General features: G+C 31.5%; 7 protein-coding genes across 11 annotated transcripts; 3 read left to right on the forward strand and 4 right to left on the reverse strand.

Moving 5' to 3' along the window:
* Positions 1-3,359: 3,359 nt before the first annotated feature.
* Positions 3,360-18,221, reverse strand: LOC139514283 (activator of 90 kDa heat shock protein ATPase homolog 1-like). 2 transcript variants are annotated; one of them, XR_011662593.1, is made up of 10 exons: positions 18,008-18,184; positions 11,585-11,664; positions 10,610-10,720; positions 9,933-10,018; positions 7,119-7,239; positions 6,777-6,847; positions 6,089-6,241; positions 5,446-5,547; positions 4,189-5,131; positions 3,360-3,962 (listed from the first exon to the last, which is right to left on the reverse strand). XR_011662593.1 is itself a non-coding variant. In XM_071303299.1 (9 exons), the coding sequence occupies exons 1-9, from the start codon at positions 18,085-18,087 to the stop codon at positions 4,907-4,909; spliced, it is 1,029 nt and encodes a 342-aa protein (XP_071159400.1). In that variant the 5' UTR covers positions 18,088-18,221; the 3' UTR covers positions 3,360-4,906. The 2 variants fall into 2 exon arrangements, 1 of the variants encoding a protein (XP_071159400.1); XM_071303299.1 differs by having other exon boundaries at positions 3,360-5,131; positions 18,008-18,221.
* Positions 18,222-18,254: 33 nt separating this feature from the next.
* On the forward strand, positions 18,255-32,266 carry LOC139514278 (probable ATP-dependent RNA helicase DDX52). Of its 2 annotated transcripts, none has more exons than XM_071303289.1 (16): positions 18,255-18,440; positions 19,571-19,694; positions 20,477-20,667; positions 21,088-21,273; positions 21,843-21,986; positions 22,518-22,620; positions 23,361-23,433; positions 23,826-23,895; positions 24,675-24,808; positions 25,491-25,581; positions 26,280-26,402; positions 27,228-27,378; positions 27,971-28,046; positions 29,693-29,764; positions 30,414-30,506; positions 32,006-32,266. In XM_071303289.1, exons 1-16 carry the CDS (start codon positions 18,354-18,356, stop codon positions 32,256-32,258), a joined length of 1,971 nt encoding a protein of 656 aa, XP_071159390.1. In that variant the 5' UTR covers positions 18,255-18,353; the 3' UTR covers positions 32,259-32,266. The 2 variants fall into 2 exon arrangements, with proteins under 2 accessions (XP_071159390.1, XP_071159391.1); XM_071303290.1 differs by having other exon boundaries at positions 18,299-18,440; positions 20,480-20,667.
* A 2,305-nt stretch (positions 32,267-34,571) lies between these two features.
* On the reverse strand, positions 34,572-47,374 carry LOC139514288 (ATP synthase subunit s, mitochondrial-like). Of its 2 annotated transcripts, none has more exons than XM_071303306.1 (5): positions 47,265-47,374; positions 41,687-41,811; positions 40,979-41,067; positions 38,904-39,066; positions 34,572-35,445 (listed from the first exon to the last, which is right to left on the reverse strand). In XM_071303306.1, exons 1-5 carry the CDS (start codon positions 47,298-47,300, stop codon positions 35,325-35,327), a joined length of 534 nt encoding a protein of 177 aa, XP_071159407.1. In that variant the 5' UTR covers positions 47,301-47,374; the 3' UTR covers positions 34,572-35,324. The 2 variants fall into 2 exon arrangements, with proteins under 2 accessions (XP_071159407.1, XP_071159406.1); XM_071303305.1 differs by having other exon boundaries at positions 40,859-41,067; positions 47,265-47,373.
* A 2,505-nt stretch (positions 47,375-49,879) lies between these two features.
* On the forward strand, positions 49,880-54,493 carry LOC139514285 (distal membrane-arm assembly complex protein 2-like). The gene is made up of 5 exons (XM_071303300.1): positions 49,880-50,004; positions 52,262-52,390; positions 52,930-53,150; positions 53,632-53,794; positions 54,112-54,493. The coding sequence occupies exons 1-5, from the start codon at positions 49,913-49,915 to the stop codon at positions 54,458-54,460; spliced, it is 954 nt and encodes a 317-aa protein (XP_071159401.1). The 5' UTR covers positions 49,880-49,912; the 3' UTR covers positions 54,461-54,493.
* A 3,268-nt stretch (positions 54,494-57,761) lies between these two features.
* On the reverse strand, positions 57,762-101,053 carry LOC139514274 (probable methyltransferase TARBP1). Of its 2 annotated transcripts, none has more exons than XM_071303282.1 (28): positions 100,967-101,053; positions 98,439-99,468; positions 97,586-97,652; positions 96,821-96,969; positions 95,787-95,839; positions 94,982-95,082; positions 94,449-94,560; positions 93,738-93,761; positions 92,733-92,829; positions 91,663-91,867; positions 91,056-91,304; positions 90,204-90,301; positions 89,563-89,712; positions 89,052-89,215; positions 87,733-87,928; positions 87,160-87,342; positions 86,152-86,318; positions 72,029-72,100; positions 71,217-71,451; positions 70,605-70,754; positions 68,503-68,586; positions 67,813-68,000; positions 67,327-67,408; positions 66,188-66,356; positions 65,559-65,756; positions 59,817-59,941; positions 59,147-59,283; positions 57,762-58,134 (listed from the first exon to the last, which is right to left on the reverse strand). In XM_071303282.1, the coding sequence occupies exons 2-28, from the start codon at positions 99,462-99,464 to the stop codon at positions 57,978-57,980; spliced, it is 4,638 nt and encodes a 1,545-aa protein (XP_071159383.1). In that variant the 5' UTR covers positions 99,465-99,468; positions 100,967-101,053; the 3' UTR covers positions 57,762-57,977. The 2 variants fall into 2 exon arrangements, with proteins under 2 accessions (XP_071159383.1, XP_071159384.1); XM_071303283.1 differs by having other exon boundaries at positions 100,955-101,050.
* Positions 101,054-101,262: 209 nt separating this feature from the next.
* LOC139516603 (glia maturation factor gamma-like) lies at positions 101,263-106,601 on the forward strand. The gene is made up of 6 exons (XM_071306799.1): positions 101,263-101,325; positions 102,169-102,265; positions 102,558-102,604; positions 102,739-102,871; positions 103,390-103,463; positions 104,389-106,601. Exons 1-6 carry the CDS (start codon positions 101,323-101,325, stop codon positions 104,455-104,457), a joined length of 423 nt encoding a protein of 140 aa, XP_071162900.1. The 5' UTR covers positions 101,263-101,322; the 3' UTR covers positions 104,458-106,601.
* Positions 106,602-108,964: 2,363 nt separating this feature from the next.
* Positions 108,965-118,897, reverse strand: LOC139516604 (adenylate kinase 7-like). Its single transcript, XM_071306800.1, has 16 exons — positions 118,745-118,897; positions 118,100-118,273; positions 117,615-117,723; positions 116,917-117,011; positions 116,419-116,529; positions 115,773-115,856; positions 114,788-114,873; positions 114,324-114,414; positions 113,721-113,798; positions 113,025-113,174; positions 112,610-112,738; positions 111,763-112,021; positions 110,990-111,334; positions 110,563-110,702; positions 109,878-110,036; positions 108,965-109,323 (listed from the first exon to the last, which is right to left on the reverse strand). The coding sequence occupies exons 1-16, from the start codon at positions 118,832-118,834 to the stop codon at positions 109,285-109,287; spliced, it is 2,139 nt and encodes a 712-aa protein (XP_071162901.1). The 5' UTR covers positions 118,835-118,897; the 3' UTR covers positions 108,965-109,284.
* Between the last annotated feature and the right edge of the window lie 25,282 nt (positions 118,898-144,179).

Consider the following 144,179-nt stretch of genomic DNA (forward strand, 5'->3'; position numbering starts at 1 on the left):
AAGGGTCCAAAATTAAACTTTGTTTGATTTCATCAAAATTGAAAAATTGGGGTTCTTTGATATGCCGAATCTAACTGTCATGACTGTGTATGTAGATTCTTAACTTTTGGTCCCGTTTTCAAATTGGTCTACATTAAGGTCCAAAGGGTCCAAAATTAAACTTAGTTTGATTTTGACAAAAAATGAATCAGTTAGGTTCTTTGATATGCTGAATCTAAAAATGTACTTAGATTCTTGATTATTGGCCCAGTTTTCAAGTTGGTCCAAATCGGGGTCCAAAATTAAACTTTGTTTGATTTCATCAAAAATTGAATAAATGGGGTTCTTTGATATACCAAATCTAACTGTGTATGTAGATTCTTCATTTTTGGTCCTGTTTTCAAATTGGTCTACACTAAAGTCCAAAGGGTCCAAAATTAAACTTAGTCTGATTTTAACAAAAATTGAAATCTTGGGGTTCTTTGATATGCTGAATCCAAAAATGTACTTAGATTTTTTATTATGGGCCCAGTTTTCAAGTTGGTCCAAATCAGGATCTAAAATTATTATATTAAGTATTGTGCAATAGCAAGTCTTTTCAATTGCACAGTATTGCGCAATGGCAAGAAATATCTAATTGCACAATATTGTGAAATAGCAAATTGTTTTTTAATTAGAGTTATCTTTCTTTGTCCAGAATAGTAAGCAAGAAATATCTAATTGCAAAATATTGTGCAATAGCAAGATTTTTTTTTAATTGGAGTTATCTTTCTTTGTCCAGAATCAACTTAAATCTTTGTTATATACAATATACAATGTATATTCACTTTTTACTACCAACTGATAAATTAAAATAATCTTTACCATTCAGTGATAACAAGCAGTTTTTTTACATCTTAATATTTTATGATGTATTTAAATGAGTAGTTATTGTTGCAAACTCCATTAGAAATTTGAATTGAGATCAGTTTTGGAATAAGGGAAAGGGGGATGTGATTAAAAAAATTGGGTTCAATTTTTCTCATTTGAAATTTCATAAATAAAAAAGAAAATTTCTTCAAACATTTTTTTGAGAGGATTAATATTCCACAGCATAGTGAATTGCTCTTAGAGAAAACAAAAATTTTAAGTTCATTAGAACACATTCATTCTGTGTCAGAAACCTATGCTGTGTCAACTATTTAATCACAATCCAAATTTAGAGCTGAATCCAGCTTGAATGTTGTGTCCATACTTGCCCCAACCGTTCAGGGTTCAACCTCTGCGGTCGTATAAAGCTACGCCCTGCGGAGCATCTGGTTTAAATTCTGCCTATATAAGCAGTATAATTATCAAATTATTTTCTACGAAAAACAAACCAAGAAAGCAGACATAATGATTTATAGTTGATGTTTGATTTCTAAGTGATCGTATGTTATATGTATATATTGTATAGTGTTAAATTTGTCTGTTGTTGATCACAATATCTTCTGTTTAAGGAGCAAATCAATTATCTCTGATTTTATATATTTGTGGTAAGGCCTGTTTTTTTTAACATCTTTTTCTTTAGTCGTAAAATGTTCATTGCTTTTACATATTTCAAGAAAATTTACCAACACATGTTTGGTACCTGCTGTTATCTGAAAATTGGAATCTTTTGAACATGGTTACTGCATAGATCAGCTAGATTAGACATTTTGATAAAAGCTATTTAAATTCCCAGAGAAAAATCATTATCCAAACACTTTTTATTTAATACATTTTATTGGTCTTGTTACCGTGGATTCATTATTTTTCGTTGGATTCCATTTTTGTGGATTTCGTTGGTAAAGGAAAACAACGAAATTAAATATCCATGAACATGCAAATTTTCCTTAATCCAGGAAAATTGGTACCCACAAGAATAAATGAATCCACATTAATTATAAATCTCTTTGAGGAGCCATCCTCTTTTGGTAAACTTTTTCACACAGCCCAGTTTATTTGCAATATATATGGGAAAAGCCTTTCATGAGAGACCAACTGTCAGATATTTTAAAAGATAAAAAAAACCCAGAAAATAAGACTTCGTAAGAAAGTTAATGAATGTTAAACAATTCAAGAATCAGATAAAATTAAAAATTTAGGTGAAATAATAATTGCTTTCCTTCCATATGATGTTTGCTTTAATGTAAACATAAATAAACAGAAGTTATTAAATGAAGGAAGTGCTATGTTCTCTTAAAATAAACTGACTCAGAAAAATGTTATATTTTAACTTAATTTATGGATTTGCTGCTTACACAGAAATGATATTTATGTGCTTTTAGTAAATGGCTGAACAAATTTTATTTTAGTCATGTCTTTTTTGCCTCATGTGAATAAGAAAAATCTGTATTTGAACATGAGCAGCATACCATTTAAAAAATAGTGATGTCAACAAGAAGGAAAAAAGGCCCTACTATTTAATTTCGATCGTCTGTGTTTATATGCAATCAGTATAACCAGTAGGCAATGTTGAATGATCTACATGTTTAGATGTCAGTTAACAGCAATGATTGTATACATAGCTTTTTGTAATTTAATGGAAAAGGATGTGGTATGACTGCCAGTGAGACAACTCTCCATCCAAGTCACAATGTGTAAAAAGTAAATATTTATAGGTCAAAGTATGGCATACAACACCAAGCCTTGGCTCAGACCATACAGCAAGCAATAAAGGGCCCCAAACTGACTAGTGTAAAACAATTAAAAAAGGAAAACCAAGGATCTAATCTATGTAAAAAAACAGAAACACTTATGAACCACATCAACAAATGACAACCATTGAACAGATTCCCGACGAAGAACAGGTGCAAACAATGCAGCAGATTTAAAAGTTCTAACAGGTGCCAAGCTTCACCTTAACTTGAAACAGTAGTGTAATTGTTTATTTCATCTTAATTATTTCACTAGAAGGATTATTTGCTTTTCAGTCGGACACTCACACTAGTACTGTATTGTATTTTAACATTTGCCTTTATATAACATCGATTTAATTTTGTAAATTGTGTAAACAAAAAGACATCAAACAGAATCAAGGTTATAGGCTTCCTGTACGCTTCAAAATGGAATAAAAAGTCGCAAAAAGAACATCTTTAGGTGGAAAATGTTACTTTTGCTTTTACTACATATCTATCAATATCAGAATCTTGAATGGCTGCTGCCATTAGTCACATGCAGATTGTTTGAAAATTTGTTGCTGGTTAATGTCCAGTCAAGTTGCATTAGAGTCTATTCTCTGGGGTAACACACTGATAACCTGGAAATCATCAAAAAATACTTTCAGGATCGTGTTTCGGGGATACAAACTTTAATCCTCATATTTATAACACATACACTGGATCGATGCTACAGCTGGTGTACAAAAATGTCAATAAAGGTTCTTGTTTTATTTTTATTTTATAGTAAAAATTCATCTCAATAAGTTAACACAATGTGGTTTTTAACATGTAAGGTACCTGTCCTTGGAATTTAACAAAACACTGAATATTAAATCCTTCTTTATCTTACTATTTGAAACATTTAAATGACAATAATACTTAAACAGAGAATACATCATGTCATATCTTGTTTTACAATGAAATTGATATAAAAATGGAAATGGCTTTAGTGAATATTATCAAGTGACATAATTTATAGTCCTCCATTGAGAGTCATCTTGTAATGTTTTAAATATGAAATTGTTTCTTTTCAGCAGTAAGAAATGGCATTGCAGAAAAAATGAAGGAACAAACATGTCAATCATATACCAACTTATATTCTCTCTTTTTATAAATACATTAAAATTAAAAATAGCACTCGTCATATCAGTCCAAATTATCCCATTTAATGTTTTGCAATGTATGTATAAATAGAATGTAAAAATATTTTTATTTCATAGCTTACATTATACAAGACAAAATATTTAAAATTTTTAACATGCACAGTTCTTTGGTATGGGTTCTACAACATCGCATACGAGTCCCAACCATTTGTATAATAACCTAACATGTATGACTTCTGAAATACAGGCCAGAATGACAGCTTTTGATCCAATTTTTTACTGAGAATCGTCCAATATGACCATTGAGAAACAAGGTTTAGAAGACATCATGTCGTTTCGAGAAAACATGAACCCAAGGTCCATTGCCATTCAATAAAGGCATTGTTTTCTTATCCATAAAATGGATTGGGAAAAAACAAATGGTAACAAAATCAAGGTAAAATAACATATAAGTCATAAAATTTTCAAATCAAAGGGAATTTCAGTAATCATGCATTTTGTCAATCTCCTTACTGGTATCAAAATAGGTAGATAAAGTTTTATTTTCAACTTTCCACCAGCATCTACATGACATGGATGCAAAAAACTATAGGCAATGTAGGGCCTTCAAACATGAGCATTTATTTTGAACAGCAATGAAGAGATCAGCATTAATGACAAAATAATGAGTGCAACTTTGTGATATTTAACAGCAACAGATTATAAAATAAAGGAACAATTCATTATGGCAAACAAGTCTTCATAAATGATTATCTTAAGCATGAATATTATACACAAATTTCTGTTTTGTTAAAATACTTTTTTTTTTTTACAAATTTAAATGATTGGAACAGCAGGTTATTAAACAAGAGACAATAGTAATGGCAACAGTCCTCAAAAATGATTATGATTAACAATATGTAATGAATATGTCAGACTGACAATGATTAAAATATAAAGTTTATCACTATAACCTTGTTATTGGGTAACAGAACAGTATATTTATCAGGTAACAGTACAAAATAGTCTGATCAATGGAGTCAAAATACATTGTATCCTGTTTAAGTACACTGCAGTACTAACACAAGCAGTAGAATTTCTTTTGTTCTCAGTTTCATCCTACTTTTTCATGAGTGAAAGACGTGTAGATTGTTGCCTTGGAGATCGATTTCATTTCTACTGCCGTCAAAATATATTTGCTCCATATCCAAATGTCTGCTTGATTCTGTTCCAGTAATTAATTACCCATCCTTCTTTCGTTCTTTCGAATTCACTATCGGGTACACCTGTTTGAGTTAAGAAGAGTTCTGTTACACCCTCTTTTTCTTCAAAGTCAAAAGTCACTTCTGAATAATGGGCATCTGGCCAAGATTTAACTCGCCATCGCTGAACCATTTTCTTCCCAGGTACCTGATAATAGAAAAGTAAATTGTTGACAAAGAAATTACTCATTTAACATGTGAACTAAATAGTTTCAAAATCAATGGGCTGCCAGGCCAAATAATCCTGATGAAATAAGGTGTGCCAATGTTAATATAATGCAACCAAATATTGATTAACCATTTGTTGATCCTCGTAAACCTACATAAACTTAATCACAAACTTTAACGAGGGTGACGCTGCCAAAACATCATATGTCTAAGTTATACCTCTGAGGATTTGACAAAACTTTCTTTTTATCATTAGTTTTTCCACTTGCTGAATTGATTAAAAGCTTAACTTACCAAGTCAACAAATTCTCCAGTAACATTGCCATGCATTAAGGAGAACCTTCCCCCTTTTTCTACTTCCATTTCAACTGGTCCCCCAGTAAATGCTTGCACCATCTGAAGAAAAAAAATATGTTTAAAAAAAAATCTAAAGTAGCAAATTCATACAAAAGGTAGTGACCATGAAATTCACAAAAATCGGTACCACATGAACTACAATGATTAGATATTGGGATATCACAATGTTGATGAGTGATGAGTCTGAAACTCATCACACAGTAGAGAGGGGTCACTTGGAACTTTAAATGCATCAACAATTTCATACATGGCCATTACGTAAAAGACATCCCAACATCGGTATGGTATACTCCACTCCTTTTGGTCAGGGTATAATATCCAACAGCATATCAGACCTAAACAATCCATGTTACTTGTTTCATTTTTATGTGATGTTTACTGAAGACAACATTTTCTCTTCCTAAATATTAGATGTTTCTCGTTATTGAGGACATAGAAGTGATTTTGATCAAGAACATTTTCATCTTTCACATAAGAAAATACTCTGTAATTTATCTATTTATCTATACAACAACCCATGTCAATAAGCTTAAAGCCAAGAAAAAAATAAAAAAAAATAATTTAATATTCTGTCACTTACTCCAATATCAGTTAAACATCTGTATAAGTCCTGCGCTGAACACATGAATTCATGTTTACCAGTTAATTTCTTTGTATGAATTTTTACTCCAACTTTACTTTCTTTTTTGGGTGATGAAACTACAAGTTTGTTTAATTCTTCTCTGGCTTTATTCTACAAATAAAATTCATAGAAATTAAGAATAAAGTAATCATCTACCTAGATCAAGCATATTATATTTACCCTTTAAATACATGTTTCTGAAGATTTTTTGTACCACTTTAAATTTCAAATATCATGGAAATTCATAACTCTTAAAAATTTATTAATTTCTAGGAATTCTGACATACTCAATTGTAACTGATATTAATTTTACTTATGGTTCAATCTTAAATTAAATACAGCCTAAATAGGATAATGATTCATTTTAGCAGATGCAGTTTACTACCATGGAATTAATGATGAGAAAAGGAATTATTCATAACAATTGAGTGGCTATGATATTTTACAATTCATACTAGGAACTATCCATGCAGAGGAACATGCTGCAATCCCTTCTTTCAGCTATACAGTAAATACAGTAGTTCTTTATCTCACATGGATTTATTAATCTTATTCGATAATCATTAAGAAAATATTTGCACCAATGTACCTGAAAAAAACATTTCTGAATTACATGTATAATTCTATATATATTTCATACACTTACTGTAGAGTTGGTTAACTTTTTAGCATCAGGCTGTCCATTTTTGGTTGGCAAAATAACTCCTTTGCCATATTCTGAAATTATACAATCTCATTAGTCTTTCAACAGACTTGCATACTACTTTAATAGGGACATTATTCTTCAAATTAAAAATAATCAGATATAATCTGTATAAATTTTCTAGAAATTAATGTCAGTGTACTCTACAAGTAAGCATCTTAAAATAGGAATATCTCTGCACTTTAAAAAGTATACATATCACCCGTCATCTAATGAATAGCATATTTTATGTAACTGGTAAAATCTTAAAATCATGTTATCACGGTATGAATCTTAAATACATACCTTGTGTCAAATCAGCAATGTATTTTGCAAGTTTATTTTGAATTTCTTTAGTTCCTTTCTTCCTTAAAAATTCTTTTACTTTATAACTTTCATCAGTCTGTGTGTTGCAGGAAAAATCAACCTAGAAAATATAATTTTGGTAAAACTGTTATCTTCTATATCACTTATATATAATATTCATAATACTGTAAATTCAGAAATTATTGCGAGGTTTTTATTATTGCGAAATGCAACAGAGTTGTAAACGCAATAATTTGAACTTGCATTTTGAAATATTATATATGAATTTAAAAGGGTTTTTCCTCAAAATTGTAAAAATTAAAATCGTATTTAAGTCTAAACTGACAAAATCGCAATAATAAATGCACACAATAATTTCTTTATTTACAGTATGTATTTTTAACTTATATAAACATTGTACTTGTATGCCAACTGAACTGTCAGACTGTGTCTAAATAATGTAAAGTAACATTTTACAAACAACAGCACTTTTACATGCAGGCATGATTAGGAATGGCAAGATTCCCTTTCATTCGAAAAAGAAAATGTCCATAGAAATTGTGAATTCAAATTTTTCAAATTGCCACCCTGAACACCTGATTTAAACATGCTTGAGGCTTAAATTAAAATATTGTTTGTTTGCAGTTTACCGACCGACCCTTGAAAATCCTCCCGACTGTGAAAATTTTATTGCTTTAAATTTGAAGAATTTTTTTTTAATACTTCTATTGACGCGATCCAGAACTTTGGGTCCTTTCTGAAAATGATTTAAAGTCTGGGTCAATTACGCATTTCAAGTTCGGTTTTTCTTAGCTTCCCGTCAAGTGTTCATGTGACCATTTAATGATAAAGCCCATGGAAATTGTTTACAGGTATCCATGAAGTCACGGAGGAGTACTTTACGCTGTCGTCTCGTGTCAATTTTAAGACAAATAACAAACAAAAAAGTTTATTAGTAAACTGTTTATACAGATTCAGGCACATGTAATGATGTGTGATAATATCATTGACGATGATGCAGCGGATATTCATAACTGACACGATAACCATTCTGTCTCAAACAAATCGGGTACAGAATCTGTGGAGCCTGACTTTATGGAACCAATTTCAGTGGTTAAATAATTCGACAGCAGCTTGAAGTATGGCATATTTTCTACAAATCGTTGTGAAGACGACAAAGATGAAACCACTCCTCCGTGACTTAAATCTTCATGGATATCTGTAAACACGCCTGTACAGAGAAATGGGCTCATTTGAAATGTAACTTGTTAATGGATATAGATCATGCCAAATCAATAAGAAGCAACCCTAGCTACACAAAGATGTAGAGAAAATGAATGGTTAGCTTGAAAAATAAATATACTCTCTCTATATTAAATCTATCTTCGATTGCAATGAGTATGCTCCTTTAGGATAAGGGGAGCTGCCCCACTCATTGCAATTATTCTCTTTCCAATTATTCTCTTTCTTACAATATTAAATATACCCAAACTGTGTGGCCTGTGTGAATTCAATTAAAACATGTTCTTAGGAGCTATGCTGCCAATTTTTTTTAAGCATTAAAAACATTGCAGTACAGACCATTTACTTTTAATGGGGTGCTATGGATTTCACCCCAAACTTTAGATTTCTTTGGTTTTCATTAAAGCCTGGCAAAAATATAACCTTATCACATATAATTAAATATTGTTAGAAATATGAAAACAGTCGAATGTCTTAATACTTTTTTTTTTAGTTGCCTTTTTTTCAATTGAGGAAGATTCAATGGTGTTTTTTTTTTTATTAAAAATACACTCTTTAATACATTGTCTTATAAATCTTTAATATCTACATTTTTCTGATGAAAATACTCTACTCATGAAAACATTCTAGTCAAGAAGCATACATGTCTGAATATATTTCTTTAAAACAGTTCTAGTCATAATGCATAGATGCCAACCATTACGATTTTTGCGTAGTTTTTCCGATTTTGCTATAAAAACTACGCTGTTACGGTCAAAGTCGAATAGTTACGGATTACCAATCATTGCCGTTCAATTTTGTAAAACGCGGATTTGTATCATTACTTTTCCGTCCTGGTCCGGTATTTAGAAAACGCCAATGTAATGCTTCCGGTTTCTCGGGAGTTATCAACCTATTGTTGAGTAACTAACTGACTTCCGAAGATGCAAACTTGCATTTTATGAAGGAGCTTTCCCCCTTTCTCTACTTCTCCTTGACAAAACGAAAATGTATGAGTCGAGAACATCTGAACAATTAATGAATGGAATACATACTACAGACAACATGTTAAACGACAAATTTTAGTGCACATCACTTTGCAACCACTCGTCAGTAATTTTTATTGGTAAATGCACGTTTAAAAATGATTACTGAAAACTTTTCAAAAATACGGAAAATTTGATAGTTTGTTACTGATTGTGTCAAAAGGGGGTTGGCATCTATGATAATGACATTCCTTGTTTATAAGTGTTCCAGTATTTAATAATTATACCATATTTTATGTCATAAATTGGATAATGACACTATGTTAAAGTTTCAGTATTGGTTAAAAAGTTTTTTTTATCTGAAAATGCCTGTTCATTTGATGTTGGTTTTCAGCATGTCCAGTGTTTGTTGTTTTAAAATGTTTTTTTTTCTTCACAAGAAACTTGGTTTAGTGTAACTGCTTGTTTAAACTGTATTTTGGCTGATAAAATAAAATATTTTTCCTACCTACCAACCCTTCAGTCTGAAGGTACAGTCGGAAAACTGCAAACAAACATATTTTTAAGGTTGGCCTGAATGTCATTATGAAAGGGTCTAATTACTTACATCAACTTCATCTGCATCATTTTCCTCACTCAAATTTGGAATGTTAAATTTTCCTTTGTGTTTCTTGTCCCCTGATTTCAATTTTCCTACAATGAAAATACATAGATTGAGAAATGCAATATGATAAGATGGGGTTTATATATAATAATTTTGGTTGTTTGTCTCACTAATGTACCTCTCATATCTCTTATTGTTCATATGTCTGATTAATTTTGTAGTGAACTGTTAAATATGCAGTATCCAATACAGCATTTGTGTGAAATAAGCAAAACATTATGCTATAAAAAAAAGTAATAACGAAATAACAATAATTCCTTTTCAAGGAAATATTTTTTTGTTCTTGACATACATAATGTGTATTAAAAGATATTTTTAGAATCATCCAAATGCAGGTGCGGATCCAGGGGAGGTTCTGGGGGTTGGAACCCCTCTTTTTTTTTGGACGATCAATGCATTTGAATGGAGACATGTAGTTGGAACACCCCCTTTTGTCCTGGGTTAGGACCCCACCCCCCTTTTTAAAATGACTGGATCCGCCCCTGAAATGTTAAATAATTTGGTTACAGTGACAAAATTTTGCTCCTACTAGATACATGTATGTAGCCACTTTGTTGTCAGGGACAAAAATTACTTGTAACAAGACAGTTGGTTGGTTGCATATACTAATTAACTCTCACCTGACCATTCTCCTTTGAGAACCCATTCATAAAAGAATATCAATTTAGCTTTTCTATTATTAGCTGTAGCTTCACCATCTATGCTTGTCAATTCTGTTAATTCACCAAAATCTAAAATAATAAAAATTTGGTTAAGAAAAACATACAATTCTATATTTGAAGCAGTTATGCTAATGTGTCCTTCATATGATTTAATGGGCCTCGTAAGATAGTACTTACTACCTGCATTCAAATGAGTATTTACATAATTATATACATTTTATCAAATCATCTTTTCAAATGAACTTTTGAAGAGTTGAAGAAGTTTCCCACTTGTTGTAAAACCATCCATATTCTTTATTTTAGGTTTCTAAAATAATTACAAAAAACACCCATTTTTTCAACATAGTTCTGATTTTATTGGGATCAACAATTTTGCCCTTTAGAGTGTCATCTTCTGAGCGCATAAGGAATAAATACTAAAGTACAAAAAGAAAGCAGGAAGTCACAACACAATACACATTGTTATTGAATGTTCTATACTGTATTGAAAGAGAAACTATGAGGTAAATTGGTTTATTTGAATTCTTATATAATAGAATCACTCACTAAATCTAAGAAATAAATATGAAATTGTGGTCTTTATTTCATTTCCCTACCTCCCATGCACACAATTGGACATTTCTCATGCTACATGTATATTGCATACCCTGTGACATGCATGAACTGCTTTAAATCTTTTAGGTAACGTTATAGACTTTGAAATTACAATTTTTATAATATAGGATTATCTGGATGGGGGTTCATAATTTCTGTCTTCTTTATAATTTCTTGGCCCTTTTTTCTCTCTCAACTTTATATTTTAGCTCCCCATCATTCGCTATTCTTTATCATTTTGACCCTCTACTCTGCATTATTCAATTTGCCCATTATTCTCTTTTCAGAAAATCCCATCAAGACTATCGTATAAAAGATAAGCTATGACTAGTTACATACATTCTTCATCTTCTATCACCATTCCAACAAGTAATTCTTTCAGTTTATCTTTTGACCATCCTGTTGCATTCTTCTCTACCCTAAAATTATATGAATCATACAAACTATAACTACAATTCACACAACACATTTTGAGGAATCAGTATAATTATATAAATAAAACAACAGCCCCCAATAACTAGAGGCTCTCAATAGCTTGAATTGCTTACCTGCATCATCTGTGGTTTTGGAAGTCATGTTAAGTTTAATCATAAATAAATAGTATTAGATACCCTAATTATATATATAATAATAATTGAGGCCAAGTTTGTAGTCTATAGGGAACATGTTATGTGTACTAAGTTTCAAATTGATTGGACTTCTTATTAATTTTTGGAAATAAGTGTGACCTATTCATGTCAACCTGGGTCGCAATTATGAACGTTTTGAAATAGAATTCTGTAGCTCTGTGGTCCCCAAATATTCAACATGGGAAATCAGCTAGCATCGAATATTTCATGGTTGTCTCAGGTTTTTTTTTTATACCGATACATGAGGGTTAAAATGGAGGTACCTTCATGTCGAATAACATTAAAAATTCTTGCCAAATGAATTAAACAGTAATAATAGATGTGCCACCATAAAATGCACACTTTCCTTTGGACAACAGTGATCTGAAAAGATTTGTTCTCTATAAGCCCAGGGCCCCCTAAAAATCCTTTGCTGTTATTTCCATAGGAAACCACAGAGACTTCCTAAAATTATATGGGCAGTGCTCCAGTCATTGGCAGGAACACTACACAGTTTTGTACATACACATGGCAACACGAAACACAATCGAAAATCCATTTTACGATATCTAAACGTTTCAAAACGAAGTGGAAAATAACCTGCCACATGGGGTCTTATGTTTGTCACTCTATGCGGCATTTCTGGTAGAAAAGTGCAATAGACCACTTTTTAGTTCATCCCTCATCGGAAAAAACTTGTCAATTATACCGGCCTTTGTGACATCATTTACCAGATAGAGGGGCTTGCCTGTATCCCTGCACTATAAATGTTCATCAAGTGTCTTAGTGATCGTCATTGTGCAGGATAAACTAGAATTAAGTTTGTTTAGTAGGTACAGTACGCCCAGAGAGTATGTAATCGCGAACTCTAATCACCGATTTCCGAGTGTAGCGGTGTGACACCGCGAATCACGGATTATACTCCCAATTTCCTCCAAAGATTCTCTCCCAACACCGCGTGGCTGTTAATTGGTTTATTGCCCATCGGATGTTCTGAAAATTAATGACGCGTGACAACATCATCGGATTAGCCAGATTTATTACCTTTGTACATTTAATCGATCTTGATTGCACCTGTGTGCTTTAAAATACGTTATTTAAATGTCCTTTCATTGTCAGATAAAAGTGTGACATTTCTATTTAAAATAAGATTATTATTCTTGTATGTATATGCCCATGTCATTGTCATATGACATACAGCGTACAGACGTATAACCAGGTGCTCCGCAGGGCGCAGCTTTATACGACCGCAGAGGTCGAACCCTGAACAGTTGGGGCAAGTATGGACAAAACATTCAAGCGTGATACAGCTCTGAATTTGGATTGTGATCAAATTTTTGACATTACATGGTTTTTTTTTACACAAAACAAATGTCAAGATTTTACAAATCAATTAAAGATTTCTTCTTTAAACTTTTTAAATCTAAAATTAAATAGTTGACACAGCATAGGTTTCTGACACAGAATGAATGTGGTCTAATGAACTTAAAAGTTTTTTTTTGCCTTTGAGCAATTCACTATGCTGTTGAATATTATTCCTCTCAAAAAAATGTTTGAAGAAATTTTCTTTTTATTTATGAAATCTGAAATGAGAAAAATTTAACCCCCCCCCCCCCTTCTTTTTTCACATCCCCGTTTCCCTTTTTCCAAAACTGATATCAATTCAAATTTCGAATGGAGTTTGCAACAATAACTACTCTTTTAAATACATCATAAAATATTAAAATGTAAAATAAAGTGCTTGTTATCACTGAATGGTAAAGATTGGTTGGTAGTAAAAGTGAATATACATTGTTTATTGTATAAAACAATAAAAAAAACTTCATCAGCAACATTTTATATTGGCAAATTTCCAATGAAGTTATTTACATAAAGTTATTGGCAAATAAAAATAGAAAATGACATCATAGTCATGTCTGGCAAATGTCCAACATACATTATCTAAAAACATTTTAGATAAGATAAGGAAAAAAAGCTTCATCAGCAACATTTTATATTGGCAAATTTCCAATGAAGATATTTACATAAAGTTATTGGCAAATAAAAATAGAAAATGACATCATAGTCATGTCTGGCAAATTTCCAACATATATTATCAACTACTATTCTATACAAAGAAAGATAACTCCAATTGAAAATTAATTGCTATTGCACAATATTGTGCAATTAGATATTTCTTGCTATTGTGCAATACTGTGCAATTGAAAATTTCTTGCTATTGCACAATACTTGATATGGAATCCTGATTTGGACCAACTTGAAAACTGGGCCCATAATCAAAAATCAAAGTACATATTTAGATAAAGCATATCAAATAAGCCCAAGAATTTAATTTTTGTTAAAATCAAACTTAGTTTAATTTTGGACCCTTTGAACCTTAATGTAGACCAATTTGAAAACTGGACCAAAAAGTAAGAATCTACATACACAGTTAGATTTGGCATATCAAAGAACCCATTTATTCAATTTTTGATGAAATCAAACAAAGTTTAATTTTGTACCCCCATTTGGACCAATTTGAAAACTAGGCCAATAATTAAAAATCTAAGTACTAGATATATAGATCGATATTGATTGCAGGTACATGTACATTTGTACAAGGATAGATAATATTTATAAAGGTTGATGTTAATAATTTATAGTGGGAGTTTTTTTCTCATTTGCTTTTCCCCGACAAATGAGACTGTAAAAATTGGGGCCCCCTTAGTTGCTTCCCTGGGCAACTGAGGGTTGATGTAACAGGTGATTGTTAATAAAATATGTTTAATATTAAAAAAAAAAACAAAAAAAAAAAACAAAAAAAAAAAATAAAAAAAATCTAAGTACATTTTTAAATTCAGCATATCAAAGAACCCCAAGGATTCAATTTTTGTTAAAATCAAACTAAGTTTAATTTTGGACCCTTTGGACCTTAATGTAGACCAATTTGAAAACGGGACCAAAAATTAAGAATCTACATACATAGTTAGATTCGGCATATCAAAGAACCCCAATTATAATGCTTATTTGGGCCCTTTTTTTGGCCCTTAATTCCTAAACTGTTGGAACCAAAACTCCCAAAATCAATCCCAACCTTCCTTTTGTGGTCATAAACCTTGTGTCAAAATTTCATAGATTTCTATTCACTTAAACTCAAGTTATAGTGCGAAAACCAAGAAAATGCTTATTTGGGCCCTTTTTGGCCCCTAATTCCTAAAATATTGGGACCAAAACTCCCAAAATCAATCCCAACCTTCCTTTTGTGGTCATAAACCTTGTGTTAAAATTTCATTGATTTCTATTCACTTTCACTAAAGTTAGAGTGCGAAAACTAAAAGTATTCGGACGACGACGACGACGTGATAGCAATATACGACCAAAAAATTAAAATTTTTGCGGTCGTATAAAAATACGAATAAAACACTTATTTTGTATTTTCATTATAGTCCGATCAGGTCATAATTTTTGTTTTTTTCAACAAAGACGATTTTACCACAATTAGAACCTTTAATGACCTACTCAGTGAGCAATATTCGGTTCATTAATAGTTCAATATTATAAAATTAATATCAACTGGCTTAAAACAAAATGATGTTTTTACGGTAATTTGTCCAATCTAAATTAAACCCAAGAGTTAATTTATCGAATCAACAAGTGAACTCTGTTACTTTCAATTTATTTTGAAATGTAAAATATTATGTTTCACTACCTCGGTAGAATAAAATTTCCGACTTGAAATATTTGAATTTTAAAAAGAAACTGTAAAGTGACAAATAGTTTTGTATGCAATGTGGCAGCCCTATATTCATAAATACTGAGAAGACACAACACAATAATCACAACCTTATTTAATTATATGGAGAAAAGAAATCCTGTGTTTTTAATCTGTTATTGATCTTTAATTATTTAAAATAAAATTGGATTGGCGCAATCCGTATTTTACTGCTCGTTAAAACTCTTCGGCGAAATATAAAAAGAAGAAGTTCAACAATTTATACAATAGAATATTAAAATGAAATTATATCGTGTTCTACAAGAAAGAAATATGTAAAAAAAAAATTAGATCGGATTTTAACGATCGCCAAATTTTCACAGAGGTCTCTACCAACGCCCATCATGAACATGCATCCTGTTTTCGTATATCATTAATATATAGTGTTGACTATAGACGTATAAATAATGTCCGGTTTTATGTCCTCTGTTGACTGAGAAATGTAAAAATAAAAGGCTGATGTTGGTTTATTCAGAAAAGGAATATAATTTAGAATCCGGTTAATCAATTGTAAAAGGACCTTCTAGAGCCTCAATCTTAACGCACACAAATTTATGTCAATCATTACAAAGCAAGTTTAAACCTTGAATGAATTTTCCCACGGTTATCCAGAAAGGTCACCTGAGTTAACTGTTACATGATACTATTTCCCGCCAAATAAAAATCTCGTGGACAAAATTGATGTCACTATTTTTAGCATTCAATATTGTGAGCGAAGTCAAGTTCAAGTTCAACCACGCACTGTTGATCACTGAGTTGCGTATCGTCTTCCCACGGCAATTTATTGGTTTAGAAATATTTAAAGATTACTGTTCTAAATACAACACAAAAGTTTACATTCATTGTGCGTAAATGAATATTATGCAACGACGAGTTGATGCAGCTATAGAAGTATTCCTGTTGTAGCCGAAATGTATTATTTATCCTAAAGTAAATGCTAACAAATCGTGAAGAGAAAATGCTGTAGACTTATTAAGCATAGCGAATTGTGAATAATATTTTCTTTTTTTCTTGCATATACAAGTTTAAAGACACGTAATTTTCTTTCTTTCTTACATTTTATAACTTCAGCGTTAATTTTCGTCTATTTTCACGAAAGTATGTCTATTTTCGCATATTATATAAATTACCGATAAAAAGAACAAGAGATCATAATCAAGTATAGATTTGTTTCTATAAAACTTTACTGCAATTGAAAGCATTAACAACAATCTTTTGCTTTTTAAAACTTTCATTTTGTAATCGTAAAATGGAAATGGAAACTTATTAGCATAACAGATAGTGAATAATATTTTCTTTTTTACTTGTATAAAAAACTTTGAGACGTGTAATTTTTTTTTAAACTGTTCTTATTTATTCAACGTTAGTCTCCGTTTATTGTTACACAATTATATCTCTTTTAGTAAATTAAATATTTATTTATTGATAAAAAACGGAAGTCAAAATCAAATATAGTTTTTTTTAAACTTGATTTAAATGTACAGTGTAATTGAAAGAATTAACAACAACGTTTTGACTTTTATTTTAATCTTTCATTTGTTTCAAGCAATCAGATATAACCTGATAATCAATAGACAGGAAATACAATTGTTTAATTACATTAGAAATCTCGCATACCTTGACTGTCGAGTGCCGGCATAGATCAGAAGGATTAGGGCAATTAATTACCTGGTGTGACACCGCGTCACTCCAGACTGGGAGAGATGTCGCTAATACAATAAACAAAAGGTAACGGATTTACGCGGAAGTCGGAGGGAATACTCCCAAATTTCTCTGACAATTTAGGGAGTGATGTCGGAGTTTCCTGGTGTCACACCAGCAAAAAACTCGGTGTTTGGAGTTTGGGATGGCTTTCGCGAAAATTGAACTGTACTTAATCACAATTCCCTAATGATAGCTGTGCAGATTGTCAATTATGAGAATTTAATTTGCCGAATAATTTGTGCAATGTAGCTTTAGTTTTTCAACCACTCGCTCAACATTGAAATGGAAGTAACGACGCACATCAACGCACAAATGAGGTTCACTAAAACCAAAGTTTTCGACGGAACTCAAATGCATCGAACTCAAAAGTTGTCCATTGGCGCACATACTTCCCGATCACTGAAGGACAATTAAAAAATGACTGATTTTGCCTAATCATGTTAATAGTTTTACAAAAATAACAGTAACAATGATTAATTTAGAACTCTGACAAATCGGGATAAGGATATTTTAACGAATCTTGGTAAACATTTTAAACAATTTGACAGTGATGGAAAATGATTTGTAGATGCATGACAGTAAAGGGTAATGCCTACTCTGACATATGTAGCTCTTTTTTGTTATTTCGTTTTCAACTCATAAAAGTTTAGTTTCACAAACTAAGATCAATGCCAATGGCCAATGCCTAAACATTCATACCAATGCCAGTTGTTCACATTTGTTCCGTCTGGACGTTCTTCGACTATCCACCGTGGGTCTCCTTCTCCCCATTTAGCCATATTATCAAAATTATGAGTTTAAAGGGAATTTCAAGAAGTTAGGCCTGTGCACGTTATATGATAACTTGTTTCTGGAATAAACAACGGAAGTAGATATAAAGCGCTACGTATGGGGAGAAATTTCGAGAAGAACTGGTTTACGGTCAATGAGATAACATAGCAAAATTTATACTGGTAAATAAATTGAAGGGAGACAATTTTAGGAAAACTAGCCTCTTATACCACAAAATAATTTTTGTTTACTTCCGATTTCTAAAACAGCAAGCATGGAGGGACTGCAGCTGTTCAGAAAGCTTGGAGTTGGTGCTAAATTTGATTTGAAAAGATTTGGAAAGGATGCAGAGAAACTAAAGGCATGTCATATGGACGATTTAAAAAAAAAAACCTTTTACTGTAGTTTTAAACATATATATTTATTGTTAGTGGATTGGAAACAAGTTTTGCAACTTATATTAATCCCTTTCCATGTCTTTGTGTGTGGGAGTGCTGCCTTGTAGCTGCATTAACCTGCTCTTTTTTCGAAATCTACAAGGGTGTCTTTAACGTGCAAGAGATACAGCTCTCTCTTAACACGTGTCAGCCATTTATCGTCCCCTTCCGACAGACAATCATCGTTTCCTCAAGACCATACTTGCAAATGGTGTCAAGGGAGAGCCGAAAATTCAATCCCTGAAACTTTCAACGCAGAAAGGGGAATCGAAACCAGGAACCTTTGTGTTAGTGGTCCGATGCACTAACCACTACACCACGGCTCTCACTAAAAAAAACTTACATCAGATTACTGAAAAGAAACCCTGAATGGCCTGATTCAGTCTACAATTTCTACCATGACTTTGAACAGACTCTGAGCGAACGGACTCAATACTCATTTGAATCAAAAATCAATTCCCATTAATTAATAAAAATTATTTTTTATTTAGAACGGGTTCATGGTCTAGTGATTATGACCAATGGCTTCAGTACTGAAGGTCCCCATGGTTGGATTCTGACTCGGGTGCTAGAAATTTTCAGTACACTTCTCTGAGTTTAAACTAGAATGTGTACTTTAGGGGGCCTCATTTGGTCAAAGTTATCCCCTTCTTTGACCTGGAGATCAATCATCTGATATATCTCCAGTTTTTCTCTTTCAGCCGAGTGACCCAGGAGTTCTTCCAAGTACATAATAGACTTCCTGGTGTCCTAGCACTCAATTTGTGTAAGGATGGGGATTGCCCTGTAAAAAATGTTGTTTATACAGAAGTGATGCATCTCCATTAGTTATGATAAGGAGTGGAGTGTACATGGATTTTAAGTTTACCCTCACAGTGCTGGAGGGGTTAGTGGTGTTTCTTGCAAGAATGTCAATATGCACAATAAGAGTGTATCATGTGCTCTTGCTGCAACTGTTTATTTAAAATGCAGTGATTATTTATCTCTCATTTGTCAGTAGAAGATGTGGTTCAGATTAAAATATGTAACAATATTTCCATTATTCTACTTCCAGATTATTTCTAAGGATTTAAGCTTCCAAAATACAACATTAGAGAATGCAGACAGAAAAAAAACAAATGAGCTGAAAAGGAAAAATGTTCATGAAAATAGTACAGCTCTATTGAAAAAGGTTAAAGGTACATATTAGTTCCATTTATTATATGCATACATTAAAAAAAATCTTAAGATTTAAAACTATTTATGTAAACAATTACGTTTTTATGAATAAAAAAATTCTTGATCCTAAAAAAATATTCTGAGATACATATACATCATTCATCATTCATATACATGTTGAATATATGTACTGCAGAGAGCACAAGTGTCAGTATTAAATAAACTATTATATTATAAAGCATTTGTTTGAATTTGCCTGCTTTTTAAGTCTGTAACCTTGGTGAGAAAGATGTTCATGTTTAAATGTAATATTTTGGCTTTTATATTAAACTACCCCCTTATATAACCTTGACACTGTACAGAAATACAGTCTTATTGGACTATGACAAAAAGGCTAATGTCTAGAGGGGCTAAGAGGTGTTGATTTTCCTGTGTGAAATGTATAAACAAGCAGTCATGTGAAGTGAAATTTTGATTAATAGTTTATATGAGTTCTGCCAGCCTTGGTAACTAGAAGACACATTTATCATACATTAATGCAAAAATTATTATCTTGCTGGTATGAATAAATCCTCATGAACCATTTGTTTAAAATGTATTTAATTTGACTGTCAGTCTACGTGAAAATAATGTTTTATTTTTGAGTTTTCATTTGTCATGCTTGTACAGTAAAGTTTAAAACCAAACCATTCCAAAGTCAGGGATGCATAAATACATAGAAATGTTCTTCATTTGCATCAAAATAGAAATTTAGAATTTACTGTGCTATTGAATTTTCATAATATCTTATATTTATTTACAGTAGATTCTGAATCTGAATCTAATTCTGAATCCGATTCCTCCTCCTCTGAAGATGACAGTACATCAGAGCCAGAGCCTGAAACAGAGCTACAGATACTTGGGACAATCACATCTAAAGGGGCAGAACAAAGAAGGGAGAAGAAAAAGAAAGTCAAAACAAAGGAAAAGTTAGCAGCACTGCATCAAGAGGAGGTAAGCCATACCTGTATTCTCTTATACCTGATATTATTTGTAGAAAAATTATATTTGAATGAAGGAGTAAATTGATCACATTTTAGACAATATAATTCCCATAGATTCCATTTTCAAAGGAACATAGCTTATTGTTTTTCATCTAAAAGGCTTGACTTGTTTAAATAATATTTAGACAGTCCCTGACATCTTCTGTAGATAAAACTGAAAGGAGATAACTGGTTAAGTCTTCAACAAACATTGTCTTGCGTTGCGTAACAGTAGACAATAGAAATTTTAAATTAGCTACAGAATAATAGCCAATCACAGGTCAGCACTATCATGAGAAGCTGAAATTTTAATCTGAACTTTAAACCTTTTCAAATTAGATAACCTTAATTAATATAATACATTGTAGTCTAAAATTGCACTGATTTTCAGGTTAACAGAATACGAAATCAACATAAAATACATATTTATGGAACTGATAAGCCAGAACCATTGAAGAGTTTTGATGATCTTGTAACCAACTACAAAATGTCAGATGTCATCCTGAGAAATATTGCTAAAATAGGGTACACAGAACCTACACCAATACAGAGGCAGACTATACCAGCCATGCTGCATGTAAGCTTACTTATATAATATATATAAACTTGCTGTTCGGTGCACACGAGTCAAGGCTGTTGAATGCCGACCTTTAATGGTTTACTTTTTACAATTCTGATTTGGATGGAGAGATGCCTCATTGGCACTCATACCACATCTTCTTATATAGATATATGAGCAATTAATAGTTTTTCAAAATAATGAATTAAATAGGAAGAATGATACAAGTATGTGTGACAGACATATGTAAAAAAAAATAAAAAAAAATCATTATTTGTGTTGCATCAAAAGTACTGTCATATATGTACATTCAAAAAGAATTATTGTAATTAAATGTTGCCATATTGTAAAGTAGCCTATTTATTTTTTATAACTGTATGTTGACCTGTTGGTTATTTATGTCTTTGGGTTGCTGTAATTCTTGCTGTTAGGTTTTTGTGCATTGATTGGTACTCTTCGAGTTCTAGTTCAGGTTTCAACTCTCCTCCTTCAAATCCATTGTTATTGGACATGACATGGCATAAAATATAAAGATAGCATATGTATTTACAGTAAACGGTTTATACAATTTATTTTTTGCTTTACAGAGAAGAGAGATTATGGCATGTGCTCCGACAGGATCTGGTAAAACGGCAGCATTTATCTTACCAATAATACACCATCTAGGAAAACATAGCAAACATGGGTTCAGAGCTTTAGTGCTTGCACCAACCAGGGAATTAGCCAAACAAGTAAATAGACTCAAATTATTTTAATCATTACTTCTTTATAAGTTTTTGGATGCTAATGCCTTTAAAAATATTTGTTATGTTTTTTTCATTCTGAAGAGTCAAGTTTAGACAAAACCTTTCTTTTTTGTGTTTTGTGGAGCTACAACAGTAGCTAGTAACATTTCAACTTTTATTCCTGAAATTAAACTTTCTTTAAACTCTCGATGAAAGTAATGATCAATATCCTACCTGATGACATCACAAAATTAAAAACAAATTTATTGCAGATCATTAGAAAAGACAGATAAAGTTTGTCAAAAAATCATTAGAGAAACAGATCCCATCCCTGAATTTCATGCAATACAATATTCTCTAATCCTGAAAGTTAAATTCGGAATGTTTGAAGTTTTTAACTGTCTTGAGTGGAGCATTATTGTATCTCACTAATTACAGTCACTGTGAGTGTTTAGATCTATATATATATACACACACAAAGTTATCAGTGGTGTTATATCTGTCATACTAATAATGGTGCATGTTGTTTTTTTACAGATTTACAGAGACTTTCAAATGATATCAGATGGAACTGGTCTAAAGTTACATTATATAGATAAGACTGTCCCAGAAAATGAAGGGAAGTCAGTAAAGAAATTTGGTATGTGACTTTATTGTATTGAATGACTACTGCTCAATTAAAGATTCATATTTTTGTCGAGCTGGTACCATTTTGTTGCTGAAGATGATACACAGGGATCTTTTGTGTTTGGTTTTGTCAACATTCAGGTTTAGTCTGTGGTTTAAGTTTTTTTAAACATCAATACCTTTGTCAACTCTTCATGTTTGAAACTATGAAAAAAGCTTTTGTACGATCAGATGACAGTGCTAACAAGAGTCATAACATCAAATATGAAACAAAATGATTTATCTCCCTTGATCAAACATATCACAAATATTTATTATAGGCTGTTAATAATTAAATCAGATTTAGATTTTTATGCCCCATTTATGGGCATTAGGTTCTCTATCCTGTGCATCCGTCTGTTTGTTCAATTGTCTGTCCATCCATCTGTTCTGCTTCAGGTTAAAGTTTTTCAGTCAAGGTAGTTTTTGATGAAGTTGAAGTCCAATTAACTTAAAACTAAGTACACATGTTCCCTATGATATGATCCTTCTAATTGTAATGCCAAATAAGAAATTTTATCACATTTTCACGGTCCACTGAACATAGAAAATGATAGTGCGGATGGGGCATCTGTGTACTTGGGACACATTCTTGTTTGTTGATAATTTTGTCTTTCTACAGATTGTTAATATATTTCATGTCTTTGGTATATTGTTGACTTTTTCGGGACACAACAATAGTTTTGTTATAAATAGCAAACTTATATTTTGCAGATATTCTTGTGTCAACACCTAACAGACTGATATATCAGTTAAATCAAGATCCACCTCAGATAGATTTACACACGTAAGTATTAAAACAGATTTATTATTTATATTTACAATTGATAGAAAAAACAGAATGCTATGTCATGAAAGCTTTACTCATATATTGTCATGGTAAATATTTATAGATTGTGGTTGGTTATCTCAACGAGATTGATTTTCTCATTGAGCCGTTACGGCTGTGCTGAGAAAGGAAATTATCAGTCAGTAAGGTCAAAGGAAAATTTCGTAAAATAGCGATAATAGTAATTAGCAAGAGAAATTCAACATCATGGACAGAAATGCACATTTAGATATTTTGTTTATGGTACCACAAGTTTTTATAAAAATTTGATATCCAGATACTATAATGATCAGAATAAAAATGTACTAGAAGATTTGATATTAAAATTCTCTTTGTATTTTGTTTGACAGGGTAGAATGGTTGATTGTTGATGAATCTGACAAGCTTTTTGAAGAAGGAAAATCAGGCTTCAGGGATCAGGTAAAGTTTTATTAAGGATGTACTTAGGTGAGGTTTTGGAATTTGTATCAAATGTTCGGACTCCTTGGTGTTTTTCCATACAATACAATGTAAAATATTTTGCCCCATAACACCCATTCATTTTTTCATATAAGACTTAATAGCTCATTTATCAAAATTTTAGAAGATTCTTGATTTTCTTTCTTTTGTTTTGAGACCCAAATAATACCAATGCAATATAAGGTAAAAGCCTGAGTCAGCCTTTTCCTGCCATATTTTAAATCTCAAATATCTCGAAAAGGAGGTCTATGACCTATCATTATTTTTAGCTTATCTTTATCCTTAATTGATGCTCTACCAGCTTATAGTATCAATTTTAATTTCTTAATTTTTACCTAACCTCACCTAAGTACATCCTTAAGTTATTCAGGACGACAAATGAATGAAAGGTACTAGCGAGCAACTTTATCCTTCTATTGAACAAAGGGCAAGATAACAAATATTTTAAAGAATGTATTCAGTAACTTAAAAACTGAACTGTAACAAACCTGTTTAAATATTTTATTCTGACAATAACAATCTGCCTTAGAGGTCTTGACATAAAAAATGAATTTTACGGCAAATGTGACAACAATGCATAAAAGAAGTGAAGTGAAGTTTAAATCAGAGATAATATTCAAATATAATCTACGGTAGTTATCTTGATTGTAATATACTATGACATTTTCATTTCAGCATTTGATTCTTGTTTAAAATTAAAATTAAAAACAACACTATCAAATCAATGATTTTATTTGCAGCTTGCCGTAATTTACAAGGCATGTGATTCTAAGAATGTTAGAAGAGCAATGTTTAGTGCCACTTTTGCTTATGATGTTGAACAATGGTGTAAACTAAATCTAGACAATGTCATCCAGGTGAATGTGGGTGCAAGGTATGTGCTTTATTTTTGAATATGATATGAAAATAAGGAGATGTGGTATGATTGCAAATGAGACACTAACCAACCCCATGCTAAATACTGTAGAAACATTAATTTATGTAGAGCCAAAATTTTGTGGTTTGTCTCTATATAAGATTTCATGGGGATTTGATTTCGTGGTTTCCATAAAATGGAAGTGATATTATATGTAGTTTAAATTTTAATGTTTTTTTTAATTTCATGGATATATTCTTTCCACAGAATAAACGAAATTAAATCCTTCACGAAAATTTCTGCTTTAACACTAATTTTGATGTATAGGATACTGTTTTGCCTTCAACAATGATTAAATCTATACTGTATAGCAAGTCTCAGAATGTGAAAATTTTCAAATAGAAAACTGATGACACAATTGATTTTAAAATAAAAAAAAGGAAAATAAATAAAACAGACAGCAACCAATGACAACAACTAGATTACAGGTTTAATTTAGGACAGGCACATTGAGGGTGTGGTGGGGTTTAAATATGTTTGTAAAAGTACAACCCCTCACCTAACCTGGGACAGTGGTGTAAAGCACACTACTTTTAATGCATTTTAATGCTTCCCTAGAAATACTATTTGATTTTTAAGAAATCATACAGTGGCTGTGTATAATATGATTAATTAAATCTACCAATATATGCTATTTCAGGAATTCAGCAACACAGACAGTAGAACAAGAGTTACAGTTTGTTGGAACTGAATTTGGAAAGCTATTTGCTATCAGGGAAATAATACATAAAGTAAATAATTTGTATGAAAAACATCATTCACATCTTTCTAACACTTTATAGCCAAATTGACTGTAATTTCCGTAAACCTGGACTTTGAGGGAAAAAAATTCATTTGCAGTGGATGAGCAAGTTTTATGAAATCAACTAATGAAATCAAATGAAATCTATCTTATTTGAGGTTCAGCTTAACTGGGATAGTTAATTTTGAAAGTTAATGTTGACAGGAGCACAAAATTTCCAATATTAAATGGGCACTAGCTGTCAACTTTATATTCAAGGATTTGACTCTAATTCTTATGTTTGATTTATAACTGTTTCGTGTGTATTTTAATCTTGACACCATCTAATTAACTATCAAGTTTATTTGCAAGAGAGTGATTCACCATCAATGTTTCTTAGCTTAATTTGACAAAATTGAACCATATTAGCTGCTACAAGAGAACTATTAATTACAATTTCACTTTCATTAATGATTGAACAACAAAAAAAATCATATTTTAGATTTTTTATATATCTCGTAGCTGGTGCCCCTTTAACATCTTATTTCAATAATAAGTTTAATGCTAAGATTAACACAGTTTAGGACATAGTTCACAAAGGAAATACCATTTTTAACTGGTACTCTGCTTTGATTTACATGGTTCTTTTGTATGAAAATAATTATGTCAAGAAGAAAGACTTCATTTTGCTGATATTTTTTATTACAGGGTATACAGCCTCCAGTACTAGTGTTTGTACAGTCTAAAGAAAGAGCTCAGGAATTGTTTAATGAGCTGATATATGACGGTATGAATGTTGATGCTATACATTCAGGCAAAACACAGGCGCAGGTAATCTTTTTTCATCCCTTAGCCATGTTTGCAAAAATTAATCTGGTAAATTTTGTTTTGTATATTATTTTTATAATAAGAATATAGGTTTAGAGAAACTGTTTTCTTGTTTAATTTGTATTATCTTAATTACTTTCACATGCAATGTTCAAATCATCATGTTTTACATGTTGGTTTATAAACAGACAGAGATACTAATAGTTGCTGTTCAGTGATAATTTAAAAGTGTGATGTTTCCATGCAGTTGAAGCATTTTCAGTCATACTGTAAATACTAGCATTCTTTCATTCCACAGTGTGTCTATTCTGACCAAATATTATTTACTAGAGACTATAAATATTGTAAAAAAACATTGTTTATGTTTATGGTAGACTGATAAATTGTTAACATAAATTCATTGGTTAAAATGAGAATAATTTTTAAGGAACCATATTAATTCATCTGTCCTATCCAGCGTTTTTGTTGGGGGATATAAGCACTGAATGTTCTTCTTTCCAATAAAGGAAGCATTCCTTGGATAAAAAGCAGTTTTGTGTCCATTTTCATAAATTATTATGCAAGTATTAGTTATTTAAATACCCCTTAAAATGTCAAGACCCACTTTTTGTACATATCCCTTAAAAAAAAAACACCTCTTCTGAATCTTAGGGCAGCAAGTAATGGATATTTTACACTAGACCTATATTAAAAAATGTAGTGCATTTTGTTGGTGAATATAAAACACTTGGAATTTCCATCCTTCAGATAAAATTCACTGGTGGAATTTAACCACTGTTAAAAAAGTAGACAAGATTCTCAAAAAAACTAATACCTTTATACTTTCAGAGAGATGAAGTGGTCATGAAATTTCGACTTGGTAAAGTGTGGATTTTGATCTGTACAGAACTTATGGGTAGAGGAATAGATTTCAAGGGAGTTAACCTAGTCATTAATTATGATTTCCCAAACAGTGCAATAACCTATATTCATCGGATAGGTCAGTTTAGTTATATATTATTTGTAAAGTAAGTGTGGAATTAAAGGAAAAAATTTGGTCCTTTATAATGTGTTAATGTTTTAAATTGAAAAAGAAAACTGCAGAAGTCATATCAGAATTATGCCTTAGTATACTAGTGCACCACAAAAAGTCAGAATATGTAATTTCACCAGTGATACCTCTGTTGTAAGTTTTAGGTTAACAGGAAGTTGATGCCCAATGAATGTGAAAACACATTGTGTAATCACATGATATAGCATGTGGTTATGAAGCTTGATACCAAATTGCAGGAAGCTCTGATTTGTTATTTTTGAGAAAAAAACCCTTGACTGCATTTTCATACGTGGCCATATTTTGGAGATTTTATATAAGTATTCAGTAAACAAGCCCTTAATAAGCAATAGATGAAAACATTGAAAACAACAATCAACACATTACATATTTTCCAAAAGTGACACATTTTTATTAGATGTATTGTCACAATTAACAAACTGTTGTAATGGTATGAAACATCACATATTTTAAATGTTTAGATAAAATGATTGGATAGATTTATTTTTTTATCAAATAATTTATAACTGTTATTATACAGGTCGGACAGGCAGAGCTGGAAGATCTGGAAAGGCAATCACATTTTTCACAGAAGATGATAAGATAAATTTAAGAAGGTATTGTCTATAAATTCTGTGTTATTTTTCACTTTGAATGTGAATATTCAAGAATTGATTGTCAGAGAGACAACTATTCACAAGAGTCGAAATGACACAGAAATTTTAAAACAACTATATATGGTCCTACAGCCCTCCACAATGAGCAAAGTCAATACTATAGACCACAGTGATTGGGAAGGACGTGCGCCCTGCGCCTATAGCGCATATTGACAATAAATGGCGCATACAGTGACAAATGTAAGCGCCCACGTGGCGCACAATATTTTTCACTTCGTTTCGAAACGTTTATATATCATCAAATGAATTTCCGATCGTGTTCCGTGCGCCATGTGTATGTACACAACTGCGTAATGTTCCTCCAATAATAGGAGCACCTATATATTTTTGGGACGTCTCGGGTGTTTCCCTATGATAATAGAACCATGCGATGTAACATCTCGGGTGTTTTCCTATTGTAATAATAGAACCATGCGGTCTAACTGATAACCCGAAAAACGTAATTAAGCATCATTCATGATATATATTTTTTTGTAAACAACTTTACATTTGTGAAATTTGGCTAGTACAGACGAGATCTAACTCTAATAATAATCTCATGTAGTTTAGCTTGTTATTATTTCGATTAAAGAACCCGAAAGACTTTTTAGGAATATAGTTTTTGTCTCCATAAAAGACGCTTTATTGTCCTTGTCATTTTTTGGTCTTTGGCTCGTTTTGACATTTTGCAAACATGACTTCAGCGATTTGTTGTTTTGTTCTATGAATTAATGGTACTCTATACTGTTATTCTTGTCACCGTGATGACGTTTTAATAATACAAGAAGTGCAGAGGAAATGCCTGAAATGTCCTCTGATACGGAACGTCTGGAATAAGTATGGTATCGACGAAGACCCAAATTTAATGTACAAAAAAAAACCCATGAACATGAACAAGGCAACAGTACCAGTTTAAACATTGTAAATAAAGGTTAACTTAATTACAATGTATTGTTGGGGTTGGAAGAAGTTATTGTATATTCATTGAAATTGAAATTACAAAATCACAGGAACAATATCAATGATTTTATTTAAAATCATAAAGGTAAGTACCAACACCTCTTTGCCAAAATATACTGATACTTTTTTTTTTTTTTTTTACAGAAGTCAATTCAAAGGGCCCACTAATTTGACAACATGGCCCATTATTTTTTAAAATGGCACATTGAATTCATTTTTGAGGGGCCCTGGGCCCATAGTAAAAAAAACCTTCCAGATCACTGAGACCATTCTATTAAAGTCCATGTTGGTCCTACAGCTTCTCATACATTCAAGTATTGCTCTCGAAACTTTGGGTTTACATGTTCCTTATGAAGGTAAATCCAGAAAGGCACTTCAAATGCACAAAATTTCAGAAGTGTTGATTTCATTTTACAGTAAAAATTTGCGTAAGTAAAATATAAGACTCATATTACTGTTCATACTTAATTTCAACATGGAAAAGGTGTTTTAATATTTTGGGAAATAGTTATAAATTCCATTTTAAGCATGCTTGGCTATATCAGCAATCAGTATGTGATGATAGAGCTTGAGGTGAGTTGAGATCAGAAATGAACAAATCTTGCTACAATGATGTTTGAATTGATCATCTTGATTATTTTTTTCAGTATAGCAAATATAATGGTCGAAGCAGGATGTCCAGTTCCACCTTATATGTTACAGATGAAAAAGCCTACAAAGTAAGTAAAGATACATGGATAGACTTGTCTGCCATGGAATACTGGAAAAAAAAATATATGGAAACAGTTTGATGTATTTATTTGACATGTTACGTGCATTAAATGTCACTTGGTTCATTCTGCAATCAAGCTTTTGGACACCAAGCTAAAATACCAAATCAAGGGCTTAATTGCGGTAAGTTCCTTTTGAAAATACTTTTAAATCACCATCTTTATAATGTATGAATGAGACAACTTACAAGGCATTTTCTAATACAATTTATATTTTAAAGGACCATAATAACTTTATCACTCAACGTTAAGTTTTTTATAACTTAATATCAATCTATCAAAAAGTGCAAATGTGAAAATGCATACAAGACAGTTAATCAAATAATTCATCATTTCTAGGGGAATAAATCCCAATATTTTTATCAATCAATACAGGTTTCAAACTCAATCAAGATATCATTGGTTTAAACCTTTCATATAAATTTAATCAAAAGCTTCATAATTTTGACACCTTATCTAGAACTGACTTAAAGAACAATCAGTGAAAATAGAAAACTTTTTATGTCTCCGTCATAAGTGTATGTTTCAAACATTTTATATCCTTTGTACAAACCAAAAAAGACGTAAAGTAAACAATTTGACATTTTATGATTTATAGGAAAAAAAGAAGAAGATTAGCTAAACGAGTACCAGAAAGGGAACATATTTCAACTGCACTGAAAGCAGATTTGGAAAAGGCAAAGAAGAAAAGGTATGCCTCTGTTTATTAAAATGTCTCTTTCTTTAGAGTCTAATGATTAGATATGAAAGTGAAATGATAAATGCCATCAATGTGTTTGTCCACCTTGTATAAATAAACCTGTTACAACATACTTTACATCAATGATTTAACCCTCGTTTACATCTTAAACTTGCTGAGGCATGCTCAAGGATTACTAAAGGCACACAGACAAACATCCATAAATGTGTCTCTCCACCTTGTAAACCTTGTAAATAAACGTTTTAACACTGAGCCATGATTAATCTGTTTTATTACATTGGTTGCTATGCTATGAATTACATTGATTTCCCAGTTAAAACCGATAATTTCACATGTGAAATAAACGTGGTTATTTCACTCTCTGACGTCATACAACAATAGGCGTTGTCAAGATGTTGATAACAGCGGATCATAACAAATTGTGAATGCGTAGAAAAAAGATATAGTTCCTTACATATTTTACATTAATTTCTTTAAAAAAAAGCCATTTGCCAATGTAATAAAAAGAAGAACTAATTAAAGAATTCAAATATCGAAAAATATTCAACTTGTGACCGAACAACACTGATAATTAACTCAAGCTCTACGCGCATTCGTGAATTAATGTGTTGTTTGGTCACACGTTGAATATTTTTCTCTATTTGAATTCTTAGATTAGTTATTCTATAATTCCAGTTAAAAAAAAAAAATACAAAATTTATTGTATATGATGTATTACCTAATTTGATATTTAAAATCTGACCTCAGCAAGGACTTTAAAATTTAATTATTGGACTATCAATGGATAGTTCTGATAATTCATGAGTAATCATGTAAGATTTTTTTTCTCTTACGATTATCAATTAAATTTTTGAGGAACCCTTTTCAAGTGCCTTCTACATTCCTTATTACTACTTCATTTGTTAATCTTTGGATTAAACGGAAGCAAACATGAATAAAGAGACCAATTTACATCAAAAACATACCATGTAATGAAATAGAAATTCATATGTACCAGTATTAAAACAACTTGAACAACAATTTCTGAAGGTTAATAGGACAGCTAACTTGTGGTTATTATTAACTAAGAGGAGTTGTGCAGGCTTGATATTGTAATTGCTACAAATGACAGTTTAGGAAATTATTTTTCTATAATGAAAAGAATATATAAAACAATATATCAGTGTTTCTCTTACTTTTCCTTACAACAAAATGTAGGTAAGATTATTTTTGATTACAACGTAAAGAGCATACCCGTAGCCAGGGGGGTTCGGACAAACTCCCCTTTGAAATCAAATAAGCACTGTTAAAGTCAACGTTTTGTTCAAATTGTGACTGTTAAAGTCGAGTTCATGAGTCCAACGAACCCCCCCTTGGAAATTCCTGGCTTCAGGCCTGAAGAGTTTTGTCCTGGTGAGAGCCTTTTCCATCGTTAAATTTTCATCCATAGAGATCCCTGCATGTTCTTCAGTTCCAATGTTATTTTATGGGGTGATATTGTTTATTTTCAGGGATATCATCCGCAAAGTGAAATTACAGAAGATAGAAGGTTCTACAATTGATAAAAAGAAATTACGAAGACTTAAAGCAAAATCCAAAAATAAGTCAGATGTAGATAATAAAAATCCAACAACTCAAAAGGGGAAAAAGAAAACTCCAAAAGAAGCAGCAGAGATGAAGAGATCAAAACAAAACATTTCACCAAATGAAAAAGTGAAGAAGTTTAAACAAAAAAAGAAAAACAAATTAAAAAATTCTAAATGATCTTGAAATATTTGTTGAATTTTATTTCGACCTTGTTCATTGGGATAGTTAAGTGATATCAGAATGTCATTTACAAATTAAAAGGGCTCCAATCAATATTGCAATATTTCTTCTGAGTAAAACAAATACTTATTTATTTTTTGTTGGTCCTACAAATGGTTCAACCAATTAATTCATAATAATGTACTTTACATTATATTGTTTTCTGCAAGTATGTATATCTTTTGTTTATTCAAATGCCATTTCAGAGTAAACATTAAATCATCTAGGGGCATTAAGTTTTTCTGTCTGCGTTCCGCTTCAGGTTAAAGTTTTTGGTTAAATTTTTGGTCAAGGTAGTTTTTGATGAAGTTGAACCAACTTGAAACTAAGTACATATCTTCCCTTTGGTATGATTTTTCTAATTGTAATGCCCAATTAGAGTTTTGACCAATCCACTAAACTTTAGAAAATGATAGTGCCAGTGGGGCATCTGTTTGCTTTGGAAACATTCTTGTTTAATACAGTCATGGCTAAATAAGGTATTTTTAGTGTTTCGTTGGTATTCTTCTTGTTAATGAATAAAACGATGATGATGGTTGAAGTTAAATGTCCATCAGCAAATGTTGTATGCATATCAAGATGAAAACACGATAATGAAATATATTTGTTTATATAGATTAGACCGTTGGTTTTCCCGTTTGAATGGTTTTACACTAGTAATTTTGGGGCCCTTTATAGCTTGTTGTTCGGTGTGAGCCAAGGCTCCATGTTGAAGGCCGTACTTTAACCTATAATGGTTTACTTTTTAAATTGTTATTTGTATGGAGAGTTGTCTCATTGGCACTCACACCACATCTTCCTATATCTATATATGAACCCTGTTTTGAACAAGACCAACACACTGACCTGGATTTTTATATGCTAGTGGACTACAGTGTAACTTGTGTTATCCGACACACTGGCGGACCAGAAAAAAAATGTTGGATTGAGCAAGGTGTCAGAATACTCAGTTTTTTTCTGCAAGGATAGGCATATTTTGGGACTTTGAAAATGTGTCAGTTAAAGTAGGATGTTGGAATACTCAGGTGTCTGATTAGGCAGGTTACACTGTACGTAACTGACTTAGGAACATTCCAAGGAAAACGATACTCTGCACCTGAGCCTACAAGTCTGCTATAACTCCTGAATTTTTAGCTTATAGGATCAACAGCAAATACCTATTTCAAGTCATTGGTTGGATCTGGTCAAAGAATTGAACTCACAACCCTTTGCAGACTAGGCAAGCAAAAAACCAACTAGGTTGTATAAATTTAAAGAATATGTTAATGAGACATCAAGCCAACAACATAGAATCTAGAGACCGTCATGAGGAATTCAACTCTATTTGTATATATGTTAAGCTCTTGATCACCTTAAGCCCAGAAAAGTATTGAAAATATTCAACTTAAAGACTATTAATATCTGCCAGTGGATAGTTGTCTCATTGGCAATCATACCACATCTTCTTTTTTATATACTTAATTCTCCAAATAAAAAACAACATGAATGAATTAATATGATTGCATGTGAACCTGCAAATATTTCAACACATAATATGACTCTAATCTATTATAGTCTAAACATATTTGTTTATAGTGGATTGGGAAACAAGTTTTGCAACTTATATTAATCCCTTTCCACTTTGCGGGTGCGAGTTGTGCCTTGTATTCTTTTTCGAAATCTACAAGGGTGTCTTTTACGTGCAAGAGATATGGCTCTCTCTTAACATGGGTCAGCCATTTATCATCCCCTTCCGACGGAATATCATCGTTACCTCAAGACCATACTCCAAATGGTGTCAAGGGAGAGCCGAAAATTCATTCCCTGAAATTTTCATCCCGGAACAGGAATCGAACAAAGATACTTTGTGTTTGTAGTTTGATGCACTAACCACTACACCACGGCTCCAATCTGTGTAGGTGTAATAAAAAAAGGATGCTAGGTTTGATGATCATCATTGTATATTTTGGGACTTAAATGAAAAGAGAAATTACAAATTTTATGGAAGACTATATCTTCCTCCTGTTGTCTTATGCATAATTTAACCACAGTCTATGATGAGGTTTTTATGAAGAGGTAGTTTAAAGATTTTTGTAACAATGGCTTCTTGTTAAGTTCTGTGTTGGCAAATATCTTGAACTTGGTTATGCTCCAAATTTTTTTCTAAGACATAGAATAAGAGGGGATAAAATTGAGAAATATGAGCTAATTGATGATAAAAGTCAATTTTATCTTCATGCTTGCAACTTAAAAAAAATAAATACCAACTGAAAGAAAAAGCAAAACACTCAATCAGACAAAAAGTTTTATTTAGAGTCGATAAAATTAAAACTTGTACAAAATAAGCTTTGTATGACTTTCAAAATCGACTATATATCTCATCACACAAACAACTATATGACTCTCATAATTATCGATCAACTAGAAGAATCTATCACTCTCAATAACATTCATGACAGATTATAATATATGTCAGCACATCTTAAATCAAAACAGGAACAAATTCAAATCCACGGGCCATTAAAGCATTTTAAAATGTTATCAACAAATATGATTTGTTATTCCTTATATGACAAACATGTTTTTTATAAAAAAAAGCCATCAAAAATCCATAACAAAAATGTAAAAAACAATCCGTACAATGGTTGGAATTCCATAAAAAAATCAGTAGAGTGTAATAATATTGTTCCTTATCTGAAATTATTTATTATGCTAATATTGATCTCTATACACCAACAAAAAATTGACAAAAACCATATCACTACATAAGCACTATCGATGCTATGAATCAGCCAATCTTAAAATTAATCTTAAATAAATGTACCAATGTGGTGGTAGATGATTAAAATAGTGTTTTATTCCTTTAGAAAGTCATTTACACATGTATGGTTTTGGGTGTTTGTCTTTTATTCAGAATTCTGTCCCATCTAAACATCCAGAACAGTGACATAGGTATAGGATATCTTCATATCTTATATGGAATCCTATGTAATTATCTTAACAATAGTATATACATGTATATAATTTTCAGACACATTTAATTTCTTATTGTTTAAATAGTTCTGTGTCACATTTAGGCAGAGCATCCTTAAACAAATCTAGTAATGGCTTCTTATGCTTTTCTTCTAAATTTGGCAGGTCATTTATTATCAATTTTTTCAGGTTCCTGTCAAGAAAAAAACAACAACATGAGCAACACTATTAATTCTTATTATAAACCAGATGCTCCGCAGGGCGTAGCTTTATACGACCGCAGAGGTTGAACCATGAACGGTTGGGGCAAGTATGGACACAACATTCAAGCTGGATTCAGCTCTAAATTTGGATTGTGATTAAAAAGTTGACACAGCATAGGTTTCTGACACAGAATGAATGTGTTCTAATGAACTTAAAATTTTTGTTTTCTCTTAGAGCAATTCACTATGCTGTTGAATATTAATCCTCTCAAAAAAATGTTTGAAGAAATTTTCTTTTTTATTTATGAAATTTCAAATGAGAAAAATTGAACCCAATTTTTTTAATCACATGATCATCCCCCTTTCCCTTATTCCAAAACTAATCTCAATTAAAATTTCTAATGGAGTTTGCAACAATAACTACTCATTTAAATACATCATAAAATATTAAGATGTAAAAAAACTGCTTGTTATCACTGAATGGTAAAGATTATTTTAATTTATCAGTTGGTAGTAAAAAGTGAATATACATTGTATATTGTATATAACAAAGATTTAAGTTGATTCTGGACAAAGAAAGATAACTCCAATTAAAAAAAAATCTTGCTATTGCACAATATTTTGCAATTAGATATTTCTTGCTTACTATTCTGGACAAAGAAAGATAACTCTAATTAAAAAAAATTTGCTATTTCACAATATTGTGCAATTAGATATTTCTTGCCATTGCGCAATACTGTGCAATTGAAAAGACTTGCTATTGCACAATACTTAATATAATAATTTTAGATCCTGATTTGGACCAACTTGAAAACTGGGCCCATAATAAAAAATCTAAGTACATTTTTGGATTCAGCATATCAAAGAACCCCAAGATTTCAATTTTTGTTAAAATCAGACTAAGTTTAATTTTGGACCCTTTGGACTTTAGTGTAGACCAATTTGAAAACAGGACCAAAAATGAAGAATCTACATACACAGTTAGATTTGGTATATCAAAGAACCCCATTTATTCAATTTTTGATGAAATCAAACAAAGTTTAATTTTGGACCCCGATTTGGACCAACTTGAAAACTGGGCCAATAATCAAGAATCTAAGTACATTTTTAGATTCAGCATATCAAAGAACCTAACTGATTCATTTTTTGTCAAAATCAAACTAAGTTTAATTTTGGACCCTTTGGACCTTAATGTAGACCAATTTGAAAACGGGACCAAAAGTTAAGAATCTACATACACAGTCATGACAGTTAGATTCGGCATATCAAAGAACCCCAATTATTTAATTTTGATGAAATCAAACAAAGTTTAATTTTGGACCCTTTGGGCCCATTATTCTGTTGGGACCAAAACTCCCAAAATCAATACCAACCTTCCTTTTATGGTCATAAACCTTGTGTTTAAATTTCATAGATTTCTATTTACTTATACTAACGTTATGGTGCGAAAACCAAGAAAAATGCTTATTTGGGTCCCTTTTTGACCCCTAATTCCTAAACTGTTGGGACCTAAACTCCCAAAATCAATACCAACCTTCCTTTTGTAGTCATTAACATTGTGTTTAAATTTCATTGATTTCTATTTACTTAAACTAAAGTTATTGTGCGAAAACCAAGAATAATGCTTATTTGGGCCCTTTTTTGGCCCCTAATTCCTAAACTGTTGAAACCAAAACTCCCAAAATCAATCCCAACCGTTCTTTTGTGGTCATAAACCTTGTGTCAAAATTTCATAGATTTCTATTAACTTAAACTAAAGTTATAGTGCGAAAACCAAGAAAATGCTTATTTGGGCCCTTTTTGGCCCCTAATTCCTAAAATGTTGGGACCAAAACTCCCAAAATCAATACCAACCTTCCTTTTGTGGTCATAAACCTTGTGTTAAAATTTCATAGATTTCCATTCACTTTTACTAAAGTTAGAGTGCGAAAACTAAAAGTATTCGGACGACGACGCCAACGTGATAGCAATATACGACGAAAAATTTTTCAAATTTTGCGGTCGTATAAAAAATATATAGGATGACGATGGAAGGAAAATAAAAGAAAATATTGAACTATTTTTAAATATTTACTTGATTTCCCTGACTCAGATCCTGTGGTTCATTTAAGGAATGACTGATATATTTTTTCTGTCTATGAAGAAATAACATACAAAATTTGGTGCACACTAAGTAACGCGAATAGCGGGTTATTTAACAGTGTGCACCACATTTTTTATGTTATTTCAAATAGACAGAAAAAATATTACAGTCATTTCTTATAATTTAATTCTAAATTCATTTAAAACCATAGAAAACAATGAAAAAACGTTGATGACGTCACAGTCACATGACAAAATTATGTCTATGGGTTAATAAGGAAATTACATCAGCCAATCAGAAGACGCGTTACATCCAAAATTAAATTATTGGTTCATATCTTTATTTTATTAAATTGTTTTTTAATTTAGGCAGTTGTTTTTCTTTTTTGAATTGTTTGACATTTGGTCATACCATGCCTGGGACATTTAAAGCTCATGATATAAAATTGTTAGCTCCTTTTTGAATGCAATATAGTTGTCGCATTGGCAATCTTACCACATCTCTTTATTCTTAAATAAATATTACCAGTAATGTGTAAAAGTATAAGGATGAAGGTATTTTATTTTTTTTAAATGTAATGCTTACTGTTTATAAAAAGTACAAAAAATTTGGTTTGTAATTATTCAGAAATGATGATCCTTAATGAAAATTGGAGATTGTGTTCCTAATTCGGCTTATTGTATAATACCTGTCAGAATCTGTTTTAACATTCATTTCTTTTCAGACATTTCATATGAAAAATTCAAAGATTTTCAAATGCTTATACACAGTGATACATGTGTTTCTCTAATTCTATGGAAATATATCCCTTTCTGAACCCATTGTATAAAATTTTTTAATCAACTTGTGGTTGCCGGTAATCTCAGAAGATGATTGGCTGAGTTTAAGGGTCATAACCTTTCTCAGCTCACTGAATGAATCAAAATGTTCTAACAGGTGTTAATGAAATTGACAACTTCGTGCAAAGTGGAAGGCACTCAAAGGGGATTTTTGTTTAGAAAAAAAGGAAATATTATCTTTTAATCATTAGACAAACAGATTATTACATAGTTACGCGTGGATTATCAGATTTATCCAATCACGATAGTTAAATTATAAATTATAAATAAAAATTGATAATTTAACTATCTCGATTGGATAAATCCGATAATCCACGGGTATCAATGTAATAATCTATATACATGTATCTCAGATATTTTGTATACAATTCATTATTATGAATTTCCTATTATAAATAACTTCAATTTAAAAAAAATAATAGAATGCTAAATTCAAGAAAAAACCATTCTTAAAACAATTCATAATACTGAATGAGAAAAAAGTTTAAAAAAAAACATAAGTGCCTGTGTATTCTGCCATACTTACACAAGTTCTGTAATGGGTATCAACCCTTCAGATGTGACATATCTACAGCTACTGATCTGTAGGTGTTCCAAAGTACTCTTAATTTCAGGTAAATATGCTATACAACTGTCACACAAATATTTACAATTGTGTATTACAATTTTCTTTACATGCTTACAGTTATCTGAAATACAAAATATGTATATAAATTTTAACAATTTAAGTACATGCAATTTGACATTACTTATTCCATTTTAATAGACACAATTTTCCTTTTCAGATTATGAGATATTCATCTAGAATTGATTTAACCCTAGATATGAGTTTTGTGTATTATGCATACCTTATTTTATAACAATACATTTCAATTTTAGAAGCATAGCCTATAGTTCAGATTTCCATTCTCAATTTCATTATATTGTAGAAAACTCAGAAGAATGAACAAAAATATAAAGAAGTGCAGCTATTTGTAAAAGTGACCACACCCATATTGCATGAAATTTTATTGGCTAACTGATAGTACATTCAAATACAACATTAACCAGATGCTGCGCAGGGTGCAGCTTTATACGACCGCAGAACTGTTGGGGCAAGTATGGACACTACATTCAAGCTGGATACAGCTCTGAATTTGGATTGTGATTAAATAGTTGACACAGCATAGGTTACTGACACAGAATGAATGTGGTCTAATGAACTTAAAATTATTTTTTTTGCTTTTGAGAAATTCACTATGCTGTTAAATATTAATCCTCTCAAAAAAAAATATTTGAAGAAATTTTCTTTTTAATTTCTGAAATCTGAAATGAGGAAACTTTAACCCCCCCCCCCCCCCCAATTTTTGTTCACCTCCCCCTTTCCCTTATTCCAAAAATGATCTCAATTCAAATTTCTAATGAAGTTTGCAACAATAACTACTCATTAAAATACATCATAAAATATTAAAATATAAAATGTCATACAGTCATGGTTAAAATTAGTATTTATTAATAGTAACTTCATAAATGGGGAATGTGTCCAAAGGGACACAGATGATGCCCCCATTAGCATATAACACTATAAAGGGACATAACTCAAGAACTGTAAAAGTGAAGCTGCCAAAAAATGAACTTAAACTGAGTTTACAGGCAATACAGCATTATATACACATGTCATTAAATTTAGTTAAGACAAACTTAAGTTAAGAGAACAGAAACTAAAATATTCTTCAATATTTCCACTTTTAAAGGGGCATAACCCTAGAATGGTAATCAAAGTGCTTGTAATCACTGATTGCTTTTATTTATCAGTTGGTAGTAAAGTGAATATTACATTGTATATTGTATATAGCATTGATTTAAGTTGATTCCACTACTATTCTGGACAAAAAAAGATAACTCCAATTTTCAAAGATTTCATAAAGCATTAGTTTAAGGTGATTCAACAACCATTTTAGACAAAGAAAGAAAACTTCAATTTATTGTCTTGAAACTACAAAAATGCTTGTTTTTTGGACCCTTTGTTGCCTTTTATTCCTAGTCTGTTTGCCCCATAACCCTTACAATATATCATAACCTTCTACTTATGGTATTAAACATTGTGGAACAATTTCAGAACAATTGAAATACTTTACACAACTTATTGTCCTGACACTAGATAAATGCTTGTTTTGGGCCCCTTTGGGCCCCTAATTCCTAAACCTTAGGGACCATAATCCCCAAAATCAATCCCTAGCTTCCTTTTGTGGTTATAAACATTGTTTAAAAATCTTATTGATTTCTATTTACTTATACTCAAGTTATTATCCGGAAACCATCCTTCTTCGGACGAGGCTGACGACAATGTGATACCAATATACGACTGCAAAAATTTTGCGATCGTATAAAAACTTGAATTTCATTATAATATAACAATTTTGATGTCACACTAAGTCATCAAATATTAAATGCTTACAGCATAAAAATTCATAAAATGTAACACAACATAACTATACATACGTAAATGTGGAAATCCTTTTAACATAACAGTTGAGTCTGTCATGTCAATTTCTTCTATTTTATACTTATCAAAATTTGATGATGGCAATGCATTATACTCTAAAATATGATTATCGTGACCTTGAAACTTGATGGTAGCACCACATTTCATCAGCCATTCAGCACAATTTCTATCTGGACCAACTAACTTATGTCGATCAATATCAAACCTAAAAAAAGTTATTTAAAACCGTAAAACAATAATCAATGGAGCTAAGAATAATAATAATAGCTAATAATTTTTGGTCGAAAACACACTTTACATCATAATTTTAAAGGATTTGGTAGAGATGAAAACAATATCCAACCTAAAACAGAAAATATTATTGTAAACCATAAAACAAAAAGTCAATAGAGCTGAAAACCATTCTATTTGACTAAAAACACAATGGGCTAAGATTCCCAACTTTTCCTCCTTCACCTCGGACACCTCTTTGGTAGAGTGTAAAAAACTGCATATGACTTCAGACAGTCCTATAGAAATTCTATAGCGTAACTATCCAAGTACAAAATTATATTTAATTTTAATTTGAAAAATAAAGATAACATCTAAAACTTTAATTCAATTAAGTTGGACCACAATTGACAACTGCAAATATTAAAGGCTGTTGGTATATACTTTTTTTGCATGTATACCAAATTGGAAATAAATTTCATTCTAACCCCATTCCATAACTTTTGTTCTTCAGTAAAATAGATATATTTTAGTGTATATTTTAAACTTATTTTTATCAGATTTGTTATATATATGAATAAATATAGTACACAAACTTTATATATAATACTAACGTGTTATAACCAGCATCTAGTCGCTGGATAAATCTATCAAAAAAGAGTCTTGTTTGAACTGGTGTGCATTTATTAGTGATGCAAGGCAGCCCAAGCTGCATACATTTCTGCAAGATCTTTGGATGCTAAAATTATAGGTTGAAATTATACATACATTTAAGCAAGTAGAAAGCATGCTTTACTACAAATTGAAATTGAAATTTTATTTCACAAAATCATATGTACATGTATACTTGATTTACCCCAAGACAATTCAGAAGCATATTTAGAGGGGGGCTGCCCCCTGATGAACATTTCTGGATTAGCCACTGCAATTTTCCAGTAATTAGTGTTCTCTCTATAGCATTTTTGGAGGTTGCCAAAATAAAAACAAATATTTACACTAGTAAAGTTGTTAAGGTTAATATCAAGACTAAGTACTGTTTTCATTTCAAGGTACAGAGCCAATGCTTTTAAAAAGTACATTTTCTCCTAGCCTTAAAGATCTATTAAACATCTCCAAGAGCAACAGAAGGAACATTATCCTTGTAAAGTCAGTGGGTTTATATGAACATCTAGATAGCTTTAGCATGTTTTATATATATATAGGCCATTTTTCTGTTTGACAGAACAAATTAGGACCAAATTTTGAAGACTTTTGAGACATTTTTACCCCTGTTTTTTGCAAAAATAAATGCAGATTGTTGCCATGGTTACAACAAAAAGATTTTAAATTTCACCATATCACCATACAGCATACAGGATATGTTTTTTTAGACGAATCTGTTATATGGATTCCATCACCAAGTGACCAAAATGTAGGCACAACACATGTTGAGCAAACGGATAAAGTTGATTTTAAATCGCACAAAATGTCTTGGAAACTAAAATCTAATAAGATGGTCACCCTCCCTAACAAGGTCTAAGTCGTACAGGAATCAAGATTATGTCCTTACAGAACATAAATTATTCCTATAATACCCTTCAAAATGACGATTTATATGAAAGTGATGGATATTTTTAATAGACAGGGATACAGATGCGCCTTCAATCTGGTAAATGATGCCATAGGCGTGCTAAATTGACAATCTTTTCTGGTGAAAGACATATGCGCCATCTATCTGGTAAATGATGCCATAGGCATACGAAATTGACGATCTTTTCTGGTTAAAGACATGATTCCAGAAATGACGTATTACTAAATTGGAAATCAAATCTATGGAAGATGCTTTTTCCATAAATATATGCATGCATAAAACAAATATTTTCGTATGTCATATGTTTTCATATCATCCACATTTCCTCGGTTTAGATTGCACACTCGTATGTTGTGACGTGTTTTTTCGGTTTCTATATTTACAACAACAAAACTAAAATTGAAAAGTTTAAAACATATTCAAAGTACCTTTAAAAAACATTAGAACAAATTTAATAAAACTAACATGTTTAGCCATGTCAGAAATATGTATCACTAGAATAGTTGTTGAGAAAAATTCTGAAGGATTACATAAAGTACAGCTATGTTGTTTGCCTGTCAGACACAAAATCTTCAAGACATGACTATCATATGTGTTTGTTTTGTCATTTTTATTACAAACCAGCGAGTTAAAATTAACAGGGTTCTTATATAAAATGGTTGTTCAAACTCCATTTATTCAATATTCTATTGCCAATTCTTATTATACATACTTAACACATAAAGATGAAAACAGTCTTAGCTTTTTACATTTAATCACAAATTTTGAAACTGCATTTTAAATTCATTTAAATAATGTCTTTTGTAGAAACCCATGCCAATTTGAAAAAAAAATCGAAATGTTACAATTTCAACACATGAAACATCACACCAAAAAAACATTTACTAGTTTATTTTATAACTGAAAAGAATTAAATAACTTTTTATGTGATTCAAGCAATAACCAGCATTACCAGAACCACCACTTTAGAAAATACTAATTTACGGATTTTATAGTCATTTCTTGCCTGTGTCCAGTTTTTACTTCATACGAAAACATATGACGCTGTTTTTTGAAATATAACCAGATGCTCCGCAGGGCACAGCTTTATACGACCACAGAGGTCGAACCCTGAACTGTTAGGGCAAGTATGGACACAACATTCAAGCTGGATACAGCTCTAAATTTGGATTGTGATTAAATAGTTGACACAGCATAGGTTTCTGACACAGAATGAATGTGGTCTAATGAACTTAAATTTTTTTTTTTGCCTTTGAGCAATTCACTATGCTGTTGAATATTAATCCTCTCAAAAAAATGTTTGAAGAAATTTTCTTTTTATTTATGAAATCTGAAATGAGAAAAATTTAACCCCCCCCCCCATTTTTTTTTTCACATCCCCCTCTCCCTTTTTCCAAAACTGATCACAATTCAAATTTCTAATGGAGTTTGCAACAATAACTACTCATTTATATACATCATAAAATATTAAAATGTAACAAAAGGTGCTTGTTATCACTGAATGGTAAAGATTGTTTTAATTTATCAGTTGGTAGTAAAAGTGAATATACATTGTATATTGTATAAAACAATGATTTAAGTTGACTCAACTACTATTCTGGACAAAGAAAGATAACTCCAAATCAATTGAATTTCTTGCTATTGCACAATATTGTGCAATTAGATATTTCTGGCTATTGCGCAATACTGTTCAATTGAAAATATTTGCTATTGCACAATACTGTGCAATTGAAGATTTCTTGTTATTGCGCAATACTGAGCAATTGAAAATTTCTTGCTATTGCACAATACTGTGCAATTGAAGATTTCTTGCTATTGCTGAATACTGTGCAATTGAAAATTTCTTGCTATTGCACAATACTTAATATAATAATTTTGGATCCTGATTTGAACCAACTTGAAAACTGGGCCCATAAACAACAAGAGGCTGTCACAACGACAGCAAACCGGATTTATTAACATTTGTTTGTGTCCTGGCAATATCACAAGAACCATAACTGATGAATGTTGAAAGTGAAAATCGTCAATATCAAATTTGACCTCCATTTTGTAGTCAGTATCAACATATTAAAATTTGAAAAGCTTAGATTGAATGGTTCATTAGTAAATGCAACAACGTGAATGGATCAAAAATTAAGAATCTACATACACAGTTAGATTTAGCATATCAAAGAACCCCAATTATTCAATTTTTGATGAAATCAAACAAAGTTCAATTTTGGACCCTTTGGGCCCCTTATTCCTAAACTGTTGGGACCTCAACTCCCAAAATCAATCTCAACCTTCCTTTTGTGGTCATAAATCTTGTGTTTAAATTTCACTGATTTCTATTTACTTATACTAAAGTTATTGTGCGAAAAACCAAGAATAATGCTTATTTGGGCCCTTTTTTGGCCCCTAATTCCTAAACTGTTGGAACCAAAACTCCCAAAATCAATCCTAACCTTCCTTTTGTGGTCATAAACCTTGTGTCAAAATTTCATAGATTTCTATTCACTTAAACTAAAGTTATAGTGCGAAAACCAAGAAAATGCTTATTTGGGCCCTTTTTGGCCCCTAATTCCTAAAATGTTGGGACCAAAACTCCCAAAATCAATCCCAACCTTCCTTTTGTGGTCATAAACCTTGTGTCAAAATTTAATCGATTTCTTTTCACTTTTACTAAAGTTAGAGTGCGAAAACTGAAAGTATTCGGACGACGACGACGCAAGATGACGACGACGACGCCAACGTGATAGCAATATACGACGAAAAATTAAAATTTTTGCGGTCTTATAAAAATTGCAAAATAATTTGAAACAGTAAAAAATTGTAGTTAGTCTTGACAAAAAAATCTAGATACCACAAAACATTCGACAGAACATGCTCTTAAAATTTGAGTACACACATGAATAAAAGCTCAACAGTGAAAACTGCAAGCAGTAAATATTTTGATTAGTACGAAAACACATCACATGATGATAAGCCTTATAAATTTGTTAGCAAAGAAGGGAAAGAGGTGGTGTTTATGGCAAGCCATTTTGCTATTTATACTTATTTGAAGATATCTCATAAACTTTATAAGATATCTTATATAGTTTATAAGATATCTTATAAACTTTATAAGAAGATATCTTATATAGTTTATAAGATATCTCATATAGATAAGATATCTCATATACTTTATAAGAAGATATCTTATATAGTTGATAAGATATCTCATATAATTTATCAGATATCTTATATAATTGTCTTTATAAGATATCTCATAAACTATATAAGATATCTCATAAACTATATAAGATATCTCATAAACTATATGAGATATCTTATAAACTATATGAGATATCTTATAAAGTATATAAGATATCTTATAAACTAAATAAGATATCTTATAAACTAAATAAGATATCTTATAAATTATATAAGATATCATATAAAATTTATGAGATATCTTATATAACATTAAAGATATCTCAAATTCTCATATAACATTAAAGATATCTTATATAATATATCAGATATCTTATATATTAAAGAGGGTGGTAAAGGGGGGTACTTGCACGAAAAAAAATGTGAAAAAAGACATAATTTCACGTTGAACGTGAAATAATTTCTGTAATGAACGTTGCACGAAAAATAAATACTTTTATTTGAACCTTTTGTGACTGAGTCACTGTTTTCTTGTATATATTAACTCTTTATTTTACTTGATATTCCCTATTTAGTATACACATTTATGATATATTTGGTTTACGGCTTTTAAAAAAGTATTTCTTGACGATCCCTGCCAAGTGTTTGAATTTTATTTGAAAAATACCGAGCACGCAAAATAAGACTTTGAAAATCATGATGCACGTAATATTAAATAAGCAGAACACGTTGAACGAGGCACCTGTCTTGCACGACTGAATGTCAAATAATAAAGTAAAAACATGTTGAACGTGAAATAAAAAACGGCGATCACGTTGCACGAAAATAACCCTTTACCACCCTCATTAAAGGAGATATCTTATATATTATAGGAGATATCTTAAAATTCGAATAAATAGCAAAACGGCTTGCCATAGGTGTTCATTATTTTTTTCCAACTTTGTATACACCTTATCACTATTCCCATTTGATCCGAGAATCTGTTCCGCTCTAACTTTTGACGTCATACAAAAGTAATTTTTCCATTGACATTGTGGCTTCAAATATTTCCTTAAATTGTGACGTCAAAATTTTATAGGAACTTATGTGATGTCCAGTAATGGCAGACAAATAGTGATAAAGTGTATAGCTACGAGGCAGTTCTGTCAACTTTTCATGAAGCAAATGCGAGAGATTTGCCATTTGGCCAAAATTGAAAAGATCAAAGTTACAAAGAGAAAAAAACAATAGATCAGAGGAAAATGCTGTCAAAAAGCATGAACAAGCGAGAGTCTTACGCAAAATGCGTAATACTTGGCAGCCCAGAGTCGAGGTACCGAATTGACTTGAAATTTTACCCCGGTTGGACAGCCGACAGTCACAGACAGGCGGACGGACGGACGTACAGACATTGGTAAACCAATATGACCCGACAGTTTGTTGTAAGGGCATATACGTGCCATTATTAGACATCGTGTGTATCTGTGTCTAAAGAATACATTGTAAGTTACCTTTCCACTAATGTTTCCAAGTTTTACGATGTTCATTCCAATATTTTTAGTTTGTAGAGTGTCGCATATAGCTATGTAAAAAAATAGTGTTAGAGAAAAATGCACTTATACATGTAAGCTTCTATTAATTCCGACAGTTTGTCTAGAATAAATCTTTCTATAACGATGTGTAAATATGCAATATATCTAAATTTTACAATCTTTAAAACAATATTTTCAGGAACTTAAGCGGCTTAAAATGGCATTGGTAAGAAAACTTATAATTTTTTTTATCTAGTCAATCTTACTTTTATACAATAGCTTACTTAATGTTTCTTGTATAAAACTACACTATGTATTCATATATTGTATTTTTTCGCCAATATTATATATTTATTATGGTGTTCAGCAGGACGTAGGCCTTGTATTTGATATGATTTTATTTGATTTTACATGGTATTGGGATCGTTCGCCCTGATTACATGTTCGCCCTAGGTTCGTTCGCACTGAGTTTGTTCGCCCTGATAGTCCGTTCGCCCTGGGTTCGTTCGCCCTATATTCATTTATGATATGTATATGTTACATCAATGAACGAAATATAATTATATATATGATATTAAAATTTATGTATATCTATTAAAAGTTAAATACAGAATATTTGCCAAATTTATATTAATTAAATAAAATTCTTGGCTGCATTGTCACACTTTATTTTTATAATTACTTTTAATTACTGTTGATTGAAATTTGATTGCTGATTACATTCTTTTGTAGGTGTCATTTGAAACCTTTGGTATCACTGATTGTTATATAAATTGTCTTTGATGGATTAAAATACATACAAATAATTTAGTCTTCAGTTGTTTTACATTTAAAAATACAATGTAGTGCTGAAATTCACAGAAACTTATATTTCCTAGTAACGTAATTACATACAGATACAAACTTAGTCCTAAATTACCTTGAAGTCACAATATCTTGTAGTCCTGAAATGTACTGAAACTGATAACCTAGTATAGCAGCTAGCTTTAGACAAGTTAACATGAAACATCGTAAATATTCAGCGAAATTGTAGACTGACTTCAACACATTCAATTATATACACACATCGCAACACTATACTAAAAAATATAATCAGGGCGAACAGACTTGGGGCAAACAGGTATTAGGGCGAACAGAAATTGGGCGAACCAGAATCAGGGCGGACGGACCCGGATTCATTTTACATCATACATACACATGTATGTCATGTATGTAGCAGTCAAACCTTTGGACCTGAGAAAAATAACCTTACAAGAGAAGTGACCTTTGATTTTAAAATGCATAGGTTTTTACTACAAAACAGTGGGACAAAAAAAACATGTGTGACCCGACGAGACAGATCGATGTTCTGTATGTACAGTCCCTGTCTGGCATAAACTTGAGGCCTAGAGGAGACCTTTATACACCTTATCGCTATTTGTCCGCCATTGCTGGATATCACACAGGTTTCCGTATAATTTTGACGTCATAAAACAAAATATGTGACGCCACAATGGAAAAGTGATTGTTGTATGCGTCAAAAGTTCAAGCTGCCGGGTCACCCGGGGTTAGCAATAAGGTGTATTGTAGGTGACTGTACATTCACATGAATCGAAGCATCAGAGTAATCATGGTAATAGATGGTAAGGAAATCCAAATAAATTCCCACATGCAGGTTAACATTATGTTTGCTCTGACACCTATCCAAAATGTTTACAAACAAGTATAATGACTAATGTACAACTACAAAATGTATGTACACAGAAAAACCGATTAATACTTCAACTTGTACTTTTAATAATATTTCCTGACAATACCAGAAGATATAATTAGGCCAGTTGTTTTTATATATATATTTTCTTGATTTATGGATCAGCCAACCCTATTTTTCTGATTTTCAGAAAAACTAAATTGAATTTTCATGCTTTTTTGTGGTATTACTTATCAATTTAATATATGCTCAGATAGTCAAGTCACAAAACAATGTTACACCTGTTAAGAAAATTAAAATAATTTTTACAAGTTGCAGGAATCTTAAACATGTTATATATGGTCTAAAGATATAAATAATGTCATTGTTTAAGTCATCTTTAAAAATTGGAGTTATCTCCCATTGACTGAATTTTAGCTTAATCAACTACAACCAATTAATGCTTTATGGACAACAATAAGCAATATTTAATTTTACTTCCAACTGGTGAATTAACGCAATCTTTACTGTTTACTGCTAAGTGTTTAAAAGCTCTTTGATTTTTTATTCCTGATGACTCTAACAAATAAATTATCCCTGAAATATGAACAAGACTGTGTCCATAGTACACGGATGCCCAAATCGCACTATCATTTTCCATGTCAAGGGGACTGTGAAATTGGAGTCTAAACTCTACTTTGCCATTAAAATTAGAAAGATGTTTTCTTCCATTTGGATATATCAAAGCAGGATCACCTGCCAAAGGATGAAACCTATCTTGTGTTAAGCATGATAACACTTAAAATAAAAACTACAACCATGCACTAGAAAAACTTATTTGAACTGAAAAATTCTTTTAATCTTCTTTGTATGGAAAGAGTAAAATCTCCTGTATTAAATGTACCATATATATACATGTATTTATAAAAGTCTATATTTTTTTTGGCAGAGGAGATTGATGTGTAGATATAGTCTATCAAAGACAAATCCTCTTTGTGCGATTGTGAAAAGAGAAGTCCATGGAAAAACAGAAGAAGAAGTCGCTGATGAGTAATTATATATTTATGAACATATTTCAATGAGTAAACAGTGCACAAACAAATCAGTTAGGTCACAGTATGATTCATTTAGATATTTTATACCTCTAAGCTTCAAATAAGAAGGAAACCCTGCATTTACACTAAGGATTTGACAGGTTCTGTAAACCTACACCTTTTTTAAAGTCTTTTAGCTCATAATAACAATGTGCAGCTTGATTGAGTATAATAAATTATCTCCCCTTGAAATTTTTGTTTAATAACATTTCAATTTCTTCTATAATAATTTATTAATACTTTGAAATGCAATCTAAAAGTTTACAGGCATCATGGGCATAGTTTGAGTATAATAAATTATCTCCCCTTGAAATTTTTGTTTAATAACATTTCAATTTCTTCTTTAATAATTTATTAATACTTTGAAATGCAATCTAAAAGTTTACAATTTTTTTCAATTTCTTCTTTAATAATTTATTAATACTTTGAAATGCAATCTAAAAGTTAACTTACAGGCATCATGGGCATAATTTGAGTATAATAAATTATCTCCCCTTGAAATTTTTGTTTAATAACATTTCAATTTCTTCTTTAATAATTTATTAATACTTTGAAATGCAATCTGAAAGTTTACAGGCATCATGGGCATAGTAATAACATAAAATTTAAGTGTACATAATTTCCAACTAACTTTAAAGCTTTATCATGATTTAAGTTGGTCTAGTCGGGGTTTATAGAATAGGAAAAAATGGTCAAAAAAGTTTAACGAAAAAAAAAAATTAAGACTAAAAGAATACAGAAATGAATGATCTTTAGAATAAAGAGAAATCATTCAAAAACTGAAGAAACAAGAATGTGTCCATAGTACACGATGCCCCACACTCTATGTTCAGTGGACGGTGAAAATTGGGGAAAATCTCTAATTTGGCATTTAGATTAGAAAGATCATATCATAAGGAACATGTTTACTAAGTTTCAAGTTGATTGGACTTCAACTTCATCAAAAACTACCTCAACCAAAAACTTTAACCTGAAGTGGAATGAACAGAAGAACAAATGGACGGATGAACAGAAGGACGAATAGACGGACGAACAGACGGACCGAGGCACAGACCAGAAAACATAATGTCCATAAATGGGGCATAAAAAAACAATTGCTAATTCAATTTCATGAAAATACAGACAGAATAAGCTTCTTTTTTTTTTTAAAGATGAAGAAAAATTACTTAAATATTTAATGTGTACAGAAGATTATCTTTGACTGAAAGCAAAAGTGATTTGAATAATTTAAATCAACAGTTCTTCTTTATAATGGCTGTAGAGTTTAAGATTGCTCTTCAAAATGATATGTGAGAACCAGAAATTTTAATAATTGTAAAGGGAGATAATTTTGTATAGCTCGATTAAGCTTAAACGTGTATAGTCAGCCCAGATATAATTATTTATTATATACTTAGTAGTAAATACAGATAAATTTTATGTGTAATACAATCATTGGCAAGCGTGCTGTATCAGCCACCCGTGATGATATCGATATCAGCATGTTTGCAAAGGCTTTATCACACCCTTAATCTGTATGACGTCACATCATCGATTTGCAGTCACTGTTGCAAAGGCTTTATCAAATCCCTAATCTGTATGACGTCATGTCAAACCTATAATCTTTATGACCTCATTTCAAACCTTCTTATCTGTATGAAGTCATGTCACATAAAAAACATCTACTTGAGGTATATGTATATATAATAAATAAAGTGTGTATGATATGGCTTTTTCACTATTACACACCGTATCAACCCTCAACCAATATAATCCCTCGAGCAGAGCTCTTGGGATTATATTGGTGTCTCGGGCTGATATGGATGCGATATTGAAAAAGCCATATGATATTCTCTATATATAAGCTCAAACTGCATATTTACAGAAGCCCTTTCAGTTGTTTATCTTCAAAATGTACAGAAGCAGCTTTAAAAGTCAGACGCAATAGTTATTTACTGATGTCCAAATATGATAAATCTATTCAGAAAATACAAACCAATGAAAAAAAACAAAAAAAACTGAGGGATTTAAAATAAGCCAAACTCTCATTTGTTAAAATGATGGAATATGCAAAATGGAAAATTTATTTTTAGCTGAAATTGTAACTTCATCAAAAGCAAAATGACTGCATTTTAAACAAACACTCAACAGTTGTGAACTACTAAATGTGAACATACTTTATAGAAAAAACATTTCTTCTAGTTTAATTTTACTGTTGAATTATTGTGTTTTAGGAACAAACCATTCAGATTTGAAGGACTTCAACCTCATCACTATGCTTTTTTAAACCAAGATTTAGACTGGAAATTATTTGTACACAAAGCGAAGCTGAAAACATATAAAGCTTTGCAAGACAACCAGAAGTAAGAACTCATTAATGAATTTTATGTGAGAAAAGCATTTCTTGCTTGTATGCCATTAATTTTCATCAAGGGAGCTTGATGGCCTTGTTGCCCTTGTACGTCTAAGAAAATCATTTACAGTGATCCTTAATACTACAGTGAAACCTGACTAAACTGAATCCTGCATAAAACGAAATCCTGTCTTAACCGAACATGTTTTTTAAACACCGTCATATCAATTGCATGCTTTGTGAACCTGACGAAACCAAACATTGGCCAGAACCGAACAAAATTTTAAGTCCCGAACAGGTTCGGTTTAAACAGGTTTCACTGTATTCTGTTTTCAATGAGATTGTGAGATTGAACCATGCTTTTTAACTCTTTTTCATATTTTGAAAAAATATGATTGTAAAAAAAAGGTTTGCTTTTGTGAGACTGGTGTTTACGGTTAAAACAATCACCATTATAGAAAACAAACATTCAAATTATGTACAAAATGTAGTGTTCAAGTAGATGCTCAGTTCTTAATGCACATGTTTATCTTCTTTTAAACTATCTAGACAGAAAAAGGCAAGACTTGAAACGTTAGGACCAGAATTAGCAGCAGCCCATTTTATTGTTGGAAGAGGAGGAGCTGTTAAATTATTGGACAGAAATCGTTGGATTAAAAGGGATCATACTGGAGCATATACTTTACCACGATGGATGATGGACAATATGTTTGTAGAAGGAATTGATGCTTCATACTCTGATTTATTATATGAAGGGCTTGAGAACTTAGGTATTTATATTTGTCGTGGAAACTGACAATAAAGTATTGTACTGTGGATTCAGTATTGTTATTTCATGTATTTGTTGGATACAAATTTTCATGGTTTTTTGTGGGTACAGTTAAACAAAACACAAACTTAAATTTTTCTATATATATGAAAATAATGAGATGTAGTATTATGATTGCCAAATGTTGTGGTTATAAAATATGCATGTATGCAAACTTTAGCAGAACCACAAAATCTAATATCTATGAGAATACATAGGCAAACAACCCATTATTGTAAAATATCAGGGCATACACAACAAGCACAGGGATACATTGTACTGCATCCACACAGCATGAGCATATGTTAATAAATGAATTTCCTGGCTATCATAATGTAACTTCATCTAATTACCAAATGGATATATTTAAAACCAATGAAAGGAGTTGTCTCATTGGCACTCACACCACATCTTCCTATATCTATATAATTGATATTTTTCAGAGGGATTACAAAAGGTGAAATTCTTGAATTTAAGCAACTGTAAATATATAGATGATTTTTGCCTGTCAAAACTTCAAATGTTGGCTGATACTTTAGAGGTTCTTGATGTTAGTGGTTGTGAGAGAGTCACGGAACATGGCATAGCATGTATACATCATCTACCGTAAGTTACAACTTCTGATATGATTAGGTAGACTGTGATTTATTTTAATTCAAAGCCTTGTAATTGCACAACTAATTTTATCTGTAAAAATCAAGTTCTCATCTTATTTTCATTTAATGTCTTCATTAATTCAAATTCAATTCAAATTAATTTTTTTTATTGCATTACACCATACATTTATAGTATGTGTTTTTTCTCATTGTTGAAGGGTGTACGTTGACCTATAATTGCATATATCCACTTCATTTGAACTCTGGTGGTTATACAAGCAAGTACTAATTTTAATTTTTATGTTGTTTTGTTTTTTTGTCTTTCAGAAATCTGAAGGTTCTAAATATTGCAGACACACCAAATGTGAAACAAAAAGAAATTCTAACTCTATATTTAGAAGAACTATTACCGCAGTGTATTATACGTGGTGTTGATCATGTGTCCATTAATCAGGGTGATACTAACTCACACAAACATGAAGAAATGTCAAGCGTTTTGGACACTAATAAATTCATAGAAGACTTAGTGCGAAATGAAAATATCACAGTTGAGGACCTTTATAAGGAATTCATAGAAAAAGATCATACCCAGAGCCTAGACAGTGGTAGAATTTCTAATGACTTTGATTGTAAACTCTCGCATTCTGAAGTGGTTAAAACGAAGATAACATCATGACATATTTGATTTATTAAACATACAGTTGTTTTATGTAATAATCTTTTTAGTTCAATTATTTGTTCCTGTAAATGTGTCTGAACCGTTATTCAGCATTACCTTATAATGTTCAATCTATCTACCTTGTTTCAAATTGGATTTTTTTCCCTGCGAAAATAAGTAGTTTCAAATTATATAATCAAGACAGTTGTGAAACAATCCTAACAGAAAAAAAATAATGGTCTCCTTTTTATATGACCGCAAAATTTGAAAAAAGTTTCGTCGTATATTGCTATCACGTTGGCGTCGTCGTCTGCGTCGTCGTCCGAATACTTTTAGTTTTCGCACTCTAACTTTAGTAAAACTGAATAAAAATCTATGAAATTTTAACACAAGGTTTATGACCACAAAAGGAAGGTTGGGATTGATTTTGGGAGTTTTGGTCCCAACATTTTAGGAATTAGGGGCCAAAAAGGGCCCAAATAAGCATGTTCTTGGTTTTCGCACTATAACTTTAGTTTAAGTTAATAGAAATCTATGAAATTTTGACACAAAGTTTATGACCACAAAAGAAAGGTTGGGATTGATTTTGGGAGTTTTGGTTCCAACAGTTTAGGAATTAGGGGCCAAAAAAGGGCCCAAATAAGCATTATTCTTGGTTTTCGCACAATAACTTTAGTTCAAGTAAATAGAAATCAATGAAATTTAAACACAATGTTTATGACCACAAAAGGAAGGTTGGTATTGATTTTGGGAGTTGAGGTCCCAACAGTTTAGGAATTAGGGGCCAAAAAGGGACCCAAATAAGCATTTTTCTTGGTTTTCGCACCATAACTTTAGTATAAGTAAATAGAAATGTATGAAATTTAAACACAAGGTTTATGACCATAGAAGGAAGGTTGGTATTGATTTTGCGAGTTTTGGTCCCAACAGTTTAGGAATAAAGGGCCCAAAGGGTCCAAAATTAAACTTTGTTTGATTTCATCAAAAATTGAATAATTGGGGTTCTTTGATAAGCCGAATCTAACTGTGTATGTAGATTCTTAATTTTTGGTCCTGTTTTCAAATTGGTCTACATTAAGGTCCAAAGGGTCCAAAATTAAACTTAGTTTGATTTTAACAAAAATTGAATCCTTGGGGTTCTTTGATATGCTGAATCTAAAAATGTACTTAGATTTTTGATTATTGGCCCAGTTTTCAAGTTGGTCCAAAATTAAACTTTGTTTGATTTCATCAAAAATTGAAAATTTGGGTTCTTTGATATGCCAAATCTAACTGTGTATGTAGATTCTTAATTGTTGGTCCCGTTTTAAAATTGGTCTACATTAAAGTCCAAAGGGTCCAAAATTAAACTAAGTTTGATTTTAACAAAAATTGAATTCTTGGGCCTCTTTGATATGCTGAATCTAAACATGTACTTAGATTTTTGATTATGGGCCCAGTTTTCAAGTTGGTCCAAATCAGGATCCAAAATTATTATATTAAGTATTGTGCAATAGCAAGAAATTTTCAATTGCACAGTATTCAGCAATAGCAAGAAATCTTCAATTGCACAGTATTGTGCAATAGCAAGAAATCTTCAATTGCACAGTATTGTGCAATAGCAAATATTTTCAATTGCACAGTATTGCACAATAGCAAGAAATATCTAATTGCACAATATTGTGCAATAGCAAGAAATTCCAATTGGATTTCAATTGGAGTTATCTTTCTTTGTCCAGAATAGTAGTTGAATCAACTTAAATCATTGTTTTATACAATATACAATGTATATTCACTTTTACTACCAACTGATAGATTAAAACAATCTTTACCATTCAGTAATAACAAGCACTTTTTTACATTTTAATATTTTATGATGTATTTAAATGAGTAGTTATTGTTGCAAACTTCATTAGAAATTTGAATTGAGATCAGTTTTGAAATAAGGGAAAGGGGGATGTGAAAAAAAAATTGGGGGGTCAATTTTTTTCATTTCAGATTTCATAAATAAAAAGAAAATTTCTTCAAACATTTTTTTGAGAGGATTAATATTCAACAGCATAGTGAATTTCTCAAAGGCAAAATTTTTTGTTTAAGTTCATTAGACCACATTCATTCTGTGTCAGAAACCTATGCTGTGTCAACTATTTAATCACAATCCAAATTTAGAGCTGAATCCAGCTTGAATGTTGTGTCCATACTTGCCCCAACCGTTCAGGGTTCAACCTCTGCGGTCGTATAATGCTGCGCCCTGCGAAGCAACTGGTTGTATCTTCAAATACCGGTATCCTGTATTTCATATTGCAGAGTTTTCATTTTCATCCTGTATTATGCAAAGTCATTTTTTTCAGTTCATACCAGGCTATAGTATATATGTTCAAACTTGCCCCCTTTCCCAGAAAATCAAATGGTCAACCCCTTACTGAAAGCTAATGAAAGGAAATAAATAGTCTGGAAAAAAGTATGATCATAAACAATATGCCATAAAAACTAGCTATTTGTATACATAGAATGTGACATCTGTTGTTTTTTTACAAATTCTACACCAATCTGCTTTACAAATTGACTGAATTTGTCATAAAGGATTATATAAAAAAGAAGATGTGGTATTGTGGCCAATGAGTCAACTTTCCGAAAGAGACTGAATAACACAGAAATTAACAGCTATAGGTCACTGTACATGTATACATTATGTGCCTTTCCAAAGTCAGGAGCTAGTTGTCTGGTAGTTGTTGTTGGTTCATATTTTTTTTCATAAATTGTTTTGTAATAAATTAGGCCGTAAACTTTCTCAAATGTATTGTTCCAAATTTTTCATGTCATGTCCTTTTATAGCTGACTTTAGGGTATGGATTTTTTTCATTATTGAAGGCTGTACGGTTGTCTTTAATTGCTTACATTCACTTCATTTGAACTTTGGTGTAGTTATCTCATTGGCAATCATACCACAACCCCTAATTTTATATTATACAACAAGTATAAGTCATTACATAAAATTAACATTATCCATGTTCTATCTACAATATAAATAAAGTAAGGTTAGATGAACTCTGCAATAAAGGCAAGTACACATCATTCCATTTACCAAACATATTTGACCCACTACTTGTAGTGTCTGAGATATGTACTTGAACACGGAAACAACCTTGCTCACTGATCCATTGAACGAGGTCAAGGTCAGGTGAACCATGTTTGTCTACATGTTGACATTTCAAGAATACCCGTGTTTTAGTAACCATATTTTGTGGATTCAGTTATTTTTGTTGGTACCTGTTTTTGTGGATTGCAGCCTTTTTGTGGGATTTCATGGTTTTACATACTTTAAAATAATGAAAAGAAATCTCATTGACTAGTCTTTAATATATTTCATGGCCATCAGAGATAACAATTTACAATGTTTTATTTTGTTTGCTTCTTGAAAATAATCTGATAAAGTTTTGTTGTATTCTGAAAGACTTTTTTTTTTTTTTTTTGAAAGACTTGACTTTTACAAGATCTCGGCTAAGCAAACATGCAGCATGAATGTAACATGCAGATAAAAATTGAGGTCCATCATTTAATTTCCATTAATTAGTTGTTGCCTTCTATATTCCCACACCAGCAGTGCTCCACTAACATGTACATTCAATGATCTTATAATTCCTTGTTGAGGTATTTCTACACAAACATCTAATTGATTGATGAGTTGAACAGGAATTCCTTCCTTCTCATTCCTGAAAAATATCAATTTTATTCTTAAAATGTACAGAAAATACAATAAATAAATATTCAATACAGTATTTCCATCAAATGAAAACCATTTTAGTTTCTCATACTGACGCATTTGCTTTGTTCCTTCAAACACTAATGTGTTAGATACGTTGAACATTATTTTACTTAAGAATGGACCGGTTTTACTTTCAAAGTAGTTTTAAAGTGATACCTATTAAAGTACAGATTTTCCATACAATATCACCACACTCTCAACTTATTTATTTTCATTTGCATGTGCTTTTCAAACTTCAAGTTTAAACAAACTCAAGTTACGATTGTTTTTATTTAGGTTTCATGATTTTGACTTATATTAACACTCGTAAAATGTTCAAGAACCATTTACAATCATTTTCTACTTCTATTGAATGATGGAAATGTTTTTTCCATGAAAATACTGCAAGCATTCACATACTACTGTATATGAAATTAACAGAGTTCCATTTGATGTTTTCAAACAGTTAAAAAATGTTTTTATCTGAATTCACTTGGTGAGAAGAGGGGTTCGGACAATGAACCAGTGTCAACAATACTGATAAGGGAAACCACAACCTTTTTATGCCCCACCTACGATAGTAGAAGGGCATTATGTTTTCTGGTCTGTGGGTCCGTTAGTTAGTCCGCCTGTTCGTTCGTCCGTCCGTTCGTCCCGCTTCAGATTAAAGTTTTTGGTCAAGATAGTTTTTGATGAAGTTGAAGTCCAATCAACTTGAAACTTAGTACACATGTACCCTATGATATTATCTTTCTAATTTTAATGCCAAATTAGAGTTTTAACCCCAATTTCACGGTCCACTGAACATAGAAAATAATAGTCGAGTGGGGCATCCGTGTACTTGGGACACATTCTTGTTCAACAATGCTATTATGTGACCCTGACCTTCAATCTCTGACCAGGATATTAAATAAGGATCTTATTCTACTTATGATAAATCATTGTACATGAAAACAAATAAAGTGAAGTACTTTACATACCCTAGTACCAGTAGAGATTTCTTTGGGAATGTGAAGTCTGTAAGTGACACACTATTTGCTGTCTGCTCAACTCCTATCAATGTATATCCCTCTTGTCTCTTCTCAATAAGGTATTGGGGAAGGAACTCATGACAAACCTGTAAGAAAAAGAAGAAATACTTCAAGAATATGTTCAACATCTTTTACTTCAAATCCATATCTTCTTTATAGCATATCAGAACTCATCTTACAATTAAAACCTAAAATAAGTAAAATATTACTCTTTACAACATTTCACCATTAAAGTTTGTGTTCTTCTGTTGCATAGTACTATTGTAGACATCTATTACTGTGGATTTATTTATTTTTCTGGGTACTAATTTTAGTGAGTTCATATTTTGTAGATATTTGATTTTATGGTTTTTCAAGTCTACACACAGCCTAAAGATGATTTGTACTTAATTGAACATTTAAATTTGTGGTGCATCCTTTCATATATTTGGTAAAATAAAGATACATTTACCACAATGGTTTTATTTGCATCTGAGATTTTTTTTTACTTATGGTTTAATCAGAAACCTTGTCATACATGTCATATATTTCATCATAATTTCTTTTCATATATAATAAAGTTGAAAAAAGGGACCTATCCCAGCAGAAGTCATTCCTACCACTCAGAACATCAACTAACCTCTATGATAGGTAACCATTTATGAGCTGTTACACTCAACTCTTTGAAAGTTTTGTCTTCTGTATACTTCATCTTCCCAATAACATATTGAGACACTCCAAATATTTCACTGGTTCTACATAAACCTGTAGAAAAAGTATTGAAATACATTACAATAAGTATTTTGATGCATAGATTATTTACATCCACAGAATACTGACCATTTTTATACGACCGCAAAATTTGAAAAAATTTTCGTCGTATATTGCTATCACGTTGGTGTCGTCGTCTGCGTCGTCGTCCGAATACTTTTAGTTTTCGCACTCTAACTTTAGTAAAAGTGAATAGAAATCTATGAAATTTTAACACAAGGTTTATGACCACAAAAGGAAGGTTGGTATTGATTTTGGGTGTTTTGGTCCCAACATTTTAGGAATTAGGGGCCAAAAAGGGCCCAAATAAGCATTTTCTTGGTTTTCGCACTATAACTTTAGTTTAAGTTAATAGAAATCTATGAAATTTTGACACAAAGTTTATGACCACAAAAGAACGGTTGGGATTGATTTTGGGAGTTTTGGTTTCAACAGTTTAGGAATTAGGGGCCAAAAAAGGGCCCAAATAAGCATTATTCTTGGTTTTCGCACAATAACTTTAGTTTAAGTAAATAGAAATCAATGAAATTTAAACACAATGTTAATGACTACAAAAGGAAGGTTGGTATTGATTTTGGGAGTTTAGGTCCCAACAGTTTAGGAATTAGGGGCCAAAAAGGGACCCAAATAAGCATTTTTCTTGGTTTTCGCACCATAACGTTAGTATAAGTAAATAGAAATCTATGAAATTTAAACACAAGGTTTATGACCATGAAAAGGAAGGTTGGTATTGATTTTGGGAGTTTTGGTCCCAACAGAATAAGGGGCCCAAAGGGTCCAAAATTAAACTTTGTTTGATTTCATCAAAATTGAATAATTGGGGTTCTCTGATATGCCGAATCTAACTGTCATGACTGTGTATTTAGATTCTTAACTTTTGGTCCTGTTTTCAAATTGGTCTACATTAAGGTCCAAAGGGTCCAAAATTAAACTTAGTTTGATTTTGACAAAAAATGAATCAGTTAGGTTCTTTGATATGCTGAATCTAAAAATGTACTTAGATTCTTGATTATTGGCCCAGTTTTCAAGTTGGTCCAAATCGGGGTCCAAAATTAAACTTTGTTTGATTTCATCAAAAATTGAATAAATGAGGTTCTTTGATATACCAAATCTAACTGTGTATGTAGATTCTTCATTTTTGGTCCTGTTTTCAAATTGGTCTACACTAAAGTCCAAAGGGTCCAAAATTAAACTTAGTCTGATTTTAACAAAAATTGAAATCTTGGGGTTCTTCGATATGCTGAATCCAAAAATGTACTTAGATTTTTTATTATGGGCCCAGTTTTCAAGTTGGTCCAAATCAGGATCTAAAATTATTATATTAAGTATTGTGCAATAGCGAGTCTTTTCAATTGCACAGTATTGCGCAATGGCAAGAAATATCTAATTGCACAATATTGTGAAATAGCAAAATTTTTTTAATTAGAGTTATCTTTCTTTGTCCAGAATAGTAAGCAAGAAATATCTAATTGCAAAATATTGTGCAATAGCAAAATTTTTTTTTAATTGGAGTTATCTTTCTTTGTCCAGAATCAAATTAAATCTTTGTTATATACAATATAACATGTATATTCACTTTTTACTACCAACTGATAAATTAAAATAATCTTTACCATTCAGTGATAACAAGCAGTTTTTTTTACATCTTAATATTTTATGATGTATTTAAATGAGTAGTTATTGTTGCAAACTCCATTAGAAATTTTAATTGAGATTAGTTTTGGAATAAGGGAAAGGGGGATGTGATTAAAAAATTGGGTTCAATTTTTCTCATTTGAAATTTCATAAATAAAAAAGAAAACATTTTTTTGAGAGGATTAATATTCAACAGCATAGTGAATTGCTCTAAGAGAAAACAAAAATTTAATTCATTAGAACACATTCATTCTGTGTCAGAAACCTATGCTGTGTCAACTATTTAATCACAATCCAAATTTAGAGCTGAATCCAGCTTGAATGTTGTGTCCATACTTGCCCCAACCGTTCAGGGTTCAACCTCTGCGGTCGTATAAAGCTACGCCCTGCGGAGCATCTGGTTAAGTTTATTATAAACAAGAATTAGTACACTAAGATTTCCTTTCTGTTGTGGCATTTGAATGGATTCACAGGGCAATGAACTCTGAACCTGATGTCAAGGTCAGTGGAGCCTGTTGGATTTGTGCACATGTAATGAATTATTGTGGATTCATTTATTTTCGTTGGTACCAATTTTCGTGGATTGATGAAAACTTGCATATTCGTAGATATGTAAATTCGTTGTTTTGGCAAATTGTGCATACATTCCTTTAGAAAATCTGTATTTCGTTGATCATTTAAATTCGTGGTTCCTCTGTCCCCACGAAATCCACGAAAATTGGTATCCAACAAATATTAATGAATCCACAGTAACATACATACAACTTCCAAGTTGTATTTTAAAGTCATGATATTTTAACCTATTCCAAACATCTAATCTGACCAAATAAGCATGAAAATGGTGAATGTATTGTATATTGATGTTTAATGTCCAGCAGCAAATATTAGGTACATATTCAAAACAAAAATATTTTATTATTATAGTTCGTTTCTGTGTGTATTACATTATAATGTTGTGTCGTTTGTTTTCTCTTATTTTTGAGTGTAAATTCACATTGCGATAAGATGTGTCACGGTAACACAAAATAAAACATAGGTCACCGTGCTCGTTTTTGAGAAAATTGAGGCTGAAAATTGGGGATTTGTGCAATTTTGCCAAAAAGTTAAACAACGTTAGACAATTTTTGGAGCAAATATTCTTTGTTGTAAATTATTAAGATCGGGTTCAATTTGAAGCTGTGATAAGTGACAATAAGGAAAAAAATAAATCCCTACACGAATGTCTATACAAATTTTCAAGCTTTGCTTGACATTGCGAACCAGATGCTCAAAGTGGGATTTTTTTAATCCAAAAAATATAGAAATAAAGTGTTTCTGAAAATGTCATTTTTATCATTTTTCTGCATGAACTGCATTTTGTCATGCTTTCTCCAAATCTGAAATAAAAAATATATGTCACCGTGCTGGATTCTATGATAAACGCGATTTATCCTAAAAATTGCGTCCCCCCTTTGTAACCTCAACGTTAGCGCTAAAGTGCACGACGTCGCTGGCAGACTTTTTCGACGTAATCGTTGCAAATTACCGGCGACATTTTTCAGATGTATGAATATTGCTTGTAAAGTGCTAACTAAAAATTGGTAATATTGTTTTCGGAAATAAAATCATGTGAATCATAAATACATCTCTTTGTTTGTGGTCTAAGTGAGAAACATCCCAAGAAAAGTGATTACGGACTGTTGATAATTTTTACGGCTTTTAAAATTAAAGACTGAGCACGGCAATTTAAAACTTGACATACAGGTTACATGTACTGTACACACTCGTGCATTAATTCATGTATTAATTTATAGCATATGTTGACCTCTAGATGTTGTTTTTTTGTTTTTGTTTTGTTTTGTTTGGTTGGCTGTTATTTCATAACAATACTCCTTTACATCCTTCTATTCACGTTTTAATCACTTTTTAGAATTTCACATTTATTCATAAAATTAAACTTTTATTATGGTCAATGATTACAATTGAATAAAATTGGCAGGCTCCTAAATACTTTTAAAATCACAGTTTTTATAGCTGACTATGCGGTATGGACATTGCTCATTGTTGAAGACCGTACAGTGACGGTATAGTCGTTAATTTCTGTGGCATGTTTGTCTCTTGTTGAGAGTTGTCTCATTGGAAATTATACCATATCTTCTTTTTTTATGTTGTCAGAAAACAAAACCAAAATCTTATAAAGGAATATGCTAAAGGATGCTTTTGGTCAGAGAGAGAAACTAGACCATATTTTGAAATTTTTGGATTTTGCAAAAACGATTGAATTAATAGCAAGAGGACTGGACATATTACCTATGCGTAATTTCATTGGTAAATAACTATATATATTTTCACCAAATCATGACGCATTGCGGGGTACATAAAATATCGCACGTTCATTCCTCTGTCTGTCCTTTCGGTCCTTATGGTTAATTAGATTTTTCAAGTGTACAATTCTTGCCAAATTTTTATTAAACTGATATCGTATGGACACGTTCGAAAATCAGTGCATATCAACTATTCTTGAAAAGAGTTATGCCATTTGGAAATATTAATTTTTTTATGTTTTCAAGAAAAATACTACTAGTAGTCCAAATAATTATGACAGTAAAGAAGGGTATATTAAATTTTTGCTTTGACGGCCCGCCTTCCTGTGACGCGTGAAAGAAAAAAAAATATAATAGCCTTTTAAGACGTTTGGACTAGTAAAATACCATACCTCCTCCAACCTTTTGAAGTGCAATGATCGTTCCATAAATATTTTCCATCTGAATTTATTATTTTATTTTAGACAAAAACTATATCATACATGTATGTAGGACATACGTCCTGAACATGCATGACATATTTGCCACTGGACGTTAAGCAAACAACATTCAATCAATTTATTGGACATAGTCTTGGTATAAAGCTGGAATTTAAGGTAGTGCCTTCTAATATTAAAATGATAATTGACATGCATTATATTAGTAACATCAAAAGGGTCAGTCATCTTGAGATTGCTAACTATACGATATCTAAATTTGTTGAAGATCTCACAGAAACAGTAATGTGTTTTATTTCTTATGATTTTATTAGACTGTTATCCTTTTAGAATCAAATGCACTAATATGATGGTGTAGAAGTTAGCATGCGGGAGAAACAGAAATTGGAGCATCGGAAAATCCACATTACGTTTCTTATTACGGAAAATTACACGCATTACGTCTCGCAAAAAGTGACATTTTGCGGGAATTCAAACGCTTAACGTCGCGCCAAGAGTTAACTCCCTTGAAACTGTATCGGATGCCCTTAAGATCTTTTAATGTACCTTAAAATTTATCCTGCTCAAGAGAGTTTTAAAAAGTTACAATCAATGATATCTTGGCTGATAACAACTGTGGATTTGTTTATTTTGTGAATTTAATAATATGTACACTTTTATGGACTTTTGTGAGTGTGGTTTTGCAAAAATTTGTAATTTATTTATCAAATTAGTAGTCCACCTGTACCCAGGAATCCATAAAAATTTGGTATCCATTGAATATTTATGAATCCACAGTTTTCCACTTGAGGATATCAAGTAAGCTTTCTTCTAAATTTTGTATTTTATCAATCAAGTACCTTTACCTCCTAAATTTTGTATTTTATCAATCAAGTACCTTTACCTCCTAAATTTTGTATTTTATCAATCAAGTAACTTTACCTCCTAAATTTTGTATTTTATCAATCAAGTACCTTTACCTCCTAAATTTTGTATTTTATCAATCAAGTAACTTTACCTCCTAAATTTGGTATTTTATCAATCAAGTACCTTTACCTCCTAAATTCGGTATTTTATCAATCAAGTACCTTTACCTCCTAAATTTGGTATTTTATCAATCAAGTAACTTCACCTCCTTAATTTGGTATTTTATCAATCAAGTAACTTTACCTCCTAAATTTGGTATTTTATCAATCAAGTACCTTTACCTCCTAAATTTGGTATAAATTTGGTATTTTATCAATCAAGTAACTTTACCTCCTAAATTTGGTATTTTATCAATCAAAGAAGTAACAACAACAAGGCCAGCATCCTCTCTCTTTCTGTTGCTATATACCAGTTCATCTTGAACTTCATCATCTGGTAACATTAGTTTCCATGGCATTATTTTCTTCTGGACATCACCTTCAACGTTGTCTTCTAGGTCACTATCTTCTTCACCACCACCACTTTTCTCTATTAAAATATAGGTTTGATTAGAGTGGACACATACAAGTGTCTCATCTACAAAATAGCTATGGCAATTTAAAGAAATGGCATTGATATACACACATGCATCAATTACATAACAGGTTTGTCAATTTACAGATATTGTTAGAAAATATCAATATTACTGATTGCAAGGCCCTTTAAAAAAAATCATATTAATTTATGTTTACAATATTATAAGAAAGATGTTTCAAGTGACTGTTTTAAATTGTCACTGTCTATATCTCAACCTTGAATTATCCTTTCTGTAATAAATAATTCCTTTCATCAAAGAACTATCTATTAACTTTTACAAAATGTTCTTTATGAATTTAGTATAACCTATAAATTTTTGCTAACAATAAATCTGTACTTCAAAACTTAAGTTGATACCCCCTCTTTCAATAACAAAATAATACCTGGGTTTTTGAATCTCCAGCTTCCAGGAGTCTCAGATTTCAGACCGTCTTTAGCACTGTATACTGGTACGTATGAATCTTCTGTGGATATTATCTGTTCAAACTGTTGTGGTGAGATCCATTCATCATCAGGTATACCAAACAACCAGGGTAAAGTTTGAAAAATTGTCTAAAATTGATGCAGAAAATTTATTTGTTACAACAGAGTAGGTTTAAAAGTATCATATTGGGGTAATGGGAGTCTTAGTCCCGGAGAGGCAGTAAAAGGTATCATAATGGAGAAAAGTTTCAAGGATTAAGCTTGAATACAGCCAACACCATTGACAAACAATGTGACAGCATATGTAGCTGTAATTGCTCTCCAAATATACTTCGATGTGTGATTACCTCCATCTGCTTCTAAACAAATAATTGATAAGTCCAAGTATATATAAAAAAGAAGATGTGGTATGATTGCCAATGAAACAACTCTTCAAGAGACCAAATGACACAGAAATTAACAACTGCAGGTCACCGTACAGCATTCAACAATGAGCAAAGCCCATACCCCATAGTCAGCAATAAAAGGCCCCACTGTGTAGAAATTTAGAACATTTCAATGGAAAACAATTATGGCCTAATTTCTGTAAAAATAAATGAATGAAAAACAAATATTTAAATATTTATAAAGGCTTTTAAAGGTATCATAATGGAGTAACTGGAGGCATCATTATGGATGAAAGTGTTTCAAATCAAGTTTGAGTACAGCCAACACCATTAACAAACAATTTGACAGTACAAGTAGCTGCAAATACTCTCCAAATATACTTTGCTATATGATTATCTCTATCTGCTATTTAACAAATGAGAAGACTTGGGTATAAGCATATGTGGATGTATTCTACAAAGGACTCCTTTAATACCCTCAATTTAATTGACAGTACTAATAAGGAATCTAAGGTTTGTCCAAAATTAATTTACCTTTTGTCTCTTTCATGCAATATAATTTGAATACTAACAGTGTGTTCTAGTCAATACATACAGACTACGAAGTTTTTTTTTATCATATGCCCTTTCAGACACTCTTGGAGTTAGCTATGCATAATGTTTTATAACTATTATATAAAAGAAAGCAATAAATTGACATGAGAACAACTTACCTCTAGATTAGAATCCTCAATGGGATCAAATGTTTTGAAGAAAAAATTCTCTCCTAATCTCTGTATATTCCTGGTTAAATTGCTATAACAGAAAAAGTGACTTTTATAAATAGGTCAATTCTCATGAAAGACACGTTCCTAATATGTATTTAAAACAATTTAAAAGTCTTTAAAAAAACATTCGTTCCAATAAATCGTGTAGGTTAAAACTGATCACTTTGCCTTCTCAAATTAAGAAAGTAAGACTAAGTACTCCCTTCAAAATTTATAAAGGTGTGTTTATAAAGTAAAAGCATTTTTCTCTTTATTAATTGTTCTAATGTATTATAAACCTAATTCAAAAAGAAATTTATATGCTCATATATGTAAGTCTTATGGGTATTTTTGTCCTGCTACCTTAAATCTCCTTAAATTCTTATCAAAGTAAATCCTTTTTAAATTTCAGTTGAATAACTCATATTTATAGAAAGTTAAAATCATACATACTTGGGTTCTTTATGAAAAGCCATACATGAATCTACTATGGCGTTAGAGGTCAAGACCTCAGTAAACTTTAAACTTTCACACTGCTTCCATTGTTTCATCAATGTTGCAGCAGCATGCACTCTTGTGTTAAAATGATTTGCCATGCACCATGGTAATAGCTTCTGAAATGATGCTGTATAAAATTCTTTCTGAAATACATAAACAGATGCAATTAATTTATAATTTTCTTGATTTACTTCTGAGACTCAACCTCCTTCAAAAACAGATAAGTTATTTTATAAGTTAGAACATTATTAGGTAAATCTATTGCATACTAGATCATTTGTTTTTCAGGTTCATACATTTCTATGTTTCAATAGTATGAAGTAAAATACATTCGTCAATAGTACATGCTTGACATAATTGGTATTGTTGAGATCTTACTGATATTTGTCATGTTAAAGAGGATCTTCATTCTTTACAAATAAAAATATAATGTTGCATAACATTTTTGCTCAAATCATACCTTATCCAAAACAATAAATTTTAGTCATAACCTGTCTTTTTAGGTCTGCCTCATCTTTTCTTTCTGTTTTAATACCTAATAAGTAACTTCAATTCAAAGATCACCTCAAAAGGTCATTAAAGTGACCTTTATTAACAGATTTGACTGTATATTCATTTCCTAAATTGACCTTTTTAACAACCAACCTGTTTATTTTTAGGAAGATGTACACCTAAATGTGACACCATGCACATCATTGAACACAAAACAGTACTCTTCTTTTCTGTTAACTAAAATAAGAAAATAGAATGTAATTGAAAATACCACAGACATCAGATTTCAGAAATCATGGTTACTATAGTTGAGGAAACATTTTTTGTTGTTGTAATTTTGACCCTAAAATACTGAATTGTTGGGAAAGGTAGAGCTGCTAATATCTTAATGAATTTGTCATTTGAGCTAGCTTGCATACAGTAACCAAAAGGATTTTTCTGTTATTTTATTTTATTATACTTTAAGTTATTAATAAAATGCCATATTTTGATTGGCTAATACGAGGGTGCTAATTTACTCTATCACATGCCTGAGCGGGTGACAATTTTTTTTAATGTCACCCTCTCGTCTAGACCAATAAAAAATTGGTAATTTGAACCACAATGAATTGAATTTACATCAAGTTATTAAAGATAATGCTTAGGTAAAGTTCTAATTTACTATACAATTTAATTGTATAGTAAATTAGAACTTTAAGCATTGTCTTTAATAACTTATTATACAACGAAGCGTGGAACGACTCAAACTTATTTCTTTTACAACTGTTGGAAAAACATAAAACATATTTCATTTGTTAATTTTTTTTCTTTAAAACCTATAAATCATTCTGTGTTATGCTTATTGTTGAACAGGTGATGTACATTTCATCATGTTCATTGTGATGTATATTTCTCGTGCAGATATGAGGCCTTTTGAAAGGGGGATTTTCCCCAAAATTTAAATCAAATAAATAACAATAACAAAATAACAACAATTGAAAATATTTTTTTACTAGGTTACAGAGCTTTTCCCACGTTTCGGGCCATTGATATGTCAAGTCAAGTCAATGCACCATTATTGTCTATTTACTTCACTTCTGTTGATTTTTCTAATACCGGTGACTACATAGTAAATACTTTTAAATAAAATTCATCTGTAAAAGACAATCATGATAAGACATTCAATATGATAAATTAAATAACACATAGCTGAGAGGGTGATAGAGCAGATCGGTACCCCTGGAAATAGCATTGTCAACTTTGGTACCAATCTGCTCTATCACCCCTCTCAGCTATGTGTTATTTATATAGTGTTTTTGATTGAGATGCAAAGGGAGAGAGTATTCAAAATACTAGTTTAAACAAGCCACATGTCAGTAAATGTGTAAGTTCAAAAAAAGCCTTATTAGAAATTATCTTGTTATTGGTGTTTATTTATAGCAGATCTCATAACAGTAATTAGCATATAAACATTACAGGCGGAAACCCAGTTGAAATAGAACAAAAGAATCAAAGCTCTCTTTGTTGTGTGATAAATGATTACTGTAATGTTAACTATAGTAACAAAAATTTTAAAAGTTAATAGAAACAAATAAAAAGACAATTTTCTTCTCAATTATGAAGTTCAAGGGTCAAGGGAAATACCTATCTAATGAATCACAAAAACTGAGTAGGTGTGTTCGAATAGCTATTTTTTTTTAAAGTACTTGAAAACAGTCTTTTAGGTTGGATGATGAAAATGCATTATCTTTGAAAAAACATTATTTTTGTGTGTGATAACTAGGATTTATAATCATCAACCACTGAAAATATTTAGTCTGCCCTTCCACGAAATATTTAATTAGAATTTTTTTAAATGTGTAAGAATTTTCGAAAACTCCACCTGACAACTGATCAGGCAATAGTTTTAAGTTAAATCAATGCAGACAAGATCATTAACTGAAAGCTAGTAGATACATTTGTCTTTTAAAATACAACTGACATATAAGGATCGTAATGGTGCTGTGTGGATAGATTTATCAGTTTTCAAGAGCAAAATTGGCAGCGCATCATCCCTACAATAGCTTCCATTTCTACATTTGTGAAAATGAACTGGCGTAATGGGGAGATAATTTTGATGAAGTAGAATCCTGACTGATTAGAGCTAATTTCCTAATGCATGTAGAATTATTTTTTTGTCATAAGAGCAAGCCAACCAGTTTAACTCTACATTGTAGATTAAGACTGGTTGGCTTGCTCTTCTGACATAAAAGAAGCAAATCTCATGTTAAACATACCTTGTCAAATATTTTCCACAGCTCATCTACAGATTCAGGTTTTTTTACAATCATTCTCAGTAAAATCCATTCACAAGTATGACGTATAGATGGCTGGTATTCTTGGTGTAACAAATCCCATGAAAATGTCCATAACTCTTCAAAATGGGTCTGTAATTAAACAAAATATATAAGAATGACATATCAGTTGTAGTAGAAATTCATATGTTTCTGTTTTAAATCACTGGTTCAAAATTGTTCAAAAATTTCTATCAATGTAACATTCATGTATAAATAGTTACAAAGACTGCCATATAATTATATTACAGCTGATAACAAATTTTTAAGTGGAAATGGCATTCTGCAACTCATTAAAACATTCTATATGGATACTGATTTTATTTCCTTTTTTTCACATTGTGACTTGGGCAGAGAGTGGACTCATGGGCACTCAAACCACATCTTCTTATTTCTATTCTGTTGAAATTTGATTAATTCCTAACATTTGAATTCTTAAATTAAATATATAAAGTAGCAAATGCAAATATTTCACTAACTTTTGTGCATTTGATTGGGAAATAAGTGTATTTTATTGCAATCAATGTAAAAAATACCTAAACATATTTTTTGTACCTCAACTAAAAACGATTCCAATAAAAATACAATCTGTAGCAGTCTGTGTTTCTTTCTATGTTCTAATGAATTAGTTATAGTTCCTGGTGTTATAGTTTCTAGTTGGACTGCTCTGTACTGTTTGATCAAATCCCTCAGTAAGTTTATGGCAAATTTCTGGTGTGTCTTGTTGGTAGGACAAAGACTGCAGATCAAAGATGCAAGCTCTGAACGAACCATAATATCTTTTGTTGTACTGAAAATACAGTTAAGATTGTTGAAAGAGTAAAACATCTTAATTACCAAATTTTAAATATAAAAAAAGATGTGGTATAATTGCCAATGAGACAACTCTCCATTTTTTTTGTAAAGCCTTTTTTAGTCCAAATGTTTCATTTTATAATAAAATAATCATCATGATAATCACAAAAATATTAACCATGATGCCACTGGAATATTGCTCTATTACGTTTTTTTTAGTTTTTAGACAATAGCATTATATACTATCTTCATGTCCATCTTTCTGGCTCTACCTGAACTAAGTACCAGAATGAGTTGGATCACTTGACCTTATTCCATTGAAAAAAACACAAAAACTTTATTTTCTTCAGAAAAAAAAAGTGAAAATTTGTAATAAATTAAGGAAGACATTAAAAATCAGGAAGATACTACTTTAAATTGAATGTGAAAATGTTCAACAGATGATAAATTCAATAGTTTTAAGACCTTTAGAGACTAATGAATAACTGAAGAAAAACTCAATTTTGAAAAGTAAAAATACATAATAAAAAAAAAGATGATTTTCATACATGATGTTGTGTAGTTATACTTACTAAGGTTTCAGTTCATTTACAGAGCATTGGTTACCAAGGGATTCAATGTAGGAAAACACATCATGCAACTGTCTGAAAAACAATACAAAAAATCTATTAAAATACAAATAAAAGGTATTTCCTGTGTTAATAATAGCTTCTTTGTAAATCCATTTATCTTCGATTCTCATTCAATACTTCATTACTAGGTACACATACAGACTTATTATTTTATTTGAAAGTTTGGTTGTACCTGTAGGAAACATTTTTTCAATAGGATGACATCCTAACTTTTACGTTGTTATAGAACTGTGAAATTTATCTACAATCTGGGTAAACATTGATCCTTTGAATAAACTTTTTCTAAAAGGTTTACAATTCAACACTTTAATTAAATCTTTGAATATTTTTTCTATTGGTATTAATATTGATTTTGTTATGAGTAAATCAAAATCAAACTAAATATTATTCTTATACATGTATACATATGCACATTCATGGCTCTATAATCTGTCGATACCTGTATCCTGGCATTGCACAAGGTCATATATTTTATGGCTTTACACTAAATTCATTAGATGTTGGCTGTGAACTGATTGATATTTTAGTCTTAAGACACATGATATTTTTATAAGTTGTTATTGACTTTGAACTTGCTGTCAGTAACTGTGCCTTCCACTAGTTTAACCCTGCCACATTTTGTATATATGCCTGTCCCAAATCAGGAGCCTGCAAATCAGTGGTTGTCATTTGTTGCTGTACATCATATTTGTTTTTCTTTCATTATCTTGTACATAAATCAGGCCCTTAATTTTCTAATTTGAATTGTTTTACATTTATCATGGTGGGGCCTTCATAGCTTACTTTGCGTTATGGTTCTTTCACATTGTTGAAGGCTTTAAGCTGACCTATAGTTGTTAATTTCTGTGCCATTTGGTCACTTGTGGAGAGTTGTCTCATTGGCAATCATACCACATCTTCTTATTTTTTTAAATCTAAAATGAGAATATCTGAAAAAAGAAGTGGCCTCTATTTAGTTGAATATTTTAGAAAGTGAAGAGTCAATAATCCAAATATAAGATCTTTTGTCATCCAGAATTTACTTTTGATCTCCCTTTGCAGCTGAAAATTATAGACTTAGACCTGTTTTACTATTATTAAAGTTGCATGTTTAGAAATTCATTTGTGAAGGCACTGGGTTGTTATGGTATAGTTTCAGAGCTATAAACCCTGACCCTAGAACAACATTTCTTGAAGCTTTGGTTACTATTAACTCAGTTGTAGCTTTTCCATAGAAAAAAAATTAACCTTGATGACCATAAACATTTTTCACCAAAAACATTGCTAACAGTTTCTGACATATTTAACATGGCAATTTCTACTGTGTGTTTGTTTAATATACATTGGCAAGAGGTATAGGGGGAGGGTTGTGATCTCACAAAACATTTGTCACCCCTCTGCACTTTTGTGCCTGCCCAAGTCAAGAACCTGTAGCAATTGTTAGTCTTGTTTGGTATTTTAGGTTTGATTCATTTGCATGTTTCAGAGTTTAGTGTGACATTTCGCTGAACTAGTATATATTATTGTTTAGGGACAAGCTAAAGCCGGTCTCTGGGTGTCAAATTATCTTGCTGCTTGAAGACTCATTGGACGCATTTGAGCTGTTTTCTGCTATTTGGTCAGGGTTGTTGTCTCTTTGACTATTTCTTATATTTTTATATTTCCTATTCTATCTGATATGGAAGAATCAAGGTCCCTTTAACTATAAGTTTCCATGTAAATTTTGTTTTTTTGTTTTGGTTGGAGAGTTGTCTTATTGGCACTCATACCACATCTTCTTATATCTACATATAAAATTCCTGGAACCTTTAATGGCCTTCCTTAATGATATGACACATCATGGTGCAAATATATAAACATACTCCCAAATGCTGTGGACTATTTTTGTTGATTATCTCCCTTTACCATAAGTTTAATGTGTATTGCTGTGCACAGAACAAAATCTTGTACTGACAAACATTCATAAGTTCTGAGCTAGACTTTGTATATTTGAAAATGAGAAATAAAGTTGAACTAAGTTTGTGACCATGAGTCCTTGAAGATAGAAATTACAACTTTATATGTGACACATTGTCTGGAGATGGACAATATAAATAATGATTTCCATCCATGCATTTAACAGAATCAATGTGTACATACAGAAACACACAACAGTTGGACAGACAGACATACAGATAGACACAGCCATTCCTTTTCTCACCAAACTTTTTTCTCTGTAGTACAATTGTCATATTTTTATCTGGTAATAATGAAGTAGTGATAAACAAGAATGTGTCCATAGTACACGGATGCCCAACTTGCACTATCATTTTCTATGTTCAGTGGACCGTGAACTTGGGGTAAAAACTCTAATTTTTCATTAAAATTAGAAAGATCATATCATAGAGAACATGCGTACTAAGTTTCAAATTGATGGCACTACAACTTCATCAAAAACTATCTTGACCAAATCTTTAACCTGAAGCGAACAGACAGACCAGACGAACGAACAAGCAAACAGACGCACAGACCAGAAAACATAATGCCCCTCTACTATTTTAGATGGGGCATAATACCACATAATAAAATATGTTTTCACTATACAAGAGAACAGTAGTGGTAAAATATAATAAAATATTTGATCTTAAGGGTTTTTCTTAAATGGGGACATAAACCGGGTATCTATCCAAAATGAGGACATTCACAAGAAAGATTTGATAGGCAAGTACTAATACAAATGTATGTTATATGTGTCTCATAAACAAATCATTTGGCTCAGTATTTATTGTTTTATGCATGTTTAAAAGTTTATGTGTAAATGCATGTCTATCAATTTGTGACAAACTAATCAAATAAATCATCTATATATTTTTTTATGCTAAAAAGAAATTATAAACAAAATAACTAAAAAATATAAGTTAATAACAAGATATAAAAACAACAAACAAATTCAATTACAGCCAGCTGTGATGGGATCAAATAAATTAGAAAAAGAAATTAGATTGCATAATATAAATTCAGAAATGCTACTTCCTTTATGATGTGTTAAAAAATACTATATAGAGCAAAAGGTTTCAATTTACCATAAATAATACAGATTTCAATAGTAATATAAAACATTGTTCTCATACTGTAAATAGAATCATATAAAGACGGTATCAAAATCAGTTTAGAGTCTTCGTAACAAGTCTTTTCTGGGTGTTGTTTTCTTCTTCACTTTTTTGGCATTAACATAAAACCTTTGAGTCATTTTTCCTGATGACTGACTTTGGTATGAAGTCTCTGATCCATAATCTAAACTTGTAGAATCATTTTCTGGAGTTGCATCAAATAGTCTTACCACTGGAAGTGGAGATGTGGATTTGATAGAAATGTGTTGTTTTGGAATCGGAGATGAATTTGGATAATGTCTTAATGGCACAGGAGATTTCATTCTACTGGGAATCAATGGAGAGTATTTAATTCTATGAAAAATTGGAGTACTCCCTCTTTTTGAAATGACTGGTGACGATTTCATACTACTAGATGAGCTGTGTTGAGAAAGAGGTGACAAATACTGATGAAATTCTCTTGGGTCAGGTGATCTGTCAGTAATTCTGCCAATAGATACTGGTGAAGGAGGCGACAAATATTGATGAAATTTTCTTGGGTTAGGCGATCTGTCTGTCATTCTGCCGATAGAGACTGGTGAAGGACTAGCAAAAAGTCTATCAGGAACTGGAGATGTATTGAAAAGTTTCTGAACAACATCCACACCAAATGCTAAACGTTCCATGGCTTTAGCAACAGGAGTTACTGCACCTACTATCCTGTTCTCTCTCAAGTTCCAGTATTGTTCATATTTCTGTCTTTTGTAATTTTCAATTCTTTCCTGTATCAATAACGTCTCACAAATTTGTAACCAAGTTTTACATACAAGTCTACAAGTTAACAATTCAGCATCCTCAAGAATCATGAATATTCCAATAGACACTTCCTCGGGTAAAACAGATACCAAATCTTGATTCTGGTGCCATGATTCAAGATGACTTACAATACAATACATATTCAGACTCAACTGTCCAAAAACTAGAACACAAATGACTTTTAGGTTAATGAACTTTTGATCTCTATGAGATCAATCCTTCAGGCCTACTGAGAATTAGACCAATCAAAATCTCTGTTGAGGTCTTAATCTTTTCAAAACAGCCTTTGGCTACTCTAACCAATTCTGAGAAAGGTGTGAAAAATTCCTGACCAAGAGATCAATAAATTATCACCTACTTTAGTTAAATTAGTAGGTCAATTTGTGTATATCTTTTGTGAATTCCTATTTACTAAAAAATGCACAATTATATATACTGAGCACATGTAGAAACACAACATCTATAGGTGTATTTTCTGTTTATATGTAATGAAAATCAAACCATCAGATCTTTTTTCTGAAATTTAACAATTGTTAACAGATTTTGAAAACTGGTATACTGAATTTTTAAAGCAATTTTTCAATTTTAAGATCATAAAATTCTTAAATTACACATTTCATAAAAAAAAGGAAAAAATAGATGTCAAATACTTCAACCAAAATAAAGTCTCTTGCAAAGGTTGTCAAAATGTAATGCAATATAACAATTATACTTTGATCAGAGTCATTTCATTAGGATTGATTCCTATAAGTTTTTTATTTGACCCCAAGTAGCTATATGTTTTAGTAATGCCTTTATAAGCATTGAAAAAGAAAATTGTGAAAAACTGATTTGCCAGAATGACGGATGGACAACCAGACAGACAGACACAGTGCAAACCTAAAGTCCCCTTCAACTCTGTCAGTAGAGGCATAGTCGGTATATATATATATGGAGTTATTTTCTTTCAGAACGACAGGTCATTCTTTTTCAGAAATAACCCAGACGATACCATGTTTCAATGATATATGCTCCAAGGCATAAAACAATGACCTGTGTGAGGTAATTATTTTCCTTGATAAATGTGCAATCTATGATTTACTTCAAAATTTTATTCGTCTAATAGTTTTTTGTTGCCGATTTGGAAATTTATTTTTTAAAGTTCAATCGATGATAGGTGTAAAAGAAACCGTCATTGTAGTCCCACATTTTAATTTTAGAGACAAATAACGTGAATTTTGTTAATTTATCGCTACAATAAAGAAACATTATCATATATGTCAGATGAATTTTAATGCAGACTTTCATAAAATAAATCCAGATTTAACATATTCGTGTGTAAGATTTTGAAAATCTTATTGAGTCAAACTGAATAGGTTGATTGATTTTTGGATGCTTGCTTAACATCCAGTGGCAAATATTTCATGCATGTTCAGAACGATACACACTGAATAGGAAATCATACTGTGACCTACATGTATTTATATTCGTCTTCGTGTCTTTTTTAACTTTATGTATACATTTTACTCTATCAAATGATCAACTAATAAGATAATCTTATATTCTATTGAATAACATTAACGTAACTCACGAAAAGGTCGTGTGCGAAGGGTATATAATTATATCCTGATTATCTTTTTAATAAAATGTATTGCTATTCAAAAGACAATCTTTCTGAATTTTTCATTCGATTCAAGTAAAATTGTTAAAATTAACCACTTTTCCGCGATAGTAATAACATAACAAATAGAAAAAAAACATACCCCCTCCCCCTTTTCCACAAGCTAAGTGGTACAATAAAGTACTTACAATGTGTCTTGTATTTGTCATACACCGTTATCGGATGGTAACAATACATTTTTGTCTTACTTCATGCAGTTAAAGTAATATTTTCATAGTGTATGGATAATAATTTTTAAAAGGTTTATATCAAAATTACTTAGTGAGTTTTATTTCACATTCTAAATGACCCGCAGGGCAGATTAAAACCTGAACACATTAGAAAGGAATATCCCACTTTAGTGTTGTCGGTAAAATAGGATACTATATTTTACAAATTTCTATAAAATTAATATTTTTTGGACGGTTTATAAGTCAGATAATGCGTATCGTAAGGTTTTTCTTGTCGTAGAACACACCTCAGGGTGTCAGGATTGTTCAAAGAAAGACCTCCTACCGGTCGGTCTTTCATTTGATCAATCCTGACACCCCTCGGTGTGTTCTACAACATAAAAACCTTAAAATATCCATTATCTATAACATAATGTACCGGTATCTGTTTTCTATTGGAGTTTAATATACTGTAAACCAATTAATTTTCATGAACGATTTATTTTTGCTACTTTTGGAAGTAGTAAATGAATGTGTCCATATGACATGAAATTCCCACACTTGCACTATCATTTTCTATGTTCACTGGACCAAGAAATTGGGGTTAAATCTCTAATTTGATATTAACATTAGAAAGATCATATCATAGGAAACATGTGTACTATAAATGTCATTGCATAAAATATCAATCAAATATCTAGTCAATAACTTCAAGCATAATGAAAAAAGGTATGGAAATTGATTAATTGAGTGATTTTTTCAAGTCTAAGGATCAAACTTCTTAAGAAAATCATCAGACCGGAATAATATTCAGACTTGACATGTAACTTGTCATTATTAAACTACATTCCAATTCTCAATTCAATATCTTCAACCATAACAAAAATAAGGGTGGGCAACTGATTATTTTTATGATTTTTTTTAAGTCAAAGGACCATAACTCTCAACAAAATCATCAAACCAGCACAATTTTCATACTTGATCTGCAACTTGTCTTTATAAAACTACATACTTACTATCAAATCAATATCTTCAAACATGACTAAAATAAGGGTGAAAAACTGATTATTTTGGTGAATTTTTTAAGTCCAAGGACTATAACTGCACAAAATCATCAGATCTGAACCCAAATTCTAATTTGATCTGCAACTTGTCATGACGAAAACACTTATATACCAATTATCAAATGGTAATTTTTGAAATCTCAAGAGATGTCTTTTATAAAACATAAGGATTTTCAACAGTAAACTGTTAAAAATCCTTGTCGATGAGAAACATGCGTTCTCTTGAACGCAAAAATTAAAACTAAAACTATTGTATGTTACACAGGTGAACTATGATGTAGGTGAGTACATCTCATGGATGTAATTTTTAATCACCTAGTTAATTGCGATGAGAACATGTTGTAAAAGCAAACATATGTTGGTGACCTTCTGCTGTTGTTTTATTTGGTTTTTTTTCTATGGTCGGGTTGTTGTCTCTTTGGCACATTTCCCCATTTCCATTCTCAATTTTATATAATACTAGAACACACCCGTGATATCGCGGGTCCGTGCCTGAATTAAAGTATATAACTATGCGCAAGCATTATTTTAGTATTAGTATTGTCATCTGATAAAGTCATGCCGATTATAAGATACACAGTTTTCTCTGCTTTCAAATCTTTCTGTTTGAACCCATCGAACTGGAACTTTTCAATTATTGGTAATATTAATTATTTGGAAAACAAAAGGTCCTGGAATGGAGTATTTTTTAATCAACAGCATTGTCCTATATTAGTTATAAATAAAGTTGAATTCTTTGATTCGCTGTTTTACGTCATGCCCGCTAACAAATTGAAAACTGTACCTATATGCCTTATTTTTAGTCCAGATTTTTAGTATTCGTATTGTTATCTTAGAAAGCCTTACTGATTAAAATACTACAATAGGTAACAATTCGACAATTTAGTAGTGTCAACCCTGTGATTATGACCCGTTGTAAGGAAGTACTTCTTTAGCTCAGTCGGTAGATGTGCTGCCTTGTAACACAGAGGTCCCGGGTTCGAGTCCCGGTGGAGACAAGCAATTTTGTAATGAAATTCGTGCTCTCCGGTTACATTGGCGCCCAACTAAAAAACCCACGGTAGTTAGAGAGGAATTCTAGCTAGGGTATGTTTGTGTGAGAGTCATAATGGTATGATGACTCTTGAGGTGGGGGAAGTGTGACGGGATTGCTTCCCTTAGAACATTTGGTAGATACTTAGTCAGCTGTAAGCGGTTGAGCTAAGGAAGTACTTCTTTAGCTCAGTCGGTATATGCACTGCCTTGTAACACAGAGGTCCCGAGTTCGAGTCCAGATGGAGACAAGCAATTTTGAAATGAAATTCGTGCTCTCCGGTTACATAATCATATATTGCCGCATAAATCAATGCAGGTTTGTTTTAATATTTTAATTCTTTAATTTGTTATTCTTTTTATTACATTGGCAAATAGCTTTTTTTACAGAAATTTATGTTAAAACATGTAAGGAACGATATCTTTTTGGTACGCATTCACAATTTGTTTTGATCCGCCGTTATCAACGTCTTGACAATGTCTATTGTTGTATGACGTCAGAGAGTGAAATAACCACGTTTATTTCACATGTGAAATTATCGGTTTTTATTTAACTGGGAAATCAATGTAATTCATTGCAACCAATGTAATAAAACACATTAATAATATCATTATCCAAAATATCAAATGCATATGACCTCCCTTTCATGAGACAAAATTTCATGACAATCCATCCATGAAATATTGGCTCAACATACCCAATATATACCGGGTAACCTTGGATGAAAACTCTTTAACAAGACACAATTTCAAATACAATATAAAATATTGTCTGTATATAGAAAAACTTTCTTATGAAAATTTGTTGTTCTTTGGGCATCATTTCATAGATGGGATCAAAATTTCATGATACAAAATGAAATATTGTCTTAGGGGAGAATACTTTGCTTTACAAAGCCTAAATAGTCTTGCCTGCTTAAGTTGGTACCTAACACTACAGGGAGATAACTCTATAAAATCAGCTCAACGTTTTAATTACGTTGTGTTGTTAATAGACGAGTGATATGAGAGCCAAATTTACATTTTTAATGCACCTACCTAACACACGGCTAAATTATATATCATTGGAAAGCTAAGAATGTGTACTTTCTAAATATCCCGGTCGTCAAAAGAAATTATGGTGCATTTTTTTTTAATCGAGGTCAAAGGTCATGGGTGCAATTTCAATTCACGGATACTTCTAGTAGAAAAATCGAGTCAAAACAAATGCAAAAACGAAACAATTATACAGAAATGCTGTATTACTGTTGGAAAAATATATTTCTATCATATTATTAATTAATTTTGGTTGATTTTAACGGTAACGCATGTTACGTAACGTTTTCTCTCGGAGACTTTGAAAATTAACTATTAAGTCACACAAATGTATCTGCAGTCGCCCTTGCATTATCTAAATCTTATAATACCTCCATATCATTTGATTGCACGTATTTACAAACATATATATGCAAATTTGATATAAATAATCCGAAACAAAATATTTGAAGCAAGGGGGAAATATAACATATGACGTATGACATATGACGTATTTTTGATTGTTTAAGAAAGTTCCATGATGAGCTGTACATGAAAATTGAGGAAGCGTATGGTAAGCCTGCCAACCGCTTCAAGATCAGAAAACCATAGGGCGATTTTTTTAAATGTTAAGTTTGCAGGATCATACCGCAATTTCATTTACATAAAAAAAATCAGATATGATAAGAGTACTACTTTGTAACTAACATAAGTAAAATGAGTATAGTGCTATTAGTATATTTTTGATCAACAAAATTGTGACAATTTTAATATAAAAAATCACAAGGAAAATATGATCACTCATTGTACGTCAAACTGTGTTTGATTTTACTTTAGTCGGCCGCCGTGTTTCTTGAGATATCTAATTAATCAAACAACACTTGACAAAGTAGTTTGTCTTTTTTTTTAAATTACGCTAGTGATGACATTCGGCTACTTTGGCACTAAGTATTACTTTTTTATATCTTGTTTTACCGCTTCAAATGGAGGACAATGTTATCCTAATATTGAACCTTTTATTTGGCTTTCTTATGTTTAAAAATGTCCCGTTAGCGTATAACCTAAATGATCGAAACGTCGGACCAATGGGATGTTGGACCATTTAGGTTTCGGAATATTGCGATATCGGAATATTAAAGGTTCATTTTAACTTGTAATTTCATCATTCTTATAACTTCCTTGGCATGGGCTATATCAGTACAGCAGAGGTTTTGCTCAAAGCGGACACACGATCTACTATATACAGATTGAATAAAAAATTGGGAATGGACATGAGGGATTTGTCAAAGAGACATCAACCCGTTTAAAAAGCAGGCCACGGCTGAAGACCACCAATGGGTCATCAATGCAGCAAGAAACTCCCAAACCCGGAGGCGTTCTTCAGCTGGCCCCTAAACAGAAATATACTAGTTTGAAATGATAATGGACGTCATTATACTAAGCTTCGAAATATACTCAAGAAATAAAATAAAAAATCATACAAAACTAAGAAAGGCCATAGGCTCCTGATTTGGGACAGGCGCAAAATTGCGACGGGGTTAAACATGTTTTTGGAAATCTCAACCCTCCCCCTATACCTATACCAATGCGTGAACAGACCAAATCTTGTAGAAAGTTGGATGACATCATACCGGACCGATGTTGCCTTTTAGCCAACCAAATTCATACGGAGAACTTTTATTGTTTCTGTAGTTAGGTCGACATTGTCTTGGATAAAATTTTGACCCCAAGAAGAAAAATAATGCCATGTAGAATGTGTGCCCCATTTTCAATTTTTCTAATCTCCTGAGTAGTCAAACTTGTGAATAGTTAACCAAAGGTGTGTCCATAAATATGGTGCATTTGTAATAATAAACCTAAATGAAAAAGAGTAAAAAACAAGAATGTGTCCATAGTACAGGGTTGCCCCACTCGCACTATCATTTTCCATGTTTAGTGGACCGTGAAATTGGGGTCAAAACTTTAATTTCAAATTGAAATTAGAAAGATCATATCATAGGGAACATGAGTACTAAGTTTCAAGTGGATGCGACTTCAACTTCATAAAAAAAACTACCTTGAACAAAAACTTTAACCAAAACTTTAACCTGACTTCTCACTATCATTTTCAATGTTCAGTGGACCGTGAAATTGGAGTCAAAACTTTAATGCGCCAACATCCAAAAGACAATACAGAAATGTTTTTAAAGCAGGTGGAATAATTTCAATTGAATAATCTAGTGAAATGTTTTTAGATAATGGATATTCATCTGATTGGATTACAACTTTACCCTTTATCTGCTTCCGTAAAATACTAGTAGCTGCATAAAGTGCTTGCAACCAGTTTCGCAGTCATTGCTCAGATCTTTAAGTTTTACAGACTTTATATCAAAGTCATTTTAAACGAGTAATTTTCCGTCATTACGGCATAAGCCAAATTATAGAGCTACTGTATACAATAATGGATGTACCTTGGCCTTGTTGATGCTGTACTACATGTAATTATAAATTTACCATATATTTTTAGTTTTTGTTGAAGCTGATAATATGTTGTGTAGTTTTCACGGCGGCGATCCTCGGGCAGAAATTAAGCCCGGTTAACTGATCAAATAATTAAAGTTGTTAAGCAGAACACTTCCTTGTGTACAGGCACGCCATCTGTAATCGTCAAAATGTTAGTAAAAGCTGTTTTATGTTCAGAATTAAATAGCTCTTTACTTTCTGATTTCAAATTTTGTATAGCAAATATTTAGCGATGCAAGCTCGAAAGTAAACTATAAAGATTTCATAGTGAAATTATCATGAGTTATTTTGTAAATCAGATCATTGTAGGAGATACATTGTATATGTAGTAACACTCAATAGAGCTTGAGTTTGCTCCTCAGAGGATACCTTTTGAAGTTGTGTAACTTGCTTATAGGCTTTATACATTTGCAAAATATACAAACAGACAAATCAGAATGAGTTGTAGATCTACTGCCTTCGTTGATATATGAGAAGAGACTGGTCGGTAGAATTGGTACATGTAGTACACAATCTTTGTACAGACAAAACAGAAGATGATAGGTTGTGCTTACTTTTGAAATATTTATAGCAACTCTTATGATATTTTGTATTTTCAAATGGGATGTTTTAATTTTTTTCATATTCATCGACCAGTCTTCTGTAAACTTCATCTTTTCGTTTTCCCACGGCGTCAATACAACCGTATCTTCATTTAAGTGTTTAACTACATAGTTTCTATGTAGTAAATACATGACAGACTATGCATATCTGTGTCAATCAATGGATAGTTTTTGCTTTTTAGCATAGGAATGGTTTCATTGTGAACTGGACTGTGAAAAATTGACACGACTCGGAAAATTTCTACAATTTTCCGATACGATTCCTTATTTAGAAAGGGGTGAATTCTACAGAACTCAAAAACTATGTTTTACTTTGATTTGATCTTAATTTCGGACGATTTTATATCTGTTTAAGCTACACTGAAGTTAAAGATAGAAATAGAACCGTTTAAATATGATTTATCGTACTCTAATATCACTATTAAGTACACGGAAATCGACTAATATATTCAGTAAAAAACGATAACGAAATAGAAATGGGATTCCGGAAACTATAGTGATTTTACCCAACAACATAAAATTACAGAAATTCGTGATTTTAAGAAATGTTGAGATAAAGTCTTGATCTTGAATGAAAAAACGATAACTGATGAGTAATTTGGTGTGTTCTAAAAAGGATAGAGTGCAAAAGCATTTAATAAAAAAATAATAGTAGATCCGAAAAGGTCAGGATTAAGAAAATTTTCGTACAAAATGTCAAATATTTAAAAGGAATGCAAAAGCATGCGGACTTACAGTTAAAAATAATGTTTTTCATTATTTTAAGAATCTAATTCACTCAATTATTCTATCTAAAAGAAGAGATACGACTAATTCCCTTTGCTTGAAAAACATGTCGTAATTTTATAATTTTCAACTAATTTCTGAAATAAACGTCAATTTTACAAAAACTGCACCGTACGATTTTGTGACGACCGGGCAAAAATCAAAGTTAAATCATTATTCTTTCATTTAAAAAAGAAATAAGCCGTGTGTTAGTTGGGTGCATTAAAGTCCTTAACTAGACGTCTTTTTCAAATATTACACTCGCCTATAAGGGAATATTAAGCTTCTCAATGTTCAAAACCAGTGTTTGTCAAACTGCTATATAACCAGTGTAATTTTTCTGATAAAACGGTTGGTTCAAATTTTTTGAAATTTTTTATATTTTTGTAAAAGGGTCAAAGTAAATACTTTGTCAAAGTTTTAAGAAAATTAAACGAGCCAAATTAATTTTAGTTAAAGTGTTGGGTACCACCTTAATGATAATTATCAAACTTATGTTGTAAGACACAATAAGGTACCAGTACCACAAATTTAACATTATCAGTGATTCATGAAAATGAGTCCAAGGTAAGATGAAACCTGCAAATCAAACATGTACATCTTACAAACATTCTATGAATAAAAATGTTTATATTCATAAAATACAATTTTTATGAGCATAAAAAGGATTAGAGGTTTAACAAATGCACAAAAGAGGTTTACTTGTAGCATAATTCCTTTTTAATTCTAACATGAAAAATTTCATAAACAAAAAAAAAATCCTCTGAAAAGTTTTAAAAGGGGTTTGATCTCTTAATATAAGCATAGGTAATTGGGGACAGGACACATTTTGTTTGCCCTCCATCTTTTTTACAAAATACATTTTTTTTTTATTCTATTAATTTCAATTATTTTCACATTTTTCTGTATAATATGAACATAAATATACTATAAACATTTATAGCTGTTGATCACTATCAATTGAATGTTTCCTATCCACAGTGTACACTAATATATTACATAGAGAACTCTCTATCTCAAGTCAATAATTCTATGCTATGGCACTGATATCATGAAATAGAAGTTCCCTCATAATTTATGTTGCAAATGGAAAAATTACAATTGTTTCCACTGGAACATGTATTACAGTATTAGTTCCTAATTGAATAACGGGTATTGAATATTTGTTCCAATGGGAACAGATAATATAGCATTTTTGTTAAACAAAGTTACCAAGGGGGAACTTCTGTTGGTAGATAGATATCGGAAGAAGTGGTATGAGTGCCAATGAGACAACTCTCCATTTAAGTCACAATTTATAAAAGTAAACCATTATACGTCAAGGTAGGGTCTTTAAAAAAGACTTGCTTGAAAAATATAATTTGACACTGACAGTATTTTTTTTTTTCAAAAATATTTCAAATAATACTGACCTTTCTTGTTTCCTGAATATATTTCCATAAATAGCAGCTTGGCTAAGTATACAGTAGAATCCATCTGCTAATTGTAAAGAGCTTTTGAACACTGAGCACAATCTTCTCATCAGAATATTAGCAATACCCGTCTTTTCTCCTCCAAATTCCATTAATTCACAGGCTGACTGAAAATGTATAACAAACATAGAACTTATCAATTTGGAACATCTTATGGTTAAAATTAAACTATGTCAGAAAATATCGTCAATTAATTGTGATGCCTATTTCCAAAAAGATAAATGAGTTTTTATAGTGAACCCAGCCATTGTAAAATATTCTATAAGAAAACAAGAATGTGTCCAAAGTACACGGATGCCCCACTCGCACTATCATTTTCCATGTTCAATGGACCACGAAATTGGATAAAAAATATAATTGGCATTAAAATTAGAAAGATAATATCATAGGGAACATGTGTACTAAGTTTCAAGTTGATTGGACTTCAACTTCATCAAAAACTACCTTGACCAAAAACTTTAACATGAAACATGCACTCTCATTTTCTATGTTCAGTGGACCGTGAAATTGGGGTCAAAAGTTTAATTTGGCTTTAAAATTAGAAAGATCATATCATAAGGAACATGTGTACTAAGTTTCAAGTTGATTGGACTTCAACTTCATCAAAAACTACCTTGACCAAAAACTTTAACCTGAAGCGGGACAGACGGACGAACGAACAGACGGACGAACGAACGGTACGACGGACGGATGAACGGACGCATAGACCAGAAAACATAATGCCCCTCTACTATCGTAGGTGGGGCATAAAAATACTAAATAATCAAGAGGTGCCATTTTAATGAAGACATAATTGGAAATTCAGAAGAAAACAACAAAATTTGATGTCAAAATTAAATTTCGACTTATCATATGCAGAGAACAGATATTTCACTAGTGAGGAGAACAATTTTCCCCATCAGATTAAAAATGTGAAAATGAAAAATTAGAGAAAAATTATCTGTGTACCTTTACAAGAACATCAGTTAATGCCGAATCTCTTGGTTGCTGAAGTAGAGCAGGCTGGAATGACAAGTTTATAAATTCTTCAAAGACTTCCCAGAAACAGCTTGACCTTGTTTCTCCTTGGACATGACTCCAACTAACAGACAACGCTTCAATAATACTGCTTGAATCATTAGGTATTTGGCACTAAAATAGTCATAGAGAAAACTATTAAAATTATGAATACAACAACCTACTTTTCTATTGTTTGATTAAAATCTCCCAGAAAAATACCAGTACTTATTCTGGACTAATGAAACATTGAGATAATTATGAACACAATTTTTTCATTTAATAAATAAAATAGGGGAAAACCATCCTTTAAACCAAATCAAATATTTCTATTTTACAATTTAATAAATAGATATTGAACTAAATATACTCACTTTAAATTATTTATGGTATAAAAAAGAATGTTCAAGCAACTTCAAGGTAAATCATTTAAAAACAATTTAATTTCTTTGACTTGCTAACATAATTCTAATAATTTTAAACTAACTCAGATATTGTTTTCCTGTTAAGCACCCAAGAACTTACCTTACTTAATAGGTAACCTATACACCTGTACACAGGTATTGTGTTCAATCCACTACACACTGACAGTGAATCTTGGCACACCTTTAGTATAGGGACCATAGGTTTATTTACAACATCTATATGACTTAAGTAATATTCCATAACTTTCCATTGGTATGATATAAATAATGAAGCAATCTTTCCCCATTCTTTATGGCTGAAATAAATAATATTTATCAATATTTGAATACCTCACAAAATGTCTTTAAGGATGTACTTAGGTGAGGTTTTGGAATTTGTGTCAAATTTTTGGACTCCTTGGAGTTTTATCATACAATACAATGTAAAATATTTTGCCCCATAATATTCATTTTTTCATATAAGACTTCATAGCTCATGAAAGGTCATTTACCAAAATTTTAGAAAATTCTTGATTTTCTTTTCTTTTGCTTTGTGACCCAAATAATACCAATGCAAATATGGTAAAAGTCAGAGTCAGCCTTTTTTTCGCCATATTTTAAATCTCAAAACAGGTCCATTACCTATCAATATTGTTAGCTAAATTTTTTCTTTAACGAATGCTCTACCGGCTTATAGTATCAATTTTAAATTCTTGGTTTATTAATTTTCACCTAACCTCACCTAAGTACACCCTTAATAGCATACAAACTTATTTCTTGATATTATAAAATTTCTGTTTAAGTTTGTTCTATAGATATAGTCCAAGGACACAGTATCGTCCTTTGGTTTTCTTTGTCTAGAATATAGTCCCTAGTGTAAACAGTGTATAACTTACAATTTTTTTCATACACTTTTCCAATTCATTTCTTGATATTTTATGCATGCAATATTAAGTTAAGGGATGAAATTACATGTTAAATAAATTTGGGTGCTGAATCTTAATGTAAAGTAGTGATTTGATTTAGGTTAAAAAGGTAAAAAATCAGTTTGTCTGAAACTATCAAACTGAATTTTAGACTCCCTTAACATAGAATTGTCCATATTTTGAGTTAGAGCTGGTAGAGTTTTCTATAATTTTGGTATTATTTGTCTCAATAGTAGTATACTACACTGTCAAAATCTTTTTGAGATACAGAAGGTATGATTTTTTTAATTTGAATTTATTGTCTAAAAGAAATGCAATACTCAATAACAGTGTTCCCAGCCATATGGGTAAACAAAACATAAGCACATTGTGTTTAAGAACATAAGACTGCATATCTTTTAAACCTGTAAACAAATTATTTTTATATCATAAACTCTGAGTCAAAAAAACATCTGCATTGTTGCATGATGTATGTCATTCAAGAACTAGATATTTTGACCTTGTTTAAGTGTACCTTATATCAGCAACAGGTTTGTCAAAGGAAGTTGTGCAGTTAAAGTCATGAACAAATAAAAAAATCTTCTCATGAATAGACTGCTGTCTGTCTGTTAATGAGGATGTTACAGAACTAAGGATTCCAATTGAGGCTAGTTTCTTGATCTGTGTATCCATTTCTACCTATAATGATAACAAAAAATACTATATAGGAAATGAGAGGTAACGTGCACTGTTCTGGAAAGCCATCAACTAGTTATGACAGTAAACCCTGAAGGTCACTAAAGTGCTAAAACATGAACTCTAAGCTGTCCACTAATGTTTGAGTATGGATGTAAGAACACATTTAAAATTTTTGAAGATATAAGAGATATATACAATATGTAAAAGATTTATAAATGAATAAAAAGTCAAAACACAATTATTTATTTTTTCGAAAAGTCGTTACTTTATCAACAAAGTAAAAAATTCCAACTTTTTTTCTCCTTTTATGTTTGTGTTTATTACATCATATAAAGAATATAACCCACCTTTCCACCAAGGCTTGGATCTGCAAGTATCTGTATACAACTATTAACTAGTTTAAGAATTGGTTGGTCGAACTGTTGTGTGTGGCATGTAATTTGTAAAAATTGAGTCAGTCCATTTACAAATAACTCTATTGACTGTACTGATGATATCTGCAATAGATTGGAAAAGTATACAGAGTTAACCTTAGACATCACATTCTTGACCCATTGCATATCTGTTATTTTCCAATGTATTGTGATGATTACATTTTTTTTTCATCAAAGATTTATCTTCCATTGTAAAAGATATTCTCATATTGTGTTTTTTTTTACCTTCATTTTTTTCCTATCTACATTGCCATTAGTTCTAACATATAAGTACTTGCCTCAATGTCATCATCAAAGCATGACTGGCATATGTTGCATGAAATTGAATTTCCATGGATGCTAATTTACACATGCTAAAATAACACTGTACCAAATATCAATGATACATTATTAGAAATGGATCTCATCAAAACCTTAACATTAAATGTTAGTAACAACATTGCTGGAAAAGTATGTTACTGATGTCCCACTTGTTAAAAAAACCACAATGTACATAAATATTGGCAGTTTATTATTTGATAGGTGCATGATACATAAGCTAATTGGGACATTACCTGTGTCCATTTTTCCAGTAGCATCTGTGAAGTGAACAATAAGAAGCTATCCAGACAGTCTGAGATACTTTTCCTTATAAGCTGACAAAATCTATCTTCTGTAAATAAAAGTGAGTAAATGATGACACCAACCATAAATTTTGAAAAAAGCTTATAAACATGACTAAAAGAAAACAATTTACAAACAGATTACAACAGCTCACATGAAAAGAAACTAACAAGAATATAGGATAACCCGGCCTCATAATTCTATTACAGCGGATTCCATTGAGTGTGTAGCCAAAGGTAATATCTTTGGTTAGCTTGCTTGTTAGCTGAACTGTGAAGTCTTTGTTGGGTTTGGTAAACTACCCTACTTTAAGAATAGACTAGTCCTACAGAAAACAAATCAATCTGTCTGTTGGACTATGCTACTTTGAAAGGAGGGTAGTTTACCTAACCTAACAATGACTTCACGGTTCAGCTAACAAGCAAGCTAACCAAAGATATTACCTTTCGTTACACACTCAATGGAATCTGCTGTAATTCATCATATATAAAAGTCTAAAGATTTGCACAACTAATACAGTAAATTCAGAATTTATTGTGAAAAATGCGACAGGGCTACAATCGCAATAATTTAAACTCGAATCTAGATTTTAAGTTCAAAATGACAAAATCGAAATAATAAATGCCTGCAATAATTTCTAAATTTACAGTATAAGATGGTAACTTACAAATATGATGTTATAAAATAGTGTTGACAAATAAATCAGCTTAACAAATAGCCTTCATCAGTATCAATAGTTTTGACAATACTAATACTTATTTGATTGAAATGATACATCAGTATTGAAACATATCTTTTGATACCTTTTAACTGTCCACTCTCCTTCAGCAATGACACAAGGATCTCAACAGCCTTTTCTGCTTTATGATGCGACATATAAGGATGGTTTGGTATAGAGAGGATGACTCCTGTTACAGTGTTAACTATCTCTGTCAGACAGGGTTCTTGTATTCCTGGTTCTACTGTGTATGGGAGGCCACCACTGTCCACTGTTAATATTAGTAATCTGCTGAATGAAGTGACTTCCGTCTCATTCAAGCTGAAATCTGATTCTGCAAAATACAATAAATTGTCAATACTAATGGCTGAAGAAAAATTGCAGTCACAGTTTTAACCTGGATAATAAGTCAATTTCATATACATAAGAACATGAAAAATTATATGTGTACACAGTTTCTTCTCTGCAATGATTCATCTTTAAAAAAAACTCATATGGTTAAAACAAGATAAAAACATATCATAATTCATAATTCACCAGAAAAACAAATATACTTTAAGATACTGCTAGCTTGTGTCATCATACCAATTAGTACTGACATCTTGCTGGGCTTTAACCCACCCCTCACCCCTTTTTCAAATATTGCAGGTTACTTAAAACCTGTATTTGAATTTATAAATTTAACTTTTTACCTTGGCTGACTTGCAATAAAGAATTTGTAGCCGTCATCAGATACTGATTGAGAGAAGTTGGTGACCACTCTTCATTATTCTGTTCTTTACATATAACTTTCAACCAATTTACACATTCTGTCCAAAGAGTTGTTCCCCTTGCTAATCCATCTTCTGACTCAAAGATAGATAATGCAGCTGCAAAGTCTTTTGGTGGTACAACAGACTGCAAGAATAACAGGTGGAATAAAAAAAAAAGGTTTACAGTGATCAGATCAGCACCATGACACATTAAACTTTGATTTCTAAGGATTTTTGGAACAATTTGTTTAGTTCCTGATATTTTTCTCTTTAATAATGAGGAAATGGAACTTTTCGATAATTTGATTATCCCTCAGATGAGAAAGAGAAAAGTTGTTGATAATCTGCAGGGTGTACCAGATATATTGTACTTAAATAAATACCTAGATTTTTAAAAAATTGCTTCATAAAATTTATGCAATCAATTTATAATCCAACAATTTTAAATGGGTGCCATGTGTGGTGTAGGATCAGCTTACCCTTAGGGAGCACATGAGAACTCAACTAGAGTTTTAGTGGAGAAACGTGTTACTCAGTCTTTAGTTGTCTAGGTAGAGTTTTGTAGACTTTTGTTTGGGTTTTTTTCCCTAATTTTTTCTCACATTATGTTTTCAGTTTCTCTACCACTTATGAGTATTGAATGTCCATGTAGTATCTTATGCCTCTTTTTATGCCCCACCTATGATAGTAGAGGGGCATTATGTTTTCTGGTCTGTGCCTCCGTTCGTTCGTTCGTTCATCTGTCTGTGCATCTGTTCGTCCTGCTTCAGGTTAAAGTTTTTGGGCAAGGTAGTTTTTGATGAAGTTGAAGTCCAATCAACTTGAAACTTAGTACACATGTTCCCTATGATATGATCTTTCTAATTTTAATGCCAAATTAAAGTATTGACCCCAATTTCACAGTCCACTGAACATGTAAAATGATAGTGCAAGTGGGGCATCCGTGTACTATGGACACATTCTTGTTTATGAATATCACATTTACATTTTTTTAAAGATTTATTACTCACTAAATTTGTTAATGATAGAAGTGTTCTAACAAAGAAACTCTGTGCAGCTCCTCTAAGGAAAACTCCACTATTTGTGACTTGAGTGGTTAGAATTTTCCTGTTAAAAAAAAAATTATCAACTATCAATTTAGGTACCAATCATATCACAGATGTAGGATATCTGCATTTTTTTTTCTGTAACACAAAAGAATTTTTTGCAATCCAAACATGATGGAAATTTTAATTTTAATGAATGGAAAATACAATACTAAAATATTTACATTTTTCATCTAAACAATATAATTAAATTTCTTTTCGTTGAGACTTGGGGTTTTTCCCCTGTGGTATAGTTATACTATTTATAAGTTCAAGGCTGGTTAGTGAGAGTAGTTGTATAACAAGTTCTTGTTTTGGTTATAAATATAGATGGGTAAAATATGCATGTGAAATACTTTGGCGGTTTAAAAGGTGGGGTCCCGTTATATTATATAAAGAAAATTTACGGGTGTCATTTATCGAAAGTGCTCGCTCACAGTAACTACGACAGTTTTTGCAGTTTATTGTGTCATAAGAAGGTGTACATATATATGATTATACATTGTTTAATTTCAGTTCATTTGAATGTATTGGACAAATGTGTTTGTATTTATAATATGTTGTTTTATAATGTTATTAAACATTGCTTACTAGAAAAGAAAAACCAAGTTACTGCGAGCAACTAAACCTATATCTAGAGTTTTGTTTTATTTATTATACCAAGGATTTAGTAAAGAAATGTTTTAAATTCGGACGAGCATGGCGAGGGAGAATTTAAATTAAACTTTTTAGCTTGGCAAAGTCAAATATGTCAACACTCTAAAATAAAAAAAAAAAAATATCGTCTGAAGCTGTACCATTATTGAGTAATTCCAATGTTAGAACACCATACATTTCAAATGAAAAGTTTAGTTTTCTCCAATGATGACAATATCCTCTTTGGAAAACAAGAAGTCAAGTAAAACATGGCATTACAAAAGTAAATATTACCTTATAAATAACAAAGCTTGTTTATTAAAGGGGCACTAGCTGTCAAATTCATTGTAACCGATTTGACTCAAATTCTCATATTTGGTTTATAACAAGGTAAAACATTTATCCAAACTATCAAAAGTCTAAAATAAACAGTTTACAGAGCATGGGGTAGATAATGTATAGGTTCGTTTCGTGTGTATTGTAGTCCAGACGCCATCTAATTAACTATCGATTTGACCTCAGATGACCATATAAGCGATGTAAACAAAAATAGAGATACGAATAGATTAAACCAACACGTGCAAGTGGATTTTTATAGGTCTGTTTGATTTTATTTTATGAATAAAAATAGATGTTTCTCATTGTTTTTAACCATATACGAACGATTTTATGTGCATCGAATTAGTAATCAAATGATGTACCGTAGTTTCACTTTCATTGTTGACATTCTTTTCCTTTAAATAACCGGTACACGTACAATGCATGCGTTGTCAATCTCTAGCTAGGGGTTAACTTGAAGTTCACATGAATACTGGTTAGAATGATGATGACGTTTTCACTTGCAAGTGAATCAGTCAAAAATTATGTTTAATCGCTTATTTTAACAAAATTAAAGGAAATTGATTGCTAAAAGCAAATTATTATTTGATTCTTCCAATTTGATTAATGATTGATCTAAAAAAAATCATACTTTATTTTTTTACATATATCGTAGCTAGTGCTCCTTTAAGTATCTGAGATTGAGGAACACATGATATAGCCTGACAGATAAACATCAATGGTACTGGTCCCCAATTACTGGTACTAAGGGTCTCTAGAATACTTCCATAAAATTGACCTGTTAAAAAAAAATATTTCTGTGAATTTTAATGATTGAACTTTCAAATTATTATGTTACAAATCATAATGTGTATGTATGATAACATCTTTCCTTTTTATTAATGTGGCTCAATACCTAGAACCCTTGCTGTATACATTTATCTAAATGTACAGTGCATTCTTTCATTTATGGAGGAAACAACCAGGAAACAAGAAGTATGAATGATCAAGATTGAGGGAGCAAATGACAAACTCTACATACCAGCATACTTGTAAATTGCATGCACCTTGTTAATAACGCAGATGTATTTGAACACCTATCATAGTAGAAATAATTCTTCAGTGATCTTCATATGTATCTGTTTATCCATTACCTAGATTATAATAATACTAGGCCATGAAAACCCTTGTAAGATTATGCCCTTATAGTGTTTAGTTACCTCTTTTCTCATCAGTTTTCAAAGCTTTCCAGCAACTTTGAAACAGGTGTATTAAGCCTGCTCCACATATAGGTATTGTCCCTCTGGTAGATTTCTTGGGTCTGCAATTGAAAACTAATTAAATATAAAACTACAAGTGTAGAAACAAGAAATAAATTGAAACTTGAAAATTAAATAGAAGTGTCAACACCATATAAAGACAAATAGAGCCCTAAATAGACATGTAACCATACAATTTATTGAGCCTTTAAACTGTATCTATTCTAAAACAACTTGTGAATACAAGTCAAAGATTGACTATTAAACTTCAGCACCAAAATCTCCAAATAAAACAGTTAGAATAGATAAGTCCTCAGACAAATATTGACAAGGTTAATTACTACAGCTAAACTTTTTAATTACATTCTATTTTCAAGGAAATATTTCGCTTCTCAATGATTTAAATTAGTGTTTTTCAAACTGCCATAAGTCCCACAGGCACTTGTTTCTATCCATAGGAAGACCCACTGTCAACATATATTGACGAGCTTACGTTGATAGTGGGTATTCCTATGGATAGAAACAAGTGCCTGTGATAGGTCCAATGAAATTTTTCCAACAAAGTGTGTGTTCAAGTTTTTTGAAATTTTAATATTTTTGTCAAAGGGTCAAAGTTAATATTATCTCAAAATATTTTGCCAAATTAAATCTAGTCAAGGTGTTTGGTACTACCTTATTATGATTTTCTATCTGAAGTGACTGCTCAATTAGATAAAAAGTTCATTTGCACAATGCATAAAGTATACAAAGAAGGCTTAACTATTACCTGGGATATAACTTTTGGTCTTGAATGGAATGAAGAAATTCACTGGCAAAATACTGAAAAGATACAAAAAATATTAATATCATACAGATCCTGTGTCCACACTTTGCTGGCAACAATCTGACACCATTATTCTGTGTCCACACTTTGCTGGTAAGGATCTGACCACATTATTCTGTGTCCACACTTTCCTCGCAAGGATCTTACAACATTACTCTGTGTCCACACTTTGCTGGAAGTGTTGACATTATGCTCGCAAAGATCTAACAACATAATCATGTGTTCATACTGTGCTTGAAAAGATCTGACAAGGCAATGTTGTACTTTATGTTATAAAGATTTTTAAGCGTCTTTTGGTTTTGCCATAACGATACACACCTTTGAAAATTAGTAGGCATGAATTTCATTGAAGATGTAATAATAATCAACACAGAAAGTAGTATTCAGTATTGTCAGATCATTGTAAGCTAAGCCTGGATATAGGATAAATCTGTTTAATTACACATGACAAGTTAATCAACATGTGTTTTATTGAGAAAAAATTTTATCTTACTTGCCAGTACACGTACTTGTTTAAATGTGAAAATAATCAGATAAATATATATTCTACAGGTAAATTTTCAGAACATGAGCTTAACTAGTATTTTAAAATAATCATGATAATATTACAAATTTAGCTGTCAAAAGAGGAGAAATATCATACATGTATTGTATGACATTTTATAGTGGAATCTGTTTCTCTAATGACTCTAAGACAAGATATAGGTGAACTAAATCTTTTCAATGATCTGCAAAACAATGTTATACATGTATTGCTATGTCTTGCCATTAGGCCTTATTTCCTGACATCATAACAGCAAATTCAGGTGAATGCAAGAAAATTTGACATCACATTTGAAATTTTTACCAATGAAGAACTGAGATCAAACAAACCACACATTGATTATCAAAAAATCACTTGTAGGGGAAGGAACAAATCTGCCAAGAATTATAATTTCAAAGAAATACATCATTACAGCAAACAGTTTAGGACTTACTTTATGTTCTCCCTGTTCTATTATAGGACAAGTATCTAGGTCTAGATATAAAACTTGTTCTGTCATCCACTTCACCAGGGCAATACTTTCATGAGCAATGCCACGTCTAAATATTGTACACAACCAAGAGGTATGAAGAACTGGTTTTTCTGAAATGAGGTCAATTATTAAGATCTGTTAATTTTTTATTAATCATAAAATCCAAAGGTCAATATTCAGGTTCAATTTTTTCAATAAGTTTGACTATATAACATCAATGATGTAAACTGAATCTAGTTTTCTATCAAATAAAAGCCTTTATGACATAACTGACAGACTGTCTTGTCAGGGCCTTTTATATCTCTATATATGATATGGTATGAAGGATGTATATCAAACTATAACAGCTTATATTGACATCATTTGGTCTCTTGTTGAAAGTTTGATCATTGCAATCATACCACATCTTTTAATTTTTATATTGAATTATTCCACTTTGAAAATATGCCAGCAGAAGGACACCTCCGGGTGCTGGAATTTCTCGCTACATTGAAGACCTGTTGGTGACCTTCTGCTGTTGTTTTTTTCTATGGTCGGGTTGTCTCTTTGGCACATTCCCCATTTCCATTCTCAATTTTATCGTTTTCCTCTTGTGTATTTTTTTTTGTTGTTTTTTTTGAAATTCTAACTATATACTTGGCTAATCTTAAATTTCCCTAATTATGGTGTTTTTTATTGTCCTCTCTTATTTTCCAGCTTTTTCATACATTATAGAATCAACATTACCAGTTTCTGAAGAAGCTGCCTTGATCATGGTCTGTAGTCTAGGCAGCAATGGCTTTATGACATGAATCTGTAAAATATTTAAAGTAAGATGCCATATGAAATTTATAGAAAGGAATTTTTAACAAAAAGCAAACATCAACAGAAAAAAAAATATTTGGATGTATTGTTTTGAAAATACAATGTACTACACAAACAGAACAAGATAATTGCAATGTCAAAACAATGACAAGTAACTGAATTATTGCTTTGAAAATCTTTCATATCAGTATTCTTTTCTTTAAATCCTCATAATTTGACCATGTTTACTCCATTCATTGTCCTTACTATTTTTCATTTAAACTACATTTAATATTCTTGTTCTCAAACAGATCTTCAGTGCCAGTCTTTGTTATCAGTAATGTTGATACAGATTTTTTGTTTAAGCTTGAGTTTAACAAGACAATTTTGTGATTTCTTCTACATGTACATGTAATCAAGAAATCAACTTTAAACGTTTGAATCAATGTTTACATTAAACATTTAAATTTCTATTGATATTGAATAAATACATCATCATATGCAGTTTTGTGAGTTGGCGCATGTGTTTTCATCCACTAAGAAGATATTTTTCTTACTCAAGTAAATTAATTAATAAGTGATGGATTTCTTTTACAGAAAATTTAAATGTTCTAGTGAATAAACTACACAGAGAACAATAGCTGTTGTATTTATTTATTGGGATAATAGAATTGACAAAAGTTTGAATACCTTGACCAAAAGGAGATGTCTCTGAGGAAATTTTTCATTTGTGTTTCAATAGAAACCATTGTTTTAATGCTTCTTTCATTGTGTACATTTTTAACATCAAATATACCTGTCTATCTTCCATGGTTTCTAGTAACATGACAAGATCTTCCCAAACTTTTACAAGATTCTTTACTTTGTCTTTTGACCACCAGAATAATGGTACATCATGTCCATTGAAATTACTATTCACATCTAGGTTCAACTTTTCACAAATATCTATATTTCTCTTGATTAGATACACAGACTGTTTTCTAGACAAAGGATTCTCTGAATTTAAACCTTTTTGAACTATTTCCCAAAATACTTGTTCATTCCTAATATTAATTTTACAACTGTTATCAATGGGAAAGAAAAAGTTTGATAGACCACATAAATATATATTCAAAATATCTGCCTCTTTGTTGGTTTTCCACATCCTGTTGATCAACTGCCAGAAAGTACTTAAATAACCTTTCTGATCCTCATTCTTAATAATATTAGAAACACATCTCAATGACAAATTAAGAGCTGTTTGATTCTGAAAATCACTCAGTATACACATTAAATTATCAAAAATATCTTTAATTGTATCTTTACAACTCTTCATCATATAAATGTTGCCAGAAGCATGGTCTTTTCTCTGAGTGAGATTAAGCAACACATTTAAACAAACTTGTAAATCCAACACACCCTCAAGTGTCTGGCTGTCCAAGGTACATGATTTGACCTTGACATGGTTTTTCAATGATTGCAGACAAAGATCACTCAATGGCTTGAATGAGACTTCATTTTCTGTAGTGAGACAACTTGTTATCAACTTATTAGTTTGACCTAATTCAGCAACATTTTCCTTCCTGCTATCATAAGATAGATGAATACTCTTCAATAACGGAATACAAATCTGTTGTAGAATAACTGTACATGTATTTTCTGACAATGCAGTTTTATTTGAACTGACTAAACTTGTCAGTATGTTTAAATGTTCCTGAAGTGGTCTGTTTTCAGAGGTAATTTTGATAACATCCCTTATGTATTCACTCTCTTGTAGTACAGCTTTGTCTAAATCTAACAAAGTCAACTCTTTAAGCTGCCTCAGTAATTGGCTGCTCTCCATGGTACTGGAAAAAAAATTAAATTCAAAATCATACATTTTTTAACATGTAAAGCTTCAGTTAATGTTACAAATCTCTAAAATATTTAGAAAAAAAAATCAAAAATCAAAACTTGATAACAAGTCTCTTATAATTTGGTCAATAGAAAATGAAGATGAAAACATTTTGATAACAATTTGTCAATTATTAAAGGTTTAAAAAAAAAAACCAGAATTACAACATTAAATTAATTAATTTATACACAGTTGTAGATACAAATGGTCATATATGCATTTACTCTAGTCAGTCATTATTTACATTTATCTAATAAGTAGTATACTATGAGGTGCATCCAATAAAGGATCCACAATAACAAAAAAGGAGTCAAATTATACATTTTTATTATTGCAAATTACTTATTTCTGTTACATGTACTCTGATCATATATGTTAATCAATTAAATCAAAATACATCATGTTATGTTCTATGCTTAAACTATTTTTCATTTACTTGAACATATTATGTTTGAAAATTATATTACATTTTTTCTGCTCATTTTGGGAGCCGTGATTGGCATATATTGGTAAGTATTAGTTCAGAAAAGATATTTAACAGTTTTAAAAGTTAATGTCTACAATACATGTTGATTTTCCATGTGTAAAGAACTAGAGATAACCAATCCTATCTGATTTTACTAGAAATTTTGAGGTGGACAGCCTGTGTTTGACTCGATATGCATTGTAAATTATCGTAATGCAGGTACCTTAATAATGTATGGGTAACATTTGTAAAATATTTAATTTTTTGAATGAAACAAGATCAGATAACTCAGATAATCTTTTTGACTTTCCCTTAAAATTGACCAATCGGAAACAGAGATATATAAAGAGACGAGATATTTATTTCCAATCCATCGTCGCTAGACGAAATAATTAATACTGACATACTTGGGTAGGATTGCTACAGATAATTTAGATTTACGACATAACAAGTTATAGTTGGGTTGACAGCAGAGAAATCGGCATATAACGGAATTTCGCCATTGGCTGACTTTTTTTTTGTATATGACAAGTTATATAAAATAAGTACCTTGTGTTATGTAAAGGTATATTAGGGGGGGGGGGGATTCTGAGACGAGTGCCTGTATTCCTACCCTAAGGCCAAATAAAAATATATGTGTGGTTCCAGTAACCCTACCGTCCCAACTTTTTTGGCTTAAAAATAGCCTACCCTAAAGATTTTATTGTCATTTTTCATTAAGCACTGTTAAAGTCAGAATGTTGCTCCCATACCCTCAATGTAAAAAAAAATATAAAATAAAAAAAAAATCCTTACCTACATTTGTACCTACCCTAACTTTTCTTCAGATGTAACCTGGTAACTGGTTTTTTATTTGGCCTAATGTTAAATTTGGGAAAATTATCATATAAATATTAAATGCTAATTTTTAAAGAAATGCAGGTGGAAAATTGTCATGGCAGTACTATTTTTTTCATAAAAGGTAAGTAACTACCAATCAACATACGAATTGTTTAAGTTATAATATCTGAAAGTCTCAGCATGTTGTTTGTTTTGATTCGATTTGGTTCCACGTGCATTTTATTTTCGGAACAATCAAATAAAAAATAATGCTTTCTATTTCCGAACTTAAAAAAAACAAATACCCCTGAAAATAAATCTTACATAAAATTTTCAATTCTAGAATATTTTGTTATAAAAATCATATATTTTTTTTTATAAACCGTATACACTAGAGAACACAAATTATTTAAATAGCTTATTTGCTACGGACACATTTTCATTGTTTTAGCATATCTTACATTTTTTTAAGAGGACTTCCGAAACTTTTTTATTTACTTCCGCCTTCTACTAAACCAAAAAATGGTAAGACAAACGAAGTAAAAATAGATCTAACTTGTTTAGAAGTTAGCATAGCATATCATGATATAGATTTGACTTGAATAACTCCTGATCTTCACCTCAAAAGCCTTTTAATTGAATTTGTTAAGATAAAATCAGGATGACATGAAAGGGGCGGATTTTCAGGGTTGGAAAAAGTTATCTTTTTTGTTTTGTAATTTAATATGAGGCAGGCATTAGCTGTGAAAGTGGACGAAGTCTGTATGAATTTTATTTTTAATTCAAACATGTTAAAAAAAGAAACGGAAATACCATAACGTTTCCGATTTTGGTTCTGTTGACGAGACTGTTGTTATGGATTTTAGTTGTGGCGTTATTTAATATATAAAGTCATATTCAATGTTAACAAAGAAATGCTGTCATCAGTTAACGTTTTTTTTGCTGTCATCAGTTAACGTTTTTTTTCATATCAAACAATTATTTGAAATCATCGAAATTGGTATAGAGTTCCTTCCTAATACTATATTTTACTAGTCCAAATAATTATGACGTCTGGCAAGGCTATTTTAAAAAAATTAAAAATAGCCTTGCCAGACGTCATAATTATTTGGACTAATATTTTACTAGACTGATAAATATATATTTTATTCAAAGTCTCATGCAAACAAGAATGAAAAAAGAAAGTTGATTTCTGCGCAGATGCAGGGATTTAAAAAAGTCTGAAAAAAAAAGTTAACGATTTTGGATTCATTAGTAAAATGAAAGTTGTTTTTTTATTTTTCTACCCTAATCATGGTAATTGGGGACTTCGTCCCCATATAATTATGAAAAATGACAAATACAATACTACTGTGTTTTATGTTGTAGGCACAGAATGTCCAGGTGTGTGATATAGATCCTGAAGTAACTTCCAGATTGAAAAAATTTCGATTTAGAAAAGAGAAAAATATAGCAGCACTTTTGTGTAAGTGCTGTTGCAATAACTTATTACTGAATGTTTTGCATGATATGAATATAAAATTAACAAAAATTATACTTGAATACAAAAGTAGATTTTTTATAATGTTATAAGAGCAAAATTAGAGAGAAAAAAATTGATTTGACGACAAAATTGAATTTTGACCAATGAAAAACTGAGATCATTTGAACCACTCTTTGATTTTTAATATTTTCCATATATATATATATATATGTATTCATGCCTGTTTTTGGTTTACATATTTCTGTTATATAATATATCTTCTTTTTTTTTATAGTGAAAATAGATAAAGAAAAAGGAGTAGTGTTAGAAGAAGAATATGAGGTATTGATTTCAAACATTTAAGGTTGTGTACAGTTGATATTTAATAAATCTGGAATCTCGAAAAAATCTTTAATTATTCTGATAAGTTGTGCATGTATTGTTAATTTATCTTAACTTAACTGTTATATTTTTAGGATTGCACAATAGAGGAATTACAAGCAGAGCTTCCAGAATGTCAGCCTCGCTATTTAGTTGTTAGTTATGTAAGACAACACAGTGATGGTAGAGTGTCTTATCCTTTATGTTTTATATTCAGTAGTCCAGCAGGTAGGTACACATAACTGTTAAAAGTTGTTTGCGCTCATGCAAAAAATATTTGTCCCCTTTCAGAAATACATTTCTTCCGTTATGATAAGGACATTTATAATTATTACCCAGCTTGTGCATGTACTGTTTTACCTCTGTCTGTCCATTCGTCCATCTGTCCCATGAATATTTTTCATGGCATCTTTCGCTGGAACTACATCATAAGGATTTCTGAAACTTAGTTTCAGGGTTTATAAGTATTTTTCAGCTTTACCGTGTGATGTGTTTTCAGATTCATTACTCAACAACTTCCTGTTTACCAAAATATTTTGGCGTGGTATTATCAAAGCTCACAGTTTCACTTGTTTTAAATATATCCAAATGGTATTACTATTATTGATTTACATCATAAAGATTAGCATTTTATATTGAATTCAAATTTTAAAGAAATACAATAACACTTATAATATTTTTGGCTAAGCATCCAACCTTGACAAATTTTAACACATGTAAATGAACCATTTCGTTTTATTTTTCAGGATGTAAACCAGAACAACAAATGATGTACTCAGGATCCTTACATGCTCTTATACAACAGACTGGTCTTACTAAGGTAATACTTTTGTATGTGTAATCAACTGGCTAGAAATGTATTGTATTGTATATGTAGGTCTTTCTGCTTTCATTTTCCAATGAAAGTGATGGTCTGAAATAGGAGCAGAACTGTCCTTGGCCGTTTTGAACATTTCACATTTATTCACATGAAATAAGTGGTAATTATCTTCATACCAGCCAAACCATTATTCTGCACTCTTAAAAAAACTTCGAATATGTACAGTTATCAATGTTTCTGATTGAATGACATGAAGAGTTAAATTCTCTGCATACCTGTCTGTATTGCAAGAAAAGAGACATTATAATCTTGAAAAAAATAAAATGTTATTTCTTCAATAATAAATAAAAGAACACTTACCTTAAAATAACCTTTTTATTCTACCACAAAAATTGAAGAATTTTTGGTCGTATATTGGTATGACGTTGGTGTCGTTGTCCAAAGACATTTGGTTTTTGCACTATAACATTAGTATAAGTTAAAAGGAATCTATGAAATTTAAACACAAGGTTTATGACCATAAATAGAAGGTAGGGATTGGTTTTGGGAGTTTTGGTCCCAACAGTTTAGGAATAAAGGGCACAAAAGGGCCCAAATAAGCATTTTTTTGGTTTTCGCACAATTACTTTAGTATAAGTAAACAGAAATCTATGAAATTTAACATAAGGATTATGACCACAAAAGGAAGGTTGGGATTGATTTTGGGAGTTTTGGTCTCAACAGTTTAGGAATAAGGGGCCAAAAAAAGGTTCCAAATAAGCATTTTTCTTGGTTTCACAATTACTTTAGTATAGGTAAATAGAAATCTATGAAATTTTAACACAAGGTTTATGTTTTACATACACTAACCTTCAAATACAATACCCTAAACTTAAGCTTAATGTTTTCAACATCAATAACTTTCTGGTTATCACATTTATTTCAGACTTATGATATAAGAAGTGTAGAAGAATTAACAGAAGAATGGCTTCTGGATCAGCTTGCAAAAGTTTAGAAGAACACAGTTATGCAATTTATTTTCTAGTATTTATTATTTTCCCACCAGTCAGTTGCTCAAGTTTAATTGTAAATTTTTGCAAATGTTTTAGATAATTGTCTCTCAAACTTTTGTTTACATGCACTGTGCTATGTATCTTTGTCATGGTTTTATGATCTAATTATCACTAATTTGAGTTTAATTTGAAATAGATGTGTAGCAATTTTGGGGCTTTCAGTGCTTAATCATTCAATTTCAATATGAAAAAAAATCATTAACAGTTCGTTTGTTAGAAGAACTGCTTATCAAAAAATTAGATTGTGCCAATCAATGCCATAAAGGTATCATATGCAATTTAAAAGCAAACTAAAGCATAAAATTTATTTTTATTTTAAACTGGCTACAGCCATATGCTGGTTCCAATGATGGCTGTATACAGATTATGAATAAAAATTCCCAACTTTAAAAAATATCATTTTAACAAAGTTTGGTGAGAGAGAAAAAGCATTCAACGACATTCTGAAACCAAAAAGTTGAAATAGATCATCTCTATCTAATTATTTATAAAGAATAAAGTAAATTTTTCATTTAACCAAAAATATGTATATATTTCAGGATAATAAACCAGTATTACATGCTTGTATATAATATATAAAGTTTTAGCATATATTTTAAATTAGTTATTGAGTTCAGCATAATTTTAGTGTATAATTAGTATGAAATTGGATAAATAGTTGAATTATGAGTTGTTTTTATTACTTATGGAAAATACTGTAGTCATTCTTTGTGTTCCATGATTTGATTGGTTATCAATAATAAATGTAAATGCTTAAATCGCTATTGAATAGGCTATACCCTACATGCATTTGTTTTTTTATTCTCAAAAAATCTGACATCTTTGTTTATTTATTTCAAATATTATCAATTGCAACAAAATGTTAATGCTTAAGTGTATATGGTTATGTATTTTAGACTTCCTTATATTTAGCAATATTTTGAAAAACAGCTTAATGCCACTAACATGAATTCAACTAGCACTTTCTTTGTGTTTATGAAATATTTATTTGTATAGTTTTCACTTTTTTTGTCATTCATGAATGCAAATAAATATTTTATGAACTTAAACAATGTAATCAATGCATCATATTTACATAGGGACCACAAGAAGTTACGTTGATAATCTTTCCCAGTTGTTCATCTTTTTTTAACAATTTTTGTCACAAACATGCATTTATTTGATATTGCCGTATTTGTTAAATCTTTGAAGATTAATTGTTACTTTTGTAATGTCATCATCATATCTATCTGGGATATTCTAAATTTGTATCTGGTTATAGCAGTCATTCCTGTAATTTTGTAATTGATTTTTGATTTTACATTCCATTGAATGGAAATATTGTTTAGATTTCTTTGTTTGTTTGTTTGTTAATTAAATATATTGTAAAATAAATTACAGTATGAGATAAAATGTTTATTTTCCATGATGTATTTGCATTACAAGAAATGAAATGGTCTCCCTTGTTAAAACCCCAATAAGTAGTTATGTATTTTATCTTTTTTTAAAGAAATATTCTATGTTTAAATGTCTGCAACATCATATGAAATGAAATTAAATTCAACAAAATATTTTGTGAAAAATACTCTATAACCAATCTGCTGTATAAGACTGTTGATCGGTTTGGTAAAGAAAATAAAAATATTTATAAATCAGAACTTTTTGGTGTACAATTGTTTTTAAAACACTATGCATTCTGTAATATATTTTGTGCAAATATCAGTACTTTTGATTTTACAATTGTTTCTAAGCACTAAGAGTTCTCTAGTATATATTTGTATTTTGTGCAATACATGAACGAGTACCTTAATATTTTGTGTACTTTTAAAGTATCTGTAACATGTTATCTTCTTTTTTAAAATCTGTTGAAATGATTTTTTTCCAAGAAATTACTCTTTATCACATATAGTTTGTACTATACTGTTGCTGTATAGGTAAATTAGTTTGCATATTTTGGTTAGTATATAAAAAACCTCAGTACTTACAAAAAAAAATCTTATTTATTTAGTTTCTGTTACTTGTGACTGTCTTTAGAAAAAAAATAAGTAGTTATACTATCTTAATGACAAGTATGTGACTTACCTCTTTAAATAAAGTTACAAATAAGTTTAATTTGTTTGTTTTCTCTTCTCCATCCAATAGGAAAAATTCATGTTTTTTTTCAGAGCTAATATAAAAAAGAAGATGTGGTATGATTGCCAATGAGACAACTGTCCACAAGAGACCAAAATGACACAGACATTAACAGCTATAGGTCACCGTACAGCCTTCAACAATGAGCAAAGCCCATACGGCTTAGTCAGCTATAAAAGGCCCCAATATGTCAATGTAAAACAATTCAAATGAGAAAACTAACAGCCTTATTTATGTATTAAAAAAATGAACGAAAAACAAATATGTAACACATAAACAAACGACAACCACTGAATTACAGGCTCCTGACTTGGGACAGGCACATACATCAATAATGTGGCGGGGTTTGCCAGCAACAACTGTATCAAAGCTAAACAAAGGTCTAATTCACTATGCCATAGTTAGAGAACAGTTTAGCGGTCAATAATCTAGTTTATTCTTGCCACTGTTGCCAGGAGCTGGAAAATTAGTTGTTATTGACATGGAATAAAGTGCTGTAAGATATTATGTTTTTGACCAGTCTGTATGTCCATGAGTCTTTCTGTCAGTCAGTCCGTCCTGTTCTTGTCATCTCAACTCCTTTGAAACAACACAGCAGAATTTCCTGAAAACTGTGTAGATTACAATGACAAACAATGATCCATTTTTTTTTCTAGGAGCAATATACTACTGCAACAGTTTGTCATCACAACTCCTCTGAATGTACACAACAGAATTTCTTGAAACTTTGAAGAAAATAAGGATATATCATACCTGTCAACTGACTTGTATTCTGCGGGTGTGACTCAAGATTTTCACAATTCTGAGGGATCACCCGGGACACCCGCCGGGTCATTGAAATAACCCGGGAATTCCGAAAATGACACGATTTCACCCGTATTTCTTAGCCTTGAGATTGATTTCATAAGTAATATTCCTTTGAAATACCGGCAAATTCGTAATTCTTCCATGAACAGGAAGTTCATCTAGCTATCTAATCTATCAAATTAAGTGACCCATTAAGTGCATGGCTTCACTTGACAGCTTTGGTGTCAAACACACTGTTAATTAACACCAATTACCTAAGCTTTAGGTCGTAAACATATTTCAACTAGAGTTATTTCCCCTTATTTGTCACCATTCAAAATTATTCCTTATATTTCCGTTTTATGGGTGAAAAAGATTAAATCATAAAAATATATAATTCAAATACATATTGAAAAATAACTTTTCATTATTTTTATACCTTTTATATACAATTTTTTTTTAAAAGTTGAAAATTATTTTTTACATTTATACTTCCTTTAACCAAGTGAACATTATAAGAAAAATGTACCATAAATACTGAAATTTAGCTCGAAAAAGTTTGTACACGTTGTGACCTGAGATTTGATTCTTCAATGCAGGTCATGACCTGCATTTTCATCGTCACAGGTTGACAGGTATGTCATATGTTTATGTGCATATTGCCTAGAAATATTTATCAGTTGACTTTTGTAGGTGAACTTATGGATATACCATATCCATTGGATGTTGGCTGTGTACGGATTGAATAAAGTTTTAGATGCAGGATTTTTTTATTAGTTGTAAGTGGCTTTGAACTAGCTGTCAGTAACCGTGAGTACTCTCAGATCTGTACTTAATGTAATTTTGTAGTTGGGATGTACAAGTACCCGGCCACATCCACTCTGTGTTTTTGTTAGATGTATATCTGTTTGTATCCATCTGATAACTAAAGCCTTTTTCAATTAATTTTTATAGTTTGTTCATTTTTTTGTACTGTTACATGACTGTGCATGGTAAAGGGAGGTTTGAGATCCCGCTTACATGTTTAACCCCGTAACATTCTCAGTCTGTATGTATGTGTCTGTCCCAAATCAGGAGCCTGTAGGTCAGTTGTCTTTGTTTGGTGCTGTGTTACATGTTTGTTTTTCCTTTATATTTTTGTGTACATAAATAAGGCTATTAGTTTTCTCATTTGAATTGTTTAAGATTTGTCATTTCAGAGACTTTTATTAGCTGATTGCAGTATGGGCTTTATTGTAGGCCATACTATGACCTATAGTGGTAAAGTTCTGTGTCATTTGGTCACTTGTCACACCACATCATCTTTTGTTATATTAAAAAATTTCACCACACTTTTCTCTTGTGCAACCAAATAGAACAATGAATTTGATGAGCATCCCAATAGTGATGAGTTGTTATGTGTGTGTGTGTCTTTTGAATCTACATGACTCCTTCTTCCTGTTTTCAGATAATTTCAAGGGGTAGTATGCTTAGTATAACAAGTTTATACAACCCATGCTTTCTTGTTTATGAACAAATTAGCATGACTTAAATGAAAAACTGAATAGACAATAGTTTATGTTATATTTATTTACATTATATACACAACATGTTTAGATGAATAAATTATAATATATTTTAACTTAATTCTTATCTTCAAATTTTCTTTCCAAGACATGACAGAAATACAAACTTATTACAAAATATCTTGATAACATTATATATTTTTTTTAATAACCATTTCATAATAGATGGTTTTACATTGCTTCATGGAATGTTTTTTCTGTCAATTGAAAAAAACAATAAAAGTGTGCCATACTAAATGCTTAAATGGTAGGCACTATAACAATTATCACAGATTTAAAAAGAGTCACTTGTAAATATGCAGTTCATCAGTCCACTTGAGGGTTATTCTGAAACAAATATTCCGCCTGAAAGTAGAAAAATAATTTGTTATTATAACATAATAATGAATAGGTTTTCAACACTTTAATCTAAAGACATTTGCAGTTATGATAAAATAAAAAAGAATCAATCATTGCGTCTTTAAGACTTCTGCATCTACAACTTTCTTTAGGACCACTGAACAAATCATATATTGTAATGACTCCAAAGGAAAAACACACTTATTTCAGCTTATATAAGAGCTTGTCATGAGAATATGTTTGCAATTGTGGTCAGCACTCTAAAAAAAACCTGCCGAATATTTAAATGGTCCCATTCTTATTTAAATATCTTTCTTTTGACATTGTAAGAAGCACATAAGAAAACTCTATTAATTTTGCTTTCATTTTCGAAGCCTTCAGATGCCTTTAAAGGTCCATAGCTCTTGAGTCCTTATGATAATTTTTACTTTTAGTGGACCATATAGTCAAAAAGATATACAAGCTACGGTTCTGCACACTTGAACTTTTGTAAGCAATACTGTTCGGTCCATTTTTCACTCAAAAACCATTTTAACTTAATACACACAGTAGAAACTTACCAAATAATCTAATGGATCATCAGGTCTAGTTTTACAACAATCGATTAACCCTTGTGTTAGTGTAGGCATCACATGTTTCATTAGGTAATTCCTTAGTGGTATAGATTGGGCCTCTAATAATTCATACTCTTCCCTCTTCACTTCATTTAGTCTTGACGTCTGATAAATAAATAATACAATACTTCAATATAGATCAACCATCAGTTAAAAAACCTAAACATCTCCAGACTATAATCAGATTTCAAATTTGTACATTTTTCATTATTTTGAACAAAATTAAAACATGCTAAGGCAATATTTTGGCAGGTCAAAAAAAAAATTCTTTCATAGAAATAAAATAATTCCATCTGGACTCTCAGATTTTTTTTGTGATTAATTCTTGTTTAATTTTGAATCTTTTTTTTCTTTTAAAGCTGTCCATGATAAAAATTCATTCATAATGTGAAAAAATCTAAAAGTAGTCATTTTGATATTAATGGCAATATGAGAAAAACGGAGTAGTATAAACGTTTGACCATGTATTCTTAAAAGCATTACAGTGACAGATTTTATTGACAGTATGTTTTTTCTGTGGTTGTGTTGATGTTTCATTGACATATACCAAACATTTCTGTTAATATCAAATCCTTTGTGATCTTTTCAATTTTCATTTAAATCTTAAAAATTGGTAATCTTTGGGTCTTACCCATTCCTCTTGTCTTTGTTTTCTAAGATTAGATTCTTCTGCTTCCTTCCTTTCTCTCTCTTGTCTTTCTTCTGTTTCTTTTTTAAGTCTTGCTTCTTCTTCTTGTCGTCTCATTTCTTCCAATTCTTCAGGAGTTGGACCTGAATTAAAATTATTTGCTGGTAAGTTTTTCAATAATCAACAAAAAATAATGCTTGTTGGCAAAAGTAAGTTAATGTTTGTCAAAAGAGGTAGATTACTATAGACTGAATAAATAAAATAATTTCTAACTTTCCTTTATTCTGTAATCTTTTATAAATACATTAAAATGACCAAAAATCTGCCTGGTTTTAGATAACTTTACAAATGGCTATTACAGCTTCCTCAGTTGTACCTACAAATAATGTACAAGTTTATATTACTGACTGTCATGCAGTGTTTTACTTACCATAATTCCTTGCTCCTCCAATCACTTTCTTCATCTTATCTACTGTATCTTTCATCATTTTAGAATCATCTTTAGTTACATCTAATTTAACAATATCAATTTCACGTTCATCAAAATATGTCAGAACTGTATTTTCTTCATCATTATTGTCTCTGTAAGTTTTCAGTCTTCTGTTCAGTTCCGTTTCTGTGTTGTGTGTACCATGTACCACACTTTCAGGAAGGTTCATCACACGGTTACGTAAGAACTCATCTGTGGCTTCCAAACAGAACATAAATTCTGGCATTAATTTCTTATCATAGTTTCCCTCCTTGTCAGCTTCCTCTGCCTCTTCTGCATCTGTGGCTGAAAAATAAAATTTCTCATATCAAATATTGCTGACTGTTTTAATCCTTATCCAATAACGTTTATTACAAGTAATAAATTAGTTATTTATTAATATACAAACTAACAAAGTGGACATTGCTCCTTATTGCAGACTTTATATAAAAATAAAATTGGGTTTGGTTGCCAATGAGACAACTCATCACAAGACCAAATGACACAGAAATTAAGAACTATAGGTCACCATATGGTCTTCAAAAAATGAGCAAAGCCCTTTTGATAGATGATCTTTATATTGCAGCAAGACATTTCCATTTTGATTTTCATTCAAAATCTTCAACACAGAATGTTTTTATTTTTTATGAATTTGATCACTGATTAAAGTTTTGAAAAATTTATGACATCATTGAGATTGGTAAAGCATATTGAAGCAGTGTCTGACTTCTTACCATTGAATAAGCCATCTTCTTCATTTTCTACATGATCTTTCAGCTTAGGGAAACCATCTAAGACAAAACCTTGATTCTGACATGGCATGGAATGTAATTTCTCTTTATAAAATTGTAAGACTTTAGAATCTGTCAATTTGTTATTATTTCCAGCCATTTCCTCTTGGATCTGGTCTAGTAATTCTTGTGCTTCCTGTGCCTTGTTATCATCTTCATCCTCACCCTCTTCCTCAGTATCTGCACGTCGTGCTTGGGCTTTCTGAAAAGAAAAAAAATTGTGATAATGACAGATCTTTGATTTTGTTTCTGTTTGAACTTTAAAAGAAGACAATTTATAGCTTGAGATATTGTACAAACACTACAAGTTGTCCTTTAGATGTCTTTTAGTTATTATTCATGTAAGCTCATTTACAGGCCTAAGTCATCATGTCGGACAATAACTCAAAAATCCTTAATTTTCATGAAACTTTGGTGAGTTGTTTAAATATTTATTGACGTAAGCTTCCTTTTTTTTTTTATATAAATTTTAGATTTAACGTTTCTGAGTTAAAGGATTTTATTATTTATTCATAAAAAGAGGGGATTTGCCAGTTTTCAGACATTTGCTCAAAAATGGTATGGTGATTGATCTACTACTTAAATAAGCTACCGTTGTTTTTTTTAAATTTCTTATATGGCATTGAGTGGTAATGGAACTTTATTTGTTAAAAAAGCGACAGGCGCACATCATGCGCTTAAGGCACAGCTCTTAATTTGGGTGTTGGGTTGCAAATTTATTTGTCTCATTTTAGACTTTGTTACTAATACTAATAAGTTATAATGAAACTTGTAACTTTAAATCTCTTACCAGGTCATCAATAGCTTGATCAATGACATCTTTGATTTTGATATGATGTAACTTGTAGAATTCACAAAGCTGTTGAATAACCGTTGTCTTTCCTGAAGCTGGTGGACCCAATACACAAATTCTCAATGGCTGAAAAGAAATTTTTTATAATTAAACAAAACAATAAATTGCATATAAAATCAATTAATCCACTGTACATATCAAGTAGCTATGTAATGAGAATGAAAGAATTTCAACTTGCATTTTTTTATGCAAAACAAGACAGTTTTAAATAAATAAAAAATACATGTGACATAATGGATTTGCTTTTAGAAAACAATTTTCTTGTTAAACTGATCATACATAGCTTACAGAAAAATATGATAATTTGAAAGGTCACAAGTTTTAATTTGCTTCATTATGAAATTAAAAGTACCTGTAATTTCCTTGAATCTTTGTATTCTTTGATGGTTTGCATGATATTATCTACCATTCCAGATTCTGAAACCCAGCTGATTCTCATGTTCTCTTTCACATTAACAGCATCCATTCTAAGGTTTACCAGCAACATGTCAAAGTCTGCTTGCTGAAAATTAAATGTAAAAGTGAAAACGTGTACATTCTAAAACTATCTATTTAACATTGCAAATAAGTTTGTGGTATTGTTAAGTCTTAATGGGTTTAGATTAATAAAATCCTCATTTAAATTAAACCAAATTCTTTATCTAACTTTTTGAATATTGTTTATGGTGATACTGGTTTAGAAGAGCTGTAAATTAAGAATATAAGACTTCTATATTTCTCTTCTACTTTACATCAAAATAATGTTTTTAAAGACATGACACACAGAATGATAAGAGCAATTGTAAACATATTTAACATTTCAGTGGCAGATCCAGAACTTTTCCTAAGGGGGGGGGGGGGGGGGGGGGGGGGCCCACTGACTGACCTAAGGGGGGGGCCCGCTCCAGTCATGCTTCAATGATTCCCTATATAATCAACCAAATTTTTCCCACCAAAGGGGGGGCCCGGGCCCCCCAGGATCCGCCTATGCATTTTGGCAGATAACAACTTTTTAAAAATATGTTAACATTTATTTGAAAATATTCAAATTATCTCCCTTAGAACTTACCTCAATATCTTTATTTAACAAAGCTTCTTCCTTAGTGATTGATTTCACTTTTCCTGTTCCAAGACTTGAGCTAACAGCCTGCAATTACAGAAAAGTCAGGGTAAAATTAGGAAATTTATAATTATTAGTTTAAAATATAAGAAATCAATAATAATGCTGTTAAAAATTTGAACACAAATATCAAACTTAAAAAAGAAACAACTTAAAATGTGAGAAAGTTCTCTTGTCAACTGAAAGATTTTTTCTTCAGAAAAATAGAGTCAAATAAAATAACCATTGACTTACAGTTTGACCCAATTAGACTATAAAGTAAATATGGCAGATATCTTTTTTTATTAAATTAATTCTATATTTAGGGACGACATCAAAAGTTAAATGTAGGATAAAAAACTTAATTCACATAGTTTTTTCACTGACCCCCACCCCCCTCTTAACTTAATTTGGGAAAAATTGATTTACCAATAGGGATATATGTAAAAATCGATTTTAGATATACAAAACTTGCAGAATTTTAACCCCCCATCCCCAAACTATTTTATTTAAGTTTTTTATCCTACATCGATCTTTTGACGTCGTCCCTTACATATTGTAAAGTATACATACTTTGACAATTTCAAACAGAGTATTGTTGGAATCATCCTTTGCAATCAGATATCTCACTTTTGGTCGACTATCTGCAATATTTTGAATTACCCTGAAAAAAATATACATATAGTCAATATCTACATTTTCATGGTCGTTCTTGATTATCTCTTTTACTTTTCTGATCTTACATTGACCAGTATTTTGTATATGACAAAGTGATCTTTAAATTAAGTTAAAAGGTATGTATAAATTCTTAATTACAGTCATAGTGTAACTCCAATGTTTATCAAATTTAGTGCAAATATCTCCAACTACTATCAGGCCAGTAAGAGATACTAGTGACTTGAATTTATCAGAGGGAGTGTAAATACACAGAAAAATAAACTACCAAGGAAAAAATAAAATTGATACTTGGTTTAAACATAAAATTGGTACACTGTATCAAGACAAAACATGTAAAGAAACCATCTACAAATACCTACCCTGCTAAATCTTTGATGTGGATTGTAGGTATGACATTCTGTCCATCTCCAAAACATAAAAGCTGAGGTGCATTGTGCCAGGCAGACTGAAAGTGTCAAATGTGATAAAGTGATATATAAATGGTATATAATAAAATTATAACTGAATTAAACTAAACAAAAATATATCTATTTACACATGTTGTTTTTAAAAATGATGTATAGATAAATTGATTTAGAGACACCCTGACACTGTATACATGTGTAGCTAAAGCCAATCCTGAAAGCATCCATATGAAGACTAAAGTGATAGTTTGCCCAAAATATGACATTAAATTTTTAGACTGTTGCATATAAAATCATAAAAAAGTGCATAATGATCAAGGTTAATTATGGAAACAGTTCAGAACTCAAATTATACCACTTCTTCTATTTATAAACCTTCAATTAATCTGATTTGAAACAGACAATAATGTTACATTAATTAAAAAAAAATGTGATGGATATACATAATACAATATCTTTTGTGCAACTGTCATACAAGTAAAAGGTTGACATAGCTATAAAATCAGGTTTAATAAAAAAAAATCCACATTATCAAATGCCTGTTTCAAGTCAGGAATATGATAATGAGAGTTTTTATTCATTTAAGCTGTTGGTTTTGCATTTTGATTAGGAACTTTCCTTGAAGTTCAGTATATTTGTTATTTTAATTTTAACACATTTAAATTTATCTATATTTAACATAGCATATATAATGATTATTAAATCCTACAAAAACAATTTAAAATATAGACTAGACTGTTGGTTTTCCTGTTTGAATGGTTTTACACTAGTAATTTTGGGGCCCTTTAAAGGTTGTTGTTCAGTGTTCCATGTTGAAGGATGTACATTGACCTATAATGGTTTACTTTTATAAAAATTGTTATTTGGATGGAGAGTTGTCTCATTGGCACTCGCACCACATCTTCCCTATATCTATATGTAAGAAATTATGAATACTTACTTTGAACAAGTAATGGAAAATAGATTCCTCAGCACCATATGTCAAAGCAGATGCCACTACATATGTCACCAACTTAGCTTTGTTCTAGAAAAATAAAACAATTTTTCAAAAATGTATTACTCATGTTTTTTTGTGTATGCATACATGTAACACATTTCTATCTTCTAAATGTACAGTAAAGTTTGAAATTTAATTTGTTTACAGAGAATATGTCTCATTGGGTAATTGCACATTTGAAAAAGAATACTTTTGAATCATCTTTAAAAATAACCAAAACACTGGCAATAAAGCTTTAGGGTTTTAGTACATAAATAATTGAACATTTTCATTTATTTGATTTGAACAAAAATTTTCCGGGAAAAGGGAAAATATAAATATTTGCGCTAGACAAATTTTGTTTTTAAAAGTTCCAAGATGTTTACAGAGAATATGTTTCATTGGGTAATTGCAAATTTGAAAAAGAATACTTTTGAATCATCTTTAAAAATAACCAAAACACTGGCAATAAAGCTTTAGGGTTCTAGTACATAAATAATTGAACATTTTCATTTATTTGATTTGAACACAAATTTTGCGGGAAAAGGGAAAATATAAATATTTGAGCTAGACAAATTTTGGTTTTAATAGTTCCAAGTTGAAAACTTACAGTTTTTCCCATTTTGATAACAGTTTTCTCAGCACTGATATGTTCTTTGAAGTTAGGGTGTGGTTTCCTCCTCCTGTAGTCATCTTCTGTGAAAGGGATCTCTGGATCATCCTATAAACAACACCATATATTTTGTATTTAAAAAAAAATCATTTGAATCTTTGTTGATATTTTTTTTTACATATGGTGATATACATGTATATGTACATGTAACTTCACAATAACAAAATTATTACTAAGTTAAGTATATTTTTTGTGAGTTGCTGGTTTTCCCTAAAGAATTTTCTATTTAAGGAGTCCATATACAATCTATTCAGACTATTCCAGTTGTCTATATTTTTTCCCTAGCTTTAACACCATATTTACTACTTTACCAAATTTCAAAATGGTCATAAAAATTATAGTGATCAATAGATATTTGAATAGGTATTTACAAAATGATCTGGATTTTTTTTTTGGTAGAACAACATACATTTGTAGCAACCAAAATATACTTACGGGATCTAAAGATTTACTTTTAGCCCAGGTCATCACAGAAGATATTAATATAAACATCTTTGGTTTCTCTATTTTATCCAGGTCTGAATGGATCTCTGAAAAATATAAAATAAATTGATAAATCATTTTTTGAACAAAATGTAGAGCAAGTGTACATTCCAATTTTCTAACATTAAAACCAAAAACTTCTGAAAATTATTAAAATCACAAGATGGTATTTATGACATTGAATTTATAATCTGAAACAGTGTCTGTGTCAGAGAATTCATAGCAGCTTTGAAACCATCTCTATGTTCATATTCATTTTTCTCTGTGACTTGACTATGTGTATGGTTTATGATATCGGATATGTTCCTTACATTGTAACTATAATCCCCTTCCCTTTCATGAATATGACCTACTGATTTAGACTAATTAACAGATTTGTTATAACATGAGCAACATGACGGGTGCCACATGTGGAGCAGGATCTGCTTACCCTTCCAGGGCACCTGAGATTACTCCCAGTTTTTGGTGGGGTTCGTGTCGCCTATTCTTTAGTTTTATATGTTGTATCATGTGTACCATTGTTTGTCTGTTTGTCTTTTTTCATTTTTAGCCATGGCCTTGTCAGTTTATTTTTGATTTATGAGTTTGACTGTCCCTCTGGTACATTGCATCTTTTGTCCCTCTTTTATGAGAAAAAAGATCATTCATACCTGATACTGCCCAGACTGCCTCATCTATCTGATCAGGGTCCTGTGTAATGTCATACACTATCACATCACACTCTACTAGCTGTTCATATAACTGGTCCTTATTCTCAAACTGAAATTAAAAAAACATTGAAATATATTATCACATACATTAAAATTCTATGCAAAATATTGTTTTACAAAGGACATTTTTTATCTTTTTTAAGTAACAAAGATATTGAGTCAATGAATATCTAATTCGAACTTCTCTAATATATATAACTTCAAACTTAATGATTTATTGCATAAAATAATCATTTGAACAAACCCTGGTTACCCTCCGTAAGATCTAAATGTCTTAATTTGTAAACATCATTGTGTAACAGTGCACAGAGACAATATGATTTTCTGTTAAGGAAAAGAATATTTGCATTTTTTAAGAAATTAGAATCATAACATAATGATAAATTGTTTGCATTACATATTCCATTATTTTGTATATTACTAACATTGATGACTTCCTTGACAAAATCTGGTTTTGTTGTCTCTGCATCTTTGACGGTACCAACAATTTCATAGCATCCTTCTTTTGGTAGTGCAATAATAGAACTGCTAGTTGATCTGGCATCATCTTCTTCTTCTGGCTCTTCTAAAGATGCACCAACCACGCACCTAGATAAAAACTGCAATGAAAATTAGAATATTAATTAGCATCAGAATACAAGAAAATGGTGGTGAACAAATGCATCAATTCAATTATAGGTAAGCTTTACATTTTTGGAAAGAGGAATATTTGAGGGAGTTGGCACAAGAGTAAAATATCTTAAATAAACTAACCCTAATAGCTATTCATTGACAATACTCAGTGATCATCGAATGATTTGAATTTTGAAATTCTAGAACAACTGGGGACCTTTAACACCGAAACCAAATAAATATTGACACTCTTTAATTACTTAAGTAAAAGAAAATGACGTTTACACAACGATCATGATTTATCAGTAAGCAATATGCAAGTGCCAAGTAAATTATTTTATTTTATAAAGGGTTGCACAGTTTCAACATTGACAACAATAATCTTAAGTTAATAGACGATAATGACAATTACTGAATTACAAATAATTAGTTAATAAATTTACACAATCTGCATTTACCTTTGCTAAATTCTTTCCGTGGTAAGCATCCACCTGGTTAATAAACATGCGTTTACTTTTAGGTTTTTCTGCATCATCTTGAAAAGCCATTTTTCGTGCTTTGTTGTTGCTAAGGAAATGAACGGGAGACAACTCAAATTTGTTATTTATGTTAAGTTCGATAACTCTTTAGTGACAAAAAAAAATCAAAGCTCTAAAGTACAGTTAGTACAAAGTCATTTCCTGTTTATCTTCTCTTCATTTATTTAATCAATATAGATATATTGTATATAAATATACGAAAATATATTTTTTTTAAAACGAAAATCAAACAATAATCATCTTTGCTCATTTCTCACCTTTTTCATGACATTTTCACTCAAGTTTTAATGCTAACCATATCGGTTATCAGTTTCTACACTGAGACACCAAGCGAATTTGGGTTTTTATGCCCCACCTACGATAGTAGAGGGGCATTATGTTTTCTGGTCTGTGCGTCCGTTCGTTCGTCCATCCGTCCGTCCGTCCGTCCGTCCGTCCGTCCGTCTGTCTGTCTGTCTGTCTGTCCGGCGTAAACATGTCGCACCGTAACTTGAGAACGACTTATCCAAATTTCATGAAACTTAATATAGTTGTTTCTAATTATGGTCAAATGATCTGTATACTTTTTGGTTAAAATAAAATTAAAACTTTTTGAGTTACGGCACTTTGTAACTAAAACAGGGCCGGGGTGTTTTTTCACATGTCGCACTGTATCTAAAAAACGATTTTTGATTATTGCTTAAAACTTTACACACTTCTTAGTTATATTAATCTTAAGATCTGTATACTTTTTGGTGATGATTCAAAATTTCATTTTTGAGTTATTGAGTATTTTGTAAAAAAAGGGGGAGGTTTTTTTTGCTACATGTCGCGTCGTATCTCAAAAATGACTTATGGTTATTGCTTTAAACTTTACACACGTCTTTGGTATATCAATCGCAAGATCTGTATACTTTTTGGTGGTGATTCAAAATTTAATTTTTGAACTATTAAGTATTTTGTAAAAAAGGGGGAGGGTTTTTTTTACATGTCGTGCCATATATATCTCAAAAACAATTTATGATTATTGCTTTAAACTTTGCACACTTCTTTGTTATATTAATCTAAAGATCAGTATACTTTTTAGTTTTGATTCAAAATTTTATTTTAGTGAAATTTAGTTTTTTGTAAAAAGAAAAAAAGAAAAAAGAGGGGGGTTTCACATGTCCCGCCGTATTTCAAAAACAATATATGTTTATTACTTAAAACTTTCTCAGAAACTATTTATGATTGTTGCATTAAACTTCCACACCAGACGTCGGGCGTATCATGCGCTCATGGTGCAGCTGTTTATTAATTAATGTTAAACTCAGTAAAAGTGACACTCTCTAGAGTGTTACTACATATATCTGACAAAACATATTTTATTGTCTTTTGAAATTGAAATTTCTTCATAGTTAAAGATATAAAAGGGGCAAATAGAGGAAAGTGTTTAAGATGTGACGAATTTATTGGAAAAGCCAGGTGTGATTATTACGACTGCATTGCTTCTAAGCAAGAACGTGATAATGAGCGGAACCTCAATTTTTTTTTATATACTAATGTACCAGAAGATAAAATATATAAATATATCTATAGGTCTGTTTTTTGTTAATTAATATATGACAAGGTATATATTTTTGACCAAAAAAAAAATATGAACAGGGTGGGGTACTTGATGTCTCAGCTGCTCACCCCTACCCAAAAAAGTTTGAAGTGCCCCCCCCCCCCCCCCCCCCCCAGTCAGATACACCTACTCGGCGGTGTGCCATGAAGGTGAATTGATACGTAAATCAAAACAAAAAAGAAATAATGGTTTTTTTGGGGATATTAGTAAATATACTACATACCATATTATTTTGGATCACGTTTATAAAGACAGAAGATCACTGTAAACCTTTAAATTTTAAAGAGGGAAAACATGAAATTCTTTTCAATCTTAAAAATTGTGCATTTAATCCCATGTATTTCTGATATTGAAAATAAAACCAAGTTTTGTTTTCCTTTGGCCTTTTGCTTAACGCAAATATATTCAGGTAAAGTCGACAAATTGTATTGTCTATTAATAAAACCTTGCTTAACGCAAAGTGTACCAGGAAGATATTCAAACCAGGTGCATGAATCGAACTACTGGTTGTTCTATAAATAATATATTGCTTAACACAAAAGATCAATACAGTATTACAACACCTTTTAATAAAACAGGTTATAAATTGACTGGAGCTGAAGGATTTCCTATTTCTGGATAAGTAACAGTCTGAACCAATATAGGTAAGAGATTTTTTTTTATTGATGACTATTTTACAACCGTCCTAGCATTATAATTAAACAATTCCTGTCAAAAATTGGCCATTGCAAAAACAAATCAAATGCTTTTAGCATGTTTAGAAGGATGGTTTGATAGGATGTAATACTGTTGCTGTTGATGTATGTCATCTTTAAAACAATATTACCTCTTTGGTATAGTATTTCAACAGGTATTAAAAATATAAAGATCTAACAGGCCTTTTGATTTTGTAGAAAGGGGCCTTCCAGAGTTTTAAAAATTAAAGTTAAAACTCTTGTTTAAATTATTGTTCCATTTTAAGCTCACCTGGCCATAGGGTCAAGTGAGCTTTTCTCATCACTTATTGATGCATCTGTCGTTGTCTTCCCGCGTTAACTTTTATAAAAATCTTCTCCTCTGAAACTATTGGGCATAATTTTACCAAACTTGGCCACAATCATCATTGGGGTATCTAGTTTAAAAAATGTGGCCGATGACCCGGCCAATCAACTAAGATGACCGCCATGTCTAAAAATATAACATAGTTGTTACATGTAGATTTTGGCTTATATCTCTGAAACCAAAGCATTTACAGCCAATCTGACATGGTGTAAATTTGTTAATTTTAAGTAAAGATCTATACCTGCCCGGAAAATTTCAGACAAATTGAACAACCCGTTGTTGGATTGCTACCCATGAATTGGTAATTTTAAGAACATTTTGCTATTTTTGGTTATTTTGAATATTATTATAGATAGAGATAACTGTAAACTGCAATAATGTTCAGCAAATTAAACACAAAAAAGTCAAGAAGTTATTGTCCTTTATAGTAAATTTTTATCATTTTTTTGTAAATTTTTGTAATCTTACAAAAAATCTTCTCCTCGACTTCATTTCATGGATCAGTGAATAAGGTAGGCTTAGGTGGTCAAGTCCATATATCTTGGATACTATAAGCAATAGGTCTACTTTATTCGGTGTATGGAACGACTGTAAGGTGAACATGTCCAACTGGCAGGTGTCACATGACCTGACCTCATTTTCATGGTTCAGTGGTTATAATAGTGAACTATATTTGGTGCATGGAAATATTCTATGATCTATATGTCATACATGCAGGTTTTATTTGACCTTGACCACATTTTCACGGTTCATTGCTCAGTGTTACGTTTTTGTGTTTTGATCTGTTTTTCTTATACTGTATGCAATAGGTCTACTATATTTGGTGTATAGAATGATTGTGAGGTGTGCATGTCTAGCTGGCAGGAATCATCTGACCTTAATCTCATTTTCATAGTTTAGTGGTCAAATTTAATTTTTTAGTTTTGGTCTTTTTTTCTAATACTATATGCAACAGGTCAACTATATTTGGTGTATGGAAATATTTTATGATTAATATGTCAGTCGTAAAGGTTTTATTTGACCTTGAACTCATTTTCACGGTTCATTGCTCAGTGTTAAGTTTTTGTGTTTTGGTCTGTTTTTCTTAACCTATAAGCAATGGGTCAACTATATTTGTTGTATGGAAGAATTGTTAGCTGTACATGTCTGCCTGACATGATTCATCTGACCTTGACCTCATTTTCATGGCCCATTGGTCAGTATTTAGTTTTCTTCTATTAATGTTTAGTTTATTTAACAGTTGTAATAAAGCTTTATATTTAGGACTACCAACATAATATCAAGGATAAGCAAAGAAGGCGAGATATTTCAGCATGTGCACTCTTGTCTGAATCTAAAGCAAAAGTTTAATGGTTACATTACTTCGTGCATCAATTGTAAATAAAAACATCAAGTGAGCGACACAGGCTCCTTGGAGCATCTAGTTTTACATGCATATTTCTGAACCATACTGAATAAAGATAGCTTTGGCCAGCAGAGAAATAATTCAACATTTCAATAAATATTAATTTCAAAATCAACTAAACTTCTGTGAAATTCAAATTACTGTGATAATAGTTAATATAATAAAATATGAAAGGGTTGAACTAGTTTTGTGTTTAAAAAGTTGCACATTTTTTAAATTCTGTATGACCTCCGAAGCACAACATTTTTATGTTTATTGTTACTTTAAATTATCAATTTATGATGCCCTTTTTACTTTTTTAAGCATTGAATAGAAAGTAAAATTGAGAATGGAAATGATGAATGTGCCCAAGAGACTACAACACGACCAAAGCGCAGACAACAACCACAGGCCATCAATAGGTCTTTCACACAGCGAGAGTGTGTATATGTGAGGTAAATTTTAGATATCTTTCAGTATTAACAAGTGTGGACACAGATGAGTGTGGATAGTATGTTTGGATGTTTGACAGTGTCTTATGACAAAAAAGGGAGTTCTATGTTTTCCTATATGGTGTTATTAACTGTGTTGCACGATGACAACCAACCTGAGCATTAGGAGTATTGTTTATTTAATATTTAGTTTTTATGTCCAAGACGGGCATGAAAGAGACAGTAATTACATTAGTTACCAAATGATTATGATAGAATATGTTCCACATCTTTGATTTTGGATACATTTTGTAGATAGGAGAGCAACACATTATAGGTTCATTTTTTTCAAAATGGGAGATGATATATAGATTTGATAACATGATATAAGAAGCCTGTAATTCAATGGTTGTCGTTTGTTTGTGTGTTACATATTCACTTTTCGTTTATTTTTTGTACATAAATAAGGCCGTTAGTTTTCTCGTTAGAATTGTTTTACATTGTCATTTTAGGTCCTTTTATAGCTGATAATGGGGTATTGGCTTTGCTCATTATTGATGACCATATGGTGACCTGTAGTTGTTAATTTCTGTGTCATTTTTGTCTCTTGTGGAGAATTGTCTCATTGGCAATCATACCACATCTTTTTTATATGTATTTGCTTACTATTTATATGGTTCTATTTATATCATTTTGTGGTCAATCATCAGTATCATTAGTAAATTTTTTTGTTAAAATGTTCCTCAGATTAGAATGCATTTATTGGTTTTTAGTAATGACAATGCCTGACATGATGCTTGGGGCTAGATGATCTAGGAAGTAAACCTTTGTGCTGATTTTTATCAATTCTTTGATAATATCTCCTCCAAATCCGGTCGAAGCAAAGAAATTTTTTGACCAATATGACAATGATTTCACCAAAAGAACCTTTGTGAGCATGCTTCAAAGACTCATAACTGCTCCAAAAGTAATCTGATAGAATTTCAAGCATGTCGAGTGGATATTATCAACAGCTACTTAATTAGTCTTAATATATCTAAATATCTACAAAGTAATTATAGTATTCTCTTTTCATTTTTTTTTGTTATATGGATACAAATATATAAGTGATACATGTACCAATACAGTATTTGTTGTAGTATGAAAGTGCTGTAATAAACATTTACTGTAACAATGTTAATTCACACAAATTAAGAAATAAACAAATGAATGAAAAATGTTGAACATGTACAATGAAATATAGTTTTGGAAATCGATTAGGCCAGATAGGCCTTATAAAAAAAATTTAAACATTAAATTGAAGGGCCATTTACACTCAGGACCGAGTCATCAGTAGGCAATACGTGTATTAAAAGCATCATATTGCTAGTAGCGGGAGTAGCATTGTCGGGTAAATTTGGTCTTTTTTTAAATTTGGTTAATGGATATACATTTGTATAATGTTTGGTTCAAGTCGAAATAGAATGCTTTTATCTCCCTATTACTTACATTGAACATAGAGATGATACTTCTTTGACAAATCCTTGTACATGCGAGTTGTCTGTCAAATCTTTATTTCACAAAGAATGAATTGCATAACAAAGAACTGAGCTGAAAGCAAAGTACTTTAATAATACACTTAGACAAAGAGCTAAATCCAGTGATATACTTTGTACTAAAGGTCCTTCATGAACATCCATCGACCAAAACCATATCTCAATAACAAGCCATACTACATGGTTGGATAAGAAGTCCTGAAAAAGACATGATTTTTTTTCTCTCGTATTTTAAGTATATATGCACAGGTTAAAACTTTCTTGTGGTATAATCATTCAGTATCTAGCAACTATCAATTTGCTTCATGCACAAATTGATATAGGATGAGTGCCCCTCTGTTGGAAATGAGGACACACCTCCACCTAATTTTAGTCAACTGATAAACAAACATTCAAAACTATAAAATGTTATCCAAGACTAGTCAGTGTCTATTTACCATTGCCACTGAATCAGTGATATATGTACACATAATTTTATACATGTAAGACTAAAATTTGAAAGTACATATATAAGACTAAAACTGACGTTCAGTCTTTACTGAAAACTTTATTCCCCAAGTCATTTTCAAATCTGACTTAATGATAAAATAAGATTCCATATCTACATGTACAACCAATGAAAATCAAATACTAATAGACTAGCATTGAAATCCCAGTTTTCTAAAATGTTAGCTTAAGGTGGAACCTAAAACTGAAAATATTTCAAATGCATGTACATGTAATAATATAAATTCTCCAAAATTCACTATATTTTATTTTTTTTGTCTTCTGTTCGAGGCCGTATATTGACCTCTAGATGTCTTTCAATTAGGTCGAACCCGGAACAGTCTAATAAAGTTTAGTTTTTTTTTAACTCTTTAGACCTTAATGACGTAGACCAATTTAAAAAAAATAAATGTCAAGATTCTAAATACACGGTTAGATTCAGCATTTCAAGGAATTCCAATAATTCAATTTTTGATGAAATCAAACAAAGTTTCATTTTGAACCCTTATGGCCTCTATTTCCTAAACTGTTGGGACCAAAACTCCCAAAATCAATCCCAACCTTACTTTTGAGGTTATTAACCTTGTGTTTAATTGTCATTGATTTCTATTCACTTATAGTAAAGTTATTGTGCGAAAACCATGACAAATGCTTATTTGGGCCCTATTAGTTTTAGGGCCCTTTATTCCTTAGTTGTTCGGACCAAAACTCCAAAAATCAACCCAACCTTCCTATTGTGTTCATTAACCTTGTGTTAAAATTTCATTGATTTCTATTCACTTATGCTTAATTGTGCGTTAAACCAAGAAAAATGCCTATTCTGGCCCGTAATTCCTAAACTATTGGGACCCAGTCCCCAAAATCAATCCCAACATTCCTTTAGTGGTATTGAACCTTCTGTTTTAAATTTATAAAAATCCATTCACTAAAACTAAAGTTATTGTCTGGAATCTAAATGTGTCTTCGGACGAAGAGACGACGACAACATCATACCATTATACGATGCAATTTTTTTTTGCTGTGGTAAAAAAATTGTCACTTGATCAACAAAAACACCTTACATTTTGTGTATGTCCAATGCATTATTGGAACTGATTTAAGCAAATGACCCTTAGATTCAAGTCACCTAATATATCTTACTATTGTCGGCTGACCAGATAATCTGTCCCACTTAAACTATTGATGTCATACAACAATCCCGTTTCTATTGTGGCATCAGTTATTTTGTATTGTGAAGTCAAAATTTTACAGGAACCTGGGTGATGTCGGTCAGGTCCGTTCGCGCCCAATACACTTTCGCATCCTACAGGTTCGCACCTCGATGGACGTCAAGTTGGTTACTTATTCCCTATTCCCTATTCGTTACTTATTCCCTATTCCCTATTCGTTACCTATTCGTTACTTATTCCCTATTCCCTATTCGTTACTTATTCCCTATTCCCTATTCGTTACTTATTCCCTATTCCCTATTCGTTACCTATTCATTACTTATTCCCTATTCCCTATTCGTTACCTATTCGTTACTTATTCCTTATTTCCTATTCGTTACCTTTTCGTTACTTATTCCTTATTCTATATTCGTTACCTATTCGTTACTTATTCCTTATTCCCTATTCGTTACTTATTTCTTATTCGTTTCCTATTCGTTACTTAATCCTTATTCGTTACCTATTCGTTACTTATTTCTTATTCCCTATTCATTACCTATTCATTACTTATTCCTTATTCGTTACCTATTCGTTACTTATTCCTTATTCCCTATTCGTTACTTATTCCTTATTCGTTACCTATTTGTTACTTATTCCTTATAACTGTTCGTTACCTATTCGTTACTTATTACTTATTCCTTATTTGTTACTTATTCGATTTTTAATATCCTTCCCCCTTTTTAATTGTTTATATTCTTATCTCTGGTTATAGTTCTAAATTTGTTGAGGTAAAATGACCTTTTTATGACCTATTTATATGTGTTTGTGCTCAACCGATCCTGTTGCTTTATGTTCGATACTTATTTGATTTTTATACGTTCTACCTTTTAAATGTTTTATATTCGTATGTTTGAAGATCTGGTTCTTGGTTCGAAGAGATGAAATCACCTTTGAGCGCTTGTATCAAAATGAAGATGTGGTATGATCGCCAATGAGACAACGCCCCACTATAGACCAAAATGACACAGAAATTAACAGCTATAGGTCACGATACGGCCTTCAACAATAAGCAAAGCCCATACCACATGGTCAGCTATAAAACATGTTAGCGGGGTGTACATCGTTTCGGAGCTTGACTAATACCTTGTTTATAACGCGCGTATTATACGTTGCACCTTTTAGAAAATGATTTTCAATTGTGTTCTTGTCACTGGTTGTAAATTTGGGTTCTAAGGGGTGATTTAACCATATAAGCGCGTATGTAACTGTTTTAGCGTCTCATACGTTTGTTATACGTTGCACCTTTTAGATAATGAGTTTCAATGGTTTTCTTGTCTCTGGTGGTACCTGTGTGTTCTAAGAGGGGGGAAAAACCTATTAGCGCCTATGTACCCGTTTCAGCGCTACACTGTTATCCTGTTACTTATTCGTTCCTTATTCGCTTTTAAAACGTGTGTTATACGTTCTAATTTTAAAAAGAAATATTTTCGTGTCACTGGTGGTTACTGTCGGTTCTTCTAGGTGAAATAACCCTAATAAAACATATGTACCCGTTCCAGCGCTCGACTGATACCCTGTTACTTATTCGTTCCTTATTCGCTTTTAATACGAGTGGTATACGTTGCACCTTGAAATAAATCGATTATCGATTGCTTACATGTCTCTGGCGTAATTATGTGTTCTCTGAGGTGAAAAACCCTATTAGCGCATATGTACCCGTTTCAGCGATACTCTGATACCCTGTTACTTATTTGTTCCTTATTCGCTTATAAAACGTGTGTTATGCGTTGCACTTTAAAAAAGAAATACTTTTGTGTCTCTGGTGGTAACTGTCGGTTCTTAGAGGTGAAATAACCATATTAGCGCATATGTACCCGTTCCAGCGCTCGGTTAATACGCTGTTACTTATTCGTTCCTTATTCGCTTTTAATACGCAGGGTTTACGTTGCACCTTGAAATAAAATGATTTTGAATTGTATTCATGTCTCTCGTGGTAACCATGTGTTCTTAGAGATGAAATAACCCTATTAGCGTGTATGTATCCGTTCCAGCGCTCGGTTAATACCCTGTAACTAATTCGTTACTTATTCGCTTAGTAGAGGTTTCCAGATTTGCTACCGTACCAACCGTAGTACGAAGTGGGAGCCGTCATTTAACTTTTGAAAATTATTGATGCATACACTTTATATCAACACATGTTTTAGGAATCATATGCAGAACTGTTTTGAGAATTTTTAGCTGTAATTTGGGACTAATTTCATGAGGTTTCTTCTTGTATTCGTAGGAAACAATAGTGTGTGCACTCGATTATGCTTTCAAGCAACCGTTGCAAGTAACCGTTGGTACGAAAGGTTTATAGTTAAGAGTTATTTCCCCGTGAAACTACATAGATACAAAGAAGCTCAATTACAAAACAAATTTAAAACTTTATAAATTTTGTTTGTAATAACTTTATGTATCATTGTAAAATGTTAAAGTTTTGTATTTATTTTGGTAAGTTTTTAGAAAACATGATCAAATAAAATGAATTCGAACAAAATAAATTGACCGTAATAGCAAAAGAAAAATGACAAAACTAATATAAAACCAAATCGTTGTTCTGTCTATACGCGTGAGGTCTAAAACCCTTGTCAATGGATTTTGAATCAAGATAAAAAAAAGTCCAGGGAGACATACTTTAAAAAAAATAATACTCTGTTACAAAAACCGAGGGTGTCAAAACGTTTGATTTCTAATTATTGTACTGATTATGTATGTCATTATACTTTGAAATAACATTGCCTTGCATGTGATAATTTTGTGTTATATGTAATATATCTGTTGTATATATAAATAAAGATAAAAAAAAAAAATCAGACGTCCGGAAAGAAATTATAAAAAATACAAGCCTAGGTCGTTTACATCTTCAATTTGAACAATTATTCATAGAGATATGGCTGATATCGTATTTACTTGACATCCTTCCTTTTGGGACAATTATCTTTACCGTCGGGCTTAAAGTTTTTCTTTATAAAAAAAAAACCCTCATAAAATCAATATGCTCTATAAAATTTAGAAACGTGCCCTTTTTATTAACACAACTGTTCATATATCTTTTTCGCAGTAAGCCGAGAGAGAAAAACTGGAGTTAACTATTTTAAGTAGTATCGTATTCATGATACTTGTACATATAAACCTGAACAAATTACATTAGAAACATTTACCAACCGATGAAAATGATCCTTAATTTTGAGTCCATAAATCAGTTGTAAATGGTGCTAAAGACATTATATAGCAACATAGTATTTTCCGTACAACATTACGAAGAGTTAGAAAGACATATTCATATTGCATTAGACTAAGTGTAAATATAGCGTCAAATTATTGCCGTTATCAGTGAACTAAATACGCTGTGTTGTATGAAGTTTTTATGGCAATGTTGTACGACAAAAGGATTAATGGATGGATATTGGTTTAACATTACCCCTCGTAGTTTATATTATACTTCTCCCAGGCACGTGCAATACACAATTTAACTCGCGACAATATTTACAAATATTAATGTAATAACAATATATAGTGACATAATAATAATAAGCGAACACGATGAAGTAACATCGTGATGATAAATATTTCGACTCAAAAAATGGTTTTCGTAAGTGTCATAAAAGGAATAGGTCCGGTAAGGGCCGATTTTGGCCTCAATTTCCAAGTTCATTTAACGAAAGGTTTTGGACACTTTTTAAACACTTAAGTGTCTATTTCAATTGATTCGATTAGTTTATGTGAAAGATGTTAACTGATTTAGTCATTAAAAATGCTCTGATTCAAGCTTAGATATGACAAATCTATCAAAATTGTCATGCCAAAAAACATCACTTTTCAAATGGTTTTTGTCAAAAATGAAAGTGGCCGCATCCGTGTTCATCCTCAACCTTTATATATGTTTTGTATTATCATCAAATACAACTTAAATTTCAATAGTATGAATGAACACGAATGCGACCACTTTCATTTTACACGGAAACCGTCTAAAAAATAACTAAAACGCTAAAATTTTGAAGATTTCAGTAATTTTGCATGACTTAATGATGCTGGAACGCAATATTTGTGTATTGTTATTGTCAAAAACAGCTCATATATATGTAGCAGAAGCATTTTACTTTCCAGAATATAGCTTAAATAAAAGATTACATTTTCACAATTTTGTCAAACTGCTATTATATATAATTGTTGGGCCTAAAAGGGGTCTTACTGAACCTACTCCTTTGTATTTATTCTTTAAGTAATTACTATAATCAACAATTTTATTAAAAAGATCAGTGACAAAATATAACGGAAAAGATAGATCGATGGTTTCACAATGTGTGTTGAAAAAATGTTGCTCCAATGATCGAAATGATAGCTTAATTTATAAAAATTTATTTTAATGAGAAATCAACACAATTTTGAACTCATTTTTGCCAGAAGCACGTGTACTAGTTTAGTGACGCATTCAGAACTTTTCATAAAAGGGGGCGCTCCATCCATGCTTCAGTGATTCCCTGTATAATCAACCAAACTTTTCCCACGAAAGGGGGGGGGCGGGCCCAAAGCCCCCTCCCCCTGGATCCGTCTATGCAGTCATTAACGACACCAGTAAGGTACAAGTAAGATATTATTAATAAGTAATTTCATTCATAAAACATTCATATTCTAATCCTTTTCTTAATATATACAGAAAACAAAAACATAGCCATACGGAAACGCAAAAATCTATTTTTAGAATATAAAGGTCGAGGCAACTCAGTTCCAGTAAGGACTGTTTGATTCATTCTCTTGTGCACAAAATAAATTTTATCGTATAAAATCATGTGCAAGGTTTTCTAGAAGCAGAGAAATCGTAATAAAATAAAAGATTGAGGTTTTTATCACTGATATGCAATTTTGTTTCTTTATTTTCATCATGATACATACAATAATCTCATGCATTAAATGAAATCTCCCAAACAACGCCAACGGTTGTGTTACGTACCAACCGTACCTGATACGTAGCAAATCTGGAAACCTCTATAATACGTTTGTTATACGTTGCACCTTTTAGAAAAGGATTTTAACTGTGTTCATGTCTCTGGTGGTGATAATGTGTTCTTAGAGTTGAAATAACCCTATTTGCGCGTATGTACCCGTTCCAGCGCTCGGATAATACCCTGTTACTTATTCGCTTTTAATACGCGTGGTATGCGTTGCACCTTGAAATAAATCGTTTTTCAATTGTGTTCATGTCTCTAGTGGTAACAATGTGCTCCTACAGATAATATAACCCTGTTAGCGCCTATGTATCCGTTCCAGCGCTTGGTTGATACCCTGTTACTTATTCGTTACTTATTCGCTTATAATACGTATGTTATACGTTGCACCTTTTAGAAAAGGATTTTCAATTGTATTCATGTCTCTGGTGGTAACAATGTGTTCCTAGAGATGAAATGACCCTCTTAGCGTATATGTAGTATATGTATCCGTTCCAGCACTTGGTAGATATCCTATTACTTATTCGCTTTTAATACGTTTGTTATACGTTGCACCTTTTAGAAAACGATTTTCAATTGTATTCATGTCTCTTGTGGTAACAATGTGTTCTTAGAGATGAAACAACCATATTAGCGCATATGTACCCGTTCCAGCGCTCATGCAGTTAATACCCTGTTACTTATTCGCTTTTAATATGCAGGATTTACGTCGCACCTTGAAATAAATCGTTTTTCAATTGTGTTCATGTCTTTAGTGGTAACAATGTGTTCTTAGAGATGAAATGACCCTATTAACGTATATCAGTGTTTCCGTTCAAGCACTCGGTAAATACCCTGTTACTTATTCGTTACTTATAATACGTTTGTTATACGTTGCACCTTTTAGAAAAGGATTTTCAATTTTGTTCATCTCTCTAGTGGTAACAATGTGTTCTTAGAGATGAAATAACCATATTAGCTCATATGTACCCGTTCAAGTGCTCAGTTAATACCCTGTTACTTATTCGTTCCTTATTCGCCTTGATACGCAGGATTTACGTTGCACCTTCAAAAGAAATAATTTTGAATTGCGTTCATGTCTCTGGTGGTAAAAATGTGTTATTAGAGATGAAATACTAGTAACCCTATAAGCGTATATGTGTCCGTTCGAGCGCTCGGTTACTTATTCGTTATTTATTCGCTTATAATACGTTTTTTATACGTTGCACCTTTTAGAAAAGGATTTTCAATTGTGTTCATGTCTTTGGTGTTAATAGGGTCATTTCACCTTTAAGAACATATAGTTACCACCAGAGACATGAACACAATTGAAAATCGATTTATTTCAAGGTGAAACGTTTACCACTGCTATTAAAAGCGGATAAGAAACGAATAACTAACAGGGTAGTAGAGGTTTCCAGATTTGCTACCGTACCAACCGTAGTACGAAGTGGGAGCCGTCATTTAACTTTTGAAAATTATTGATGCATACACTTTATATCAACACATGTTTTAGGAATCATATGCAGAACTGTTTTGAGAATTTTTAGCTGTAATTTGGGACTAATTTCATGAGGTTTCTTCTTGTATTCGTAGGAAACAATAGTGTGTGCACTCGATTATGCTTTCAAGCAACCGTTGCAAGTAACCGTTGGTACGAAAGGTTTATAGTTAAGAGTTATTTCCCCGTGAAACTACATAGATACAAAGAAGCTCAATTACAAAACAAATTTAAAACTTTATAAATTTTGTTTGTAATAACTTTATGTATCATTGTAAAATGTTAAAGTTTTGTATTTATTTTGGTAAGTTTTTAGAAAACATGATCAAATAAAATGAATTCGAACAAAATAAATTGACCGTAATAGCAAAAGAAAAATGACAAAACTAATATAAAACCAAATCGTTGTTCTGTCTATACGCGTGAGGTCTAAAACCCTTGTCAATGGATTTTGAATCAAGATAAAAAAAAGTCCAGGGAGACATACTTTAAAAAAAATAATACTCTGTTACAAAAACCGAGGGTGTCAAAACGTTTGATTTCTAATTATTGTACTGATTATGTATGTCATTATACTTTGAAATAACATTGCCTTGCATGTGATAATTTTGTGTTATATGTAATATATCTGTTGTATATATAAATAAAGATAAAAAAAAAAAATCAGACGTCCGGAAAGAAATTATAAAAAATACAAGCCTAGGTCGTTTACATCTTCAATTTGAACAATTATTCATAGAGATATGGCTGATATCGTATTTACTTGACATCCTTCCTTTTGGGACAATTATCTTTACCGTCGGGCTTAAAGTTTTTCTTTATAAAAAAAAACCCTCATAAAATCAATATGCTCTATAAAATTTAGAAACGTGCCCTTTTTATTAACACAACTGTTCATATATCTTTTTCGCAGTAAGCCGAGAGAGAAAAACTGGAGTTAACTATTTTAAGTAGTATCGTATTCATGATACTTGTACATATAAACCTGAACAAATTACATTAGAAACATTTACCAACCGATGAAAATGATCCTTAATTTTGAGTCCATAAATCAGTTGTAAATGGTGCTAAAGACATTATATAGCAACATAGTATTTTCCGTACAACATTACGAAGAGTTAGAAAGACATATTCATATTGCATTAGACTAAGTGTAAATATAGCGTCAAATTATTGCCGTTATCAGTGAACTAAATACGCTGTGTTGTATGAAGTTTTTATGGCAATGTTGTACGACAAAAGGATTAATGGATGGATATTGGTTTAACATTACCCCTCGTAGTTTATATTATACTTCTCCCAGGCACGTGCAATACACAATTTAACTCGCGACAATATTTACAAATATTAATGTAATAACAATATATAGTGACATAATAATAATAAGCGAACACGATGAAGTAACATCGTGATGATAAATATTTCGACTCAAAAAATGGTTTTCGTAAGTGTCATAAAAGGAATAGGTCCGGTAAGGGCCGATTTTGGCCTCAATTTCCAAGTTCATTTAACGAAAGGTTTTGGACACTTTTTAAACACTTAAGTGTCTATTTCAATTGATTCGATTAGTTTATGTGAAAGATGTTAACTGATTTAGTCATTAAAAATGCTCTGATTCAAGCTTAGATATGACAAATCTATCAAAATTGTCATGCCAAAAAACATCACTTTTCAAATGGTTTTTGTCAAAAATGAAAGTGTTCATCCTCAACCTTTATATATGTTTTGTATTATCATCAAATACAACTTAAATTTCAATAGTATGAATGAACACGAATGCGACCACTTTCATTTTACACGGAAACCGTCTAAAAAATAACTAAAACGCTAAAATTTTGAAGATTTCAGTAATTTTGCATGACTTAATGATGCTGGAACGCAATATTTGTGTATTGTTATTGTCAAAAACAGCTCATATATATGTAGCAGAAGCATTTTACTTTCCAGAATATAGCTTAAATAAAAGATTACATTTTCACAATTTTGTCAAACTGCTATTATATATAATTGTTGGGCCTAAAAGGGGTCTTACTGAACCTACTCCTTTGTATTTATTCTTTAAGTAATTACTATAATCAACAATTTTATTAAAAAGATCAGTGACAAAATATAACGGAAAAGATAGATCGATGGTTTCACAATGTGTGTTGAAAAAATGTTGCTCCAATGATCGAAATGATAGCTTAATTTATAAAAATTTATTTTAATGAGAAATCAACACAATTTTGAACTCATTTTTGCCAGAAGCACGTGTACTAGTTTAGTGACGCATTCAGAACTTTTCATAAAAGGGGGCGCTCCATCCATGCTTCAGTGATTCCCTGTATAATCAACCAAACTTTTCCCACGAAAGGGGGGGGGGGGGCGGGCCCAAAGCCCCCTCCCCCTGGATCCGTCTATGCAGTCATTAACGACACCAGTAAGGTACAAGTAAGATATTATTAATAAGTAATTTCATTCATAAAACATTCATATTCTAATCCTTTTCTTAATATATACAGAAAACAAAAACATAGCCATACGGAAACGCAAAAATCTATTTTTAGAATATAAAGGTCGAGGCAACTCAGTTCCAGTAAGGACTGTTTGATTCATTCTCTTGTGCACAAAATAAATTTTATCGTATAAAATCATGTGCAAGGTTTTCTAGAAGCAGAGAAATCGTAATAAAATAAAAGATTGAGGTTTTTATCACTGATATGCAATTTTGTTTCTTTATTTTCATCATGATACATACAATAATCTCATGCATTAAATGAAATCTCCCAAACAACGCCAACGGTTGTGTTACGTACCAACCGTACCTGATACGTAGCAAATCTGGAAACCTCTATTAAACGAGCGCTGGAACGGGTACATACGCTCTAATCAGGTTATTGCACCTCTTAGAACACATAGTTACCATCAGAGACATGAAAATAATTGAAAATCGATGTATATCAAGGTGCAACGTATACCACGCGTATTAGAGCTTTCTTACAAATTGACGAAAGGTGCGTATGCTTGACGAATCATACGTAAGACTCGTTTGAGGGATCCTTTATTTTGACATATTTAAATAATAGTCGTGAAACTTCGGACAATGATCCTACATGCAACGACACTTATTAAATTGGACTTCTCTTGAGATATATTTAGGATTTTGGGACGTACGATAGGTTAAAATATGATACCACGAGGTTGGAGGAGATAACACTACAAAATATCTTAAATAGAAAGTATACGTAGTAAGACGAAAAAAATGCCCCTAAAAGACTAAAAACCGACCCTCCCCCACTCTTCAATATTACAATGTTGCACTGTTTAACCTAAGACAATGTCAAAGCAAATATATTGTCTTCTTCCCTTACAGAAGAATAAGAAAAAAATCAAAACACAAATACTTCCTTGATTCAAAATTTGCAACGCTCAAAATAATAAAATGAAAATGAAGAAAAAGATGATCTTCATAGTTTGCCATATGCTGGTGCTCGTTTAATAACTTTTGAATCATCGCCTCTACTCTGGTAATATTCGTTTAATTTAGACTAACGTACTTCAATAATGCCATTTGAACAAAAACTCTTTTAACTGTTATTGTGGAAATGTAATACGTGCTCCCCTCACGTTCGTTCGTACCTTTCGTCAATTTGCAAGAAAGCTCTAATTAGAGCTTTCTTACAAATTGACGAAAGGTACGAACGAACGTAAAGGGAGCACGTATTTCATTTCCACAATAACTGTTAAAAGAGTCTGTGTTTTATCCAGTAAAACAGCATTCTTTTCTAAATCAAGTTTATTTTTCAAAAAAGAATTTTTTAAGCACGAGTTTCACGATTAACTTTTCAATGGCATTATTGAAGTACGTTAGTCTAAATTTAAAGATTCACATTTATTTTATTTTTTATAGTACACTTTCAGCAAAATGTCAAAGTGGAATATCGAGATTTGCTAAACAAAAATGATGATACATGTTTTTAAAAAGTAATGTTGAATAAATCTAGAAAAACAGATTTTGTATATCAAGAAAATAAATCTACGATTTTACACCATATACATTGTGGATTTTATAATGACGATTTAATAATACACATGTTTGGAAGATAGACGCGAAGTTATCACTTATCGTCCAGTGGCTAATATTTGATGAATGTTGAGGACTATAGGCAAAACGCAATTATACGCTAAAATATTCGTTCCATTGCCCCGGTATATCATATATACACATTAAGGGGAGGGGGGGGCGATGATTCAAAACATTGTAATATTGAAGAGTATACGCAGGGGAGGGGTCGGTTTTTATTTTTTTAGGGGCATTTTTTTTTGTCTGACTACTAGATATATTTAGGATATTTTGTAGTGTTATCTCATCCGACCTGGTGGTATCATATTTTAACATATCGTACGTCCCGACATCCTATAAATATATCGGAAAAGTCCATTTTAATAACTGTCGTTGCATGTAAGATAATTGTCCGAAGTTCCACGACTATTATTTAAATATGTCAAAATAAAGGATCCCTTAAACGAGTCTTACGTATGATTCGTCAAGCATACGTACCTTTCGTCAATTTGTAAGAAAGCTCTATTAAAAACAAATAAGTAACGAATAAGTAACAGGGGATTAACCGAGCGCTGGAACGAGCAAATATACGCTAACAGGGTTGATGTAATCTCTAAGAACACATAGTTAACACCAGAGACATGATAACAATTGAAAATCGATTAATTTCAAAGTGCAACGTATACCACTCATATTAATAGCGAATAAGGAACGAATAAGTAACAGGGTATAATCCGAGAGCTGGAACAGGTAGATACGCGCTAATAAGGTTATTTCACCCTGAAGAACACAAAGTTACCACCAGAGACACGAAAATATTTCTCTTAAAAAGTACAGAGTATAACACACGTATTATTAGAGAATAAGGAACGAATAAGTAACAGGGTATCAGTCAGGCGCTGAAACGGGTACATACACGCTAATAGGGTTATTTCATCTATAAGAACACATAATTACCACCAGAGACATGAACGCAATTGAAAATCCTTTTCTAAAAGGTGTAACGTATAACAAACGTATTATAAGCGAATAAGTAACAGGGTATTTACCGAGCGCTGGAACGGATACATACGCGCTAACAGGGTTATTTCATCTCTAAGAACACATTATTACCACCAGAGACATGAACTCAATTGAAAATCCTTTTCTAAAATGTCCAACGTATAACAAACGTATTATAAGCGAATAAGTGACGAATAAGTAACATGGTATTTACCGAGCGCTGGAACGGGTGCATACGCGCTAACAGGGTTATTTCATCTCTTAGAACACATTGTTACCACTAGAGACATGAACACAATTGAAAAACGACTTATTTCAAGGTGAAACGTATAACAAACTTATTTAAAGCGAATAAGGAACGAATAAGTACCAGGGTGTTATCCGAGCGCTGGAACAGGTACATACGCGCTAAAAGGGTTATTTCATCTCTAAGAACACATGAATACCACCAGAGACATGAGCACAATTGAAAATCATTGCATGTCAAGGTGCAACGTAAACCCTGCGTATTAAAAGCAAAGAAGGAACGAATAAGTAACAGGGTATTAACCGAGTGCTGGAACGGATACATACACGTTAATGGGGTTATTTCAACTCTAAGAACACATTATTACCACTAGAGACATGAACACAATTGAAAATCCTTTTCTAAAAGGTGCAACGTATAACAAACGTATTATAAGCGAATAAGTAACGAATAAGTAACAAGGTATTAACCGAGCGCTGGAACGGATACATACACGCTAATAGGGTTATTTCATCTCTAAGAACACATGGTTACCACCAGAGACATGAATACAATTCAAAATAATTTTATTTCAAGGTGCAACGTAAACCCTGCGTATTAAAAGCGAATAAGGAACGAATAAGTAACAGGGTTTCAGTGTTGCGCTGAAACGGGTACATATGCGCTAATAGGGTTTTTTTTTCACCTCAGAGAACACATAAACCGCCAGAGACATGAAAGCAATCGATAATCGATTTATTTCAAGGTGCAACGTAGACCACGCGTATTAAAAGCGAATAAGGAACGAATAAGTAACAAGTATCAGTTTAGCGGTGAAACGGGTACATATGTTCTATTAGGGTTATTTCACCTCTAAGAACCGACAGTTACCACCAGAGACACAAAAATATTTCTTTTTTAAAGTGCAACACATAACACACGTTTGATAATAATAATAATAATAATAATAATATCTTTATTTAAAGTGAGTAACTCATTTGGATTAAACCAATTTTCAATAAAGCTCTCTACATACAATGTTAACACTATGAATAAAAAATAATTAATCTACTATCACACACATGTAAACAATAGACGTATATAAAGTATTATAACAACAACAACAAAAACACCTATGGTATACATTGTGGCTTAAATTTTAAATTTAACACTTTTAAAAATAAAATGACTTGTAAGAGTTTTTGAATGCAGATATACTTTTTGATTTTTTAAATTTCACTGGACAGTGAATTCCACACTTTTGGACCACTAAAAGAAAAACTTGGTTTGTATAATTCTGTATTTGATTTAGGGACAATAAAATTATCCGATGATGATAAGCGAATAGGGAATGAATAAGTAACAGGGTATCAGTGTAGCGCTGAAACGGGTACATATGCGCTAATAGGGGTTTTTTTCACCTCAGAGAACACATAATTACCACCAGAGACGTGAAAGCAATCGATAATCAATTTATTTCAAGCTGCAACGTATAACACGCGTATTAAAAGCGAATAAGGAACGAATAAGTAACAGGGTATCAGTCGAGCGCTGAAACGGGTACATATGTTCGATTAGGGTTATTTCACCTCTAAGAACCGACAGTTACCACCAAAGACACAAAAAATTTTATTTTTTAAAGTGCAACGCATAACACACGTTTTATAAGCGAATAAGGAACGAATAGTTAACAGGGTATCAACGAATAAGTAACAGAGTAGCAGTGTAGCGCTGAAACGGGTACATATGCGCTAAAAGGGTTTTTTCACCTCAGAGAACACATAATTACCGCCAGAGACATGTAAGTAATCGATAATCGATTTATTTCAAGGTGCAACGTATACCACGCGTATTAAAAGCGAATAAGGAACAAATACGTAACAGGGTATCAGTCGAGCGCTGGAACGGGTACATATGTTCTATTAGGGTTATTTCACCTCTAAGAACCAGCAGTAACCACCAGTGACACGAAAATATTTCTTTTTAAAATTGGAACGTATAACACACATTTTATAAGCAAATAAGGAACGAATAAGTAACAGGATAACAACAGTGTAGCGCTGAAACGGCTACATAGGCGCTAATAGGGTTTTTTCCCCTCTTAGAACACATAGATACCACCAGAGACAAGAAAACCATTGAAAATCATTTTCTAAAAGGTGCAACGTATAACAAACGTATGAGACGCGAAGAAGAAACGAATAAGTAACAGTCGAGTGCTAAAACAGGTACATACGCGCTTATAGGGTTAAATCACCCCTTAGAACCCAAATTTACCACCAGTGACAAGAACACAATTGAAAATCTTTTTCTGAAAGGTGCAACGTATAATACGCGTGTTATAAACAAGGTATTAGTCAAGCTCCGAAACGATGTACACCCCGCTAACATGTTTTATAGCTGACCATGCGGTATGGGCTATGCTTATTGTTGAAGGCCGTATCGTGACCTATAGTTGTTAATTTCTGTGTCATTTTGGTCTAGTGTGGGAAGTTGTCTCATTGGCGATCATACCACATCTTCATTTTTATACAAGCGCTAAAAGGTGATTTCACCTCTTCGAACCAAGAACCAGATCTTCAAACATACGAATAAAAAACATTTAAAAGGTAGAACGTATAAAAATCAAATAAGAAACAAATAAGTATCGAACATAAAGCAACAGGATCGGTTGAGCACAAACACATATAAATAGGTCATGAAAAGGTCATTTTACCTCAACAAATTTAGAACTATAACCAGAGATAAGAATATAAACAATTAAAAAGGGGGAAGGATATCAACAATCGAATAAGTAACGAATAAGGAATAAGGAATAAGTAACCAATAGGAAACGAATAAGGAATAAGTAACGAATAGGTAACGAATAGGGAATAGGGAATAAGAAACGAATAGGTAACGAATAGGGAATAGGGAATAAGTAACAAATAGGGAATAGGGAATAAGTAACGAATAGGGAATAGGGAATAAGTAACGAATAGGGAAAAGGGAATAAGTAACGAATAGGGAATAGGGAATAAGTAACGAATAGGTAACGAATAGGGAATAGGGAATAGGGAATAAGTAACGAATAGGGAATAGGGAATAAGTAACGAATAGGGAATAGGGAATAAGTAACCAACTTGACGTCCATCGCACCTCGCACGTTCGCACCCAAGGTCCGTTCGCACCCAATTTAAAATCAAGTTCCAGTTGAATAATTAGAAAATTGTAATTGTTGTTTTAAATTGCCTTGATGTAAATACTGCATGGATTTAGCTTCGTATGAGTAAAACATTGAAAATCTTAAATGAAAAACACAAAAGATTATTGTTTTATAACAGATTGGCCCCTTTGATCTGAAACAATTAAAAAAAAATTGTAGCAATACACTAACCAAAATTGATTAATTCCACCCAAAAATCCCGGTCGTCAGAATCTCACTTTATTTAGAAACAATGATTAAAAACATTTCAACAATACACTATCCAAAACATGATTAGGATTTATTCAACACAAAAATTCGAGACCTCAAGATTTCATGTTTTTAAGCCGGGGATTTCGGAATCAGGACACCTCCGACACCCCCCCCCCCCCCTTTTAAATAATGACTTATTTAGACTTACCTTCAAATTCTATATAAAAAATCAAAACACAGAACAGGAAAAATATGACACTATGTCTAATTTACTTCGACAACTGATATGCAAACCTAAAAACAGACACAAAAATATCATAAAATAGTGATTGAAAGATTGATTGCACTTTGAATATATACTTCAGACACATGTTACATGAGCCGGTTTGTTTACAAATAATAATGTCACGTGCTCGCGCACTGACGTCACAATTTGCATTCACTACACAGTTCACTCATACAGAACCAATTATCATGCAAACATGCAACGTGAATGTGATTGGTTATCAAATAATACAGAAATACTGAATGTACAGTTTTAGAAGAAATTAGTTCATCAAATAGATTAGATTTTCACTTTTGACACGAATAGGTCGGGTTGACATTTCTTTCATCGGGTATAATATTCAGATAAATGGGATTAAACTTACCGTCAAAAATGTCTAGAGAAGCACATCTCGACAACCTTAACATTAATAAGCCATACTTACCAAAATTACTCTATAATAATAAACTGACAATATTACGATATTAAGTAATTTTGATGATGACAATGATCAATGCAGGTTAAATTGGCGCTAAAAATATTCTTACTCCTATTGCTTTATGTAATAAAATTTGTATGGAATTGAATTTGACTAAATTTGAGCATAAAAAAAACGTGAATATGCAGATGCATGACAATACATTTCTGATAAAGTTTATATATATTTCTGTAAACGAAGTTGCATGACTGTATACTTCACTAATGATTACATTTGAGCGCAAGGAGATCTCTATTTGTGAATTGGTTTATTAACCCTTTGAACCCAGGGTCGAAGTTCAAGATGTTAACATATTAACGGAAATTTTTTGGGTTGCGTTTACATCATTGAGGCCATCTATTTTTATTGCGGGGTTTCACAATTATAGAAAAATGGAACGTTGTTAGCAGAATCAAAACAGAAAATGATGAACACTAGATTATTTTCAGCAGTACATACATTGGATTGAGGGTCTGTGTATTCACATTATTTGTAAAACTCTCCTTATTCCTGTGAAGCGTGTGCTTTACATCGATGCTTGAGCTATGCTTTACATCGACGCCACAGTACTTCAACCAATCAGGGAATGTTTATTTGGGGCATTCGACCTATTTTAACTCAGATTTTGGCACATTTTAATCGAAACTATAGAAAAATGGAATATTGTACACAGAAAATGATGAATACTTTTAGCTAAAGATGAATTGGATGGGGGTTCTGTGTATTCACACTATTTGTACAACTCTCCTTACTGATGCCATATTTTGGAATTTCCGTGACCTAAATGGTTCGCGAAAATTAATATTTTTATATATAGTATAGTAACTTTAAGAATTCTTTGACACCATGGAATAAATGAGTGTCCTAAACTTTTGATAGTCTTTTAAATTTGTTTGATAAAGTAAGACCCATTTCTCTACTGATTTGTATTGAATGTTCAAACGGGTTCAGTGCTAAAACATGTTTCAACATAAACACATGTCATTGGGTCTTTTCTAAGTCAGAAACCTTGTAGTAAGTTATTTTTAGTAATTCAAGATGCAAAATCTCAACATACCTGACTAACCCAAGGCAAAAGTTTGTTGTTGCTGTTATTCATCTATTGGTCACAGTTGTGTAAAATGTGTTAACCACATAACAACAGTTAATTTTAATTTTAGAAGATGAAACAAATGTAATATTTACTATAGTGAAAACCTTAACGCTATGCTGAATATGTTTTCTACTGATCAAATGGTATAGGATTTTTTTCTAATAGTGTAACCATGACTCCATGATAATCCAAAAATTTATTAATAAAACTTACATAATAACTTAAATAAAACTAAGTTTACACTAAATGAATAAAAGTATGAATTCGCAAGACTTCTATTTTAGGATGATATCAACCAAATTAATCTGTATGATATTGGTAAAATCCTTGATTTTTTTAAAAACTTATTAATGCAAAATTCTGCTTCTGCTTATCAAAATGTAATCACTAATTAAATATAAGAAGATGTGGTATGAGTGCCAATGAGACAACTCTCCATCCAAGTCACAATTTGAAACTTACCCTTCCGGAGCACCTGAGATCACCCCTAGTTTTTTGGTGGGGTTCGTGTTGTTTATTCTTTAGTTTTCTATGTTGTGTCGTGTGTGCTGTTGTTTGTTTGTCTTTTTCATTTTTAGCCATGGCGTTGTCAGTTTGTTTTAGATTTATGAGTTTGACTGTCCCTTTGGTATCTTTCGTCTCTCTTTTGTAGAAGTAAACCATTATAGGTCAAAGTACGGCTTTAACACAGAGCCTTGGCTCACACCGAACAGCAAGCTATAAACGGCTCCAAAGATGACTAACGAAAACCATTCAAACGGGAACACCAACGG

The sequence above is a fragment of the Mytilus edulis genome, chromosome 3 (assembly GCF_963676685.1).
Source record: "Mytilus edulis chromosome 3, xbMytEdul2.2, whole genome shotgun sequence".
In the NCBI taxonomy this organism is placed as follows: Eukaryota; Metazoa; Mollusca; class Bivalvia; order Mytilida; family Mytilidae; genus Mytilus; species Mytilus edulis.

What these genes read in the sequence shown, in the direction of transcription:
- LOC139514274 (XM_071303282.1), bottom strand. Translation starts at nt 99,464, where the DNA reads ATGGAGAGCAGCCAATTACTGAGGCAGCTTAAAGAGTTGACTTTGTTA. An exon ending in ATCCAAGCCTTGGTGGAAAG is followed by an intron (nt 89,216 to 89,562) that starts GTGGGTTATATT and finishes TTATCATTATAG; the next exon opens with GTAGAAATGGATACACAGAT. An exon ending in AAATCTCTACTGGTACTAGG is followed by an intron (nt 58,135 to 59,146) that starts GTATGTAAAGTA and finishes GATATTTTTCAG; the next exon opens with GAATGAGAAGGAAGGAATTC.
- LOC139514283 (XM_071303299.1), bottom strand. Translation starts at nt 18,087, where the DNA reads ATGGCTAAATGGGGAGAAGGAGACCCACGGTGGATAGTCGAAGAACGT. An exon ending in AATGTGAACAACTGGCATTG is followed by an intron (nt 11,665 to 18,007) that starts GTATGAATGTTT and finishes ATATAATTTTAG; the next exon opens with GGTAGAGAAGAATGCAACAG. An exon ending in GGTGATAGAAGATGAAGAAT is followed by an intron (nt 10,721 to 11,584) that starts GTATGTAACTAG and finishes TTATTATTTTAG; the next exon opens with ATTTTGGTGAATTAACAGAA.
- LOC139514278 (XM_071303289.1), top strand. Translation starts at nt 18,354, where the DNA reads ATGGAGGGACTGCAGCTGTTCAGAAAGCTTGGAGTTGGTGCTAAATTT. An exon ending in AATCAGGCTTCAGGGATCAG is followed by an intron (nt 23,896 to 24,674) that starts GTAAAGTTTTAT and finishes TTTTATTTGCAG; the next exon opens with CTTGCCGTAATTTACAAGGC. An exon ending in CAGGTGAATGTGGGTGCAAG is followed by an intron (nt 24,809 to 25,490) that starts GTATGTGCTTTA and finishes ATGCTATTTCAG; the next exon opens with GAATTCAGCAACACAGACAG.
- LOC139516604 (XM_071306800.1), bottom strand. Translation starts at nt 118,834, where the DNA reads ATGGCTTTTCAAGATGATGCAGAAAAACCTAAAAGTAAACGCATGTTT. An exon ending in GGCAGTCTGGGCAGTATCAG is followed by an intron (nt 117,012 to 117,614) that starts GTATGAATGATC and finishes TATATTTTTCAG; the next exon opens with AGATCCATTCAGACCTGGAT. An exon ending in TTATCAAAATGGGAAAAACT is followed by an intron (nt 115,857 to 116,418) that starts GTAAGTTTTCAA and finishes TTATTTTTCTAG; the next exon opens with AACAAAGCTAAGTTGGTGAC.
- LOC139514285 (XM_071303300.1), top strand. Translation starts at nt 49,913, where the DNA reads ATGTGTAGATATAGTCTATCAAAGACAAATCCTCTTTGTGCGATTGTG. An exon ending in TGAAGGGCTTGAGAACTTAG is followed by an intron (nt 53,151 to 53,631) that starts GTATTTATATTT and finishes GATATTTTTCAG; the next exon opens with AGGGATTACAAAAGGTGAAA. An exon ending in GCATGTATACATCATCTACC is followed by an intron (nt 53,795 to 54,111) that starts GTAAGTTACAAC and finishes TTTGTCTTTCAG; the next exon opens with AAATCTGAAGGTTCTAAATA.
- LOC139514288 (XM_071303305.1), bottom strand. Translation starts at nt 47,300, where the DNA reads ATGAACATCGTAAAACTTGGAAACATTAGTGGAAAG. An exon ending in AAAAGGATTTCCACATTTAC is followed by an intron (nt 39,067 to 40,858) that starts GTATGTATAGTT and finishes TTTGTATTTCAG; the next exon opens with ATAACTGTAAGCATGTAAAG. An exon ending in ATACCCATTACAGAACTTGT is followed by an intron (nt 35,446 to 38,903) that starts GTAAGTATGGCA and finishes TTTTCTTGACAG; the next exon opens with GAACCTGAAAAAATTGATAA.
- LOC139516603 (XM_071306799.1), top strand. An exon ending in AAATATAGCAGCACTTTTGT is followed by an intron (nt 102,266 to 102,557) that starts GTAAGTGCTGTT and finishes TTTTTTTTATAG; the next exon opens with TGAAAATAGATAAAGAAAAA. An exon ending in TATATTCAGTAGTCCAGCAG is followed by an intron (nt 102,872 to 103,389) that starts GTAGGTACACAT and finishes TTTATTTTTCAG; the next exon opens with GATGTAAACCAGAACAACAA.